We start from the raw sequence: 140,851 nt of genomic DNA, 5'->3' as shown, positions 1-140,851 counted from the left end.
GGGAATGGCGATCCGCGTCTCGGGCTTAGTGTCGAGGAGCCTGGTGAGGAGATTGGCGAGATCAGGGGAGAACCACCTAGGGCACCGGAATTCACCTTTGTAGATCTTCTTATACATCTGCATCACGTTCTGATCGTGAAACGGCAAGTACCCTGCCATCAAAACGAACAAAACGACACCGCAAGACCACAGATCAACTTTTGCGCCGTCGTAGCCCTTTCGACCGAGAACCTCCGGTGCCACGTAGGCCGGAGTCCCACAGAACGTGTGGAACAAACCGTCCTGGCGAATTTGATCGGAGACGGCGCTGAGGCCGAAATCGGAGACCTTAAGGTTACCGTTCTCGTCGAGGAGGAGATTCTCGGGTTTGAGGTCGCGGTGGTAGACGCCTCTCTCGTGACAGAATCCGACGGCGGAGATTAATTGCTGGAAGTACTTTCTGGCGACTTCTTCTTTGAGTCTTCCTTTTGCAACCTTGTTGAAGAGCTCGCCGCCGCGGACGTATTCCATGACGAAGTAGATTTTGGTTTTGGTTGCCATTACCTCGAAGAGCTGAACGATGTTAGGGTGGCGGACGCGCCGGAGGATTGAGATCTCGCGCTTGATGTGCGCCACCAGCCCTCCTTTTAGGATCTTCTCTTTGTCTATCACCTTTATTGCCACCCATTCTCCGGTTTTCACGTTCTTTGCGCAGTACACCTTCGCGAATGTTCCGTGACCTAGCAGTTTTCCGATCTCAAACCGACCTAGCAGGAGGTTCGATGATGACGACGACGTTGAGTCTTTTTTGTTGGGTGTTGTGGTGGTGCTCATGGGCTGCTTCGAAACCACACCCGCCATGGATGGCTAATTAGGATTTTATTCTACTTTATTGGAGCTTTCAATGTTTGGTACCGTTTTTTCTATTGAAACGAAGGAAAGAAGACACGATTTTCTTTTGTTGTGTGTGTCTAAGCGTGTTCCTCCATTGGAGGGCGTATTAGGAGAAGGTGGAAGGAAGGAAGAGAGAAGCTAAGGGTGTGTGGTTTTGATTTGTTTTTTAGGTTTTTTTTTTTTTTTTTTTCCCTTTTGTGTTTCTGTTTGTTTTCTGTGTGAATACCCCTAAAATTGATTCAAAGGTAGAGAGTAGAGACAGAAGAGCGAGGGATTATAGAGAGGAATGCTTTTATAAGGAAGAGTATATTCTACCATTAACCTTCCTTTGCTATTTCTCTCATGCTTTTATTATCTTATTATCTTATTATCTTTTTCAATTTTAAAATTTTAATACTACTGTGCTGATAATTTAATCATTGACTCAATGCCACGTAAAGGTACACCTATTTTAGTATTTTAGTTGTTATTACCTTTTTTTAGTTAGGTGGTTGTTGTTACTTATCAGTTATTTTTTTATACAAAAAGAGAATTCTATTTTACTTTAACCGGTTAATTTTGTTGGACTGAAGAAAGCAGCAAAAACCAAAATGAAAAAGAAAACAAAACTGAGGGGTACGTGTGAGCTTCTCATGAGTTTGCGCATCCAATTGTCTCACGGTCTTACTCTTACCGTTCAAAAATCATAACAAAATTAAATTGAAATTTTATGTAACTTTAGAAAAAAAAATAAGTATGCAAAACATAAAATCATAATAAAATTTGTAAAATTAATTGATTCATTTAAAATTATAATATTAAAAAAATTAATAATTAAAAAAGTAAATGAAATATATAAAATATAAAATTATAATAAAATTTAAATTATAAAATTATAAAATTTAATATAAATTTTATAAAATTAATTGACTCATTTAAATCGTAATATCAAAAATTTTAAGAATTAAATTAAAAATCTAACTATTATAATCATAGACACTACTTAAAACTGTTATCATCTTGAATTATTTTTACGTGAGCAAATTTTTTATTTTATTGAAATTATTTTTCTATTTTATTAACTTTTAAGTTTAAAATAAAAATAATAATAGAATAATATCGAAGTAAAATATAATTAATTGAGTACGACAAAGTCTTTACTTGTTTCAAAATTTTAAAAATTTTACAAAAATATTATAACATTAAAAATTAGTTAATTTTTAAATCAGTTATTATATTTTATGTATAAATATATTATTATTTAATTTATTTTTAATATATATTTTATATAAATAATTAATTTAATAACTAATTTTTTATATATATTTAGCATAGATAAAATATTTATCCTATGATGTACCATTGTTTCGAATAATAACATGTGGTGTGCAAATATTATGGTGACACTCTTCATAGTGTAAGACAAACAAACAGGGAATAAAATCACATAAGGTATTCACGGTCAAATCTCTGGTTATTAAACTGTTAGGATTATTTTTTAAAACCGTTTTAAAAAAGGTATTGATGTTGATTAATCTGACTGACTAACCTGAACTGTTGACAGCGCAACATCTGCCTGTGAAATCCTATCCAACGGCTATTTCCTTCTATTTGGTGTACCGACACGTTTGACTCCGTGACACGTGGAAATTTCTTATATTGCATGTGATGAGAACTTAATTAATTTAATAAAGTCTATTTGAAATTTTCAAATACGAGTTGCGTGCAGGTTCAACAAGGCCTCCATATATTTTGGAATTTTGGGTTTCATAATCGTATTTCCTCTCCTTTGATACGAATTTGGAAAACTATTAATTTGATGTTATTGAATGTAACTATATCATATTAGATAATATTATATATTAGATATTAGATTTTTATATATTTTGGAATTTTGGGTTTCATAATCGTATTTCCTCTCCTTTGATACGAATTTGGAAAACTATTAATTTGATGTTATTGAATGTAACTATATCATATTAGATAATATTATATATTAGATATTAGATTTTATTCTCTTAAAAAAAGACTCGCTCTATATCATCATATTATAGAAGCAATAATAATATATCATTCAACATTTATCATCCACAAAATAGCAATAATAAGGATATTATAATTTTCAGCTACGCATTCAAACAGGCTTACCAGAATTTAAGAGAGAGATCACATATACCAGAATTTTATTCAGTGATACGTTCAATCAATAATGTAATTTTATGCAGGAAATCGTGCAAATTTTTTCATAGTTTAGCTCTATTGTAAGATTTAATGAAAAAAAAAAATCATGTTTTAAGTTATTTAAACTGTAATATTAATAATTTGATAAACTAAAAGAGAGAAAAAGAGTAAAAGTTGAAAAAAGAAAAAAAAATAAATTATTTTTATTTTAAAATTTATAAATAAATAAAAATTAAAAAACTATTTAATAGTTAATTTTATGTATTTTTATATATTTTATTATAATTAATTATTATTAATATTAAATTAATAAAAAAATAATCGAAGTATATTTAAAAAAGTATAAATAACTCTTAAGAAGGATACTCACAAATATTCTTTTTCTTTTGTTTTTTTTTTTTTTTTGAATTTCCAACTATATAGTATACACAATACAGATTACATAAATTTCAAAATAATCATGAAGTCTAATGAACAAGCTTATGGAATAATGAGTCATTTGACAAAACCAAAAGTAAATAAAACACTATTCTTGATACCCGAAGATGAAACTATTTTACAAGTTGTTAATGTTAACATCGCTGAAGATGTTGTATATATATATATATATATTATATATAGTCCCCCGTACGTTAAAAGTTTATTTATACTTCTCTAAAAATTATATATGTACTTGCTTTTTTGGACGAAAAATTCTATACGAACTTAATACTAATAGTTAATAAGAAGATATTTTTAATTATCAAGCTAGAGTTATTTTGTGTTATTATCTGTACTTTTATAATAATAATAATAATAATAATAATAATAATAATTATTATTATTATTATTATTATTATTATTACTATTATTATTATTATTATTAACTTTAAAAATATTTGACGACAATACACTAATAATAATTGTTAATTAAGGAAAAAACTACCTGAGAGAATTGTATTGCTAATTTTACTCGAGTTTTGAAAATCAGTTAAGCAAATGTAGGAAGTAATGAAATTCAAAGGAAGTGCTCCTAATTACTCTCCCAAATCTTCGCTAACAAACGTGCTTTTACTTTCTTCTTATAAGTCCAAACCTGAACAACTAATTTTCTTTTAAAAAACTCACACCACGCACTAAAGCTCCCTATAGAGAGATCCAAAATCAGCAAATATGGACAATCGATTCAGAAGTTGTTCATTATTATTTTCGGTTTCCTTGATTATTATATTGTGTGTGCCGTCAAGAGTGAATTGTACTGAGTTTGAAGTTGGGGGTCACAATGGCTGGGTTGTTCCTAAGTCAAGAAACAACGATCAAATGTATAATCAATGGGCATCCCAAAACAGATTCAAAGTTGATGACACTCTTCGTAAGTATCCTCATTATTTCAATAACTTATATGTTTTTTTTAATTATGATTTACAAAAATGTTATATGTACATTAAGATCAACTACTAAAATTAAGATTAGCTACTAAAATTAACGACTAATGTATTTGTATATAAATATATATGTGATTTAATTTATTTTTATTGTGTATTTTTTATTTAACATATATTTTATGTAGTTTAATTTTGGGATATGATTGTTTGTACACAGGTTTCAAGTATTCTAAAGATTCGGTGTTGGTGGTGAGTGAAGAGGAGTATGAAAGCTGCAGATCCACGAAGCCAATGTTCTTCTCTAACAATGGTGACACTGTCTTTAAATTTGAGCATCCTGGAGTGTACTACTTCATTAGCGGGGTTAGCGGCCACTGTGTCAGAGGACAGAAAATGATTGTCAAGGTTTTGGCCGAACATAATCCAAAGCCAGAGCCACTATATTCACACTCACCGGCACCGGCACCAGCATTTACATCTGCACCTTCTCCTTCTCATCATTCTCGTGCGGGAAGATCAATTCCTCTCCTCAGCATAACCAACTTGTCGCTCTTTCTTATCTTACTTGTTCTCGTGCTTTTTGTTTGATTTTTTTTTGTTGTATTTTTGTCTTATCTATCCGTATGATTAGCAGTAATTACAATGAGTTTTTAGGCGCTTAATTTTAATTTGTAGTAATTACAATTAGTTTCTACTTTCTAGGCGTTTAATTTTAATTTATTGTTGGGGTCTTAGGCTATTTAGTTTTTTTTTTTTTTTTTCAGTTGCTTGAGAGAATGGTTGTTCATTATATATTTATTAAGGTCATTCAGATGAGATATTTAAAATAATTTTTTTAAAAAATAAAAGTTATTTTTTTAATAATTAAAATTTAATACATATAATTAATTAAATAGTATTATTTTGTCAAAATTAAATCATACAAATTGATTTAGATAAATATTTAAAAATGACTAAAATATTCTTATTATAAAAAATAACTAAAATATTCTTATTTATATATATTAATATTAGTTTTAAAAATTTTAAATCATAACCCTTTTTTCTATATATATATATATATATTAATATAAAATTTTTATTTTATATTAATATTATTTTTTATATTTAAAATATTATAATTATTTTTTATAAAAAAATATTAATTTAAACCAGTTAAAAATTTGATTTATTGATTATCAAATCGATTTGTTTAATCTAATTATAATAAATTCATAATTAATTATAGTAGGAGTACATAAGAGTACATAAGATTAATCATTAAATAATTTTTTTTCAATATCACAGCTGAAATAAAAAGTTTATCATCAAGAGTAAAGTGAAACTATGAAAGGCAAACTCTAAGATGCAAATAGTAGAAGAAAAAGAAAAATCAACCTTTCTCTAATATATTAAATTTGTATTCCTTCCAAAGGTTTTAATACTGAACATAAGAAAAGAAAAGAAAAGAAAAGAAAAGAAAAAATTATAAATTAATGAGTAGAATTACAAGATTACTGTTGAGAAGGATGTTTATCTGCCAACTCCAATGTAACAGCAATAAATCAATGGTCTTATTATTATTGCCAAATGATTTTCTGCACATTTACTGTTTTGACTGAAATATCTGAGCATAGCCCTTATAAAAATTTTAATTGACTTAATATTAATCACTAGCCTTCAAGTTGATCAAAGTAAGCATAACTTTTTGAAATATGTCTCCCAGCCTCTATTCAAAAACACAATGAGAAATTAAAGCTTACCAATTTTACATGATAACAATGATATATTTTGATATTTCTGACAAAAAACTAGAGTACCAATTTTACATGATAACAATGATATATTTTGATATTTCTGACAAAAAAAACTAGAGTACAGTTCAGTAACAGGAATGGAAACTCATTCCCTATCTACCAATAGGACTGGAAGCAGAATTGATAGTATGAAAAATTTTGCATCCATAATACCTTGAAAAACAACCTTTTGATTTTCTATTCTAAGGGACAACAGATAAGTGCTTCCAAAGCCTTCTGCTCATATTCAGTCAACCCTTGGAGATCAGATGGAATCAAAGACTCAACTCCTTTCTGGCAGAGTTTGACCCTTGAAGCAAAAAATGGAAGCTCAGTCAGGTCTGATTGTACAAACGAGCACTCATACACGTCCCCATCTCCATCTAGAGCACGAAGAGACGACTCAAGGAATCTAGCAGCCGCATATGCCATAGACAGAGTAGCAGATCCGGCACCAGCCTTTGCTTCAACAACTTCTGAATCCTAACAGTTAACTCTTCAATCTCTTCGTCAGTGAAACTCGCGGAGGGCTTTGTCTTCGACAGCAGGGGAAGTATGGTAATCCCAGCATGGCCCCCAACAACAGGGACATCATCATCAATCAGCTTCAGGTTCTTCCTCTGAGCAACAAATGTGTTTGCCCTGACAACATCCAAGGTAGTAACACCAAAGAGCTTCTTAGGATCATACACACCCTTCTACTTCAGAACCTCGGCCGCAATAGGCACCGTGGAGTTCACCGGATTACTGATGATGTGAATAAAAGCACCGGGGCAATTATCGGCCACCGCCGAAACCAAATGAGGAAAATGAGATCTGAGAGCTTACCTGGGAATCGGAGTGAAGAAAGTGAAAGTTGAGACTGTAATTTTAAGAAGGAAGCTGGGGTTTGGAATTTCCGCCTATGGTTCTTTCTTCGTGCTTAACGATATCGGATTCTTGGCTAGTAGTATGGTATGCAATATATATATATACACCATGTTTCGTCACCAACCACAAAAAATGCTATTTTCAAAAGTATTATTCTATGATGCTAGTAGTCATTCAAAATTCACGTGTGGGTGTGGGCGTGTCTCGTGTCGTGTCATATCCTGTGTCCTTGTACGAATAATACTAAAGTCATTCAAAATTATTCTAAATATCGCTCTAGTAGTCTTTTCTTTTACAGTTTTCTCCAAGATATCTTCTCCCTCGAGAAAATCCATCTTGGCTGATTGTACGTGACCACGATCATAGAAATGGACAATTTTAAAGAAACACTAGAACAATCCATAGAAACAATAATAATATATTATTCAACATCTATCATATATGAAATAACAATAATAAAGATATTGTAATTTTCAGCTATGCATTCAAACTGTGATATTAGAAAAAAATGTTTGATGATTAATGTTGTGTATTCTTTATGTATTCTTATTATAATTAATTATTATTAATATTAAATTAATAAAAAAATAATTTAAATAACATTTAAAAAAATATAAATAATTCTTAAAAAAGTACTCACAAATTTTTTTTTAGTTTTTTTTTTTAAATTTCTAATCAGATAATATACACAATATAGATTATATAAATTTTAAAATAATCATAAAGCCTCATGAACCAAAATTATGGAACAATGAGTCATTTGACAAAACCAAAAGTGAATTCTTAGCCAACCGAACTATATAACAAAATTATAAAGGATACACACTCTTTTTTTATCTGTATGTTAACTATGAGGATACGCAAAGTGAAGAAATTAAAAATCTCCCTACAGAGGAATGTATATATTTAATTTTGCGTTTTTAATAATCAAAAACCTATGACTAATTAATATTAACTAGGGTTATAAATTTATCCATGCTCCTTATAAAATAGCCGAAAAATAATTTGCCTTTTACATTTTTTTTTTATTTTCTCTCAACAAAATATATCTGATTCTGAATAAACGATCACTAGTCATAATTATTTAGAGCATTTTATATGATTGATCTATTAATCTTGTCACAAGGAAGTTGTGGCAATGCAATTTAGAAAGTCAACTTTGTGGTCGGTGATGATTAAATCACACACAATCATATAAAGAGATCTTATTATATGTATATTACTCCTACATTGAGTTAAAGTTAACAGAAGCTTTTTGGTTTAATTCATTATCAACCAGCTATTGTAAAAAATACTTAAATTAATTCATTTTGTAATACATCACGTGAAGACTCAAGCCAAGAGTATTACATTGTAATTACTTGTGAGCTATAGAGTATAAACTCATAGGAAAACTTAATAGGGATACTAAAGCCTTATGAACTTGGTGAGTGCCTAAGACGGTGGATGAGTGCTGTATTGGGATAATTGGGTCATGGAGCTGGACATATACATTGAGTTCCTCATATTAATTATGTGGTGTTTCCTATTAGTTTAGCATAGATAGGTATGATGTGTTTGGGTTTTAATTAGCTTAGCTTAGCTTAGTTTATGATGTGGTATTCCCTATTAACTTATGATGTGTTTGGTTTCTTTTTGTTAGATTAGCTTATTTTATTATTTTAAGAATGATAAAATTAAGAAAAGAAACAGAAGAAATGGAAGGAAATAAAAAAAGAAAATTAACATGCCTGCTTAGTTATTACTTATTAGTAATGTCATCCAAGTTTCATCTCATATATGAAACATGTTCCAAGTATCTATTTATTTTTATTATATAAAAATTATATTTTTATCATTTGATGATGGAGCTGATGTGGTATGTTTTTAAAAATATTTTTTAATTTATTTTTTTTAACTCATTAATTAAGTTATTATGATGAACTAATTATATCAACTAATTGATTTGATTAGATATTTAAATATCATATAATTTATTATAATTTATATAAATTTTATTTGGTAGTATTTTTTAATTTATTTATTTTAATATTCTGTTAGTATTTTTAATTTATTTCTTTTAATTTATTGAACCAAATTTATTGTGTGTACTAATTAATTAATTTGATTAATTTATTAGTCATTAAAATAATAAATCTATGAATGAAATAGACAACGAGATATTTTTAACTAATAATTAAATCAAATCAAATCATATATATTGAACTAAATTCAAATCATATGAATTAAGGACTAAATTAAAATAAGATAATTTCTTACTTATTCAAGTTGAGTACAATAAATACAAATTAATTTTGTTAGATAATCATAGTTGTCTAGTCTACTATATATAGATAGTCACACAAAATTATAAGAATCTTGATTTTTATTGCCCTTACTATTTCAACTCTTCTTTTACTTCTTCTTATTTTTCTTTGTATAATTTCTTTTTATGTATAAATATACCCAAAATGAGAAAGTACAGATGAAGGTTTTATTGATTGTTTGTTTGGTGAATATATCTTAATTTAGGCATTCTACTATTGTGGATGGAAGTTGACCGGTAACAATTTAAAGTGGCCAATGTATTTTTTTATAGTATTAAATAAAAAAAATATTTATTAAAATGAATATACCTATTATAATAATTTTTTTTAATTGTTATATTTTTATGTTAGTTGACCTGTGACGAATTTATTTTTTAGAATGACAACAAATTATATTTTTTTCGAATGTTATCGCTTAAAAAAGAGAGTGATAGTACGAGTCAATAATGTGTGAATATTGTTCCTAAAAATGTTAAAAGAGATTATGAGTCTACATTTTTGTAAAGATTTATTGTTCAATAAAACAAACAACTTTCATATGATTTAATTTATATGAATAGCAAACTTTCTTTTTTAGTCAAAAATGCTATAAAAGCTTTCCAATGTGCAAATAATAGATTTTGCATAACCTTCTTGATGAGATGCATGATAATAGTCAAATTCTTGAATTTATGCATTTGTAAGAATAAAAGTAAACATGTATTAGTGGTTAAAAATTGGTGAAATTCTCCATCATTTGTTTTTTGGATATCATTAAATTTCCATTGTCACAAAAAAAAATATACAAGGAATATCTTATTGGACTAAAGAGAGCAGGTCAAATCAATTTCTTATATTTGGAAAATATGAGCAGTAGTCCATAGAATATATTATTTTTTGTTAAAAATTTGCATGAATCCATTTAGTTTATATGAAAATATCATTCACAGAGGTATTTTAAAATAAATAAAAAGCTGTTCCAAAAAATGTATCATTCATGGAAAAGTAGAGAAGAATCTTAAGATAAATTTTTTGAAGACATAAGATAATAAAATAGATTGATTTTAATATAATTAGAAGTTAAATTTAATAATTTAAATAAGTACCACTAATTATGTTAAAAAAATAATTTTGTAATAATAATATGATTTACATATTAATTTTTCGAATAAATTCATTTCAAAATGTAGAACTTAGATTCAATTATGCTAAAATTTTAAAGGTAATATAGAATTTGACAATAAAATTAACATTCATTAAGAAAATAAATTTATTTATGACTATTTTCTAATTATAAATAATAACAAGACTTATGAAAAAATATTAATATCATCATTCTTATTAATTAAATTATAATATTAGGTAGTTGATAGTTTCATAAACAAAAATTATTAAATAATTATGTAAAAATTAGCAACGAACAAACAATAAGAATTCAGAAAAAATCTATTATATAATACCAATTTTATAATTAAAATATGTCACATATTATATTCTCAAATATTCTATTTATTATCTATTCTATTATATAAAAATCAGGTTTTTAATTTGCACTTAATGATAGAGTTGACGTGACATGCTTATGAGAGTGTTTAGCGATTTGTTTCTTTTAACTCATTAAATACAATTTATTATGATAAATTAACTATATCAACTAATTAATTTGATTAGATATTTAAATATCACATAATTTATTATAATTTATATCAATTTGATTTGGAAGTATTTTTTAATTTATTTCTTTAATGTTCTGTTAGTATTTTCTAATTTAGGTTTAATTACTCTGTTGATCTCTATAGTTTTGCAAAATTTTTAATTAGCTCCCTATATTTTTTTTCTTTTAATTGGGTCCCTGCACTAATTTTTTTTTTCAATTAGGCCCCTCTTAGTAGTAATTGGCTTAATTTTATAAGGACTCTACTAAAAAAAATTGGTGCAGGGACCAAAATAAAAGAAAAAAAATGTAGGGACCTAATTAAAAAAAATTTTGGTGCAAGGATTCAGTTAAAAGAAAAAAATACAAGGACCTAATTAAAAATTTCGCGAAACTATAAGGGCCAACAGAATAATTAAACCTTTAATTTATTAAACCAAATTAGTTATACTAATTATCTGTATTAATTAATTAATTAGATTAATTAATTAATTCATTAAAATAATAAATCTATGAATACAGTAGGTTCAAGATGTTTTTTACTAATAATTACATCAAATCTAATCATATATATTGAGCAAAATTTAAATCATGTGAATTAAGGACTAGACTAAAATAACATGATTTTTTACTTATTCAAATTGAATGTAATAAATAAAATTAATTTTGTTAGATAATCATGGTCTTCTGGTCTTCTGTATATAGATAGTCATACAAAATTATAAAAATTATTATTTTTATCACTTTTGCTATTTCAACTATTTTTTTTATGTATAAATGTACTCAAAATGAGAAGGTATGAATGAGTGTTTCATTAATTATTTGTTTGACAAATATTATAGTCTGAAAATGTCTCAATTTAGGCATTTTACCGTTGTCGATGGAAGTTGAACCTGTAGTAATTAAGGGTGACCATGATATATTTTATAGTATTACATAGAAAAATATTTTTAGAATGAATATACCCGTTGTAATTAATTTTCTTTATCAATTTGTTATCTTTTAACTAACAAACAATAACCATGTATGTTGAATATATTATTTTTATCAAAAACTATACATAATTGATTGATAATTCTATATATAAAAATACTCATGTGGACTCAGTGGCGGAGCTTCACCCAGACAACGGGGGGCCATGGCCCCCCAAACTTTTTATAAAAAAATTAGTAATACTTCATCAAAAATAAAAAATAGTTCAATTGATTTAAATGCTTTCTTAATAGTTCAATTGGTTTAAATGCTTTCTTATAACTTAAAGTATCCAAGTTCAATTCCCATATCATACATTTATTGTATAATAATTTTTAGTGAGTGGGCCTTTGTTAACTTCGCCTTTGCTTTGCTTCTCTATTCAACAAGCAGGTATTTTTTATTTATTTAATTTAATATTATTTTATATTTTATTATTTATTTAATTTAATTTTTTATATGATAAAAATATTATAATATTTAATAAGTATTGATATTATTGCATTTTGATAAATTGATAAAAAAATTTTAATAAATATTATAAATTTTAATATTTATCCTTCTAACTTTTTTTTTTATATATTTTACAAAATATATATTCAAATTTTTATACAAAATAATGATGAAAAATCAAAGAATTGATACATTTTTTAAGAAGAAGGCTAATATTCAAGAAGGGGAACATATAACTTCTACAACATCAACACCTGTAGATAGTTCTTCTACTATAATGAATCACGAAGAAAGTGAGATACAACCTTCAAAAGTTCAAAGAGTTGCATCTGATGAGTTTGACCTTAATTCTTTGGAACGAGACCCTGAAAAACGGCTTCAAATTTGGCAATATCACCCAAACCAGAGAGATGAGGTTAGACGAGCTTATCTTAAATAGGGTCCATATCGAAAGCATCTTGACAATTATCCTCTATCTGGTACGAAGCATCCAAGACGATTTCAATATGCTTGGTTTGGTATTTTTCCTTCATGGTTAGAGTATTCACCTTCTGAAGATGCTACATATTGTTTATTTTGTTATTTGGTTAGCAAAAAACCCAGTGGACGTAATGGGTCAGATATTTTTATTAGTAAAGGGTTTAGAAATTGGAAAAAAGTTAATGATGGAAAGAATTGTGCTTTTCTTAAATATATTGTAGATCTTTGCTCACCACACATTAATGCAGTTGGAGCATGTCTAGATTTATTGAATCAGGCAAGTCACGTCCAAAATGTAATTGAGGATCATACTTCTGAGAAAATTCAAAAGAATCGATTCCGTCTAAAATCCTCCATTGATGCAACTCGTTGGCTTACATTTCAAGCTTGTGCTTTCAGAGGCCATGATGAGACTCCAGAATAAAAAAATCGAGGTAATTTTCTTGAAATGATAAAACTCATAGCATCTTACAATGATGAAGTTGCAAGAACTGTGTTAGAAAATGCTCCATATAATGCTAAATATACTTCACATCAAATTCAAAAAGAAATCTTGCATATACTCTCAAACAAGGTGAGAAAGCATATTTGTGAAGAAATTGGAGATTCTAAGTTTTGCATTGTAGTAGATGAAGCTCGTGATGAATCCAAAAGAGAACAAATGGCACTTGTTTTGAGATTTGTTGATATACATAGTTTTATTCAAGAGCGTTTTCTTGATCTTGTACATGTCAAAGATACTACATCATTAACTCTAAAACAAGAATTGTGCGGCCTTCTTTCTCGACATGGTCTTGATGTCTCTAATATTCGTGGTCAAGGATATGATGACGCCAGCAACATGAGAGGAGAATGGAATGGGTTACAAGCATTATTCTTAAAAGATTGTCCTTATGCTTACTATATCCACTGTTTTGCTGACCAATTACAACTTGTATTAGTTGCTGCATCAAGAGAAGTTATTCCTGTGCATCAGTTTTTTTCAAAATTGACTTTCATCGTCAACATCATTTGTTCTTCTAGTAAGCGACATGATGAGTTACATGCTACCAAGACAGATGAAATTGTCCATTTATTAGAGATTGATGAACTTGAAACTGGTAAAGGGGCAAATCAAATTGGTACTTTGAAACGAGCAGGTGATACTCGATGGAGTTCTCATTTCTCTTCTGTTTGCAGTTTGATAAATATGTATGGTGCAACATTGACTGTTTTACAAAAGATTATTGTTGATGGATCAACTTATTCTCAGCGTGGTGATGCAGATAGTGCTTACAATACCATGACCTCATTTGAGTTTGTATTGATCTTGCATTTGATGAAAGATATGATGGGAATAACTGATATTCTTTGTCAAGCTTTACAAAAGCAGTCTCAAGACATAGTTAATGCTGTGCAACTAGTTCATTCGACAAAAACATTTATCCAAAGCATGAGAGATGACAGATGGGAGGAATTATTAAAAAATGTGAAATCATTTTGTGAGCAACATGATATTCTAATTCCTGATTTAACTGCTTCTTATGTTGCAAGGCAAGGACGCTCGCGTCACCAAAAAGATCATATTACAGTTGAGCATTATTTTAGAGTGGAGATATTTTTAGTCACAATTGATAAGCAATTACAAGAGTTAAATAGCAGATTTAATGATCAAGCAATGAATCTACTAAGTCTGAGCTCTACTCTCATGCCTAAGGATGCTTACAAAAATTTTGACATTACTAAGATTTCTACTCTTGTTGATAGCTACTATCCCGAAGACTTTACTGAACAAGAGAAGATTAATTTGCCTTTTCAGCTTCAGCATTTTATTCTTGATGTTCGTCAGCATCCAGAAATGAAGAATTTGTCAACTATTCATGAACTATGTAGATGTTTAGCAGAAACAAAAAAGTCAAAAGTGTATTACTTGATTGATAGATTGATTCGTCTGATATTAACTCTTCCAGTTTCTACAGCTACTACAGAGCGATCATTTTCAGCAATGAAAATAATAAAGACAAGGTTAAGAAACAAGATGGAGGACGACTTTCTTGCGGATAGTTTGGTTATTTACATTGAGAAAGAAATTGCTGAAAAGTTTAGTTCTAACTCAATTATTGAAGATTTTAAGTCATTAAAAATTCGAAGAGTACCATTATAAACTATTTTATATTTTTTATCTGTAGAATTATTTATTTATTATCTTATTAGTAACAACCTTAAAGAATAATTATATTTATAAATTTTATTTTGATATAAATATTATTATTAAATTTTTATGTTAAATTTCCGGCCCCCCAAAATTTTGGTTCAAGCTCTGCCACTGCATGTGGTAATTAAATATCGTATTGTTATCTCGCTAAAGTTAATTCTCCTATGATTATGCGAATGTATAGCACTATCAGATGAAAATTTGATTGAATTACATTTATTTTCAACGAGGTAGGTGATTTTTTAGGCCTAATCACGGCAGAGTTGAGGAAGGTTTGAAAAATGCTAGCAATACAAATACTTTTAATTTTTAATACCCAATAATAAATATATAAATTAAAACTAATATTATTTCGTACAAAGTCATAAAATATATAGCATACTCAAAACATATCTAATTCATATTAATTGTCATTGTTTATCAGTTACGTTATGACAAATCTGGTTATGAAAAAAGATTAAAATTAACTTAAATATACACAATATTATTTCATGCTTTTCATTTTTATTTATTATCATAAAAAGTCATACATATTATACGAGTACCTCATCTTTTTACCAACGGTTCTTCCATTCAATGGTTTCTATAAAGAAAAAAAAGGTATAATAATATTGTGTTTGACAAGAATATATAGAATTTTGAAAGGTTGAAGCATAGGTTTAGTCCTTAACATATTTGTAGATGAAGTGCAGAGTAGTAGATAAAAAGATAGCTAATAAAAGAATAAATGGTTAAAACTTCCTCAATACTAACAGTCCTAGTGTGTGATAGGTATTCTATAATTTTTTTGGATTTGATTGTTTCTTCATTATTATATGTTATTCTATTTAATTTATGCTAAAAAGACTTATGATAATCATCTTATCGTAGTAGTGTAAAAGTTGTAGATATTGTATTTACTTTGTCTGCTCTTAAATCTCATGTTCTTGATGGATATTTGTGACTGAGTAATTATTAAAAGAAAATGGTTTAATATCTATTTTATATTCTATTTTATATTCTATTTAAATTATAATAGTGAGTAAATATTTTTTTTTCAAAATAAATAATACGATTTTTTCATAAAAATAATGTTTAAATAATTGTGAAATTAGATTATAATACAGATGATGATAAATATCTTAGTACTAAATTTGCTATAAACAAATTTTTAGGAATATTATGTTGTATTGTATAATTTAGTTATATTTTTTCTATCTTCAATCTATATTATTTAGATTAGCAGATTTCTAAAAATGGTTATTCAATTTTTTTTAAATTATTAAATCAAATTAGTTACAAATTAATTAATTAGGTTGATTAAATACCTAGATATCTTATAATTTAATATAATTTAATTTATATAGATACATGACTTTTATAATTTTATTATTTATTGTAATAAATTCTAGAGATAATTTTTATAAGTTATAATTTATTTTTTTTATCTGTCTATTCAACTTTTAAGACTATTTTTTTTAATTTTGTATTTATAATTAAATTATTTTCTAATTTCATATATGAATTTTTTATGAATTTTTTTATTGTGCAATTCACTTTAACAAAAATAAATTAATTTATGAAAATTTAAACTTGAACACTTGTTATGGTTAAACTCAAACTTTAATTTATTTTGTCATATTATTATATAAATATTAAATTCTTTGATTAAATACTTATTTGATTATGCCAATGAGTAATAGCTCAAATGGCATAGACTCTCCATACTCAATTAAGAGGTTGCGGATTCGAGTCTTCTATCTTTCCAAATTTTTGGCCAATGAGTAATAACTCAAATGGCATAGTTAGAGGTGGCAAATATTGTAGGATAGTATGCTGATTTACTATTTTTTAATGGTAAATATTGTCAAATAAAATGGTGTAAGAAATTAGAAGAAAATATATTTACAAGTTTAGAAAATATTAATTTATTTTTCAATAGAATAAATTATATATTGAATAACAAAAGTCGTTATTGGTTTCTCTTCACACTAACTAATACTCAACGATGGTGTTTCGGTATACCATGTTATCAAGAAATATTAATCGAACTAATAACTTTGTAATGACATAAGTTTATAAATTTGAAAATTTAAAAATTATTTCATAAAATGTGAAGTTTTAACAAGTAACAATGTTGATCATATTGTTTTGACTTTAAGAATGAATACAATACTAACAAATAAAATTGTCCTAAATAAATTTTAACAAAGAAAAAGACCATAAGTATTGCTATTAATGAAAAATTAATCTATTTTAAAGACAAATACAATTTTTTTTTCTATGGATTTCTTAACTCGGCAAGTTGAGGACTAATCCACCACATATTGATGTTCTATTTATTAAGGGTCTGTCGCTAACTAATGGATTCTTATACACACAAGTCGAAATTCGAACTCCAAATACTTACTTAAACAGACAAATGAGATGATCATTCAACTAATCTAAATTAATTAAAACAAATATTAATTATTTTAAATATTTTTAAGTTGTAAAATATTTATAATAATAATTACTATATATATTTTTTATTTAAATTCTAATAAAAAATTTTATATAATTATATATATTATCCCGTACAGCACACAAAAACATACACTAGTTAATAATAAACTTGCAATCTTGAGTGTTTTATGTTAATTGTATGATTCATTTATTTCAAATATTTTCAATCAACTGTATTAATTATATATTAAAATTAACTATTAAAATCATTAATATAAAATATATATTAAAAGTAAGTTAAATTATATAATTATTTATATACAAATATATCATACTTAATTTTAATAACTAATTTTAACATGTAAATAGTATATTTTATTTTCAATACATCCATGCAAACCATACTTGAACTTAAGGCTTTGTATAGATTTTAAGCTATTAATTTTATGCACGCTTTTTAATTATCAAGCTATAGTTATTTTGTGTTATTATTATTATTATTATTATTATTATTATTATTATTATTATTATTATTATATAACTTTAAAAATATTTGACGGCAATGCACTAATAATAATTGTAAATTAGGGAAAAGCTCTTGAGAGAGAATTGTATTGCTAATTTTTGAAAACCAGTTAAGCCAATGAAATTCAAATTAAGTGCTCCTAATTACTCTCCAAAATCTTCGCTAACAAACGTGCTTTTACTTTCTTCTTATAAGTTCAAACCTTAACCACCAATTCTCTTTTAAAAAACTCACACCACGCACTAGAGCTCCCTATAGAAATATCCAAAACCAGCAAATATGGCCAATCTATTCAGAAGTTGTTCATTATTACTTTCGGTTTCCTTGATTATTATATTGTGTGTGCCATCAAGAGTAAATTGTACTGAATTTGAAGTTGGGGGTCACGATGGCTGGATTGTTCCTAAGTCAAGAGACAACGATCAAATGTATAACCAATGGGCATCCCAGAACAGATTCAAAGTTGATGACACTCTTCGTAAGTACCTTCATTATTCCAACAACTTATATTTTTTTTAATTATGATTTACAAAAATATTATTTATACACTAAAATCAACCATTAAAATTAACAATTAATAAATTTGTATATAAATACATACATAATTTAATTTATTTTTAATATATATTTATATTTCAACGTATATTTCATGTAGTTTAATTTTGGAATATGATTGTTTGTTCACAGGTTTCAAGTACTCTAAAGATTCGGTGTTGGTGGTGAGTGAAGAGGAGTATGAAAGCTGCAGATCCACTAAGCCACTATTCTTCTCCAACAATGGTGATACTGTCTTCAAATTTGAGCATCCTGGAGTGTACTACTTCATTAGCGGAGTTAGGGGCCACTGTGACAAAGGCCAGAAAATGATTGTTAAGGTTTTGGCCGTACATAATCCAAAGCCAGAGCCACCACATTCACACTCACCAGCAGCAGCACCAGCATTTACACCTGCATCTACACCTGCACCTTCTCCTTCTCATCATTCTAATGCTGCAAGACCAATTCCTCTTCTCAGCATAACTAACTTGCCGCTCTTTCTTATCTTACTTCTTCCTATGCTTTTTGCTTGATTTTTTTCCTTGTATTATTGTCTTATCTCTCCTTATGATTAGTAGTAATTACAATTAGTTTCTAGGTGTTTAGTTTTAATTTGTTGTTGGGGTCTTAGGCTGTTTAGTTTGGTTGTTTGAATAATCAAGATTATTTATATTGTTCGACAAATAAATTGCAGATTGTTTTTTTCTGGTTTCTTAAGAAATTTGCTGTTCATGATATATTTATTATTAGGGTTTTTCTTTTATTAATGTCAGTCTATTGGTGGCTTAATATTAATTATTCCTATCAAGTTACAATCTAAGCAACTATCTAGAAGCAAAACATTGAAGTTGTATATTCCATGTTATATCTAAACTATAAAAAATAAGACTGTTTGAGTTGTATGGTAAAACTTTTTTTTGAGTCAATGTTTTCTGTAATTATTTTTTATCTTAAATTTTGAATTAAAAAATTTAAATTTAAATCCTAATTTTAAAATTTATTTTAAAAAGATGAGAGTTAAAAATTAAATTTATAACAAAAATTAATTAATATTAACTAGTTAAAAATTAATTTCTCATATTCATTTATTTTTTTGGTCTTATGTAAACGGTGAGAGCAATTAGAGCCCATTATTTGACAGGGCTCCATTCCCCTTCTTTAAAGAATAATGGGCTTTCTTCCAAAAAAAAAGAATAATGGGCTTACTTTAGGCCTTGGCTACAGACATTGATACACTAATATGTGTCTGTTTGAAAAAAAGAAAAATCCAACAAATACGGCAAAGCATAACAAAACCAATTCCAAACCACCACTATGAATCTATGATCACAGAAAATACCCCATAAGGCCGTAACAAATGCTAACGTAGAAAAGAAATAACTAATTAAAGGTCTCTTTTTGCTAAAGCTTAGCTTTAGTAAAAAATTTTAAATATTTTTATTTAATAATATAAAATAAATATATTAAAATTTTAATTTTTTATATTTTAATAAAAAAAAATTTAGTTTGTATTAATATCTCTTTTTTATTTTGATTAGAAGTGAGTTAGTATTAATAGGATTTATGTTTGACAATTTTTATATCAAAATATATCGTAGTAAATTAAATATTATTTAGATTAGTCACCAAAAAAAAAAATATTATTTAGATTATATTATTCAATTATTTTTAGATAAAAAATTACTAAAAATGTATAAATTTAAATAATTATTTTATTATTTTATTTTAGATATTTAAATAAATTCTAATACTCTTTTTAGTTTTTTTATTTAATATGGTCTTTCTAATAAAATTAATAGAATCATAATTAAAAAAATATTAACATGTATGAGAGCGTAAGAAAAAAAATGTTACAAAAATAAACATCAAAATTCCTGTACGAACAAGAAGGAACAAAAGTAGTAGATAAAAAATAATAAAATTTAGAATGATTTTTTATTGGATAAGTTTTCATTTTGCCAATCTTTTAGTTACTTGCAAATTGTTAACAATAATAATAATGAAAATCTTTATCCATACATATTTTTTCTAAAAATTTCACTTAAAAATCAACTTGAATTAGTATAATAATTAATTTATTAGTCCATTTTAGTCAAAATTCGAATTAATGTGAGAAAAAAACACTTTCACCCATATTAAAAAATGGCAACTTTCTTTTTAAGTCTTTTCAAGGAGGGAGGTCCCAAAAAAAAAAAAAACCGTTATAACAAAGCATACACCCGATGATCTAACAATCTGAAATTCTATGAAACTTTCAATTTAGGAATTAAAAAAGAGCACCCAAGTTAATGGTCTAAGAATATAATGTATATAATGGGCTAAATTTTTGGCCCAATATGAATAAAATGAACATAAAAATCTCATGTCATGAAATCACTCATCCCAAAAGTTTAAGCTGATTTTGAGGTTTATCAAAGATCAAACTCTTGACCTTTCGGATTTAGAATTCTGATAACATGTCATGAAACCAGTCATCCCAAAAGCTTAAACTGATAGGAAAAGGTAACACTAATGATTATATCTCTAATACTGAATCGAACATTCCTAAACCGCCATTGTATACATTGTACAAAATTTTCATTGGTTCTCTATACTTATACTTCCTCGTTAAAAAATTAAAATAAAAATCTGGTTGCTGAAATGGCACCTTTATCATAAGTTGAATTTCAGTTGTGGGGACACAGACAACCACTAATACAGACATACAAACTTAAATCATACATACTGAATACTGATAAATCAGCTTTCAGGTAGGAGTGTCAACTATAGTTGTTAACTATTTTATTTTAATAATTAATCCTCCTTAATATAAGTGTATCTGTTAAATGTTGTGAGCTGTCATTCTCTTGGAATTCTGGTTTGGATGGTTGTGGATCAGTGGATACCATCATCCACCTTTTCTTGCTCTCCATTAACATTTCCAACTTCCAAGGATAGATTTGTTTATTCCTTAAGATATGGAGGCAAATGCAAGAAGCCAAGACCCACGTGCTAGGAGCAGGTGAGGTAACCACTTAGCATCTGGAGTTTGTGGAGCAAGCTGCTTGCCATCTTCCAAATCCATCTTCACAATATGCTTAATTAGTTTTTGAATGAACCACTTTACTGTATCCATGCATATCCTCTTTTGGTTTGTTTTAGTCTTGGTTTGACTAATGCATCATGCATCATTGCCATGTAATTTGTCTTAGTCTTTTTCTTCATTTGCAATGTAATTTCCGTTATGCCTTATCTTATTTTGTATTCTAATTAAAAATCCATTTGCATAATTCAATAAAAGGGCAATATTTTTCTTAGAGGTCTAAACTCTAAACATAGGTCAAATTGAAGTCATAGTCATTTTGCACGTGATTTGTTTGTCTCTAAGCAATTAGATGATGTAGAGAAATGCCCCAATTTGTGGTTATCTATTCCTCTAATTTTTACAATCCTATTTTGTATTGTTATTCAATCATAGGAATCCTCAATCTCTAATCTCTGTTTATTCCTTTCTTATAGCTCTAGCAAATAACAATCACCCGATTAGGCATGGTTTAAACTAGTAAAACCTGCTCAGTCAAAAGGCAAGAAATAAAACACTCTTGACTAGAATATGTAGCTGAGCTGCGATCAAACTATAATAATTGTTATGTGATAATTATCCTGATCTTCTTCACCTACTAAGAACCCACTACCTTATCAAACTATAAGGCTGCGTTTATTTACTTATTTATAAGAATAGTACATTAAAACATGAATAAAGAAATATAGACAGAGATATTATATTTTGAGATATTAATATCGTATATTTTGTGTTTTTTTAATAAAAAAGATATATAAATACTGACAACGACACAATTTTTTTTATTATTATATTTTTTATTTTAAATTTTGTGTGAAAAATAAAGATAAATTAAATTTTTATTATTTATTCTATCTTATATTTAGTCTAATAATAAATAAAATATAAAAATAATAATTGTTATATCTCTATCTATTTTTTATATCTTATTTTTTAATGTCTTATTTTATTCTTGTTCTCAAAATTAAACGCAGTCTTAATAATTGTTCCGAGACTTACCTAGAACCGAATGGAGTTTGGGCTTGTGTGTGAGGCCCAAACCTTTAAAGAAGGTGGTCTTCGACTTGTCCTACGTCAGGGAGCCGCCGTCCAAGTTGTATGTCTGGATGGATAGGGGGTGGTACTTGCAAGACACTTCGAAATAAGCAGGTTTTAAGTGTATTGAAACTTAGTTTTACCTGAGTGCTTTGGTGTATTTATAGGTGTATTTATAGTGGATAACCGTCCCTTTTATCTTAGGGTTGTTGGAATTTCTCTTCTAAAGATAGAGGAGAGATTTAAGAAGACAATTACTTATTTGAATAAGTGTCACTTGCTGGCTCATGTCAAGTCCGACTTCTTTGAAGAGATCGGATGGATCAGCACAGACCAACCCTTTGAATTAGGCCTTTTTTAACTTAATTGGAACTGACTCTCGCTTTGGGCCAAGATATGAACAATAATCATAATATTTTCTATCTAAATTACAACCTCGCATTTAAAAGGGGATTAGTAGCCAATGAGCCTTATCTCACATGGCATATTTCCCCTTTCTCACCTCAAAGGTCGCAGGTTCAAACTCTACCGGTTGCAATTAAGGAGAAAATATAGTAAGTGCGTGAGGAATGTGTGGGTGTGTGAGTGTACTTAGGATTGAGGGTTATCCAATCCATTGGAATACCTATGATTGAGGGTTGTCTAATCCACTATCCTAAAAAAAAAAAGGGGGGGGGGGATTAGTATAGACATGATAATATTACCTCATTCCATAAAAGATGAACATGACTTACCCCCAAAAATGTACTATCCTACAATTGGTGTTTGACTAGTAGCATATGTCCAATCTACATAAGAAAAACTGCAAATGTAGCTAGAATCATTAAATTAGGAGCAGAAGAGGTGAAATGTTGCTTCTTGCTTGTTGAATGTTGAGCATTTGCTCAAGTATGAGTGGTTAGTCAAAAGCAAAAACAGTGTTCAGGTCGAACTTAAACAAGTATATTGCCATTCTACTCTGCCTCTGCCATCAGAATAACTTCTTGTTTAAAACTAGAAAAGCACTGTAGCCCATTCCTTCAACTCTGCAACACTGCATACATTGCTGAATTTGAGTAATCCAATTTGCAACACATTGTAAGCGCATGGAGTAATTGTTGCAAACATCTAGGCATACAAAATTTGCTAAAACCGTATAAATCATGCTCCATAATTTTTACCCATTCGTTTCTTTCTGCTTTGTTCAACTGTAAAAATGTGAGAGATTATTGGATCAATGTATTTAGGAGGAATGTATGTCGAAATCCATGATCAAATTCAATATAAAGTTATTCTTTACATGCATAAACCAAATATATAAACCATGTAGCTTGTTTCTCTGCTTTGCATCTTGTTATGGCAGTTAAAAGGCTTAAATTAAACCACTGTCTGAAATTGTTGACAGAAGCATATACGGTGTTGTGAAGTGCGGTTTGGGTTTGGAAAATTTATTGCATGCCATTGGCAACAAGTTTAGCATTACATCATCTGCCCTTCTGATCTTTCCAACCCTCTGAGTCCAAATTTAAGAACTGGGTCCCCATCCCTTTGAACCCACAGTGATGTCACCTTCAAATCTATTTGAGTACACTATCATAAATCCTAATATTTTATTAATACAACTTAGATATTTTTCCTTCCACACAAAGTAATCAAAATTTTATGATATTACAATCTTAAATAAATAAATCAATTTAAAAACTTTCTATTAAACAAGTTATTTTTACAATATAAATCATCTTAAGATTTTATATATTTTTTCAATATAAAATCACTGTTTATTCAAACCAATACTAATGAGGTTAGAATAGTATAAAAAAAACACCCACAATTTTGAAAAATAAAAGGGGATAATGAAAACAAAAAAGGGGTCACAATCAGCGAGTGCAAGAGGAAATGTGGTGAAAGCGGTGATCATAAAAACTGTGTTGATTTTTGAAGCTCATGAGTCATGATGCTCAACAGTCAACGACCCATAGGTACAACTTCCATTAATTCTGTGTTAATGAGTTTCAACGCATGCTCACGTGCCGTTGGCGTTAACTCCTCCGTCATAAAAAATCAAAATTAAATGACGCCGTTAGTTTGCTTCTTCAATATTCATTCCTTCCCACTTCACTATACCTGTAACCGCCAACTGTCCCACCATATAACACCAACATCACTACCCTCTCTTTTCCTTTTCCCATTCCTCTCATCTCACTCACTCTCACTCACCACTCCCCTGCGCCGTATAATATAATACCACACGAGATTATTGAGCTTAATTAACGAACTCATCATGAAGCCCTTCTTTTACAGATTCTTGATTCTCCTTGCTCTGTTTTCTCTCGTGGAATCTTCTTCATCATGCAGCAGCAACAACAACAACAGAGACCACGAGCTTGTCTTAAAAGCCTTCCAATATGTCTCTGGATTCAAACCTTCATGGTTCCAAACAACACGCCAACCTTCTTCTTCTTCTTCCAACTGTTCGGTACAAGAGTCATCTCCCATTATTAAGAACATAGAGCTTCCTTCAAGAAACTTAAGCGGCAATATCTCATGGAGCTACCTAAAGAACATGTCAAACCTGCAAGTTCTCGATCTCTCCGGAAATTCCCTGCAAGGCCAAGTATCAAACATGTTGTGGGCAACTCCAAACTTATTAGTAGTAAACCTCTCCAGAAACAGGTTCGGAGGAACCATTGCTTTCAACCAACTCACAACCGTTTCATCATCGCTTCAAGTTCTGAACCTCTCACACAACAGGCTCACCAATCAGGTTCACCTCTCTGGTTTCACAAACCTCAAAACCCTCGACCTTTCCCACAACCACCTTGGAACCTTACCTTCGGGCTTCCAGAACCTCAAAAAACTCCAACACCTCGATCTCTCTAACTGCAACATCGAAGGACCAGTGAAACAAGTCTCTTCCCTTCACTCACTCACCTACCTCGACCTCTCTAACAACACGTTGAATGGAACCTTCCCTTCAGATTTCCCTCCATTGAACACCATCAAGTTCCTCAACATCTCACACAACAACTTCATCAAATCCACAGAACTAAGCCCAAACAAGTACAAGAAGTTCGGCCAATCGGCGTTCATAAACGCCGGCGACAACTTCCACTTGAACTTCAACGCATCCAACCTCCATTCAAAGAAGCAACACCACCAACCACCAATGCAACCAACTAATAACAAACACCACAAGCACAAGTCAAAACACAAAACCGTTTTGCTTGTGGCGGCATCGTGTGCCTCAGGGGTAGTTTTGGTATTGTCGTTGAGCGCGTGCATGTTACGGTGTTACTGTAGGAAGAAGGAAGAGGCGAAGAGGAACAAGTGGGCCATATCGAAACCTGTGGCGTTGACGAGCATCAAGATGGAGAAATCAGGACCGTTCGCCTTCGAGACGGAGTCAGGAACGTCATGGGTGGCTGACCTGAAAGAACCGTCGTCGGCCGCCGTGGTGATGTTCGAGAAGCCGTTGATGAGTTTGACTTTCAAGGACTTGATGAGTGCCACGTCACACTTCGGGAAAGACTCACAACTTGCTGAGGGTAGATGTGGGCCCGTGTACCGAGCTGTTCTACCGGGAGATATCCACGTGGCAATCAAGGTTTTGGAAAACGCAAGAGACGTTGATCACGATGACGCTGTCAACATCTTCGTTGACCTCTCCAGGCTGAAGCACCCTAACCTCTTGCCCCTCTCCGGTTACTGCATCGCAGGTACTCTCATTCAATGCTTTTCACGGGATGGAAAACTGGATATTCAATTCACGAATGTACTTTCCAATTTCCATACTAGGATTCAATTGAATTTAGCGCCAAAATATTAATGATTAATTGTTGTTTGTGAAATTGAAGGGAAGGAGAAGCTGGTGTTGTATGAGTTCATGTCAAACGGGGATTTAGGTAGGTGGTTACACGAGCTACCAACGGGTGACACCAACGTGGAAGATTGGAGTGGTGACACGTGGGAGATTCAAAACGGTATCGCGTCACCTGAAAAGATGGCTTGGCCAACACGACACCGTATCGCCGTTGGTATGGCGCGTGGTCTCGCATTCCTCCACCACGCCGGATCCAGGCCCGTCGTTCACGGCCACCTGGTAACATCTAATATTTTACTCTCTGATGACTTCGAACCACGAATCGCTGATTTCGGGTTGAGGAAATTCGGGCAGGAGCAGAACGCGCCGAATTGCAGCACCGAGACTGACGTGTACTGCTTCGGTGTGGTGCTGATGGAGCTTCTGACGGGACGGCACGGCACGGCGGAGACAGTGGTTTCGGTGAGGAAGCTTGTTAGGGAGGGCCACGGTGTTCGCGCGTTGGATGAGAGGCTCGGATTCGGTGACTCAGAGGCTGAGATGGTGGAGAGCCTCCGAGTCGCGTACCTTTGCACCGCCGAGTCGCCGGCGAAGAGACCCACCATGCAGCAGGTCTTGGGTCTTCTCAAGGACATTCATCCGAGTGGCGGACTCGACTGAGTCCGATGAGTTGACTCGTCCCTGAATCGTTCCTTTTTTCGTTTTTGGGTTTAAGGATTTTGAAGCCCACCACGCGCTTCGTGAGCGGTTTGTGGCTTAAACTCGACGATCCTAAAGACCAAAAAAAAAAAAAAAACTCGAGGATCCTCGTTACTATAGGAGGTGGCAAAATTGGCAATTGAGTTTTTGAATTTTGTAGTATTTATTATGATTATGATTATAAAAATGTATAGGAAAATTTTCGAAGTGTATGGGTACACTAATGTTTTAATAATTTTTAATCGTTGATTTTAATTATAAAAAATAGTTACAATTTTTTCAATATACCAATATACTTGAAAGTATTTTAAATGTATATAGTGCAAAAAAACAAAAAGGTTGAGGAAAACAGTTGGACAAAATTAAGTGGGGTAGGAGGGGAAGCTTGGAATGGTGACATAAGGTGTAATGAATAATAATGAAGTGGGGGAAGTGTGGTGTGTGTAGTATTCTTCTTTTTGGGTGAGCATGTATGGAGGCAGAGAATCCCACTTATTACTTGTCTCTTCTAATAGGGCCTTCCATCATTTATTCTTTACCTTCTTTTTCTGTTTTATTTTATTTTTTCATTTACTATATACTACTTTACTTTAATGTTTTTTTTTTCCTTTTCTTTTTTATTTTGTTTTATTCTCTTTCACTTTGTTCTTTTTTGCTTTGTTCTATTGTTAGTTTATTTTCTTCTCTCTTTAGTTAGGGAATATCCCCTTCCCTAAAAGAAACAAAGATGGGTAGATGAGATTAGATACAACTATATTTATATCTTTAATAATGTGCATGCGTAGCTACTATTTGCTGCTTGTGAGTAGTTTTTTTGCTTTATTATAGAAAATAAAGGAGAACCATGTGCGTTGTGTGTTATACCGTCATGGCTAGGACCAGGTTGTGGCTCTTTAAATAGTGTTAATTTGAGTGACCTTTGATTTTATGGTAGGTAATTAAGGCTATTCTATTTTTGATTTGTCGACATACTCTTGTACGTTAATTCCATCAACGTGGGTCAATGAGTGACATGGGATCTCGTATTGCTTTGATTATTTTAGCATGCTTAAGATGTCAAGTTTTGAATGATTTCGATTGACTTATTCTCATTGAGGGATCTTTCACACATTATTGCCAATATATGGAAAAAGATCACCAACACATAGACAATTTCAACGTAGTGTTCTGTTCTGCATGAATTCAAGTGATATTTGTAATAGTAGATTGTTGAGCTAACATATGCATACAATGAAAAAAACTCCGGTAACCTACTAACAAATGGAAAGTAATGATGATTATAAAAATAGATGGAAATTTGTTTTTTCAACGTTGGTTAAGTTCGTTAATAATTAATGCCTTTTGTGTTCCTCCTCAGAGTTAATGCCCCCAGCGAGTCTCTCATGCTTAGATTTCAATCCGAATCTGGTTTTGATGGGAACAATAACATACTGTGGACTATAACACTTTGATCTTTGATGTTTTATATCACTTATATCTTCTCCTAATAATTCTTTACAATAGTATATTGCAGTACATAATTTTCTCTTTTATATATCTTTACAATGTGACATAAATTAAAGGGAAGTATTTTGTTTTGAGAAAGTATAGGGAGCCAATTATCTAAGTGTACAATGTGTACAATGGAGGTTTAGGAAGTATTAGAGATATGATCATTAGTGTTACATTATCCTGTCAGGTTACGCTTTTGAGATGAGTGATTTCATGATATGGTATTAGAGTTTTAGATACGAAAGATCAAGAGTTCGATCCTTGATGAACCCCAAAATCAACTTAAGCTTTTGTGATGAGTAATTTTATGACATGAGATGTTTATTATCCTTAGTATTCGGATGGTACACATTGTACGCTTAGGTCATTGGCTCCCTAGCAATACTCTTTTGTTTTAATCCTTATTTCATTATCTTTAACTTTTGATGTAATTATCCTACTCTTGTTTCAAACTTTAAATCTTTATTAGACCTTTAACATTATTTTAATACAAATGTGTGTATATATGCATGGTGATGAAGAAACTAACGGATTTGTTTTATCTGCATGAGCAAGCTTATAAGGTGCACGTCAATATCAACTTTACTTGCAGCTGCTTCAATTCAAAGTTGGTTTGCCAGCTGCTATATTTCCGCGTTTTTCTTATCCACATGATGGACGAAAATTCTTGAGCCTGACATTACAATTACAATAGTCCCATCCCATTAATGCTAATAAATTAAATTAGGCTGACGCAGAGAAATGTAAAACCTTAGCTTCCACGTTCCTTGTCTATTTCATACTTCATAAATAAAAAGTTGGATAACATTTTTTCTACCGAGAGATATTGAGAAAATATTCAGTTTGGTTCCTGAAGTTACACTCGAATTTCAATTTAGTTTTTAAAATTTCAATTGTCTCAATTTAATTCCTGAACTTTTCAAATTTTAATCACGTTAGTCCCTACAATAATGTCCGTCACAGAGTTAATTGAAAAATTTGGATACTAAATTGAGACAATTAAAATTTCAAGAACTAAATTGAGGTTCGATTATAACTTCAGGGACTAAATTAAGTATTATCTCAGAGATATTCTTTCTCCATGATCATCTTATTATAACTAGTGAAATAGCTAAATACTATAGTCGCCATGACAATGTTATAAATAACAAGAAAAATTTCTACTATTGGTTCTAATTAAATTTCTTGCAACACACGTTATGTGGATGCTTTTTCAGTTTCTTTTACCTTTAGCTTTTACACAAGTGTTATTGCATACTGCTACAAATATGAGTCACGGTTATTATTGTCACTTTACTATTTTGCTGAAAGTTTAACTGGGACAGTGTTGCTTTCTAATGGAAATATGAACTGTAGTGCACTTCTAACAAAAACTTAATCTGCTCAATAACAAAAAAGTCCAACAACACTTAACAATATAAAACATTTCTTATATAACACCTACTCATTACAATTGTTTAAAATTATTTTACAGTTAAACAATAAACAGAATACCTAGAAGAAATCTTTGTTTGCTGAGTTCCTCAAACATAATTGGAAGGAATTTGTTCAAACTCAACAGGTTGTTGTGTATATAAAATCTAATTTAAATCTTCATTTAAAAAAATATTATTGAAATCAAATTGCCTCAAGACTTAGTTTTTAGATAAAGTTACTCAAGACTAATCGAATTGTAGTTAGCCTAATTAAAGGACTAAAAACTTGTTCAAAGTCAAAGTCTTTTCTCTTAATGAAAGCCTTAAGTAATATAGTTCCATCCGGATGTGATGGTAATCAGTAACAAAGAGAAGGGAATTGAATCTTAGCCTCTTTTTGTTGAATATTAATTTCTGATTTTTTAAGAAATTTCAGGAAATATTTTCTGTTTTTTGTCTCATGTCAAGTTGAAAGACACTTTTGTTTTGTCTCGTACCGAGTTGAGAGATATTTTTATTTTTGTCTCTTGATAACCAAAAACGGAGAAAGGAGCAGGAAAGAAGAAATAATACCAGATATATCCTGATTCAGCCACTAGGTACAATGTGGCCTACATCTAGTCTCCATCACAACAATGATGGAATTTCAGTATGTTATCACAATATTACAAACACTAATTTAACTCTAGGAACTACTCGTTCATATCTAGGACAAATCTAGATTTTACACCCAATCTGAATTTGACTAGGACTCAAAACCTAGTTTTCAATCACAAAGTGCTAACCCAACTTGCAAGGGAATCTCCACAAGATCATGAAACACAACATATAGATGTACAAAGAAACTCTGAGACATCTATGGCTATTTTTTTCTAATATTGATCACTGTCTTTTTTCTCTGGCTTTTTCTTACAAACCTCACCATATTTGACTTTTTTTCCATGAGACTCAGATAGACAATACTAGGAAAAAGAAAACAAAATGAATATTTTTGAAGGAGAAGAACTCAAAGAGTTTGGGTAGCTATGAGAACTCTATACTTTACACTTTCTCTCATTGATCTCAACCCTTGGCCGTTCACCCTTAATATAGAAGAGGAAACTTCTAAGGTTGAAACCGGTTCAACCAAACAACTTCTTTTTCAACCAAAAATAGCAGCGGTTCAGACAAAGAGAAGAGAGAGGGAAAACCAAAAACCAATATGCATGTACCTCTCTCAACCCTTTTTATCAAGCTCCTTCCATCTGAACCCTTGATCTTGTCTTTAGCTCCAAGAAAGGATTCTGACCCAGAGCCGCTTCTTTCCTTCCATTTTTACTTCTTCCTATGCGTAGTTCCAGATGCTATCTTCTTTCTTTGATGAACAAAAATAGAAATGAGCTTTTGCAACTGAAATCTTCTTCTCTGACAGATACGGATCCTTTCTTTTTTTGTTATGGAGGATCTTGAAACTCTTTTTCAAAATCTTGCCTTCGATGACAAAGATATTGCCATGTCTTACTTTAGATCTTCCTTCCTCATAACCTTTCTTCCATAAGCTTTTTTTGTAACTTCTTTTTCTTCATGACTTCTATCTTCTTCTCAGTTTAATTGATATGACCGAAAGATAAGAGAGAGGAGAGAGAAGAGACAAAGCTTTTAATGCAATACTAAACCCAATTTAATTTTTAGTTTCGGTTACTTATGCATGCAATCAATTGAATTGAGATTTGAATTCCATTAACCATTAGAGTAGGTAATCGAACCAATCCCTTAATCCATTCTTTTCTTTTTCAATTCGGATCAATAATGTTGGACCAAGATAAGAGTTTACTTGGGCTTGTGATTTGGGCCAATTTAGTTTTCTTTTATTTCAGCATCCAACCACTTATATTAAAATTAATTTTTGCACAAGACTTAATTAATTTTAAATAACAAGTTGGGTTTATATTGTCTTTTGACCCAATATAGAATCTGCACACTAACAAACACATTAAACAACCTATTAAAAGTAAATAACAATTTAATAATTTAATAATGTTTGATCATCAAATTAGATATTAGTTTTCTAAACTCAATAGAATGTTTTTTAATAGTAAAGACCCATTTACTGCCTATAATTTTGGCATTATGTGGTGGTAGTACCGCAACTTAGGTATTAACTTTCTTAAGAGCTTGATATTCATCTTTTGGGGCTATTACTCTTCACTTGCTGAGTTCCTCAATCTTACTCTCTTATTGTGTGGTGTTAATACTTTTGAGTTTTGAGCTTACCCTAATTGAAATTTCGATGAAAGCTGTTATTGAGTCCACAGATAGATTTAGTTTTCTGTCCTTGTCAACAAGAACTGAGTTAGTTCCGTATTCCACAAATCCTTTAAACCTTAAAGTAGAGACAAAAATGTGTGCTACTACTATTCTTAGTTTCTTACATGTATGTATGTAACTGATGGAGTTGGGTAATGCAAATCTTGTGGTTATTTAATGCATGCTAGCTCTATCCATATATAGAGCGATAGATTTCACGTATATTTGGGTACAAGTACATGTGTATTATATAATTTAATTTATTTTTGGATAAAATATAGGTTTAATTATTCTGTTGGTTCCTATAGTTTCGCGAAATTTTCAATTAGGTCCCTATACTTTTTTTCCTTTTAATTGGGTCCCTATACGTTAATTTTTTTTTTTCAATTTAGTCCCTATCAACGTTAAACGTCAAAAAAATGTTAGTGACTTGTGAAATTACTTGTATACCCTTAGGTAGCGTTTGTTTTGAGGTACTGAGACAGAGACTGAGAGACTGAGACTCAGTATTGTGTTTGTTAGTTCAGAGACTGGTACTAAAATTTCTGTCTCTCTCTAAAATTTCAGTATTTCAGTACCTCTAAAAAATAGGGACACAAGGGACTGAAATTTTTAGAGATGGAAACTGAAACTTTAATAACATTTTATACCTAAAATACTTTCATTTCAATTAATTAATTCCAATTTTATCCTTTGTGCAAATTAAATTAGAGTTTCATTCTTATTTCAATTCCTATCTTCCATTTTGCACCAAACATAATACTGAGATTTATTTCAATCCCTGTCTATTGGTCTCTGTCTCTCAGTCTCTGTCTTTTCGTTTCTGTCTCTCCACCAAACGCTACCTTAGGGACCTAATTGAAAAGAAAAAAAAGTATAGGGACCTAATTGAAAATTTAGTAAAACTATAAATATTCAAAGAAAGATATTCCTATAATCCATATTCACACTACAAGAAATTACTGAAATAGCGACCGATTTAGTGATTGATTTCTCTTGAAAATCGGTCGCTGAACCCTTTAGCCACTAATTTCTGAACTAAAAATCTAAATCGATTATTAACTCTGTCATTGTTCCTAATTTTATAATTATAGATTTTTACTCATTTCAGATTAACCACTATTAAAACTAAATTTTTATAAATAATTATATTTCCACAAAATATAAAAGGAATTGAGGATAGATTAATTTTTCAAATAAATACCACAACATTTACAATGTCTACATCGAAATATAGAATTTAACATATTGAAAATTCCTAAATACATTAAATTTATGATCCACAATGTCTTCACCATAGCAAGGTGCTTCATGCATGCTTTTGTACAAAGTTGAATCAAACTTTTAGGTTCTCATAAAGATAGAAGCTCGACTTAGATTCCATACTTATGTTCCTAAGTCTCCAACAAAGACAACACCTGCAACCAACATATCACTCTCAATTAAAACATAATAAAACAAATTTTTTATTATGTGAAAAAGGAGCTCCATCAGCTACCGGCTAATATTTCCACTTGGTCATGTGTTCTTTCTCCCTTAAATATCTCCTTAACTTGTCAGCCCTATGCTTGTGAGTGCCAAATTTTGTTTAAGTCATGAAAGAAATCTCACATTTTTTACATTCAAGGTCTTCAGGCACTTCTAGCAAGTCTTGAAGTCTAGTCTAAAACCAACTTTGTATCTAAACATTTCCTCCAAAATAAACAAATAAGTATTAAATACCAAACAAAAATTATAGCATAGAGCTAGAAATGACCAAAGGCCCAAGGAAATCAACTCACTGATGTTAGATAAACAATGCAAAAGAACATGCTGGCCATTTCTCCTATACTTCGATGGAATGCAAAAAACATAAATGAAAAGAGAGGCAGAGTGATGATGTGAAGATCTACTAGAAAATATGATAAATTTTAACATAAAAAAACACACTAAGATTTTTAATAAAAACACAAGAAGCCAACACAAATACAAGAAAACAAATGCAAATTCCTATAGAACTCGATAAACCAATGATCCTAACAAACAAAGAGGATTGATATGCATCCTGAATAAAAGCATTCCATAACCAATACCACATAAGAGATATAATGGAACCAATTGTAGCCCCAACAACCACCTGGTTCATTGTATGAAGTTGTTGTGATACCCTTAGATATGACTGGAAACACACAAGAGCAGAAACTCAAGCTACCAAAAATATTAGTTGCCATCATTACAGTAAAATTCGGATATTTCAATGCTAATTTATATGAATAGCTTATATCAGATAAATTCATATTTTAAAAAGTTCTTACCAAGTTTCTATGGATAAATATGTTTGTGCATTCTGAATATAAATGCAAATAATGCAATGTTTGAATACATATACTGAAGGTTTCCAAGCTTATATGCTTTCCTTCGTTGAGATCATTGCAATATGGAAACAATAACATGACATAAGTCTACTGAGGACAATGCTGTAAACATTTAGCCCAAGCAATTCTACAGCTGCAGCATGATAAGAGAAGCAATCGCATGTATATAATGAATCGGTATATACTAAAATAAGAACCATTTTATTATATGATGATGAAAATATAACTAAAAATAAAGGATCAATCCACATAAGCATGAGTTTAACAGTATATACCTCAATTTCAATGGTATTAAATCAGAATCCAGAATTCCCTTTAACTGCAACAAGAAGTCGATCCGGACAAGCCACTGCAGCCGAAATGCAATACCTAAGGCCAACCTCCCAAGTCCCTGCATCCAAACTAGTCCCGGGCTCTGTCTGAAATGGAAGCCACGGGAGTAGGCGCGAGGCAGCGAAACCAAGCGCAAGGGATGGAGGGGCAGCGCGGTGAGGGAGGGACGGAGGCACGGCGCGGCGAGGCGAGGGAAGCATGGAAGCACGGAGGCACGGAGGCGAGACACGGTGAGGGAGAGAGGGACAGAGGCGCGTCGAAATACAAGGGATGAGTAGAATACAAGGGACGAGGCATGACAGGGACGTCGAGAGGAGGAGGCGCGGCGAGAGGCACCGTGCGGCAGATCCGGAGAGAGCTCGATGAGAGGTTAGGGCTAAGGATATGGGAGTGTGGGGGGTCACTGGGCTATGGATGGGAGTGTGGGGGTCAAGTGAGAAGGGTTTTTTTGGAATTTTTAAAATATAAGAGTGTCCTGTTATCTTCAAAAAGAGAATATTCGTTTTTTTAAGAGAATATTCTGTTATTTTAGACGTTTTTGTCACGGTAGGGATTTAATTGAAAAAAAAATTAATGTATAGGGACTCAATTAAAAGGAAAAAAAGTATAGGGACCTAATTAAAAATTTCGCGAAACTATAGGGACCAACAGAGTAATTAAACCTAAAATATATTTTTATTCTTGAAGTTTGACAAAAATTTTAAAAATACTCTTAAATTTTATTTTGTTTCTATTTTATTTCAGAAGTTTTCGATTTGTATCAAATATATCTCTATCGACTAATTTTTTATAAGAACAACCCTCAACACAAACAAATCAAGCATAATTTTTATGCATTATTATTAGATTGGTATTAAATTTTTTGAAAATTTAGCCGTCGAGAGTATATTTAATGCAAATAAAAAATTTCTGAAATAAAATTGAAACAAAATAAAACTTAGGGTATTTTTGAAACTTTTATCAAATTTTTGAGACAAAAAATATATTTTATCCTTTTTTGTATATTTTATATTTTAATACATATTCTAGTGGTTAATTTTAGTGTACACCTAAAATTTATGTCATTATTATTTATTTTTTTTGTGGGTCAGTAAATTGGACAACCCCCAATCCTAGGTACTCCAATGGATTGGACAACCCTCAATTCTAGGTACACAACACACCCACACATTCCTCACACATTTATCATATTTTTCCCTCAAATACAACCTCTAGAATTTGAACTCTAGACCTTAGTGGTGGGAAGAAGGTGAAATGCCACTTGAGCTAAGGCTCTTCGGCATATATGTCATTATTTAACCAGGGGATCATAATAACTGGATTACTTCTAACATTTTTTTGGTTGCTGTTGTCAGTTAATAGGCTTTCAGGCCCAAAGGGTTTGATAGTTGAGATTGTTCAAAAATGGGCTCATTGTTCAGGCCGAATGAAAATAGGTTCATTGTCAAACTTTAACCAAGAACAAGAAACACCTGCAGCCGAGGCCTAGACCAAGTGGTAATCATATTGCCATTGAGACTGGGATGAGGTTCGATAAAACCTCAGTGTGGGTGCGTGTGTGTGAGTAGTTTAATAACCAAAAAAAAAAAAAAAAAAGAAACACCTGTTTGATCGGGTCGGGTCTGTCCGGCCCATCCATGGTAAAAAAACACCTGTGTTTTCGAATTTCGATTCATCATTTGCATCTGTGATAGTCTTTCTTTGGTTCTTCCTGATTCAACCTTTTTCCATCTTCTCTGGTTCCCTCCTAATTCCAATTTTCTCGTCTCAAATTCCCTTCACTCGCAGCTCAACAACACTTCCCTGTCACTCAATTTCAACCTTTCACAGGAAACAAGCCCTTCATTTGTTCCTCGCCGGAACCCTAGCTTCTGCCAATGGCATCCAAGAAGAAGCAATCTGAAGGTATAGCCTTATTGTCCATGTACAACGACGACGGAGACGACGATATGGAGGACGCCGAAGAAGATGAAGAAGATAACCAAGAGATAGGTATGCGCCACGAGCAGAACGAGGACGCCGCCGCCGGAGGATTTGCTGCGGAGGTAAATTTGACCGCCACCGACGCGGATAGAATGGCAGGGGTTGATTCAAGTAACGAGGGAGTTGCGGACGAGGTGTACACGCCGGCGGAGAAGCGCAGGTTTGGAACTCCAACGCCGCAGCGCGTTAACACAAACATGGTAATTTCGCCGCCGCAAGATCAACGAGGGGTGGCCGTGCTGCCGTCGGATTCGACGAGGAGCGGGAGAGGAAAGCTTACTATAGTGGACTATGGTCATGACGAAGTTGCAATGTCTCCTGAGCCTGAGGTACACTCCTTTTGTAGAATCTTATGTTTTCTCTTCGATTTTCTTTGGAAGTGAGAATGATGGGTGTGTTTGTTGCCAATGATTGCAGGAAGGAGAGATAGGAGGTAGTGTTCGAGTCATGTATGGGGACCAGCTTAATGTGACCAATGGTAAGTGCAATATGATATTACAATGATGATTGAAATCCGATGAAACTTGTATGATACTTATGATAAATCGTGATTGAAATGCATCTTTATGCATTTAACTCATGCTTAGAATGCGGTGTAATTTGGGATGGGAAGAGTAGCAATCCTGTATTCGAATTTCAGTCTTGAGAAGATGATATTGCTTGATTTAATTTTTATTCAAATACAGTACAATTGCTAGTTTGCTACATGTTCATTTCTCCTGCCTCTAACTTACTACCCTCTGGAACATGTAATTGCAGGTGATTTGCTAGATAGAACACCATCTGGAGCAGTCCACGTTATGACACCTAGCAATCAATCAAACACTCCTCAATTATCTGAGCAGTTGAAATCTGATACAATGAATGATGATGCCATGATTGGACCTGATGATGCAGAACCTGTAGAAGCAGGTCAAGATGAGCAAAAATCTGAAGACCCATTGGATAAATTTCTCCCTCCTCCACCAAAAGCAAAATGCTCAGAGGAACTGCAAGTAAGTTTTGTTACAGCATTTGAATATTATCAACAGTTGAATACCATTTTAATAGATTGTAAAGTAGCATTCAATAAGTTAAGTAAACCACTTAGCTTGTCCTGTGCTCTGGTTTGATGTTGGATTTAATTGTAAGTTCCCTCAATTTTTTGAGCAAGAACATTCTTTGGTAATGATTTAACAATCCATGGTTTCTAATTGCCTCAATCAAATTCCTTCTGTTAATAATTAGAGGTTCTATTTGTAGATCTTTTACCTCAGTTTTATATTATACTATCTAGACATTAATATTTTCTAGTGGATGCCCCCTTCTCTTCTCAGTACTATCCCTTAAAAGTTGGCTGTAATTCTGTAATTATGGATTCTTTTTCGATTGCAGAGAAAAATAAACAAGTTCTTGGAGTATAAGAAGGCTGGAAAAAGTTTTAATGCCGAAGTTCGCAACAGAAAGAACTATCGAAATCCTGACTTCTTATTGCATGCAGTGAGGTATCAAGAAATTGACCAAATAGGGTCTTGCTTCAGTAAAGATGTATTTGACCCTCATGGATATGATTCAAGCGACTTCTATGATGAAATTGGTCAGTAACTGCTGCTTCTCTCCTTATTTCCTGACTGTTATTTGCCATGTTAGTCTACAGTTTACTCTTTTCCATGATTTTGTTAAATTTATCATGCATACTATTTTACTGTCTGGACCATAGTAGTTAAGCTTTGATAGTGGCATGGTGCAGCTGGGTGAACAAACCGCAAAGATGCTATGATGGTATAGCAGATCATAGAGCGGCACTGCACCCAAGATTGTAGATAACCTGTAAATAATCTCTGATACACATTAGTTCTTAAAACTCAACTACTTGTTATCAATACTATAAATCTGCACTACTAAAAACCTTGGCGCATCTGCTCATTTTGCTGCTATTGGTTACCTTGGTCTGTAGATGTCTGTCTACATTTGTTGGTTATGACGGCTTGCGTGTTAGGCCATAATAGGTTGTTTATTCCAAGCTGGCAGTGTGTTTAAAGTATTTAATGATGTTAAAATCCTTTTTTAACTGTCAGAATGTGTTTTGCTTGCACTACAAATACATTAGAGGTTATCTTTTGGGCTGCAATGCAGCACTACCTTTTATTGTAATTATTATACTCTTGATGAAGTATAATTTTATCAGATTAAGTATGTAATGTTAACTTCAAGAAATGAGGCCTTCTAGATTTCTCTATTGTTTTTTTGGTTGTCAATTTTTCTTGGTTTTGACTTGGCAAACTGAATATTTGCTAGGTTTAGGCTTTAGTTCTTGGCATGTCTATATTTTGGCTTCCATCTCTGAGCACCTGTTTTTAATATTTTTCGAATCTCATCTATTTTATTTCTCTTGATTTTGCAGCAAATACCGGTTTTTCTATTTTTTAACTTCTATTTGTTTTTCGGTGCCTTAAATGAACAAACAGAGGCTGATATGAGGCGTGAAAGTGAAAGGAAAGAACATGAGAAGAAGAAAGCACAGAAGATGGAATTTATCGCTGGGGGAACACAACCGGGAATTGTAGCAGCAGGTGCTCCCAGAATCAGCTTGCCTGTTGCAGGTCCAGAAACCTCCTAGATGTTTTGTGCAATAGTGAAGCTTTTTCTTAGGTGTCATTTTTCATATATTTATGATGTTATCTTATAGTGCTTTTATGATATTGTTTTTGCACAGGTGGTTCTGCTGTGGCTGCAAGTGGTTTGGTGCCACCTATAGCTGACTCTATTAATCGGGATGGTAGACAGAACAAAAAATCAAAATGGGATAAGGTATTCATCTAAACTTTCCTACTGCAACTTCAGGGACATTCTTAATTGGCTCATTGTGCTAACAAATTTTTAGTGAATGATTTTGTTCCAGGTGGATGGTGATCGAAAAAATCCTCTGCCCTCTGTGGGGCAGGATTCTGTATCCACTGTTGGGGCTCATGCAGCAATTCTATCTGCTGTTAATGCTGGCAGTGGGTACATGCTATTTGTGTAAGTACATAAACAACCTTGAATTTTATGCGTTGTATTTATGTATCTTGATTCCAGTTTGGCATTTGTTCAATCATATAGAGGAGAGAGGAGGGGGGACTAGAATAGATGACATATGAAAGCTAACGAGAGAGATCCACAAAACTAACAAGAGATGACAACATGTGATTGATACAGTGACGGGTGTTTTTGTTGGGCAGGCAGCAAAAACGGCGAGAGGCAGAGGTAAAAAGATCTACTGAAAAAAGGTCGGAGATAAGATCGTGAACCATCCATTTTACTAAGACTGTATAACTAAAAGTTGTGGGTTGAACATATTTCAGCATAACATTTTTGTCTGTTAATCAACTTTGGCAATGATCACTGGCACTGTATATTTTTTAGAATGAAAGGAATTTTTTTACTGAAGCTTGCTTTGATGCCTTGTTAAATTTTAATCTATGTAGCAGTGCAGTAATTAATTGGTTTAATGCTTCCTAATTATATTAGTTGACTACCTTTGTCATCAGTTTACTCCAATAGTTTTTTCATATTCGTTGTGAACTTTGTATGTACATGAATCTAGGTTTGGGCTCACATTTGGGGGTTATGGTGGGTCTCTGCTGAATGTATTTGTAACTTGAGTAAAATTTAGTTTGAAGTAAAAAGTGTATTCTGGACAAGTAAATTTATCGGCTATTGTATTGAAGAAGAAAAAATATGAGAAATGAAGAACTCGGTTGTTATGACTTATGATTGACTTGATATGTATGTTTTCTAGTTACTACTGTGTTGATGTTATCTCAACACCCAAGAATGATGCCTCTTGTTAACATGAATATTAGATGTTTGTTAAGAATAACAAAGTTCCAAATATTAATTTAGGAGCATGGATTTAGTTTTCCGTGTGAGGCATTACAAATTATTAGTAAAGTTATGCTTAACATTATTCCATACCATTAAAAGTGCGAACTCAGGTGTTTCTTTTATAGAATATGTGGGGGTTGTTAGTAATAATATTCAGCCTGCCTTAAACAATGTTATATTCACATGTTAGTTAAATTCATAATATTGTTCTGTTAATAAAAACCGCTGCCCGATATTAAGAAGCTAGAAAGTGTTGGTGGCATCGAGCTCAGAGGTAGTTGGAGTGAATCATTGGCTGCAGTAATTGGGCAAATAAATAAATAAATAGTAAATACATTTTACGGGAAACGAGGTTGGACTTGGGGTGTAGTCCAGTTGAAAATGTGCCACTTGCTTTCTGCTCTCCAGCTATTCATTCATTCATGAAACTCACCTTCCTACACTCGTGTTTTTACCATAATTAAATATGACCTGACCACCTTAAATATAATGTGAAGTTGTTTAGTGAATAATATATCTTTTTTTTTCAAAATAATGATTAACACTAATGATGTTGGTTAAAACATTAAATGATGCTTAGTGCAACCAAGCATTTTGTTGTCGTTATTGGGTGGAAGCATGAAATTGTCCATTGGTTCCTAACATTGCCTCATTTCGATGTACTATGTATGTGGGACCTTAGACCATCTCCAATAGGGAACTCATCCCAATTCCTGTTTATGGCCCACCTGTCATAAAAAGTAACTCCACATCAGCTTTTGCGTCATAAACAGTAAATAGGAACTCAAAACATCTCTCTCTTCTCCATTAGGAGGAACTAACTTTAGTCCCTGTTGTGGTCCCACTTAATTAATTAATTAAAATACTTGTAATTAATGTAATTAATTTTTTTTAATAATGTAATTTAAATATTTAAATTTAAAAATAATTCACTATTAAAAGATATTAATATTAAATAAATTCATATATAATAATAATACACAATAGATGAATTCGGGGTTACACTAATTTATAAAATTACTTAATATAAAGAAAAACATAATTAAACATAATTAAATAAAGTAAAATTACTAAATTTTTATTAATTAAATAAAAATTAATTATTTAATCTAATTAATTATTATAATTATTAATAAATTAATTATAATTTAACTATTATTTAAATAATTAATATAAATCATTAATTAAATAAAAATATAATTACTTAATATAATTAATTATTATTTAATTATTTAATATAATTATTTATTTTAATATAATTATTTAATATAATGAATTAAAATTTTATATAATTATTTATTTAAATAATAACTTGCCAAATGGCAAGTTATTATTTGTTGCTCTCAGTCCCCGTTCAGAGGGACTTTGTCCCATCGGTCCTTGTGCAAGGTCCCCATTCCATTTTGCTCCAACAGTCCCAGTTCCCTTTTTGTCAGAAACAGGGCCTCAATATATGCCCATTGGAGTTGCTCTTATACGGAAACAGTTCACGGAATCAATCACGGTTGCATTGCACCTTTTATTGTTTTGTTTTTGTTTGGGGAAAACTTTTTGGTGCCTATAATTTTTGTACTTAAATTACTTAAAATTAAAAATAGAAAAAAATGAGATTTATTCTTTTATTTTTGAATTTTATGTCTAAAATTTAGACACCATAAAAACACCTTTTGTGGAAAGCTGAAAGTCAAATTCAGCTTTTGCCATGTGATACGAAAATGTACCAAGAACAAACCATTTTAATGTTAGAGATACCATACAAATTAGTGAAGTGAAATCATACAAATTATATTATTTTGATGTAATATACACCAAATTTAATCTAATGCATCAGAGCATTTTACTAGGTAGGGGACCCCATATGCCATGTTCAATGCAAGATCCTTATATCAACATCCATTCAACATTCCAATCTTGTTCATTTGTGATATTATCTGGCAACTTCGGCTTCCATTCAATTCAACCATCAAACACTTTTGGTCAGCATCCACATATATAAACTCCTCAGAATCATCATTTTCTTGCTTCTTTTCACTAATTAGCCAGGCCCCTTCACAGAAAGTTGCATGAAAAAGGAAAGAAAAAGAAAAAAAGTGTTTCTCTTCATATAAAATAATAGAATCTTACATTTCTTTTAATTAATATTATTGTCACAAAGCTAGAACTAAGGTTGTTCCTTTTACAACTTAGTAATGATTTCTTGGTTGTTAATGGGATATACATATATATATACTAAGGAAATGAAGCCTCTAGAGATAGATAACATAGGATGCATCATCTTTCCCTCCATAAAGATGGCTTACTAGGTCTATTACCTTTTTTCATGATGAGGGATGGAAACACGCTTTTTAATTTGAATATGGAAACAAAAGAAGTGTTGGACTCGCGTATGGGGAGGAGGGGTGCTTCATCTCATTGTGGGATCAGAAGAAGCAGAACTCGGACCCTGCGAGTTGTGTCGCTCGAAACGTAAAAAAAAATTATCTAAGAAAAACGGAGGATCCAAATTCCACGTTTCAGATTTTAAATTCCATCAGCTGCAAATCGAACCATGGGATTTGTGAAGCAAAATTTCATGACCAAAAAACTCGCATAGTTCGAGTTATTGTCTTGTATTCCATAACTCCATATTTTGGCAGATCACACCTAAGCCTTCCATATCCATAAATTTGAGCCATGGAAACACATCATAGTTCTTGAGAAAAGAAATGTCACTTGCTAGTTGCTACCTCTCTTCATCAATCAAAATTTCCTCTATAAATATTTATTTAAAGGTACATGTCAATGCAGACAAATTAAAGTGCTTTGGATATTCTCTAACAAAACATTATTAGATAACACAAAGCATGACTCCAGAATTCTTTTTTCTATATTAAAATAAAACACTCTTTGTTTACCAAAAAAATAGCTCACTACTCTTCACTGTTGTCTTTATCACTAGATCAATGGTAAAGAAGAATAAATCAATTCGGTGTAAGATACCAAGACGTACGTGCGTGCGTATAAAAGGCCATTAATTTAGTCTTTTTTATTAATTATTAACTACTAATATAAAAATCAAAAGTAAAGTGATGTATTGAAGTGTTGAAGACAGTGCAATTTCTCTTGTTATTCAGTTGCTGTGTTCTCAGTTCTCACTAACTACTCTCTGTGTGTCTCTTCAAGACTTCAACTGCGCATTCTCTCTCTTCTCTCTCTCTCTCTCTCTCTCTCTCTCTCTCTCTCTCTCTCTCTCTCTCTCTCTCTCTCTCTCTCTCTCTCTCTCTCTCTAGTCTCTTTTCTTTCTGCTATTCAACTTCATAGTTCATACTTCATACATTGACTCTACTAGACTACTGCATTCTCTTCCAGTCCCTCAGTTCTCTCACATTTTCATCTAGTTCTCTCTCTCTCTCTCTCTCAAGCTGCTGTTCTTTTTTATCCATCATTAGCAACAAGGTTTTTGAGGAAGAGAAGAGTTACAAGCTGTGTCAGAGATCATGGAAGCTTCTAAGCCAGAAGAGATAAACCACCCACCAATGGACCAGCTTCAAGGCTTGGAGTACTGTATAGACTCAAACCCATCTTGGGGTATGCAAAGCTTTCACCTTTCCTCAACTACATTTTCAGTTTCAGTTTCTGTGACCATTTTGGTTTTCCGTGACAGTCATATATTTGCTTCTAAACTGTTAACAGTGGAGTCAATAGCTCTTGGTTTCCAGCATTATATTCTGGCCTTAGGAACTGCTGTCATGATTCCTTCATTTCTTGTGCCTCTGATGGGAGGAAGTGATGTAAGCCATTCCATGCTTCCAACTCCTTTTTCTTTCTGCATCTTCAAAACTTCATTTTTTGTATTTCTTCTGAGAAGAACTTGTGTGCTTGGGCACATTTTTTCCATGCTTCAGTTGCACTTACAACTACTCATTCTCATTTTTAATGTTAAAAAAGTGTATATTAGTTAAAAGAACCGAATGAATAGTTATAAATACATTTTAAAATATGCTTTACAGGCTTTTCTTATTCTGAATTTCTGATGATATTATTTGATATTAGGAAATCCCTAGGAAGTAAAGTTTTTTCTTTCTTTTTTGTCCAGCTTTTGATTGTATTGAAATTATATATTTGGATTTTGTCATCATTTGCTAAATCAAAATTGACTGAATGAGCTGGTTGGGCCCCACAGAAGAGAAAATTTTGTATAGACTGAAAATGAAATTACCTTGGCTTATTTTTCTTCTGCATTGGCCTAAATGGGGGAATTGATGTTTCATACAACGGTTCAGGATGATAAAGTTAGGGTGGTTCAGACACTGCTTTTTGTTGAAGGGATTAATACATTGCTACAGACACTCTTTGGAACCCGGTTACCAACAGTGGTAGGAGGATCTTATGCATACATGGTCCCCATTATATCTATAATCCATGATTCATCACTTATGAAGATACAGGACCCTCATTTGGTTTGTACATTTCTCTACTCTTTGGTCATAATGTTTTTCCCTTAAGTTCATTTATAAGTTGATGGTCCTCTTTATTATGTTGAAATTATATCTTAGTTCCTTTAAAATGTGAGTTTAATCATTCAAATTTGAAATTTGCCTTGAATATATCATGTCTATGCTCCATGTCTGCATAAATTAATGCTCTTTCATTGATTTCCAGAGATTTCTTAACACAATGAGAGCAGTCCAAGGTGCAATGATAGTAGCATCAAGTATACAAATTATTTTGGGTTTTAGCCAATTATGGGCCATTTGTTCTAGGTAGATAAAAATTCTTCCATTTGAAATGCATAGATATTCTTGCATTTGAAGAATGAAGCTTTGATATCATTACTGTATTATCCTTCCCCTTTTCTTTCAGGTTTTTCAGTCCACTTGGAATGGCTCCAGTGATTGCATTAGTTGGTTTTGGATTATTTGACCGAGGTTTCCCTGTGGTATATATATATAACAATAACTCATATGTCAACAGTACTTGTTATCTGACTATACAAGAAATTTATGACTGTCTCTTTCTGTCTAACATTGTTTGTTGTTTTGAATCTTCTTTCAGGTTGGACATTGTGTTGAGATTGGAATTCCCATGTTAGTTCTGTTTGTAGTCTTCTCTCAGGTACTACTCAAATTCAACTTCATTATGTCAATGTAGAGTATTTTCTATACATTCGAATTTGGTAAAGTATAATAATTGTGTTACAATATTTTCATTATGCAGTACTTGAAAAGCTTCCATACAAGACAAATACCAATACTAGAGAGGTTTGCACTACTTATATCAACCACCATCATTTGGGCATATGCACATCTCTTAACAGCAAGTGGAGCATACAAACACCGCCCGGAACTAACCCAACATAATTGCAGAACAGACAGAGCCAATCTTATTTCTTCTGCTCCATGGTTAGTGCATAAAACATCTCTCCCACATTTGAATAGTTGCAATGAGAAGCTTGATGAGCAATTGCCATTAACTCTTGAACATTGTTTCTTGCAGGATAAAGATCCCATACCCTCTTGAGTGGGGTGCTCCTACATTCAATGTTGGTCATGCTTTTGCAATGACGGCTGCAGTTTTAGTCTCCTTAATTGAGGTACTGTATTTAAAGATGACAGTTCATACCGAAATTCAATTCTAACAATTTATATTAATACGTCAATTCGTGTTCCTCATTTGTAGTTAAAGTTTGTGATTTATGTTCTACTAAAGCTTTATGGTGTCTTGGAATTTCTAATATCATGTTCATATTCTGTATCAATACTTGAGCTTCATAGTTGACTAACTAAATTAGGAAAAACCTTTCACAGTCAACTGGGGCATACAAAGGTGCATCAAGACTGGCAAGTGCAACACCACCTCCTTCACATGTTCTAAGCCGTGGTATTGGCTGGCAGGGAATTGGAATACTGCTAAATGGACTTTTTGGAACAGCAACTGGTTCATCAGTTTCTGTGTAAGTGCAATTCTTCATGTTCCTAGTTTCCAGTTTCACTATTATAGGACACAAATTTGATTCTCCTAGGATCATGACAGAGAGAATGTGGGACTCCTTGGAAGCACTCGCGTTGGAAGTCGAAGGGTCATTCAAATTTCAGCTGGCTTTATGATATTCTTCTCAATGTTAGGTGAGTAGTAAACTGTGGGGCAACATTAGTCTTAACTAAATTTACTTTGACAGTTTATTTCATGATTTTTACTTACAAAGCACAATATACCTCTTCAGGAAAATTTGGAGCTTTCTTTGCATCAATACCCTTACCTATTTTTGCAGCTGCACACTGCATTCTATTTGGTCTTGTAGGTGAGTATAAGCTATAACCGTTTAATTCATTTCACCTTCGATTTCATTGGAGTCTATCTATGCTTCATTCGTCTATCTTTTGATGACAATTGCTCTTTGCATGTTTCAGCTTCTGTGGGACTATCATTTCTGCAGTTCACTAACATGAACTCATTGAGGAACCTCTTTATTACTGGTGTTGCCCTTTTCTTAGGACTTTCCATTCCTGAGTATTTCAGAGAATACACTGCCAAGGCCCTTCATGGACCTACTCATACAAAGGCTAGATGGGTGAGTCTGTTTTTCCATCCATATTATTATATTAGCCATTAGGATTCAATTATTTGAAAGTGTATAAATTATATTAAAAATTGTCCAGAGACTTGAAAATTTGAAAGTTGTCTTCTCAAAACATTAACTAAGTGCTATCATGGTGATATATTGACATGAACTAAATATTGTCATGAAGATTTCTGTTCTAGCTATGCATCTTCTGCTTCTATTTATGATGGCTTGTGCTTGACACAACCTAAAAGCATGTCATTCTTTATGAGAAATGTTACTAATTCCCATTCCTTTGTTTTTGTATTTTTTCAGTTTAATGATTTCCTTAATACTATATTCTTCTCTTCACCAAGTGTTGCATTGATTATTGCTGCGTTCTTGGACAACACACTTGATTACAAGGATAGTGGAAAGGATAGAGGAATGCCATGGTGGGCCAAGTTTAGATCATTCAAAGGAGATACCAGGAACGAAGAATTCTACACCCTCCCTTTCAACCTCAACCGGTTTTTCCCTCCATCTTAAGAAGAAAGTTCTATCTTAAAGGAAGATGTAAAAGGAAAAGCATCATTCCCAGATGGTTGTATATGTTTTGGTGTGACAATTGTGTATTACTGAAAATTTTTGTGAAGAAAATTATTGTCAGTTTATCTTAGACCTCTTTCTCACCTATTTTGGAAAGAGTTGTTAAAGCAAGTCAAGAAGATTGAAATGATAAACTACTAGTTCGAATTAAGTTTTAAATTAGCAAACATTAAAAGATTAACTTGGATAAAATTCTGAGAGAAATTCTGTATTAGCACTCTACACTCATTAAAGCTAAAAAGCTAAAAAAATAAAAAAATAAAATCCAATAAGCCATCCTATATCAGTCTTAAAAGTATTTCATTTTTAACATTTTTTTTAATTTATAATTTAAGCAAATCAGCTTCTTGCTTGACTGTGATCTATTGGAATTTACTGTCAAAAACTTTTAACAAAAAGAAACTGTAAAAGCTTTAAATTTTCAGTCTTTGACTGGTAAAAAGACTTCCTTGAACCAAGTAAAGTTCTTGTAAGAAGGTACTATTAATATGGGTTGGAAAAAAAAAAGGTATTCATTTTGTTATAGTTTCAAGTATAAATGAATGTGAATTAGCTTTGATGAAATACATCTAATTATCTACTATTTTGCAGTTATTCCTTTGTTTATAAAGAACCTTGGATTCTGTGTGTGCAGCTTGAGGTGTGTTTGACTTGTAACTTGAATCTTTGGAAGTTGGAGCTAAGAAAGAAAGAAAAGATAGCAGTGGTAATGTATGGTTTCAGTGCCAATCAAGAACTGCTAATATGTTCTGTCTCTGTTGAGAAGCAGCTTTAGCTTTACCCTATCTGTGTCTGTCTTCTTCTGTATATCATGTCCTTTTTTGTATTTATGTGATAAATCACAGTGGATAGGGATGCCATATTGATAATCATATAATAATGGATTCTCATTCATCTAAATTGCCTCATCTGGTTACTGGTGATTATAATTTCTCCAGTGATTATCAATATTTTTAGTCTCTTTTGCCAATTATTTAATGTGTTTGGACTATCGTTGGTAATCGAATGTTTATATAAAATTGATTTTGCAAAATTGATTTTGATCAAAAGTGAGTTGGTATTAACGTAGTTTATATTTAGTATTTTTTATTTAAAATAAATTATAATAAATTAAATATTATTTAGATTATATTATTTAAAATCACTTTTAGATATAAAATTACAGAAAAAAAAAAAACATGAATTTAAATAACTATTTTATGTAATCTTATAATTTTAGTTTAGATATTTAAATAAATTTTAATATATTTTTTAATACTCTTAATACTCTTTAGTACTCTAATAGAATTAATAAATTTTAATATTTTTTAATCACTCATATGACTTTTAACACATGACAATGGTACTAAACTATTATTAATCTAGTTAAGATTGATTCAGGTGAAAGAATATGTGAAGGGGAACACAAATTTACTAGTGGAGTTTACACATACACTCTTGGCACCTAGGATGTCTATAAATGCTTTTGCCATAACCCTTTGTTCCAAGCTTCTGAGCTTCCTGGATCATCTTCTTTATTCTATCTTTGAAATTATTCCATCCTATGGTCTCATTCTCAGATAAAATTGACGATAACCTCTTCTTGTTCGGCCGCAATGTAGGAGCGTGACCGTTGCCATAGTAGGTTCTTAGTCCAGACACTAGTGATGAAAGTTGGCTACCAGAGTCGGTCATAGCAAAAACATCAGCACTTGCACATGCAATGAAATCCAATGCAGCCAACTGCATTACATAATCAAAATTATATTCTTAGGCATTATAATTCAAAATTTAATTGTCAACCACTTCCAAATAAACAATTCAGCTCATAGATTGTGTTTGTGCTAATATATGAATTTACCTGAGAAGAAAAATTTCTAAAAGGTGCTAGTTCAGTAGGTGTGAGCAGATTCTCTTTTGTGATCACATTGGGATAAAGTCTAGTGAATGGATCCATTCTTGATGTTCCTCCATAAATTTGTGAACTAGCCAAATAAATGTATGTACTACGTTTGAAACCAAGACCTGCTAGAACAAGACCTGCTTCTTCTGGGGTCAACGGACATCTTCCCAATTTTCTCAAATCCGCCGCAGAAATAAAGCTACAAACATCATAGTAATACATGTCATAAGAATGCTAAACAAGGATTTTTATCAAACAGAAATATTTTGTGTATTCATTTTGCCACGTATACGAGACCAAATAAATATGTACAAATAACTTAATTCCTTCAGAACCAACATAATATGCAAACAAAAGCATATGATAGGATCATGCATACGTCGAATTCTTCAAGCGCTGAAGGAGCAGAGGAAAATGGCTTTCTCTGTAAGCTTGAAGTTCTTTTCTCTCATTTTCGCCACCTCCAAATTCACAAAGTGAATAGGCTACCATATCTATTTCAAATCTCAAGTGCAAAGCAAGGTATTTGGTTGAGCCTCTAGCATATTCATGGCTCTCCTTCTCAATGAACTTCCCTAGCAACTGAGTGTCTAGCATACTTGGTGGAGTACTATATTTTCTGATCCTTTTGATTAATAGTGACCCAGCTTGCTGAATTTTTTGTGCAAATTTCAAAGCATGGAAATTGCATTTGCATCTTAACCTCTGCAGTTGTTTCAAACATATATAAAGTCATACATTTATAATACTTTTTAGCATCTTAACGATAAATAAGGTTGCTTTATGACCTGAATATCAAAAGGCAGTGGATCAAAACCAAGTCTGTTTCCATATCCTAGGAAGTGAACAAATCCATTTTTCAACAGAATAGGAAGGACAATTTTGATATAGTCAGCAGAAGTAGCCTCTTTTGGAAGATCTGCATCTGTAATCTGAAATGCAAAATATTTAGAATCATAAAAGTTGCAATTAGTCTTCTCTAAGTGCAATGAGATTATTAGATAAGATAATAGACCTGGCTACCAATAGCATTTAAATCTTGTGATTTCATATTAGGTGGAAGTTCCTTCACTATTCTAATATCATCCTTCAGAATATTCATGAAATAGTCCTCCTGGTATATGTCACCAAACTGGCTGCATTTATTTACCCCATTTTTTCAATTAAACAAATTTGGTTTGATGAAAATATAAAACAAACTTTTCAGCTATTATTCTGATAAACAAATTTTACCTTGGATCCTTCCATACATTGCTATAGAGAAACTTTGGCATGACCAGAGTTGCATTAAGGAGTGATGCCACAGCAACAACATTGCAAATCTGTAATCACTATAGTAGTCTCGTTACTTACATCATTGTTATAACATTTTAACCATAGGCTTATTTTATTATTATCTAAAATGACACAACATTATCTAGGTGCCAATACTTACAGCAACTCGTTGTTGATTAAGGCCACCATTTGCACTTACTGATATGTAGCCATTACTTTTCACAATGTTCCCTGCCACAGATTGTAAACTATGTTAAGTCTTATTTGATGTTAAGAGATTAAACTATATTAAATATTCATCCTAATTACCTGGATTATGTTTAACATTTTTATCTGCACATGGTTTCCATAAAGATGCCTGCTGATATGGTTCAGCCCATAAATTGGATGGCTCTTGCTTGAACTCTTTCTATTAATAAATTAAAGTCAGCATCATAATACACTAATGAATTATTAATTTTGACAATTATCTAACAAGAAATACCAATCAGAAATTTTTATACAAACCTCAGCAAGAGCACTGCCAGCCATGTTTAGAAGTCGATCATACATTTGAATTGGCGATTGCTTCATGTCGATGTTGGAATCTTTAACCTTATTCCATCAAATTAAATGCGTAGCAATTACAAACAAGTATCAATGCAAAATATCACATTATTTATTTTAGTTGCACTAGTTAACCTTAAATTACTCTGCTCTATTTGAAAATTCAAGAAGGGTGTTGAGAAGCATGCATGGATGATTTGCTTATACCTGAAGAAACGCACTTGAATTATTTGATGATGTAGTGGGTTGAGGATTTTCAAACTCAAAGAAAGAGATGAAAAAGGAATCAATGAGGAAGAGGCAACCCAATAATGCAAGAACAACAACAATGGTCTTGATGTGCTTTTGTAGCCACAAGTGCTTTTTCCCAACATAGATTCCCCTACAAGAATAATAATTATACTTTGAAGAATCACTTCTCAGCCCATAATGATGAAGCAACAAAGTTTTTTTCACCCTCTTCCATGAAGGAAGAATATCACAACTGCTTGTTATCCTGTGATCTTTCATTATAACACTATACCCTCAAACAATTCAGCTCAAAATAGCTAAGACATTGATATTAGCAAGTGTACTCTAATAAAACATGCATGCAACTAAAAGTTCGTTTCTGTGGTTTGTTATTCTTATAGTTTCTAAAACCAAACTATGAATAATCCAATAGAAAAGGAACAAATAAAGGTTAGTTCTTCCTTGTATGAATTCAAAGTGAAGCGAAGAAGTAGAAGTAGGTGATGTAGATATATAGTTAAGTAAGAAAAAAGTAGAAAGAGTGAAATCCAAGCGAGTGATGAAGACTCAACCATATATGCATTACCTTACGGCACAAGAATCCCAACAATAAGAACAGCTACTTCCTACCAAACTCAACCAGCGTTGGGGTGTAGGTACACCTTCCTGCAAGCCTTCCAATTCCATCTCTGCAGAAATCCAAACAATCACAGCACTCTTAGCGACAATATAATTTTTTCCTTCTCCGTTTTTCTATTCTGGACTTTTAATTTCGTTCGTTCCAACATGGCTTTGTTTGTTTACGTTAGTTGTGTGATTTGGTTGCCACAGAACCTCATGTTTCCTATAAAGCCGTTGTACTAGTATGGCTAATAACTTGGTGTATATATATACATATAAAACTACGTTAAGTGCATACAAACAAATCAATAATTATTGTTACGTCTAGATCATTTTTTATTAGCAATAATATAGGTTCATTTGTAATTAATTTTATAATAAAAATATATAAAGAGTACATAATACTTTATAATAAAAATATATAAAGAGTACATATACTATGTAACTACTTAACAACTATATATTTATATATGAATATATATTGTTTAATTTATCATAAATTTTGAAAAGTAAGCATATTTGATCATTAAGTAAATTTGTTCATTACAGATTTTATTAAAAATATCTTTCTCGTAATTTCACTACTAATTTGTAATATACATGTGATTAGTTTTTCTTTGTCGTTTATATTTTTGTAGTTAAATGATAAACACATGGAATAGAGAGTTGTTAGACTTGGATCTTAGATTTGCAAAATTGTTACCTTTTCTGTTGAGGTCAAACTTGCATCAACTTAAATTATTTGTATTAAAGTGAATATACACATTAAATTTTTTTTAAATAATATTTGTTTGTTTATTACGTCGTAATTGCTTAACCCTATTCTTTCCTTGTAGATTAGATTCCGTGTAAACCAATCAAACAGTCTGTAAAACTTGAAAATACTAAATAGACTAGGTGACCACTCGCTTTTAATTAAAGCACATTAATGGAATTCTCATTGTCATAGATTTATGGACAAAATAAAAGCATAGTTTAGACTTTGGATTTTGGATAAAATAGGCTAAATTTTAATTACATATTGTATAAATATAATTAGTCATTTTAATATATATTTTTATAATTAAAATTTAAAATATATTATTTTTTAAATTATATATTTTATAAATATATAATTAATCGTATTATAATATATATTTATTTATTATTTTTTATTTTAAAAAAATTCAAATTTTAAATTTTTTGTCATTTTAAAAGGTCATATTTTATATTAATTTTTTTAATATAAAGAATTTTGGTAATGATTCTTTAGATATTAATAAGTCAAAGGATAATTTTAATTAAATTTTTAGAAATTATTTATTGTTCTATTTTAAATTCATAAGTTTATAAGTCACAAAAAATTGATAAGTTTATAAAAATGTAGATTTTCTGGAATTTAAACTAAAACACAAAAATTGGATATCTATTCTTATTCGTTTTAATTTTTTTGATATTTTATTTAAATCCAAATGGAGAGTATTTTTTTATTGACAATATAATTTTAAAGTTAATAACTTAAAATAGTAAATGTCAATAATCTATACCAGTACTAAATCGAATTAAACTGATTCAATTTACTATATATGAGCTGTTCAATAATAAATCGAATTAGGTCAATTCGATTTACTACTGAAAAGACTGATTCGAACTAGGTCAATTGACTTATATAGATATATGCATAAAACTTAACGTAACAATTTTTGTTTTGAGGGATTCATATAATTTTGAGATGCCTTTAGTTTAGTTTTGGATTTTACATTTTTACCCCATTTATAGCATTAGCCATGTTAGATTGTTACATACCATATAATAAGGCATTACAAATTGCTTCAACAATTTTTTGCTCCTCCTAATGCTACTACTACTAAGAATATGCCATTGAACTATTCTCCTATGTGGCACATCATTTGATATCTCTATGTGAAAGTTAGCCCTATTGTGCAATATAATCTTAGTCAATAAATTAAAACCCCATAAATTCCTCGTGTTTTGTTTCTGGTCTGTCATTACCAGTCACAAGTTCTCATAAAAGAAGAATAGTGAGCATTAAAAGAGAAAACCAAAATCAATCCAAAAGCTAAAGGGATGTAAATTAAGGGTCCCAAGTAATTAAGCAAATGAAACCAAAACAATGGGCAAGAAGTTAGTCAAAATCTCCCTGTTAAGAGTCATTATTAATGATGTGTAAGCAGTAGCAACTACTGTAATAATTTAGTTTTGGGCAAACACCACCGCAATGTGATGTCACTACCTGCTCATTATGATTGCTACAAAGAAATGTGGTGTAAGCTTTGGTATCATTCAATAAAATCTTTTAGGAGAACCCACTCCCGAGACTAATTATTGTAGAGGAATAGTTCAAACTTCAAAGTTATACAGTAGTCATTTTTGTGGACTATACTATGTATATAATAGATGTATCTTAGTTCTTAGATTGGTCATTTTCTTGTGTTTTTTAAACAATTTGCTCATGCTAATAATTGTATACATTATTAAATTTACTAAAATATATATAAAACACTTATACATAAAAATTAAAAAGTAGAACATTATTCAACAAAAAGCTGATATGCATGTTATAAGAAATTGATCTGAATAAAGGGTCAAATTGACCTAATCATATAACGTATTTAAGAATATATTCTGTAGACGTTAAAAATGATAAAAGTGAAAAAATATGGTTACTTTTTTTTTTTAACCCTTTATTGTTTTTTATTCACATTTCAATCAAGCACACCTAATAATTGTGATTAACTGTGTCTAGGAGGTGTGAAGAAAAAAATGGGAAAATGACAAAGAAAAAAAATAGAAAAATAGGGAGAAAAAAAATAAAAAGAAAGAAAGGGGAAGACAGAAAGGAAAGGGAGGTGGAAAAAAAGGAGAGCTGGAATCACATGGACTTGTCTTTCTCTTGCTGGGTCCTCCATCCTCTTCTCTTTGTTCACACCTTTACCATTCTCTTCCTCTTCTTCTTCCTCTCAACCCACTCTTAGATTCCTCTTTTCTTTCTATTTCTCTCTCTTCCTCCATGGCTGAGGATAAGGTACTTCCCCATTAACCAAAAACTGCTTTTTTTAATTCTTTTATTTTTCCATTGCCGTTGTTGATGTGCTGATTGTTTGGTTTCTGAGAAAATCTGGGTGACCCTTGAATGGGAGAGTTACAAAATCTTCTCTTTTTGTTTAAGGGATGAGGCTAAGATGATCTAGGATGTGTGATTTTTGTTTCTCTGTTTCTCTTTTTGGGTTTCCTTAGCGTCAGAGGGAAAGTTAGGGTTTGTTCTTTTTGGGGAAATTTGATTTTTGTGCTAAAAAAATTTGGCCTTTGAGCTTAACAGAGAAGACCATTCAGCTTATTTTCGTCTTGATCTATGCTTTTCAGTGAAGTTTCATCTCTATTTTTTTTTTTTTTTACTTTCTCTTTTTTCTGGAGAGAAGTTTTCTGAGCTCGTTCTGTGATGCGTTAGGGATTTATTTGATGTTGAAACTCATGTCCGAGTCGGATCATGTTTCTTACATTGATGGTGGGGTTTCAACGTCTTTTTTTAATTTATTTTTCATATGTTATGATTCCAAATCTGGATTACTTTCTGTATATACCATCCCTTATGATTTCTATTTCTGATTAACTTGTGTCATTCCTTTTTTCACTCTTGTGCTAGTTGTTGCATTGCATCTTGCTTATTTTAGCAGCATAGTATGTTTTCTTCCTTGAGTTGCTTCTTACTTTCGATATTTGCAGTAGAAGTTTGTCCTGTGGGCTTGCTGCTACTATATTCCTTGTCATCCCCTTCTTTAGCAGCTTATTACCATAACAGAATATCTGCAATACCATACTGATGTTTCTACTTTCTACCGGGTTATTTACTAATGTTAATGAAACTTCCCTTTTAGGTTAAGGTTATTGAGTTGCGTTGTTGAAATGTGGTGGTTCATTTGTGGAATCACTTTGTGTGTTTGATATTCTGTCAAGTGGTTGTTTATATCTTCCTTGTGACACCTAATCATTTTGAAGCATTTAGTAATCGTTCAAGATTCTAACATTCCTTATACCATTGTTGATGTCGCAATTTGAACAGGAGATGTCTACCTCTGTTGTCAACGGGAATGATTCTCTCACTGGACACATCATATCTACAACTATTGGAGGCAAAAATGGCGAGCCCAAACAGGTATTGTCTTTGTGAATCCATTCCACTGGTAATATGGCATGTATCGGGATTTAATGATTTCTTATTTACTGATGCTTGTAGACTATTAGCTACATGGCCGAGCGTGTTGTAGGAACTGGATCATTTGGAATTGTTTTTCAGGTATGCTAATACCATGCTCATAACTGTTGCTGTTTCCACCTATTTTCTATCATGCTGATGGTTTTTTCCCTCTTAGGCGAAATGCTTGGAAACTGGAGAGGCAGTGGCCATTAAGAAGGTTTTACAAGACCGAAGATACAAGAATCGTGAGCTACAGCTAATGCGTGTGATGAATCATCCAAATGTGATCTCCCTGAAGCATTGTTTCTTTTCCACAACAAGTACAGATGAACTTTTTCTTAATTTGGTGATGGAATATGTTCCAGAATCCATGTATCGGGTCTTAAAGCATTATAGTAATGCTAATCAAAGAATGCCCATTATCTATGTAAAACTTTACATGTACCAGGTATGCTTAAGAATTTTGGTGATTTGTTAACACCTCTTGATTTCATTCTCTTTGCCTAATAAAAGTTTGTGGTGGGCCTGCAGATTTTCAGGGGCTTGGCTTATATACACACGGTTCCTCGAGTTTGCCACAGAGATTTGAAGCCTCAAAATATACTGGTTTGTCTATATCTCTTTGCTGAATATATAAAGATCATAATTATTTCTCATAATTCTTCCTGGCTTCTGATGCTGTTATCTGTATTATCCAGGTTGATCCTCTTACCCACCAAGTTAAGCTATGTGATTTTGGAAGTGCAAAAGTGCTAGTATGTTGGCCCCTTCATTTTACATAATACACTTAGTTTGTTCTTTGTTGTGCATGCATAATTTTTTGTAGTATTGATTCAGTATAGAATATATCTTGATATGATGGTATCCTGGCTTCTTAATAGTGAAGACCAGCATTGCATTCTGTTTTTACTTTCTAAGCATCCAAAATATTTTGTAGCAATATTATCACTCATCTTGCAGTATTCAGGATCATGCTTTTTCTGCCTAATAGACTTTTCTTTGTTGTGTGGAAGTTCCTTGTGTTAACCTTGGGTCTTTATATTCTGATCAGGTTAAAGGTGAAGCTAACATATCATACATATGCTCACGTTTCTATCGAGCTCCAGAGCTTATATTTGGTGCCACAGAGTATACTACCTCAATTGATATTTGGTCAGCTGGCTGTGTCCTTGCTGAACTGCTTTTGGGTCAGGTTTGTGTCAAGGCTTTGTTTTCATTATTATTCCTTCAAAAATGTACTGTGAGCGATATGATTTTTCTTTTATTATCTACCATCCATCTGACAGAATTTCAACTTTTGCAGCCACTATTCCCAGGTGAAAATGCAGTGGACCAGCTTGTACATATTATACAGGTGCAACTGGTGTTGGTAATTTTAGATTATTTCTGATATCATGTCAATTTTGCCATCACAAGTTAACTCTAAAATTTTGATTGCAGGTGCTTGGCACACCCACTCGAGAGGAAGTACGTTGTATGAACCCGAATTACAATGACTTCAGGTTTCCACAGATCAAAGCACATCCATGGCACAAGGTCTTATACTTTCCACCTCTTTTCTGACACTTCAATTTTCTGATGTTGAGATAAGTTGAGTAGATTGAAAATATTCCTGGTCATTCTAACACTTCAAGAAATTGTTTTCAGATATTCCACAAAAAGATGCCTCCGGAAGCTATAGATCTTGCCTCCCGGCTTTTGCAGTATTCCCCTAGTCTCCGGTGCACTGCGGTGAGTGTGATTGGCTAGCTTTTTTGTTTTCTATCATCTATTCAGACTCATCTATTAAATTAGTATTTTTATGTGTATATCAGTTTGTATTTTGTTGGAATTGGATCATTAATGGTTGTTCTTTGGGAAAAATAACCTAGAAATCTGATGAGGATCTTTTCTGTTATGCAGCTAGAAGCATGTGCACATCCTTTCTTTGATGAACTCCGAGAACCTAATGCCCGCCTGCCAAATGGTCGCCCATTCCCACCTCTATTTGACTTCAAACAGGAAGTAAGTTCTCAATAATTTTCTTGGTAGATGTGTAATCTAGCAGTAACTAATTGGTTCAAAATAATTAAATTTTGCAACGTGTTTACAGAAGTCTAGAATCCATAGAAGGGTCCATATATCCAAGTGTGCTTTTTTTTTTGGGTGTTTTCTTTATTTCTTTAACAACTGTTTGGGTAGTCTGAATTTTCAACACATTGCTCTTTGTCAAAATTCAGCCAAACCAATCAACCATCCAAATTGTTGCTGTTATTGACTGTGATTATTATATAACTCCCTAAAACAAAATTGATGAACAAATTTGTGACTCTCCCTTTACAGCTGTCTGGGGCGTCTCCAGAGCTCATCAATAAGTTGATACCGGATCACTTGAAGCGGCAAATAGGGCTACAGTTTTCTCCCATGGAAGGATCTTGATGTAAGCTCCAAGGGCAATGTTGTATACTAGTTCAACGAGTTAACGAAAAAGTGGCGCCATTATTTTTTGTCTAGATTACCAATGTTCTGTGGCATGGGCAGTGTAATTCCATGCCAAACCCGGACTGAGACTTGGGGGTGCTGGATGGCTGCAAGTTGATCCATCAGTATATCATCATATATGTATACCCCTTGGAATCTACTGTTGCTTAATCTGGTGGGTCTTCAGTGTCCCCAGGCAAAAGCAAATAGCCTTATCCCTTTGCATGTTTTTATTGTAAACGTCTTAAATGTCTTAGTAATAGTTTTGGCCTCAAATGGGGTCAGAAATGCTTCTGAGGGGAAAACTAAACCCTTTTCTTCTGGAATGGAATGTTGGTCCTTTTTCTGATGGTTGGTGGTAAGGTGGATATGTTGGGTTTTTTTGGGTTTAGTTTTTCCCCAGAGTTCAAATGTTAATATGTCGCTGATGTGCAACGTTGCAGACTAGTTCCTTGTTTAAATGTAATGTGCTTTATGTTTCTCTTCAATGTTGTCTTTTAGTTATTCTGCCATTTTGTTTCCATAAGCTGAATTACAAGTTTTACATCTCTCGAATAGTTTTTATATATAGTTTTATAAGTGAGGCAATATTCACTGAATCAAATTTTGGGGTTAACTTCATTCAATCTCAATTCTGAGATACTTTTGGATATGGTATGCAGAAAGTTTAAATGGAACATAAAGTGTAATTTTAAGGGCAATTTACGAAAATAAAACATTTGGCTTCCAAAATCACGGAAATACAATTTTTGGGAAGATTAATCTCTACATACAAGTGTTTTGCATTTACAAGTTTTACAAGTCTGAACGAAACCCACCCATTAAATGCGCTTCTTGTTACGTGCCTTTCTAACAGAATTTTAAATCAATTCAAATCAATCAACGCACAAATATATAACTTTCATTTTTCAAAAGATTTCGTTTCTTTTTTCGAGTTTTTTGCCAAATTTGTTGGATCTCCTTCATGCGTTCTCTCTTTGCTTCGTTTTTTTCGATTTTCATGGTTTTTGAAATCAAGCTTTGAAATCGTTTTGAAGATAATGGAACTTCAGAAATACACCCAAACGATTACATAAATACACCCAAACGGTTACAGAAATATACCCAAACGATTACAGAAAGGATTACAGAAATACACCCAAAAGATTTAAGAAATACACCCAAAACAGGAGAAGACAGTATATTTCTTCTTGAAATCTTTTAATGGTTAAGGATGAGGCACATGGCAGAGACAATCTAGAAGAAAAACCTAGAAGAACAATCTAGAAGAAAAACCTAGAAGAACAGTAAAACAGTACCTTGAATAATGTTTCTTCCTTTTTTGGTGATTTTTGATGGAGATTTGTATCTTTTTTTTTTCTTGATTTCTTCTACTCTTCGCGAGGAGTTGGAACGTTTCTGCAGAATCGTAGTAGTTTGTTTTGAATGTCCCTTGAATCTTGATGGTTTGCGTTTTGATTGAGGAAGAAGACGAAAAGTGAATGTTGAAGGAGCGCATGTTTTTTTTTTTTTTGGACTTGGAGCAACTTGTATAACTTGTAAGCCAAAAAGACTTGTATGTGTAGCAGACCTCTTTTTGGGAAATGTTTCACGGATTTGAAATACACGTAAACTTCTGGAGGGGTTTTAAGGTTTACATAAATTTGTAGAAAGTTGTATTTTTGTATCCAAACTGAAAAAGTTGTATTTTCGTAATTTTAAAAGTCAAATATTTTATTTTTATAAATTGTCCTAATTTTAATGCACTGATAAAAATATTTTACACATGTTAAATTATATTTGTTTTTTGAATGATTATTTTTGTTAACATAGGGATGTATCTTGTAAAATTATCTTACACTAACAGTGAATTAAAAATAAATTCAAATATAAATTAGTGGATGGCTTTAGGAGTTTTTTTCCTAAATTTTTTATATAAAATTATAATTGTTATTAATTATACTATGGTTGATAAACAATTATGTAAAAGTTTGCGATAATAGTATTGGTTTGCTAGCAGTCAACGACGCCGTTTGAAGAGCTGTTTCTTGAGCTGTGAGACTCGCAAACTATTAAATTTCGCGCTTCGAGAGAGCATTACTCTGCCGCGCACTCACTTCACTACTTTCATCTACACCGTCCATTCGCCATCATCATCACAAACAGAGAAACTAAACGGTCCTAACTAACCCATACAACAGAATCACGTGACTAACTGCAGGGAATCATAGCCAGCAGAGTTAAGCACTGTTGTTAAACACCTAAACCAAAACGAGACCATGGGACAATCACTGTCATCTCACAAATCTCGAGCTGTTTTCCTGGTCTTACGTTCGTTCTTCATTTTAATCATTTCACTACTTCACTTAGATTTTATTTATTTATTTTTTATATAGTTTTGTTTTTTTTTCCTTAGTGTACTTTTTCATTTTCTTTTTGTCGTAATAATAAAATTGCTTCGTCCTTTTCAACTTCGTTTCCCTCGAGGCAGCAATGAACGACTTTCCAAAAGGGGTTTGCTTGCTTTTATGCTTGTGTGCGCTTTGGCATTGAAGCTTTGTTTGGTAGAAAAGTTTAAAGGAGTCAGAAGAGAAAGTTCCCAGTTAAAAAAGTTCCAAACTTTTTCAGCTCCCAGAATTTGATTCGGTTTTTCTGTTTCATGGAAGGTGTCAAGTTGGTTGCTTGGTTCTTCTCCTTGTTTATTTTGTGTTCGATGCCATTGGTTGTTGAGGGCACTGACAGCCTTCTCTCTCCAAAGGGTGTCAACTATGAAGGTTTTGTTTTGTTTTGGCATTTCCCATTTCTCACTATTGCTTACTATTCTAGCTTTGCTTTCTTCAAGTGTTGCTTACTTAGTTCACTACTTTGGTGTTATTTAGTTGCTGCTTTGATGTCCATGAAGAATAAAATGAACGATGAATTGCACGTCTTGAATGGCTGGGATATTAATTCGGTTGACCCTTGCACTTGGAACATGGTTGGTTGCTCTGCCGAGGGTTATGTCATTTCCCTGTAAGTGTTCCTAATTTCTCTTGCTCAACGTTGCTTCCTTTTGGTTTTATGGGAAAAAAAATGTGAAAGATCTTACTTGTTAGCATTTTCATGTGTTTTCTCTGTCTTTCTAATACCATCCACTCTATTCTAATGATACTGATCTTTGTTGCTGGTGGTAACTTTCTGCTTTTGGCAGGGAAATGGCTAGTGCTGGTTTATCTGGAACTCTTTCGTCAGGAATTGGAAATTTGAGCCATCTCCGAACATTGTGAGTGTCTCTCTTATTCTCCACATAAATGGCCTATACTTTTCAAACTTAATGGTGAATTGTGGTGTATTGTTGACTCAGCAGTATCTGAAAGATGCCTTGTTTATTATGCTTTTTGTTCATAAATAGTCATAATAGTCTTCCACTAATTTTTAATAGATGCCAAACAACGGTAGGAGAAAGGTAAGTAGTCATAAAATACAATGAACTCATCATATGACTAAGTGAGTTTTTTCATTGCTGAAATTAGGTTACTGCAGAACAATCAGTTATCTGGTCCTATCCCGGCTGAAATAGGCAAGTTGTCAGAGCTTCAAACTCTAGACCTTTCCGGTAACCAGTTTGTTGGAGAAATTCCTAGTTCTTTGGGCTTATTGTCTCAACTAAGTTACTTGTGAGTGTGTCTTAACAAATAGATAGATGATGATGTTATTTTAACCCTGTTCTTTTTGTTCCCCTTAAATTTTAATTTTATTCATTAGTGTTTCTCTAACTCCATGGTTCCTAATTCAATCATGCCAAGCTTTTCAGGCGGCTCAGCAAAAATAATCTATCTGGACAGATCCCTCCACTTGTTGCTAACTTGACAGGCCTTTCATTCTTGTATATCCTCTACTCTATGAAACTTTGTAATACCTTTACCTCCTCAATCAGTCAAGTACAGTTCCATAACCTTATCTTGTTTGTAGGGACTTGTCATTTAATAATCTCAGTGGTCCCACTCCAAAAATTTTGGCCAAAGGTTACAGGTGAGTTCTTTAATTGTATTAGATTTTTTGCCTAGATATGCAACAGCTAAATTCTGATTATCCTATTAAAAAGAATAAACACTTGTAGCACTTTTTTTTTTTAAATTTCCTTTAATCATGCATTAACTGACACTATACTTCTTTTATCATAATAGTATTTCAGGAAATAACTTCCTTTGTACATCTCCTTCGGAACATTGTATGGACATTTCAAAACCACTAAATGGTAATACATTTAACTTTTATTTATTAAAACCCAACTATCAGTGGACTATGTTACAGATAATGATTCAATTACAGATACAGGATCATCTCAGAAAGTCAAGAGTCATCACCAAAGGGTGATTTCTGTTGTTGTTGGCATCAGTTGCACATTTATAATTTCAGTGATGCTTGTGTGTTGGTTGCATTGGTACAGATCACGCATCCTCTATACATCTTATGGTACCTCCTTAAATGAACTTCATTACCTTTTTTATTGCTTCTAGATATGAACATATTCTGACAATATGTTATAATTGACATCTGAAGTGGAGCAAGATTGTGAATTTGATATTGGCCATTTGAAGAGGTTCACCTTCCGTGAACTACAAATTGCTACTGGAAATTTCAGTCAAAAGAACATCCTTGGACAAGGAGGCTTTGGCATTGTCTACAAAGGATGCCTTACAAACAAAATGCTGGTGGCAGTGAAGAGGCTGAAGGATCCCAATTACACCGGAGAAATGCAATTTCAAACTGAAGTTGAGATGATCGGCTTGGCTGTGCATCGTAACCTTTTGCGTCTCTATGGATTTTGTATGACTCCAGATGAAAGGTTACTTGTTTATCCCTACATGCCTAATGGCAGTGTTGCTGATCGCTTGAGAGGTTTGTTTCATATTAAGTCTTATCATTTGTTATTCCTCCTATCTTATAGTTAAAACAATGTGTCTCAAAATTAATGTCAATTACTGATTCCATTACATGGGGAAACAAGAAACAGTGATTCTCCTTGTATAGTTGGTAGTTAGAGGCCTAAATCTTATGTATTGGTGCTACCTCCTAAATCAGTGAAAATTCTTCATTAATTTGTTTGTTCTTTTATTAACTTGTGATATGTTTAGTGTTTGATGGATTTTATCTTTTCCCTTGTTCCGAAGCAGACACATGCCGAGAAAAGCCATCTCTGGACTGGAACAGGCGAATGCGAGTTGCTGTTGGCGCTGCACGCGGGCTTCTGTATTTACACGAGCAGTGCAACCCTAAAATAATCCACAGAGATGTTAAGGCTGCAAACATTTTGCTAGACGAAAGTTTTGAAGCTGTGGTGGGGGATTTTGGCCTTGCTAAGCTGTTGGATCAAAGGGATTCGCATGTCACCACCGCCGTGCGCGGTACAGTAGGCCACATTGCCCCGGAGTATCTCTCCACTGGACAGTCTTCTGAGAAAACAGATGTTTTTGGATTTGGCATATTACTTCTGGAGCTCATAACAGGACAAAAGGCACTAGATGCTGGGAATGGTCAAGTACAAAAGGGAATGATTCTTGATTGGGTAAGTAACAAGTAAATTTTTTCAAATGTTTTGTAGCTTCACAACCAAGTAATCTTAAAATCAATGCAACATGTCATTATTGCTCAATTCTAGTTTCATGTAATCCATTTTTTTTTCCATCATTGAGTAACTTTGAGTAATGTGTACTGGCCTGAATTCCTGAAGGTTAAGACATTATTTGAGGAGAAGCGGCTAGAAGTGTTAGTTGATAGGGATCTAAGGGGATGCTTTGATCCAGTTGAGCTAGAAATGGCAGTGGAGTTGTCTTTACAGTGCACTCAGTCACTTCCGAGTCTGCGGCCGAAGATGTCGGAAGTCTTGAAGATTCTAGAAGGCCTGGTTGGGCAGTCGGCGCAGCCGGAGGAGTCACAAGGAGGGTCTAACTTATATGAAGAAAGAGCATGCAGTTTCTCCCAAAACTATAGTGATGTTCATGAAGAACCTTCCTTTGTTATTGAAGCCATTGAGCTTTCTGGTCCTCGGTGACAATAAAGTGTACTTTATTCCATTTTGTAAATGAATTTTGCATTTTATGAATAATTGAATATAGAAACGTACATAGAAATATATTTATTTCCCATGCTCTCTATTCTTAACTAGAGCTGGGTCCATATGATCACAAGTTATTGCATTTAGTACGAATTTTCACGAGTTATTCGAGTGAATCTCTGATATGTTGAGGTATTGTACAATTATATGTCATATATCAAATTAAATAGTATGAGGAAACTCGGGCCATACGGTTTGCTACGTTATCAACAAGGATTCTGGATTCTATTAATTTCTGCCAATTTTTGTTTATGACTGTGTTAATAAAAGTGTCTTTGTAGATGTGTCTAATAAAAATGTTTTTTTTATAACGGTATCTAATGGAATTGTTTCTATAAATGTATCTTCTGAATGTATCTCCTTGTACATATGTTTAAAAACAATGAACTTTTCAACCTAATGTACCTACCACATTGGATTTTCAAAAATCAATCAGCTAGTCATTATATATTTATATATGTATAAGTGATTTAGTTACTAATTTTGTATGTATACATAACATGATTATTGTATTTTATTTTTGCATTTTTTATGATAAAAGCATCCGCTCATTTTTTTGGATATGTAAATTTTATGTGTTATGCATGACTATAAAAGTAGGTGGTGCTAGTTCTGAACTATGAAGTAAAGAAAATAGACTATCTGATTTTTTTATTAAAAAATTAAGAAAACAAATCTGACAGTTCGATTTGTGTGGGAGGAAAAATTGAAGGGTCCAATTTGTATTTTTAATTTTTTTTTATTTTGAAAACAAAAATCGGATGGTCCGATTTTAATATTAAATTTTTTTTAATTGTCTAAAACATAAATCCGACGGTCCGATTTGTGTGCTGCAAATTTTTTTAATTTTTTAAACACAAATTGAAAAGTCCGATTTACTCTTGATACCATAACTGCGTAAAACACCCGTACACTTCATAACTGCGTCTTACACTATTCTCCCTTCTATATCTAAATTAAAAAGTGTAAAAGCATTTTTACCTTCCGACGGAATACATAAATTATATTTCTATAATAAGATTTGACCCTACAATCTTATGTATAACAAGATCAAATCAATGTTAGACTAATCCGAGTAGCTTCTAATGATAAATTATTAGCAAAGCTAAATCATAGGTCATTAACGACATGTTATTTATTTAGCAAAGCTCATAGCATATCTAATTTTAGATGTGTGGTATATATTAGGTGACATCTACATTGAACAAAGATTTAGATTAACATCCAGTCATCCACACATTAGTGTTTTAATAAGACAAGGTTGCATGGCATAAACACAAGGCTAAATGCTTTCATTCCTTTACCATAAATTAGTGTCTGTATGGTACGAGAACAAAAACAATTCGGATCCATACAGAAAGAAAGAAATCAGTCAATCAATCAAACTCCAGTTGTATTTAGGAAAAGAAAATAAATGCATACCGGAAAAAAAGGGGGTTTGTGGGTGCAGGCATAATAGTAGTCAAATAGCACATGTAGTTGCCACACTTGCCAAAATTAAAATCCAAATCCAAATCCAGTTGGTTTAAGAAGTGGTTAGTATGTAGCTGGAAAACGTGTAAGACCCACAAACACTCATTTTCTTGTAGACGTCATTCTTCTACGTAGGCCCCATTTCCTCATAATAATTAATCATAATTTTGGTTCATGCATTCAATTTTCTAAGCATCTCATTCGTCAATCCACATTCACCGGATCTTTATATATATATTTTTTCGAAAATATTTAAATAATAAAAATAATTAATTAAAAATAGTCAAAATTTATCTTATTTAAATTAAATAAGATAAGTTCTGACTATTTTTTTATCTTATTAATATTATTAATATTTTTTAAGATAATACAACTGAATTCATTTAAGTATTTGTTTGGACGCCATTAAATTAATAAAAAAAATATTTTTTTATGAAAAATATTTTTGTTTTTTATTTTTTAGTGTGTTTGGCAAATTTCTAATAGTAAAAATTAAAGTACTAGAAAAATAAAAAAAATTATCTTTTTGAGAAGTTACAATTTACATCTTTTTGTTTTTTTAAAAAAATATTTTTCACATAATAAATGAACAAAAAAATATTTTTATCTTATTGTATCCAAACATAATTAATAGATAAAAAATCTTTTTACATAAGATATCTAAACATAAAATCACTTTTACTTTTATAAAAGATCTTTTACAAAAATATTATTCGAAAATGGCGCCTAAACCAATCCTAAACCCAACTCAAAGATTCTAGTTATATCTGAATTTTCTTTTTCATTCAAATTTTCTAGGACAATGCTAATGCATATTAAAGGGGTAATAAATAAAATAATTAGCTATAATTTTTATTTTTTGGTAAGAAGATTTATGTAATTCATTTATTTTTTTTAAAAAAATATGATTAATCTAATTAATAAATTATTTTAAAAATTTTAAAACCTTATATCAAACATAATAAAAAAAAGTATTTACAAATTGAAGATCCACCGCATTCATTTGCAGGTTGAGATCCTTCAATTAGACCCCCAAATTTTCATGCTTCATCCTCTTGAGCATTGATTAATGGTTGTAATTATGTGACGTTTGTGACAGTTGGATTCATCTGGACCGTCAATCAATTTCATTTTTATATGGTTTTACATAAAATCTAATGAATATATATTTTGTTGAAGAAAACGGGATTGATGAATTGAAACATAAAGTAACGGATATATATAATAGTCAATTACCGTAGATGTCACTAAGTTAAAGAAGTTAAGAGGGGAAAGCTCAAAATTATGCTCCTACCCTTTGTCTTTTCATTCCAGTAAGGCCTTGTACTAGAAAAGGAATACCACTAATTAAACAACTATGTTTAGGTATTTAATTGATTAATAATTCGCAGGCATGATTAAGCACTTGTGGCAACGTGGATAAGAGTTTTTTTGTTTCTTCTATATAGCTCTATAAATAAAGATACTTTATTGATGCGTTTAATATCCTACTTTATTTGCTCAACTATATGATTTCATCATTATTGTATTATTCAGAATCTTAACTTCTATTTATCAGGTAATGTTAGATAAAAAAAAAAAAAACAGATAGAATTTGTCTTATTTAATATTTATTAATTATTGTAACAATTAATGAATGCTAAATAAAGCAAGTTATAACTGTTTTTAACTGATTTTCTTTTGTTACCAAATATTTTCGTATCAGTAAATACTTAATTTGTGATCATATCATACGTAGTTATATATCACTCAGTTCATATTGCAACAGCTGGAAACTTTGACATGTATATATAATACAAAGGTGCAACTGGTTTAATAATTAATATTATTTTCTTTTAATCCTATAATAAATGAAAAATAGTAATACTTTTAGTGAAAAAATTAAAAGTTGATTAGTATTAATTTAAATATCCAACATTTCTCTAAATAAATAATATAGATGCATGTTTCTTGAAGAAATTAAATAGCCGAAACATTGACTTTCAAATTATTACGATAAAAATGCAAAGATTCTCCATGATTGAGTTCATTTATTTTAGTTTGAGAATATATTTAAAGATTTAATTTAATATTATAAACAGTGAATATTCTGTTTGTTATAATTAAGTATGCTGAATATATATTTTTTTTAAATTAGCATATGATTATTTTATTAACACCTTATAACTAAGATTAAGTTCTCATGTTTTATACTTGACAATAAACATTGGCATAAATAAACTTACCCAATGTAATATTCGTGAAGATAATAACATTTCGAAATAAAACATCTCATCTCTTATTAATTAAAATATTTGCCTAACATTAACCGATTATCATTCATAACGCATGCATCCACCTTTAAACGTATGAAAAATAAACAACTTGTAAAATCTTCAAACTAGTTAAAAAGATTAAAAAAAAAAGTCAAAATTTATCTTATTTAATATTTATTAATTATTATAATAAAATAAGTTTGGATGGTTTTTAACTAATATGTTTTTGTTACGTACCAACAAATATTTCCGTAAAATACCAAGGTTTGACATTTGAAATATTGAATAACACCAACGTATAAGGTTAAACTTCTGATTTAATATTTAATTATCTACTAATGTAACAAAAGTATGTAGCAGCTACATGCATTACCTTTCACACCTGTCCAGGGGTGGAGTTTGAAATAAAATTTTGGAGGATCACATAAAAAATAATTGTTAAGATATTTTTTATATGGATCCCATTTAAAATAAGATTGTCTAACCTCATTTTTCTGATTTAGGTGACATTGTCAAATTTGAAGCAATTTTTCAGTATCTCGTTCTAAAGAATTAAGGTCAAACTTATCATATGCAACTCTTTAAACATTTGAAGGTTATATCTCACTTTTTTCGTGATTCATTAAAGTAGAAGAACTATCTACAGGAGTTGATATTGTAAAAATTATATGTTCTCATTCTTGAATATTAGCCTTCCTCTTAAAAATACATCAATTCTTTGATTTTTCATGATTATTTTATATAAAAATTTGAATATATATCCTGTAAAATATGTAAAAAAGAAATTAGAAGGATAAATATTAAAATTTATAATATTTATTGAATTTTTTTATCAATTTATACAAATACAATAATATCAATACTTATTGAATATTCTAATATTTTTTATCATATAAAAAATTAAATTAAATAAAAAGTAAAATATAAAATAATATTAAATTACATAAATAAAAAATACCTAATTTTTTATATTTGAACTCAAAAATAGAGGGAGTGTTACTTATTGAATAGAAAGCTGCGAAATGCGAATACACTTAATTCAGTCCAAATCTAACAAAGTTTTAATGTTTAAAACTAAAAACTATTGTGTAATAAAAACAAAAGATGAAGATTGAACTTTAATATTTTAAATCATTGTAAAGTATTTGAGCCAAGTAAACTATTTTTTATTTTCTAAAAAAATATTACTAATTTTTTTAACAAAAGTTTGAGAGATCATAACCCCTCTTGTTTTAACTAAGCTCCGCCCCTGCAGCTGTCGTCTCTAGCTAGAACTCATTTTTTAAGAACTGTAATGAAAGTAATAAACACAATATTATTGAAGCACAATAAAAACTTGTGATGAAGGTTTAAATTGAACTCTAAGGAAGAATATAATAAATCAATTATCCCTTGAGTGTAACATATCTGCTTGTAATTTAATAAATAAATGAAAACATCTCTGTCAAGTGTCAACGATAGCTTAAGTTAAAATCAATACGACAAGTTCCTACCATACACAATAAATACGTACCAAATTTTAAGAACACAAAAATATAAAATAACTGATAAATTAACAAGATACACACAAACACACGAAAAAAAAAGCAAATATAAGAGATAAATGGAGAATAATATTTCTATTCTGGCTAACAGATCAGTGGACTCTAGTCATTAGTACGTAAAATCTTCAATGAAACAAAAAGAGTGCTTTCTTCTTTATTACATAAATATATGGAAGGTCATTTTTTTAGGTCCATGCAAAACCCTAGTACTTCACCTCAGCCATAGAACCTGATCCTCTAAGTTGGCTCTTCTGGTTAGTGGTTACGGCACTAACAAGAATTAGACACATCTTTACAAGTTGAGAGCTACTCTGATAAAGATGTTTAAAACATCTTTTTTAAAAAATATTTTTTAATAATTAAAATTTAACACATATAATCAATTAAATCATGTTATTTTTGTCAAAATTTGAATCAGTCTAAATTAATATTATTTTTATAAACAATGACTATAATACCCCTATTATAGAAAATGATTAAAATATTCTTATTATATATATTAATTTTGAAAATTCTAAATTCTAGTCCTTTTCTTTTCTGTCGTCATAAAGTTAGGATTTAGAGTTTTCATATATATATATATATATATATATATATTTGAAAACTCTAAATCCTAACTTTATGAAAGTATTTTAGTCATTTTTTATAATAGGAATATTTTAGCCATTTTTTATAAAAAAATAATATTAATTTAGATCGATTCAAAATTTGATTCACCATTTTTCGGTCAAATTAATTTGTCTAACCTAATTTTGACAAAAATAACACGATTTAATCGATTATATGTATTAAATTTTAATAATTAAAAAATATCTTAAAAAAAAGACGTTTTTGATGTCTTTATTGGAGTGCTCCCTTTACAAATTACAACACCAAAAGAATGTAATCACTTTTATTAATATATAAATAATTATTTAAAAAGTAATTATAATTAAATAATTGTCTAAAATATTTTACAGTAATTTACAAGAGTTTAATTTTGATGTACTGATCATATAAAACGTTTTAGGTGCAATCACAACTGTTTTTATTCACCTGGTTAATATAAAAATAATTATTATTTTTTAATGTGACTTTATTTAATTGAATGCACCTGTAAAACAGTTTTATACTGCATTAAAAATAAATTCAATTTATAAATTAAATATATTTTTCGTTTCAAATTAAATAATGATAACTACTTTGTGAGCTTTGTATTTTGCAATAGTAGTGAGATGTCAATCTCTGTCTGTGTATAAATGAAAAGGGATTCATATGAAACCGACCAATAAAGACAAAACCCTTTTTATTTCTCATTTATCCCTTGCTTTCCCCACTCACTAACACATTCAATTATATGATTCAAACGCACTCAATCCTCTTTTGTTGCTGTTTTTCTTCTTCATTTCTTTTCTTCACCTAACTTAATCTCCTATTTTCCCCAATTAAATATATTTCTATATGCACCCTCAAGTTAAGGTTGGATTCAAACATTCCCAGATTAAAATTTTCCTTTTTTTCTATAATTTCTATGATTTTGGGGGGTACTTGCTTGTTTTTACTTGGAAATTGAGGTCATCCTTCTTTTTTTAATTAGGTGACATCCAAAGTTTCATTTTTCAATAGAATCTTGATGGTTTATGATAATATGCCAATGTTATGTCTCGAATCATGAAGTGGGTTGTTGAAAGATATTCATTTTCAAAGTTTTATTTGATCACATTGATCTTCCTCTGCAATTAAAAGCAGCATTTTTGTTTATCCGTTACAAGTTTAGTTTTTGGTGGTTGGAGTTTGCACTGTGGCATGTATATGTAGTAAGGATTTCTTTTCTGGTTAGAAAATAATTGAGTTGAACGAATTGGTAATGGATCAAGCCGCAAGTGAGGGGATTGGTGAGGTAATGGATCCTGTTCATGAAAGGGTTGATGATAATTTGAGTCATGAACCTGATGGGGCTGCAGTTGATGCAGTAGGTAGGGGTAGCTTGGGTGAGAGAGTCACTATAAGTGGAGAAGTTGGAACTTCAGAACAAAAGGGTAAGGATTTGGGATCAGATAAGGAGTTAAAGGTGGAACCTGAGGAAGTTGAGAGTGGGAAGAAGTGTGATCACCAAAAAAACAGTGATACAATGTCTGAGGTTGATCAAGGAACTAGTTATAATTCAAGCAATTTGGTTAATCAGCAAGTGGTTGAAACTGTGGTTGTAATAGAGCCTGTTCAGAGTGAGTGTGTTAATGGGGACAGTATGAAATTGGAGCTGAAGGTAAATGAATCAGGGTTGAGCAAAGTATCTGTGAGAGCACCCAAAGGGGTTTCCGAAATGACAGATAAGAATTCTTGTGTGATTGATATAAGGTGCACCAACCACAAACGGTTTAGTGAGAGTTCAGAAGGTGAAAGGATTTGTAGGATTTGCCACCTTGCTTCTGGGCGATCATCGGATGCAACAGCTGTTGGAACTGCCAATGGTGCTACTAGTACTGATTTGATTCAGCTTGGTTGTTCATGTAAGGATGAGCTTGGCATTGCGCATGTTCATTGTGCTGAGGCCTGGTTCAAGCTTAAAGGAAACAGGTACTTGTGTTGTTATCAATAGTTTTTTTCAATTTATATATCCATGTGTACATGTGTGAGTGTTGTGCATGTGCTGTTATAATTTGGAACCTTACCTTAACAATAGTATTGGTTTTATTGCTATCATTTATCTTCTAGGACCTGTCTTGTGAAATATTTGCAAGTATGCAGCAGCTTCAGTATTATATTATTGTTTAAGTAGCTTAATACTTTCAATATCATCATCATCGTTGTCATCATGATTATCATCTATCCTTGGAATCCAGAGTAAATGGCTGTGCTTGTATCTTGCATGTCAATTGTGACCAGACTATTTGATGTTTATTCAAAATTGTAAAGAGTCTTTTGATTCTGCACTTTCCCTGCTCTGAATTTTGATGATTTATTGGGCTTGGACTAGGAAAAGCTTATAGTATCATCACCCTAAAATGATTCTTATTTTTTAGAAGCATAACACTTTTCTTCAAACCCCTTTTTATTGTATATTCTTGGATGCCAAATTTGGTATTGGTAAAATATTAAGGTAGTTGAAAACTCACATACAGTTGACTTCATGTAAAGTTGTTAGTTGAGAACCGTTAGATAATAATTTAGTCAAACATGTCAAATCATCTAACGATTTTCAACTAGCAACTTTACATGAAGATAACTGCATGCGAGTCTTATAACTGATCATTCAAAAACTAGTAAATTCCGAATTTGCGAATTGCTCCATGTTAAATACATTTTCTGTTGCATTTTATTACAGAATAAATTGCTTATTAGCTACTCTTTCTAACAACAGACTATGTGAAATATGTGGCGAGACTGCGAAAAATGTGTCTGGTGTTGCTGATGCTGGATTCATGGAAGAGTGGAACGAAGGGAGATTCATGGACCACGATAACTCATCACGCAGGTTTGGTGGATGTTGGCGAGGACAGCCATTTTGTAACTTCTTGATGGCATGCCTTGTAATTGCTTTTGTTCTTCCATGGTTTTTTCGTGTAAATATGTTCTAGCTACCGATTCAATCACTGTTCTTCCCTTCCATTCTTCATTACACGCATACATATTGAGTGTTTTATTGGTTCCTGGCCTAAAAAAACGGTTGCTGAAGCTTATACATATAAAAGAAGTTGCCAACTTCACAGGTTACTGAAAGATTGTTTCCCTGTTGCAATCTTTGTGGGGTGTGTGTGTGTCTGTCTCTTTTGATCTGTTGTGAATATTGGAACCTCTGTTTCCATTTTCTTTCCTTGAAGAAATGAGAGGAAAATAATAATAATAGAAAAAATACACATGTATATTTTACATTTTGGTGATAACATCTTTCTAACTGAATATTTGAAAGAGGGGGATGTGACTGCAAAAAATTCAAAGTTGTCTTAAGGTTTGTTCCTTAGCTTTCTTGTGTGAACAAATTCTTGATCTTGGTTAATGACACAACTACATCTGTCATTGTAATTCGTTCTTCAGGTGGATTTACACAACAACTCAAAGCTAATTCTAATATAGATGATATATGGGGCAATATATTATCAATTTGTTCACCATATAATTGTACTAAATTGTAATCTACAACTTCTATGATTGAATTTGGCAGTGATTGGTTAATCCAACTTTTCAAGCTCAATTCTGCAGCAAACATATCATCCGTAGGCATCTTTCTTGTGAAGACTTCCATTAACATAATTCCATAGCTATACACATCTCCTTTGACAGAAATAATTCCCATAGATCCATACTCTACAAGTCAATACTAATTACTAGTTATTTTCAAATGTTCTCAATATAATAAACAAATATAATAAGTAATTAAGACTTTAAACTTATAGTTGATGCTTTGTCTAGGCATGCAAAGATATTAAAAAGACAATAGCCTAGTATTACCATTCCTATCTTGATATCACTCCAAATTTTATAAGATTTGTTTATAGATATGCTTTATATTGATGGAATTATGGAAATATATCCAAAACAGGAATGACATTATAAATTGGGAATCAACTATACTATGTGTATATTTATAGACAAATATATAATGACTGATTTGGTGGCTGATTTTTAGTGTGCAAAGAGTATTTTTGATTTGCGAGTCATAATATCCACAGCCATCATTTAAAGATATGTTTAACTATGACAAAATCCAAAGGAAAAATACAATTGTGATAAGGAATTACCTGGTGCAACATAGCCAAGAGTGGCCAAGTAGGTCTTTGTATGAACTTTAGATTGTCCCTTATCCAAGAGTTTAGCAATGCCAAAATCACTTACATGTGCCACCATGTCTTCATCTAACAAGACATTGCTAGGCTTCAAGTCACAATGAACAACTGGAGTTGAAAAACCATGATGGAGATATTCCAATGCAGATGCCACATCTAACATTATACTCAACCTTTCAAAGAAATCTAAACAGTACTCATGTGAGTACAACCATTTGTCAAGACTTCCATTTGGCATAAACTCCATCACCAAGGATTTGAAATCATCATTTGAACAACTGCTAATAATCTTAACAAGATTTCGATGGCGTAGATTACGCATTGCATTGCATTCCACTTCAAAACTGTGTGCTGTTTCTTCTGAATCCAAATCCAGCACTTTGATTGCAACTATCAACCCACCAGAGAGCTTCCCTTGATATACAGAACCAAATCCACCCTTTCCAATTAAATTACTCTCACTAAATCCATTAGTTGCTCGTACAAGTTCATAGTAGGAAAGCCTTCTTGTTTCCAAAGTTGATGAATTTCTCTCATGACGAGTTTTAACATTTTTTCTCTTACATTGCAGAACTACTATGAATGCAACAACCAAAATGATTGACACAACTATAGGTGGAATGCATTTGACCAAAAGCAACATTGTCCTTGATCTTTGCCTATCTTTCTTAGAACATGGAGGGACCAATAGGCGAGGATTACCACAAAGTGCTTCATTATGCATGAAAGATTGAGCAGTGAAATTTACAAATGGTCCATCATTAGGAATCTCTCCTTGCAATTTATTATAAGACAAGTTGATGTATTTAAGATAAACAAGTGACTCTAAGGATTTTGGAATCGCACCTGACAAAAGATTTCGAGATAAGTCCAGTGAGCTTAAGCTTACCATTTCGCCGAACGACACAGGAATAGACCCTTGAAATTTGTTGCTTGCCAGGGACAAATTTTGCAGAGTTCCCAAGGAACTTATGGTTGTAGGAATGTTGCCTGAAAACTCATTTTTTGATAGATCCAATAGAACCAGAGCTCTCAATCTTCCTATATCATATGGAAGTTCTCCAACAAGAGCATTAGATGATAAATTTACCTCTAAGACATCCTTGAGATTCCAAAAAGAAGATGGTATCTCTGAGATCAATTTGTTAGAATCCATGTAAACGATTCTAAGAGAGGCCATATTTCCCAAGCATGTTGGTATAACTCCAGATAGCTTATTACTTGATAGAGACAGCACACTTAAGCTCCCAATTTCACAAAGCTCATCTATGATGGATCCCTGCAATTCATTGTAGCTCAAATTCAAAGACTGAAGCTTCTGTAACCCTTTAATTGTAGTAGGAATTGGTCCACTTATATCATTCCCATACAAATTTAAATTCAACAAGCTACTTATGTTTCCTATTTCCAATGGAATGTTGCCATAAATTTTACAGAGATCTGCTTGAAAAAGTTCTAGAGACTTTGATAAGTTTCCAATCGACTTAGGAAGACTCGCCTTTAAAGGATTGCCAGTTACTACAATACGCTTCAACTGTGTAGAACTTGTCAAGGATGTAAGGAATTCAAGTTCATGAGAACTTGTCAAATTATTGCCACCTATATGAAGAACTTCAAGGATTGATAGATATCGAAATCCGGTAGGCATGAGTCCATTGAATTGATTCTCACTCAAGTCAATTTTAGTAAGCAAAGTAGCATTGAATAAACCATTTGGAATGCTTCCAACAAGCTTGTTCCCAGTTAAGTGTAGTTGCACCAAGTTTGGCAGAGTATACCCCATTTCTGATGGTAAAACACCTGAGAGAGAGTTGTATGAAAGATACAAGTATTTCAATGTTGAAATGTTGAAGATCTTTGATGGAATTGGTCCACTCAAATCGTTAAACCCCACTGCAAGATGCTCAAATTTACCAAGATTTTCAATCTCCATGGGTATTGGACCTTCATAAACAGAGATATTTTTGTGAAAGAAAAGATAGATATTGATTAATAGGTGACATAAATTTGTTATGTATAATGGCTGAAATATTGTTGTACAAAATTATGGAGGACATACTATTATACCTGTGAAAAAGTTATTGGATAAACTTAATAGTACCAGAGATGTGCAGTTACCAATTGATGCTGGAATAGTTCCCTCAAATTGATTAAAATCCAAAAGAAGGAATTCAAGTTGAGGAAGCTGATGGCACAACTCTTTAGGGAGAGTTCCATTTAAATTGTTGTAGCCAGCACTGAAATGCCTCAATGAAGAGATGTTCAACAGAGACACTGGAATCTCACCTATATAAGCAACACTATTCACTTATCACTGCAATGTTGAGATGTTTAACATGTGATAATGTGTGCTAAAATGTAAGATATTACCTGACAAGGCATTATAACCAAGGCTAATGACTTCAAGTGAAGAGAGATTAGATATGGCTGGTGGAATGAATCCTGAAAGAGAGTTGTTATCTAACCTCAAAACCTTCAAATGTTGAAGCTGTCCAATGACTGGTAGAATAGTATTGGATCCTTTGCTGAAACTTGATGAACAGTCCAAGTAAACCAACTTAGAAAAGTTGGATATTGAGTCCAAAATGAAACCACCAAAGTTGTTATAACTCAGGTTGAGCAACTTCAGTTGTTGCAACTGATACAATTCATGTGGCAACTCACCATGGAAGCTGTTTCCTTTGAGATCAAGCTCCTCAAGGAATGACAGGCTCCCCACTTGTGGAGGAATGGTACCTACAAGCCCCATGTTGCTGAGATTCAAAGACTTCACTCTTCCATTACCCAAATCACATGTAACACCAACCCAGTTGCACAGAGAAGAAGATGATGATGATGAGGTTGACCAATTACTAAGCATGAGATTATTGGGGTCTGAAGTAATGGAAGACTTGAATGCAAGAAGAGCATGTTCATCATCTGTGCTGATGTTCACTTCACTCAGAACTAAGCATGCCATGAAGTAAAATAGTGAGAGACAGAAGGTAGACAGATAAAAACATAGTTTTGCCATTACATCAATAGGTTGGATTGGATGAATCTAAGCACCTGAAAGAAGAGAATATAACTTGCACAAATGCTTTTTTTTTTTTTTATATGACTTGATGATCACATTTTTCTTTAACAGATAATTTGTAGTTGCCAACTTATGTATGTAACTTGTATATAATTTTTCAAAAGAATTTATAACCTTTGAAAAGAAAGACAGAAAATAATTGCATAAAATTCACACTTCAGTGATAATTCACTCAAACTAGTCAAAACCATCCCTTGTACTGTGTGTCCATCATTATTGTTGCAGACAACTTGCCGACCAGAAAACTATGACACTTTTATTTTAGTAAGAGATGGTATGGTTAGCTACATATTTCTCAAAATGTTGTTATCAGTAATTCAATACATAATTATTTTTTTAAAAAATATTTATTTCTGTTTATTTATAGTCTATATATATACAAGTTAAAACTATCACTATTTCTGACCAAAATAAAATTGTCTGTTTTAGAAACATGTGGCAATTTCATTTTGTTTTCTTATGACAAGTGGCACTTTTTATTTTAGTGTTGTCATGCATGCCACTACTGACTACTTCATCACCTTTATTTTATTCAGACGTTGTTATTTAATTATATAATCCATACTTTATACCAAATTGATGAATATTTAAATGATTTCTTGGTAAGGGTAACAAGGATGATGCATGTATGGCATGTCACTGGTACTATTGATGAGCTGTTATGTCATTTTCAGTATCTTGTTTACTATTCTTTCTTAAGAAAAAAATCATTTGTAGATTCTTTCTAATGATACTTTTATTTTTATTAACTGTTAACTTTCTTTTAATTAACCTGTGTTTCAAATGCCAATCTGGGATTCGGTTGCAGCCATGTGATGGTTTGGAAATATTATTGGTCTTAGGATTATGTATGTCCTTAAAGTATAAGTGGTTTTTTCATGTGTGGAAAGTACTCTTGAGCTCTTTAATTAAGGCCTAACAATATCTATGCATGTGATTATGGCTATATTTTATGATACTTCTGTATATATATCTATATAAAGTAGGGGCTAGGAGAACAACAATTACATATATTATTATCTTATTTATGACTTTACATTCTTTTAATGTAGCTTTGAAATCCATACAGATGAGCCATGCATATTTCACTGGCTTGCTCATTCTTTCATTAAGGTGAACTCATTCTTGATCTTGGTTAATGCTGCAACCACATCTGTCATTTTAATTCGTTCTTCAGCTGAATCTGCACAACAACTCAAAGCTAATCTCAACACAGATGATATATGAGGCAATACAACATCAATATCTTCATCACCATATAGTTGTATTAAATTAGAGTCCACAACTTCCATCACTGAATCTGGCATTGAGTTGTTGATCCAACTTTTCAAGCTCAACTCTGCAGCAAACATATCATCTGTTGGCATTTTTCTTGTGAATACTTCCATTAGCATGATTCCATAGCTGTATACATCACCTTTGATTGAAATAATTCCTTTAGATCCATATTCTGCATTTCAGTAATAATAATAATAATGATTATCAAATGTTATCAATATAAGAAGCAAATAAAATAGCTTAGATTGTGTTATAGTTAACTAGAAAGTAAAAAGAACTAAGAAAGTACCTGGTGCAACATAGCCTAGTGTAGCCATGGTCTTAGTATGTGTTATGGATTGTCCTTCATCCAAGAGCTTGGCAATGCCAAAGTCACTAACATGTGCAACCATATCTTCATCCAGTAAGACATTACTAGGCTTCAGATCACAATGAACAACTGGTATTGAAGAACCATAATGAAGATATTCCAATGCAGATGCCACATCCATCATTATATTCAACCTTTGCAAGAAATCTAGACAATAGTTATGTGAATACAACCATTTGTCTAGGCTTCCATTTGGCATGAATTCCATCACCAAAGATTTGAACTCATCATTTGAGCAACTAGTGATAACCTTAACAAGATTTCGATGGCGTAAATTGCGCATTGCATTGCATTCTGCATCAAAGCTCTTGGATGTTGCTTCCAAGTCCACGTTAATCACTTTAATGGCAACTATCATTCCACTAGAGAGCATGCCTTGATACACAGAACCGAAACCTCCCTTTCCAATTAAGTTACTCTCATTAAATCCATTGGTTGCTTGGACAAGTTCATAGTAGGAAATCCTTTTTGCTGCTCCCAAGTCTGATGAATTCTTTTCAGCTGGATTCTCCTCATCTTTTATTCTATGTCGGCGAACAATTATGCATGCAAGAATCAAAATGATTAACACTATTACAAGGGGTATGCAAATGGCTAAAATCAGTTTTAGCCTTGAACTTTTGCCATCTTGTTTAGCACATGGAGGGACTTGTAAGCGAGGGTTACCACAGAGTGCTTCATTATGCATGAAAGATTGAGCAGTGAAATTTGCAAAAGGTCCACCACTGGGAATCTCTCCTTGCAAGTTATTGTAGGACAAGTTGATGTATTTAAGAAAAGTAAGGGACTCTAAGGATTTTGGAATGGAACCAGACAAAAGATTTTGAGACAAGTCCAAAGAGTTTAAGCTTACCAACTTACCAAGTGATTCAGGAATGGAACCTTGCAACTTGTTGCTTGCCAAGGAAAGATTTTGCAGAGCTAGTGAACTTATTGCAGGAATGTCACCTGAAATGTCATTTCTTGATAGATCCAATAGTACAAGAGCTCTCAATTTTTCTATCCCTGGTGAAAGTTGTCCAGTTAAAGCATTGGAGGACAGGTTCACCTCTAAGATGTCATTGAGATTCCAGAAAGAAGATGGAATCCCTGAGTTCAATTTATTAGAATCCATGTAAACCTTTCTAAGAGAATCCATATTTCCCAAGCATGCTGGTATTGCTCCAGAAAGCTTGTTGCTTGATAAAGCTAGCACACTTAAACTCTTGATTTCACAAAGCTCATCAATGATGGATCCCTGCAATCCATTGTAGCTCAGATTCAAAGACTGAAGGTTCTGTAACCTTTTGATTGTAGCAGGAATTGGTCCAGATATATTATTCCCATATAAATTCAAATTCCACAGGCTTGTTATGTTTCCTACTTCCATTGGAATGTTGCCATAGATTCCACAATTATCTGCTTGAAAGAGTACCAAAGACTGGGACAAGTTTCCAATTGATTTAGGAAGAGTTGCATTTAAAGGATTGTTAGATAGGATTATCCTTCTCAAATGTGTAGAACTTGTCAAGGAAGTAAGGAAGTCGAGTTCATGAGAATCATTATCGGTTGTCAAGTTATTGCCACCTATATGGAGAACTTCGAGTATGGATAGATCTCGAAACGCAGCTGGCATGACTCCACTGAATTGATTCTCACTCAAGTCCAGTTTAGTGAGCAAAGTAGCATTGAATAAACCACTTGGAATGGTTCCAACAAATTTGTTCCCAGTTAAGTGCAGTTGATCCAGGTTAGGAAGGTTATAGCCTTTGTCTGATGGAAGAGTGCCTGAGAGAGAATTGTATGAAAGATACAACAATCTCAAAGCTGTACTATTCAGAAGCTTTAGGGGAATAGTTCCACTCAATTTGTTAAATCCAAGCATAAGATACTGAAGATTGTTCAGATCAGCAAGCTCACCTGGTATGGTACCTAGAAGCATAGCAAAATGTCTCAACAATAATACCTTATGGATTCAAGTAGTAAATTGAACAGGACTAAATGCATGCAAGAGTAGGTAAATTGGTCAAGTATGAAGAAGTATATACCTGTAAACTGGTTATACATTAGTCTTAAAACTTTGAGTTGTGTGCATCTGCTAATTGATCTTGGAATGATCCCTTCAAATTGATTGGTATCTAGGTACAAACATTCCAGTTGAGGGAGCAGATGACACATATCACTTGGAAGCTGCCCCTTTAACTTGTTCTCCATAAGGCTCATTATCACCAAAGAAGAGATGTTTAAAAGGGAGAATGGAACCTCACCTATATATATATATACACAATAATAAGCATTAAACAATGCCTTTCCAGAACAGAATATTTTAGGCATTACTATCAAAGTAATTAACAATGTTGGTGTAAGTTCATACCTTCCAAGTTATTGTCATCAAGATATAAATACTGAAGCTTAGTCAAGTTTCCGAAATCGCTTGGCATGGGACCTTTATCGAAACCATTGACGGATAGATTAACATGGATCAACTCTTGGCAGTTATGCCAAACAGTTGGCATCTTACCAGAGAGATCATTTTCGTTGAGATAAAGGTAAGAAAGTTGGGGAAGGCCTTGACAAATGTTTGATGGAAGAGTGCCAGAGAGATCATTGAAGTGAAGAATGAAATCATACAACACTGACATGTTGAATAATGTTGCTGGTATTTTGCCACTAAGCTTATTGTGATCAAATCTCATTCTCCTTAGTTTAGTAAGATCACCCACCTCTCTTGGAATTTCTCCTTTAATTCATCAAAACATGCACATGAAAAAAACATTATTATGCAAGTTGGAATAATAATAAAGTATATAAACTCTATGCATGGTAATAGAAAACAACATTCCTAACATCATATATTTAATTTAATATCAAGAGAGAGAGCTCAGGTTGCATTGACTTTGGAAGAAAGCTTTTGTTGCTCTCATCAATAACCGGTGCCGGCAAAATTAGAAAAGCTTTTGTTGCATTCACATAAATTCTTTCATAAACTTATTAAATAATTTAATATATTTGACTCAATTATTGTTTAATGATTCTTATCTATTATCTTTAGATAAAAACAAAAAACAGCGTGAATAGAAAACCTTCACTCAAATTCCTTATTTAATTTCGTGTGAAAACTGATGAGTTAAGAGTTAGTATTTGATTGTTATCTTGCCTCAACCCTCATGTGGTCGTGTACGTATTACATCATGCAGGTAGCAAAAATGGACTTTGAAAAGTCAACCTTCAAATTTCTTTATCTTATCTGTTCAGTTATCTTATCATGTCCCTTTGTACATAGAAAGAATATATACAATGTATTAATTAAAATTAAATTATGAAAAATAATTTTAATATTACTATAATAAATTAAACGTTCACTTAAAAATCTAACTTACATTGTACTATTTTAATTGGTAAAAATTCAGGTGTAGTCAACTTTACGTGAAGTTGATAGCCGAGAGCCGTTAGAAAATTTAGTCAAATCAATCAAATCATTTAACGACTTTCAGCTATTAACTTTATGTGAAGTCGAATGCACATTAGTTTTCTCCGTTTTAATTACTACTAGAAAAAAAAAAAAAGAAAACTGAAAGTGATATACACAAGACTTTTCTCTTAAAAGAATATGTCTAAATGCATGTGACTATTAGGTACGGAAATAGTACCTGATATGAAGTTAGAACCAAGGTTGAATACTTCAAGCAAAGTGAGGTTGGAAACTGTTGGTGGTATAATTCCAGAAAGTGAGTTATTCTCAAAATTGAAGAGCTTCAATTGGCGAAGTTGGCCAATCACGGGTGGAATAGTTCCATTGATGAGATTTGATGAACAATCGAATTCGACCAAGTTGGACAAGTTGGACACAGATTGAGGAATGGAACCACCAAACGCGTTGGAACTCAAGTTGAGCAACCTTAGTTGATGCAACGAAAACATCTCCTGTGGCAACATACCATGAAAGTTGTTGCCTTTGAGGTCAAGCTCCTCAAGGAAAGAGAGGTTCCCCACGTGCGGGGGAATGGTACCTACGAGACCCATGTTACTAAGATTCAGAGACTTCACTCTTCCGTTGTCCAAATCGCAAATGACACCAACCCAGTTGCATAAAGAAGATGATGAAGAGGTTGACCAGTTACTAAGCATGTGATTTGGGTCTGAAGTAATGGAGGATTTGAATGCAAGAAGAGCAGATTCATCATCGGTGCTGGTGATGCTTTTTCCAAGAGTAGATAATAAAGCAAAGGTGTAATAAAAAGAGAGCAAGAAAACAGAGACATGAAACCATGGGTTGATGGCCATTTCAGTAGAGAAAAAATGTCTTGAGCTTCTTTAATTATTTTCGGATCCTTTCATATATATAGCAACCATAAGGTAAAAAATCAGGTGCAGTCGACTTTATGTGAAGTTGATAGCTAAAAGTTTGTTAGATGATTTGACTGATTTGACTAAATTTTCATCTACCAATTCTTAACTATCAAATTCATGTAAAGGTGACTCCACTTGAATTTTCAATAATATTTTATCATTATTGGTGTCGGTGTGTATCCTTTGCTATATCTTATACATACAAATAAAATGTTAAGTTGAATATTCAAATTATTGATATATTATATATGATATTGACTATACTTCAGAATTATGAGTGGAAAAAAATTTTACAAAAATAATGGCGTTCACATTCATGTCCACTAGGTGTACATACATGTTGAGTGTTGTCGTATGTACACGTGTTATTGACTATTGACTATTTTGCGACTCAATACACAGCGTTTCAACTTGAGGCTGAAATGGAAATATTTCAGTCTTATATTAATTCCATTCATTCATCTAAGCTGGTTTTAACTATGCCAATTTTAAAATTAGATGAACATATATACGTATGGTGAATAAAGTCTACGTGTGTTAATAAATAAATAGAGTTGATTGTTGTTGTCACCTTCATTTCAAAGAAAGATGGCACATTCTTTTTCCATTCATACTTTCCTTTTTCTCCTTTTGGCTATATGTATTCTTTCCAAGATGACATGCTCTTACCCTGGAAGGAATTCAAATTAGAGAGCCGCCACCTCAATCATCGTCACGGTGGAATTTCTCAATTCTCATCAGCCACAGCACATTGTTTTTCTCAAACCATTTTTGTACGTGTCACAACCTAAATTTTGTAAACCATGCATATAAAAAGTTATAAACTTATACAATTTTTTGTTCTTATTTCAAACTACTATAAATGCATGCACACATACTTAATACTAGCTACTATATGTCTATATGCTAATAAATTCCATTTGCGCAATCTTCTTAGTCATCGTCGCGTTTTTCTTCATGGCAGAATTTACTCTTTTCTTTTTTCTCTAATATCTTAGAAATTTTACAAATAATAATATAAAATTCTTCAACACTTTAGCATTTAAACTATTCTAAAAAACATTTTGTATTTGTCTCTTGGGTAGCTAAATAAAAAAAAAAAACTTCACATAAAAATTGTCTCCACCCAAATTTTAATTTGATTATGTCATTGGTGTGTAGCTTACAATTGTATCCAAATTTTATTACGGAATTGTTTGCTTTGTGAAAAATGAACTAACTATAAACGAAGCCTGGTCAATTTTTTTTTCTTCATCATAAATGATAATAGTCTAATAAAACTTTAATTTGATTAAAGTAGTGAAAAAGATAGGCTACAAATGTGAAAGAGAATTTGCACCCACAAAAGCAGGTATTTTAATGTACCAAAAAAAGTGTAGGGTTATTATAAAACTAGAGTCAGCTGAATTCTCAATGAACTTTATATGTAAAGTCAACGATTCAAATACTTCAATTTTTTGTAGAGTCCCGTTAGGAAGCGGTATCTATACAATGGTTATAATGAGCTGTTTATTAGGCTCAATATAAGTTAAAAATGAGAATTAACTCTTTTTTATCCTAATTTACTAATGTCTGTTCAGTTTTGTTTTAACCCCTAATTTTAAATTTTTTTCCAATAAACCCCACATTTTCGTCGTTAAACATCCCGTCCCCGCAGCTTTCGTGTGACCTGCAACGTGCGTCATGCTGATCAGCACTTTAGGAGCCAACCCACACCGCGTCCGTCCTCCCTTCCTGGCAGCAACCGCTGCGCACTGTCACGACTGAACATCCCCGCCGAGTTGCCGCCTGACACGGAGCCTCCAACGCGTGCAACTGCTCTCGCAGGAAGCAACCGCTGCTAAACGTGGCGGCTGAACACCTAGCCGCAGCTTCCCGGGATGTTCTGGAACCCCATCAGCGACAAAAGGGAAAAAAGGTTTTTTCCTTGTATGTGATAGCTTTCTTGTTGGGGAAGGGGAAAAAATGTTTTTTTCTTTTTACTTCTGAGTTGCTAAGTTCTGTATGGGTTTTTTTCCAAATCTGAAAAGAAGAGTTAACAGTTGCTATAGTACTATGTTGAGCCTTCCTAACTATTATGTTTTTTTGTCTGTTTTTGTTTTATTATTATTATTTTCCTTGCTTGTTGCACTTATGCTTAGATTTTGAAAAGTTTTAATTGATGTTCCATTTTTAAGAGGAGAATAATGAGAGTTGTACTCCTTTCTCTTGTTAGAGTATAGACGTTAGTAAAATTTAAAACATGTTTGCAGATGAATACAATTGAAATGAAACTTTAGTTGTTTACTGTGTCATATATATATATAGAGAGAGAGAATTTATTTCTTGTATTTTGAGTTTTGAACGCTAAGTTCTAATGAAGTAGCTTGAGAAAGAATATATAGAATGAGTACTGTTCTAGTTTTTATTTTGTCTTAGAGAGATAGCATTAGGCGCAAATAGTAAAAATATAAAACACTGGAGTATTTATTTTTCATATTTTTAATAGTGTTTATATCATAGCAGCATTCTTAGTAGCATTCTTAGTATCTGTTTTCATGAAGTCGCGCTTCATATTGAATTAAGTCTATAAATTGGAAATAGGTCTTCTTTTTGTGTTTGATCATAATTCAATATAACTTTGTTGCCTTGAGTTTAGATGTATGATTTATTTTGATTTTGCGGATATCTTATTGTACAAATAATGAGTTAAAATGCGAATTGGTTGGTTACTTTACCGTACATTTGGATGGTCGATTTTCATGATGATGATGGCTTTTCTTATCTTAGTACATTGTCAGCTTGTTTGAACGAGTTATTGTTTGATGGCGACTATTTTTCTGATCTTAGTACATATATGATGCTAATTATATTAACTGTTTATTTAGTTTGAAGAAGTTCAAGTTAGATGTTTAATATCACACATACATCTTATTTTAATTTTATTATGAACATATCACATAAAGAGATTAATTTTCTTTTATTTGGTGTTAAATTACTTTATTTAATCATAGAGAGGATATAACTCGATTCCTAAATAGAACAAATACAACATTAGTTACATATATTGGAAATTTAAGCATTTTTCTTAAATAATAAAATAAGGAGGGAAGAGACTTTTACCAAAAATAAGCGGCATAACATAGAAGTGGTATTCTGCATTTCTTTTAGCATGCATCCAACTATGTTTTAGCTTCTTTCTAATTACTAACAACATATCATGCATATAATAACAAAAGAAGACCTTATGTAGTAACATATATGCTATCTGTTTATGTTGTTGGTGGTGTCATTGGATTTTAATTAAGAATGTAATAATTGAATAAAAGTTCTTAATTTATTAGATGTTTATTATCAACTAAAATGGATGTTTATTTTACTATGTATGCAGATGGTTTGTTTATTCAAAAAGTGGATGTTTATTTTACTTATAGTATTGATCTTTTGCTTGATTTGTTGAATTCTGCATGTACATGTTCCACTAGTTTCTTTTGTTAAGTGGTTTTGGAGTAATGGAGAAAAATTGGATTAGACTTAGTTTATATTTTCTTGAATTGAAGTTGGGTTTGAATTAGGCTATTTAAACATGGTTCAATGATGAAATTTTGGTTAATTTATTAGATGTTTATTATTAACTAAAGCGGATATTTATTTTACTATGTATGCATATGTTCATTTTATTTTGTGTTGGAATTGAGTTTTACTTTGTTTTATTGGTTATAGTGAAATCAATTATTTAGTTAATTATTTAGTTATGCTTTTTTGAGGTTAATTTTTTTTCATAGATTGTTGATTATCTTCTAAAGCTTGGGGTTAATGAGTTCTTGTTACACACTAGTAATTGATATGCCTGAAAATTGAACCGTGTTCCTATTTTTCAGTGCACATCGACTATCGCACGGGTTACAAAATTGAAGAGTAAGAAAGAGAAAGAAGGATCATAGGTACAATTTCTAACAGCCAAAATGTTGGAGAAAGATTACAAGTAGGGAGTTCCTGACAAGCTTCCTTAACTTAGCCTTGAAGAGTTTAATACTGTCATCATGATGGTAGTATTTTTTGAAAATTCTTGTTATATTAATACACTTTTAAATATTGATGACTAACTATTGGCTTTCTATTATTTCTCTAAAATATAAGTTATATATCTCGTGTAAATGTTATGTAATAAAATTTTTTTTTTTTAATTTCAAATTAAGACTTTATTTGTTTTTCAAGTTAATATCAATGTTTACAGGAATCGTATTTTAATCTATAATTCCAAAACCATAAAAGAAAAGAAAAACGCGGAGCATGAGGAAGCAAAAGCCAGAAAATTAAGTAAAGGACAAACGGTATACCCAAAATAAATATTCACTCTAAAAAGGAAGGAACAATTCACATACATAGTAAATGAACATCCACATTAGTTGATAAGAAACAACTAAGTAATTGACCAAAAATACCACTTGTGCATCATATTTAAATGACATAACTAAAACCCAGCTTGAATTCAATCAAATTAAACTAAATCTAATTCAACTTGCGGGGTATGTGCAAAAAAAATGCAGAAAATCAAGTAAAAGACAAATAATTATTCAAAATAACCATCTACTTTAGAATGGAAAAAACCATATGCAATTATAGTAAAATGAACATTCGACTTAATTTAAATGGCTAAAGAAAAATACGATTTAGTATTGTTTTACAAATCTAAATGTCACATAACCCTGTTATAACTTAATCACTTATATCTAATTGCGACAACTCCAAACATACTTGAATTCAGTAAATGGTACACTAAATCCAATTCTACAATATGACTAAGTCTCGTCTCATCAGTTTCTAACTCAGTCACGTCCATCACTTCTACGACCTACAATCGAACACAAAAAAAAAAAAAAAAACAACCAAAGGAATTAAGTGACATATGGTACTATGACATAAATATCGGCAATATAAACCACCAAGAAAATGACTAACTTAAACAGGATTAAGCATGTTAGTAAAATTTCAGTTTATAATAGGCACCATGCTCACAATATTTTTTAACAAATTCTTCTAATAAGGCAAATTTATATTAAATTCAATCCAAATCAAATAAACATCCAAATTAGAATGAAAATAACTATCGACCTACCTAGTAAAATGAACATCCGGCTTATATTAAGACTACTTTACACTGAGAGTACATTAAAATTAAATTCTAGAACACATATCTATGCTTCTCTTTGTGAAAAAGAACCATTGGAACTAAAGGAGCCAGTTCGGGTAGTAACAATGTTATGGACAGTGAATTGCTCAAGCAAATTGCACATGCTCATGGTAAAATAGTTGCTCAGGTTAAAAAAAAATAGAAAAAATAATTAAAGTTGTGCATCAATTTTGAGTTATATATATATATATATGTAAATCTTAGATTAAATATCTAATGATGTAATGCATTTAAATTGGTTATAGGTAAGTCTTAGATAGTTGTATGATCAAGATGTGACTTTTGCAGTGAAGAGCTACAACAAATAGAGAATGAAACAAAATTTAGATATATTTGATTTTTCACTTACAAATGATGACTACTAAAAGATTAATCACATCAAATAGAAGCGCAAATTGAAGAACGGTCTTGTTGCTTTCGATCTTCCTGACCTATTTGATGGAGAAAATTAGATACCACACTCATTCATCATGTTTTAGGAAAAACAAATTGGTATGATCTAATGCTAGAAGTTAGGCTATTACAATACAGGAGAAAGAGACCTACATAACTTGATACGCACAGATATTATCACCTGCCGATCAAAACTAACGAAAATGAAATGAAAAGCTATGAAGATGTATATAAGTATAATGGCCCTGCCATCCCCTAAAAACATAAGTTTATTTATTGAAACTCTCTACTCTATTTGGTATTATTTTTGGTCCAAATTGAAGAACTAACATGTACAGCATATAAAACAGAAACACGATGATAAACTCTTTAATTTTTCACAGGTAATTACTATGAAGATTAATTATTTGATTGATTTTTATGCCTAAGTCAAAACTAAGTCCTAATATGAGGAGAGTTAGCTCAAGAAGTTTTTTAATATGATCAAACATTATATTATTTCCCTCAAAACTAAGCTTTATGCTATAATAATTCAGGTTTCGAAATTCAATATATACAAGCTAAGGAATTTAGTTGCAATTATTATTATTATTATTATTATTATTATTATTATTATTATTATTATTAGTAGGATTGAAAGTTAAGGGGCATCAAACCATATTAAATTTAATAGAAAATGAACATCCAAATTAGTGCTTCATAAAATTTCATAAAATTCTAAAAAAAAAAAAAGAAGGAGAAATGAGGACCTTTTGGAATGCGACAGCTAGGGGTGACAAACGGGTTTAAACTCGTCGGCCCGGCCCACGTAACCCGCAAAAAAAAAGCGGGTCAGGCTGAAAAATTAAGACCGCCAAATAGTAAAAGCCCGCTTAACTCGCACCGCTTAAACCGCGGGTTTTGGCGGGCTTTAGCGGGGCGGGGCGGGTTTTCCCGCCGGGCTTAGTATTTTTTTAGTAAGGGTTATTTTTCTAATTTTTTTTTACCAAAACCCAACTTCCCCCAACCCAACTTACAAGAGAATGAAGATGAAAATTGAGTGTTTTAGATTATGTTTGTTTTGTTTTAGAGACAATATTGTTAATTATGTTTTGGATTATGTTTATTTTGCTTTGGAAACAATATTTATAATTATGTTTTGGATGAAAACTTGGTTTATAATTATGTTTATTAAATATTTATAATTACAAAGACTTTAATGTTTGTGAATACAAAAATTATAATTTGTTTATACTTTTAGAAATTATAATAGTTAAAAGTAAAAAATAAAAGAGATTTTTTTTATATCTTTATATATATTATTTAATAGTTAAAAGTAAAAAAAAAAGTGGCCCGCCAGCCCGCCGTTAGGCAGGGCGGGCTGGGATTCTGGGATCGCCTCACTAGGCGGGGCGGGGCGGGGCGGACCAGCCCGCCAAATGGCGAGCTTCTGGCAAGGCGGGGTGGGGCGGGGCGGGCTTCCCCGCTTGCCACCCCTAGCGGCAGCGATCGACGACGATGCAATTGCGAGGGGAGGAGCGCTGCGGCAGCGATCTGCGAACTGCGAGGAGAGGGGGTGAACTGCGAATCGCGAGTGAAAGGGAGATGGAGTGGTAGCGGCTCCTCGAATCGCGACTGGGAGGGCGCGAGCGTTCATGAACAGCAATGGCTGTGGTTGATTCCGTCACAGAAGAAGGGCGAGTGGTCGCCGAACAATGGCGCGGTGGCGTAACGGCATGTTGCTGTCCTTCGCACGGGCTCCTGCATCAATAGCGGTGGCTGCGGCGATCTGCAATGAGAACGGGGTGACGGAAGTCTGGTCGGTGCCGCCGCAACGTGGTAACGACGTGAAGAAAAGGTACGTCAAGTTGTTAGGAGCAGGGTAGAGCGGCACGGCGTTGGAAGTTTGGGGGAGAGAGATTAAGGTTTGAGGGAGAGGGCTTGGATACTAATAAGTGAGAACAGATTTGTTTTATAGGATGGATTTTTTTATTTTTTAAAAATTTAAATTTTGAAATTAATTAACTTAAGTGTTATTCAATTTTAATTTCAATTTAACCCTATTGTACATATTGTACACATTGTACAATATATATATTGGCTCCTCCTAGTTTTCTTTTTTATCAATTATTGAACATCAAATATTTGTACTGTCAACAAAGGAGAAAGGGAAAGAAACTATATGCTTAAGGCCTACATTGGGCTTAGTATTTTTGGACGTACTATATCTACATTATTGGGCTCCATGACTTTGGTGGGCTGCTTATGGACCATCTACCGAAAAAGGAGAAATAAACAAAATGTTTTATTTTGGGCCTTGAGGGCCCGCATAATTATCAAAAAAAAAAAAAGCTGAGATAGTTAGTTCATAAACCCTAGAAAGCAGAGTGGCTGAACATTTTAGTTGCTGCCGCGCTGCTGCATTTCACTTCCTTCCACAAAGCGCCATGGTTATTCCTTTCTTCATATGCATATCTTTCTTCGGATTTAGATCTACGTTCAGATTTTGTTTATATATTGAATTGGTTTTGTTCTTATACAACTTGGAATGAGTGTGAACACTTTAATGGATGCAGGCATCGGAGAAGAAGCTTGCGAACCCTATGAGGGAAATCAAAGTGCAGAAGCTTGTCCTCAACATCTCCGTCGGCGAGAGCGGCGATCGTCTCACCAGAGCTTCCAAGGTCTTGGAACAGCTCAGCGGCCAAACCCCTGTCTTCTCCAAGGGTACTCTTTCATCTAAACCCTAAACCTAATCTCTTTTTTGTTGTTTATCTTCTATAATTCGTGGTTTGGTTTGGTTTGGTTCACAACAGCTAGGTACACTGTGCGTTCATTTGGAATAAGGCGTAATGAAAAGATTGCTTGCTATGTCACCGTTAGGGGAGACAAGGCCATGCAACTTCTTGAGAGTGGGTTGAAGGTCAAGGAGTATGAGCTGCTTAGGAGGAATTTCAGCGATACTGGCTGCTTTGGTTTTGGAATCCAGGAGCACATTGATCTCGGGATCAAGTAAGTTTCTCATTATGCCCTTAAATCATGTATATTATGTATATTGCTATATAGGAATGTTTAATTAGGGAGAGTTCTTGGAAATTCACATGTTATACATTGATTTATACTAATATATAAATATGGTGGTTGTGCGATGTTACATTCATTATACATTAGTGGTGCTCAAGGAAAAATGTAATCATGTATAAATGTTGAGGTTCAACTCAAAGAAATTTGATGTTGGTTTAAATGGATTTGCTTACATGAGTGGTTTTTCTTTGGGCATGGTGTTGGAAGATATAAAAATAATTTTTAGTTGTGTGTGTTATGCTAATGTTGTGTTATTTTGCTTCAGGTATGATCCTTCTACTGGGATCTACGGCATGGATTTCTTTGTCGTCTTAGAGCGTGCTGGATACCGTGTGGGTAGGCGGAGGAGACGAAAGTCCCGCGTTGGAATTCAACACAGGGTCACCAAAGAAGATGCAATGAAGTGGTTTCAAGTTAAGTACGAAGGAGTTATTCTTAACAAGTCCCAACAAATTGTATCCTAGACAGCACTATTTTAGTTTTTTTTTTTTGGACTGGTAGTCAGCAACATGCAACTATTTTATTTGGTTTTCTTCAAGTTTTGATGGGATTTTTCCCATTTTTACGAAGCAAGATATTTGTTTCATTTTGAGTTCAATACAATGCCGGTATTGTTTTTATTTAATTTCGGGTGTCATTTCCTGAAGGGACGTAACTTGATATTGTTAATGTTGGGTATTGCATGTGTTTGTTGTTTATGTCTATTAACGCCTGTTATAGCTACAAAAGCATTGTGTTTGAACCGTTCTATGATTTCTGGCGATTCAGCATACCATGTTGATTTGCATAAATTCTATGAAATCTGAGTTTCATATAATCCGTAGTTCCATACATTTGTACAATCTGATGGTAGTTAGAGTCATCACAAGGAAAACTAGGATTAGGTCTAGTCTAGGATCCAAGTACTTTGATAAGTTCGCTCTTCTTAAGCTTAGAGTAACCTTTTATTCCTCTTGACTTGGCCAGTTCTTTCAACTGGGCAAGTTTCATTTCTTCCAGGGTTTCTTGCTCTGGTTGAACCTTTGTTTCCAACGAAATGTTTGATGATCCATAGTTAGGTTGCCCAATAGTGTTGCTTCTTGGGGTTGATAGAGATGGAATAGGGGATTTCTTTGCAAAGTTTGAAGGTAGCCTGGTCAACTTAAACCCTAATACATGTGGGTTCCCCTCTGCTCCTTCCTCATTTCTTGGCGCGGATATTTTCTCCGACAAATCCCTCTGTTTTGACTTGTTTGAGATATTACCTGCTGTAAATAGAATCAAATGAGAATTAGAAATGAAAAATCATAAAATGTATCTGCTATTATAACCAAGGCAATACCTTTCACTTGTTTCTTTGGTTCACCAAGAATATCTCGATTATATTCAGCTGAGGGCTTATCCTTGTATTGTGATTTATCCTTTGATATTGAAATCCGTATCTTTTTGAGTAGATCCATTATCTCTTCATGGTGAGGTGACTCTGTTTTCTCAGCCTTGAATGATTTAGATCTCTTGTCTTCAGTTCTCCTACTTGTTTGAATTCCCTTGGTGTCTCCCTTAGATCTGATAATTTTTGAATTGGTAAATGGAGAGACAGCCATTTTGAACGCAATGGGTGAATGTTGAACTTGAACCTCTGCCACATTTTAACAAGCTGCATCATAGTATTATCCTCAGAACTTAGTCCGCACAATAACAGGGAACATTATCACAACATATCACTACCCGAAATTGCATCAAGGTATGTATTGAAGAACAAATAAGATGAAAATTTTGCTAATTATGTTCCCAAAAGCTATCCGAAATTATTCTTCCCGAAAATTAGTTGCGAAGTGAACTCTTCTACCAATTTATAAGTGCCATTTAAGAATGAAGTTAAGCTACCAAGAGATTGATGACTTGTTGGACTAATATTAAAAGCATAAGAAATAAGAAAAGGTAAATGAATGAAATAAATCCAAGAAAAACAGCAATCAAATAAGATTTTCAGAAATCTTTAATACCTCACTCCCAGAACAGAACAGGGAAAGGAAGTTGAAGTACCAGCTAAATAGCAGTGCTTGCTCAAAGAGAAACTCGTGGAGAAAGAGAAGCCAAGAACGCTATAGGATTGAAAAGCAACCACATCCATCTTCCCCAGAAAACGAAAAAAATAATTGGAAAAAACCAATTCTCAAACACAACTTATATTAAATCACAGTTCACAGACCCTCACTACATTTCTTAAATGAACATACATATATTATACTTTATACTCTTTTTATTTATTTATTTATTTGCTTATTCTTTCCCACGGGTAAAATAGCTGGTCCACAATTTTCTGTGATCTGTAACGCGTGCAAGCACGCGCAGACTCTGTGGCTAAAAATCGCAACACCTTTCTTCATATAGGCTTTGCAACTTGCAAGAGGGTATTATCTGTTCATAACAAGCGAATGCACTATTGCGAGTTTGAGACCAAATAAGAACATTCTACATGGCTAAACTATTTCAAAAGTAAAATAAAAATGGACCCAATAATCATAATCATGGAATAGATACATCTGGTCCAATTGTTATGGAACTTGGTTTGGAGCTAAGTAATGGCATGTGGGGTGCAGGGTAGGGATTCTTATTTCATAGGAAAGTGCAAAGTTCGAACAAAGCTGCGTGCAGATCACGTGCAGTGACCAATCCCCTCCACCGACCATTCCTCCTTCCTTGCAAATCAGGCACCTTAATTTGACAAAGCCGCATTTATAACCACTACAGCAGTCACTAGGAAAATCTTGGCCGTGTCTTTTCCATCACTATTTCATCAAATTATTCTTTATGCTCTCTCCCATGGATAAAGATCACACTATACACATTGTATTCTTTTGCTATCTCTCTTGATCACTATGTTAAGCAACTTGCAGTGTGAGCCAAGGTAAATGGAAAAGAACAATTTTTGCAGCTGTTGGATAGTTATTACATTACACTATTTGAAACCTTAAGATATTAAGCTTGACTAATAATAATAATTTATCAGAATTCCAATCTAATTTGGAACAAGAATCGATGTTTAAGTTCTGTAAATATGAAACATGAAATTGGACCAAAGCCAGATATTATGATTCTCCACTCAACAAATCATGTACACCAACCATCATCAACATGGGGGTGCTGTCCCTTTCTGCAAGTCTAGATAAAGAAGTTGTTTTTCCTCAAGTTGTGTGTGCCCACAAATAATAGCATCACTGTTTTGCCCAATTGCTGCAGAACCTGAAATCAATGTCACAACTGCCAGAGCTATCTTGCTCCAAAAATGAACAACAGCGATATGTCAAACAAAAGCCATAGAAGAGAGTTTCAAGACAACTGAAACTATATTCTATCATAGCCTCAAATTCAAATACAAGGTATATAAAAAGGTTAAATTACACTAGACTAATCTTAAAAGTACACAAACATAAGAGTGATTCCGGGAAACTCTGCTTGAGCTAATTGGGATGCAAATAAACACAATATGTAGCAAATAAAAAGGTACAAATCTACTGGATAACACTTCCATCATCTTTAGGATGTTTAAGTAACACTCTCTTCCTTTAAGTTATAAAACATACACTCCATTCCCTTTGTAAAAAAAAAAAAAAAAAATACTCTTTAGTCTATTTGACCAAATTATCTTTTAATAATTATTATAATTATATATAATTTAGTGATAATATAATTTTTCTGTGTAATTAATCTCATTATAGACATGATTTATGATAGATTTTAATGACATCAACTAATCCATATAGTTGATCCAACCTAAAGGGTTAAAGCTTTTTTTGTTGTTTGTTGTTGTAGTGATAAAATAATTATTTGGTTTATTCAATATTATTATTGTAATAAAATTTATTTTTTAATATTTTATCACATAATATAAAATATTTTAACATGTTACAAAATATTTAATCTGAATATTTTTTCATATTTGATGATTAATGATAAAATATTAAAATTACATAATTTTTTATTAAAAATATTTATTTTATATTGTTATTATTATTATAAACCAAACAATTATTATTAATTTATATATATAATTATAATAATTATTAAAAAATATTTTAGTTAAATAAACTAAAAAATATGTTTTGTTTTTGGTGTAAAAAAAAGTAAGCATATATTTTAGGAAAGTTTTCAAATGTACCGTTGTATTACAGTGATTTTTAACCGTTGATCTTAATTATATATATTATATATATTTTTTATAATTAAGATCAACGGTTAAAAATCGATAAAACACCGGTATGACAGTACACTTGAAAATTTTTCATAAATAAAAGAAAAAATAGTTTTATTTAGACCATAGTTCTGAAAACCAAACCGAAGCCCTAATCCTTTAAGCAGAAATCACCCACAACTCCACAAGCCAGAAGAGGGATCTGGGATCAGCAGTTCAGCACCGCCATCGCCACCGCATCCCGCAGCGACAGCAGCGACGGCGTTGAGAGCCGCAACCACCACCGCGTTTGGAATTTGGATGAGGATGATGATGTAATCCGCACACAGACTCCAACCGAGAGAAAAGCAAAACCAGCAAATCTCTTCTGTCTTTCTCCAAACTAAATTGGAATGGAATCGACACTCAGGTCAAACACTGAACACTCTAAACTTATAATAAAAAGTAAAAAAGAAAAGGGGAGAAATTTCCCATGGCAGAAAGAGTAGAGGGATTCAACTTCGAGCAAAGGCATGGGAAAAAGAGGGTAAGGGTGGCTCGCGTGTGGAAGACGAAGGAAAACACTACGTTGTGGAGTGGCGAGTCAGCATCAGCCTCTTCTCTGATTGTGTCAACTCTTATCGTTGCCACTGAGACCATGAAGAACACTGTAACCTTCTTCTTCCTCTCTTCTTTTGTGTTATTAAATAATGAGTAGTGCTAGGGAGCTAATGGCTAAGTGTACAATGTGTACAATGGATTAAATCTTTAGTTTATGAATATGCAGACCATCCGGATACTAGGGATAACAATCCGGATACCATGATAATAAACATCTCATGTTATAAAAAGCTAATTTTGGGTTCACAAAAGTTTGAACCTTGATCTTCCGGATTTGGAATTCTTATACCATGTCCTGAAACCACTCATCCCAAAAACGTAACTTAACAGGACAATGTAACACTAATAATAATATCTCTAATACTTTCCAAACCTTCATTGTACACATTGTAAGCTTAGGTCATTGGCTCCCTATACTTTTTCTTAAATAATAGTTAATTAGTTGAACCAATTTAATTTTTTAATAGTAAACTAATTTAAAATAATAAAATATAAAAAATTATTTATTTAAAAAAAAATTATATATTTTATACATAAATATATTATTTTATTATATTTAATTTAATTTAATTTAATTTCAGTTAAATTTTTAGGGCATTGGTGTCATTTCACAACAAAACTAGGGTTTAGAGAAACAGAAACGGATCCCCTTAAAATACCCTTCACTCCAAATAACTAGTTCGTTTGATACTGCGGCTGCTACGAGTTGGAGCTTCCATTGTCTCCAAATCTCTCAAGAGCGCAAATCTGCACCGCAACAATGGCCACTTCCGCCGCCGCCACAACTGCCGCAGCGCCACGCCAGCTGTCACAGAAGGAGCAGGACATCCAGATGATGCTTGCTGCTGAGGTCCACCTCGGAACCAAAAATTGCGACTTCCAGATGGAACGCTACGTCTTCAAACGCCGTAATGATGGTCAGTCTTCGTGATCTTTTTCGTTTCTCCTTTTGGATTTTGAGTCTGAATATTATTGAAGAGTGTGTCGATTATGGCGAGTTTGAAGGGTATTTTGCAAAATGTTATATCTTTTCAGTCTCAAATTGTTTATTCTGATATGGATTTTTTCATATTTACTCAAACTGTAGTGAGTAGTTCAGTTCTTGAAATCTAATGCAAACAACACAGATGTGCGTAGTTGTTTTTTGTAATATATTCCTTGCTCTTTTGTGAATTTTGTATTCGATTTTTTTACATTTATCTTTTCCTGTATCTAGGGTTCCTTTTTTGATATATACTTTTTATAAATTTGTTATAATCTAGTGGTTTGTCAATTTTTCTTTATTTGTTTCGTGTTTTCTATTCAAAGAGTCAATTTAATTTCTAATCAGGATTTTGATACGAGTAAGTGTATTTTGTATGACCACCTTTGTGTTCAAAACAGCTTATTATCATAAATTTTATGATAGAGCTTATGAAAGCATTTTTATGTTTGGTTGATTTTTCGTATTCCTTGTTCCCAGGTATTTACATAATTAACCTTGGCAAGACATGGGAGAAGCTCCAACTTGCTGCTAGGATTATTGTTGCTATCGAGAACCCGCAGGACATCATTGTTCAGTCTGCTAGGCCATATGGTCAGAGAGCTGTCCTTAAGTTTGCACAATACACTGGTGCGAATGCAATTGCTGGAAGGCACACTCCTGGAACATTCACTAATCAAATGCAAACATCCTATAACGAGCCTCGTCTACTCATTCTGACTGATCCAAGGACTGATCATCAGGTGCCACTTATGTTATTCACTTGTTTCACTATTAACTGTCAATATGTTTTTTGTGGGAGTTTGAAATTCTGTTATTAATTGATCTCATCTTGGGTTTGTTTTTCTATTTTTTTTTTCAAAAAAATATGTGCAGCCCATTAAGGAAGGTGCTCTTGGAAATATTCCAACCATTGCCTTCTGTGACACCGATTCTCCGATGCGCTATGTTGATGTTGGCATTCCTGCCAATAACAAGGGGAAGCACAGTATTGGTTGTCTGTTTTGGTTATTAGCAAGGATGGTTCTGCAGATGAGGGGTACTATTCGGCCGGGGCTTAAGTGGGACGTGATGGTAAACTAATTTTTGCTCTTAACGGATTGAACTATTATTATTTTGTAGCACTTTTAGATTTATTGTGTTTCCCAATGTCTGCATTGTAAGTGTCTGATCTCGTATGCACTTATTTAGAACAATCTTTCTTGCTATACATACAGGTGTAAAAAATTTCATATTTTAACAAAAGATAGTAGTCTTATTATGTGGTTTCCTTTGAACCTTAGCTAAATTTGTCAACTTTTCATGTGTAGGTGGATTTATTCTTCTATAGAGAACCTGAAGAGGCCAAGCAACAAGAGGAGGAGGAATTACCAGCTGCCCCAGAATATGCCATTCAAGATTTTGGTGCTGCTGGCATTGCCGGCTTCCCCGCAGCTGATGGGGAATGGGGGGCTGTTACAGCTGAACAATCCTGGACTGAACCAGTTCCTCAGCAACCCATTGCAGCTGCTCCTGCTAACTGGGCCCCAGACGCCGGTAAGAATAATTATTTCCACTCTGGATCTGTTAAATTTGATGCAACATAATTGTCGTATTTGCTTCTAATATGTTCTAATCAAATAATTCTGGGTTGTTGTGTTGAATCATTCTCCCTCGATATGCAAGAAAATCTGTGCGCCTTAACATAGTTCTGTCGAAAACTGTGATGGCAATTTATTTGACCCAAGTTCTTTTGTATCCGCAGCTGCAGGTGATTGGGAGCCAGTTCCAGCTCCACAGGCATCCGTTCCTGCACCTGGAGGTGTTGCTCCCACTGGCTGGGACTAGGCATCGTGTTTGGAATTTTGTTTCTATGTTTTCTTTGCTTCCTGAGCAATTTTCCTTCCGGGATTATTTCTTTAGGAAACATACATATTTAGTATTTTGTAGTCTTGGTATTGAGTTTTAAAATTTTGTTGACGTATCGATGGAAGCTTGTTTAGTTTCAACAATTCAAGAGGATTCGTAATGGAAGTTTGAGCAGTTAATTGACAACGACATGCTACTTTTTGCATGGCAAATTTGTTATTGGTGATTGTTCTTCAGTTTGATTAGTATTGAAAAATATAGGTAACCTCAGTATATATGCAAAAGTACAATAAAATAAACTTAGGTATTTTCTTAAAATATATGAAGATCTGCCATTATAACCAAGGCAATACCTTTCACTTGTTTCTTTGGTTCACCAAGAATATCTTTATCATATTCGGCTGAGGGCTTATCCTTGTATTGTGATTTACCCTTTGATATTGAAATCCGTATCCTTTTGAGTAGATCCATTATCTCTTCATGATGAGGTGACTCTGTTTTCTCAGCCTTGAATTATTTAGATCTCTTGTCTTAAGTTTTCCTACTTGTTTGAATTCCCTCGGTGTCTCCTTTAGATCTTATAATCTTTGAATTGGTAAATGGAGAGACAGCCATTTTGAACGCAAAGGGTGAAGGTTGAACTTGAACCTCTGCCACATTTTAACAAGCTGCATCATAGTATTATCCTCAGAACTTAGTCCGCACAATATCAGGGGACATTATCAACATATCACTCCCCTAAATTGCATCAAGTTATGTATTGAAGAACAAATAAGATGAAAATTTTGCTCATTATGTCGCAGAAAGCCATACGAAATTATTCTTCCCAAAAATTTGTTGTGAAGTGAACTCTTCAACTAATTTATAAGTGCCATTTAAGAATAAGAAATCAGAAAAGGTGAATGAATGAAATGAATCCAAGAAAACAGCAATCAAATAAGATTTTCAGAAATCTTTAATACCTCACTCTCTCAGAACAGAACAAGGTAGGAAGTTGAAGTACCAGGTAAATAGCAGTGCTTGCTCAAAGAGAAACTCGTGGAGAAAGAGAAGCCAAGAACGCTATAGGAATGAAAAGCAACCACATCCATCTTCCCCAGAAAAAGAAAAAAATAATTGGAAAAAACCAATTCTCAAACACAACTGATATTAAATCACAGTTCACAGACCCCCACTCCATTTCTTAAATGAACATACATATATTATACTTTATACTCTTTTTATTTATTTATTTACTTATTCTTTCCCACGGGTAAAATAGCTGGTCCACAATTCTCTATGGCTAAAAATCGCAACACCTTTCTTCATATAGGCTTTGCAACTTGCAAGAGGGTATTATCTGTTCATAACAAGCGAATGCACCATTGAGAGTTTGAGACCAAATAAGAACATTCTACATGGCTAAACTATTTCAAAAGTAAAATAAAAATGGACCCAACAATCATAATCATGGAATAGATAGATCTGGTCCAACCCCAATTGTTATGGTACTTGGTTTGGAGCTAAGTAGTGGCATGTGGGGTGCAGGCTAGGGATTCTTATTTCATAGGAAAGTGCAAAGTTCGAACAAAGCTGCGTGCAGATCACGTGCAGTGACCAATCCACTCCACCGACTATTCCTCCTTCCTTGCAAATCAGGCACCTTAATTTGACAAAGCCGCATTTATAACTACAGCAGTCACTAGGAATATCTTGGCCGTGTCTTTTCCATCACTATTTCATCAAATTATTCTTTATGCTCTCTCCCATGCATAAAGATCACACTATACACATTGTATTCTTTTGCTATCTATCTTGATCACTATGTTAAGCAACTTGCAGTGTTGGATAGTTATTACATTATACTATTTGAAACCTTAAGATATTAAGCTTGACTAATAATAATAATAATTTATCAGAATTCCAATCTAATTTGGAACAAGAATCGGTGTTCAAGTTCATTTAAATGAAAGTAGGAGAGACAGCTCATATCCAACCGTCCAAGACAGTATAGCACAGAACATGAAATTGGACCAAAGCCAGATATTATGGTTCTCCACTCAACAAATCATGTACACCAACCATCATCAACATGGGGCTGCTGTCCCTTTCTGCAAGTCTAGATAAAGAAGTTGTTTTTCCTCAAGTTGTGTGTGCCCACAAATAATAGCATCACTGTTTTGCCCAATTGCTGCAGAACCTGAAATCAATGTCACAACTGCCAGAGCTATCTTGCTTCAAAAATGAACAACAACGATATGTCAAACAAAAGCCATAGAAGAGAGTTTAAAGACAACTGAAACTATATTCTATCATAGCCTCAAATTCAAATACAAGGTATATAAAAAGGTTAAATTACACTAGACTAATCTTAAAAGTACACAAACATATGAGGGATTCCGGGAAACTCTGCTTGAGCTAATTGGGATGCAAATAAACACAATATGTAGCAAATAAAAAGGTACAAATCTACTGCAATAATAATACAAAGACCAAACAAATTAAACCATCAATTACGAAATTAAGCAGAAGCTGCTGGGATAGATAACAAGTGTGAAAAATAAATGCTTGATATTGTACAAGTAAAAGAGAAAGCTTTAAGAATTAAGATGCCACATGCACCACCTACAATCTTTTACAGCATAAACAGCTAAATATACAGTGTCCAACCAAGCCTAGCATTCCACGTAAAATCATTCAGCTGCACATGCATTTATTGAAAAAAGCAACAAATATAGAACTTCAATTTGATCATAATCCATTTCCTAATTGTTCCGTTTTTTTCTCCTCTTGGGCAACTTCTACAGTACAGCCATATCCCCACAAAATCATTTTTTTTTTCAAACTTTTCCCTTTTCATTTCCATAATTTTTGTTTTGGTCAATATACCTTTTTCCATTTCTGTTCCTGCTTCTTGAATCTACTCTGTAGTATGTAGTGTAACACTATAATAAATAAATTAAACAAGCCCTCACCCCAAATTATGAATTTTCCTAATCTATAATCTTAAGAAAAAAAAGGAAAAATGAAAAGAAAAGAAAACCCTTTAGCGGCAGCAGCATTTTGCGCACATTATCATGAAAACAATGAGAAAGACAATGGAAGAAAGTGCAATTGCCACACCAAGAACAAATTTGTTAGGGCCACTATGGTGCCCTTTCTTTTGATTGCTGCTACCATCACTGTCATTATAATCACTGCTATCATCAGCATAAGAAGAATCCTTTGATGGTGGAGACGCCGGCATCCCATACTTATCACAAGGTGAAATTCCAAGCTTCAAGTTTGAGGACAGAACCGAATGGTTATAGCAAAGGTTGCTATTCCCACCAACGTTGAACACATCCAAATTCTTAATGAAATTTTGATTGAAAGGCAGAACACCACGAAGGTTGTTGTTAGCAAGATTCAAGTGCCTTAAACTCTTCATCTGAGAAATGAACTTTGGAATAGTACCATTGAATTGGTTTGAGCTCAGATCCAAATGAATCAAACCCGAAACAGAAGATATTGAACCTGGAATTTGGCCAGAGAAAGAGTTTGAAGCCAGAGACAAGGTTGTCAGAGAAGTCAAGTCCCCAATGGTAGCAGGTACCTCACCACTGAGATTATTATTGGAAAGATTCAAACTTTCCAGTCCAGAAAGCATGGTAATCGAAGAGGGAATAGTCCCTTTGAGCTTGTTGCCAGAAAAATCTATATGGGTAAGGTCGGAATGAAGATGCCCAGGAAGAAAACCAGTGAGATTAGCGTTTGAAATGGTCAAAGTTTTGAGCTTGTCCATGTGGGCAAGGATAACGTAAGGTCCAGAAGCTTTGACTTGGACATTGGTTACGGCGAGATCAGTGAGATTCTGAAGCTGAGAGAGCCAAACGCCGGAGACCTTGCGGAGGCTGTTGATGCATGTGAAGGTGCGGAGGGAGGAGGTGAGTTCGGGTGGGAAGCGAATGGGGGTTACGGGGCAGTTGAGGAGGTTGAGAGTTTGGAGTGTTGAGAGTGATTGGAGTGCGGTGAAGGAGAGTGCAACGTAGGAGGAGCAGTTTGAGAGTGTGAGAGAGATGAGGTGGCGGAAGGGTTTTGAGTTGTCGCAGGTTGTGGCGTTGTGGAATGCGGATTTGGAACATGGGTCCTTTGAGGTTGGGATGTTGAGGGATTGGAGTGCTCTCAGCTGTTTTGGGTCGAGAGTTGATGAACTTGAAGGCGATGATGGGGAAGAGGTTGGTGAAGGTGTTGGGGGTTGAGGTTTTGATTGACAAGTAGCAATGGTGGGGAAGAGGAAGATGAAAATGAAGAGAAATGCAAGTGTTGGTGGCGGTGCTGATTCTGATGGTGATCTCATCATGGTGTTCTCAGTTGTCAGAGGCACACATGTGCTTCTTTGAGTTCTGTTGTGTAGTGATGAGTACAACGTTGGTTGTTGTTGGAACTGATGGCAATAAGTCAGATTCAGATTATATTAGATTAGCTTAGCTTAGATTCAAGACTCAAGAGAGAGAGAGATGAGATTGGAGTTGGGGATGCGTATGTATTGGTTCTTTGATTTCATTTTGGATTTATATATTTTTCACACAAACAAGAAACAACAAACTGCACATCCCATTGATTATTTTAAGGTGGAAATTCAGGTGCACTCGACTTCACTTGAAGCTGATACTTTAGAGTTATTAAATAATTTAATTAATTTGACTAAATTTTTATCTAACGACTCAAATATTAACTTCACGTGAAGTTGACTTCACCTAAATTTTTTCTTTATTTTAATTGGTTGATTTTCTGGTAATAAAATTGGGATGGTGTAGTAACGTAACAAATTACATGCACGCATGCCAAATATTCACCTTCACGGGACTACTTTATAAATATAAATAATTAGAGAAGACTTAAGAGGCATCCAACAATAATGCTAATGTATTTAGATTCTCCAACTCACAAAACTCAGTTAATTTGAGTTGCCAGAACCGTGTTTGGCAACATAATCCCCTTTTATTCTTCCCACTTTTACAACGTGACTTATTAGCTTCAATTTCGTGTGCCCATGAAGAAACGAATTTCATGTTCTTTAGGTCAACGATATATACAAATGAACAAGTAAAGGTGATGTAAAAGTTTGTTTAGCATTATTAGCTTTTTGTGTTTGTTTGTTTGATCAGATAAAATGATTTATTTTTTTTAGAGAAAAATATCAACCAATACGAAGGTAGAGTTTTATGAACAGAATTATTCTATTCTGTGAAAACTCAAAAGGATTACACATTATTGGTCCCGAAGGAGCTATTAGTTCCGGTGTTTTATTCATCAAGATTATACCATCTCTGAAAAATTACTTCTTAATTATTCATTCTGATCAAACCAGCATTCTTCAGTTAACAATGTAAAATTTGTCAGCATCTCAACCCATATCATCACTGATTGTACATCGTTATTAACAATGAATTTGGATCCTCTAAATTTTAAATTTGTACTTTAGAGAGTAAAGTGTAATCTTCTATCTTTGAATGGTTTCTCTTTCATATTTATTTTTAGTCCCACCTATAAAATAAATGGTGAGAAATCACACTTTACTCTCTAAAGTAAAATTCAAACTTCAGAGAATCCAAATCCATTAACAATGCATCTAAGACTAAATGAGTTAATATTTTCTTGAATTTGTAAGCGAAACTCAATTTAATTTTCGAAATTTTAATTTTTATTTAAATTATAAATTTTATAAATATAATTTCTATTAATCTTTTTAATAATTTTCAGCATATAAATATTAATATAGCGCTGATATAAAAAATTAATACTATATTAGAACCTATAAAATAATGTAATTTTTATTTTGGTATTCAAATAGTCTAAAAATGACTCATTTACATCTAATTATCTATATCAACATTTTATTAACATTTGTATATCTAAAATTGTTTTAACTTTTTAGGAACTAATATAAGTCATGTTTACAAAATTTAAAGATTAAATAAAAGTAATTAAAATTTTAGAAAATAAATTGGAATTCAAATGTAAGTTCAAAAACTAAATTTAGTATTATTTTAAAATTAAATTAAAATATTGTTTTTTAGTATTAATATTAGGTTCATTATATATAAAATAAAAATTAATAAATGTTAGGTAATCAGCTGCTGCATTAGACGTGGCACAACCAATTGAAAACATTTAAGAAATGTATTAAACGCTGGGGATCCATTTCTTCCAATAATTTAACTTCCTCTTTTAGTATTCCAGCTCCTATATGCCTTTTTCATATCTTTGGTCAAGGGTCGATATTACAAAAACAAGTTCACCAAATCATATTTATATATGAATTCATATATTATCTTTTAATTCATTTTTAATGTGTATTTTATATTCTAATATATATATATATATATATATATATATATATATATATATATATAATATGATTGTATTATAATTAAGTTTATTTTTATTTAGATGTTTAAATTTAAATTTATTACTTTGTTATTCAATAATGTAATAACCGATGTAACTAATTTTTATTACAACTCAAAAATGAATTATACAAGAATTTATTATATATCTCCAACCGCTCAAATCCTTGGTGATGGATATCTCTTTAGACTATTTCATCCCGAGATTGATAAGTTCTTGATTTTGTTATTATGTCACAACAAAGATTTAAGTATTTAACTCATTATATATGGCAAAAGAAAAAAAAAAGGTGGGGAGGGGAGGGGGGATACAGGTAGCAATTAGTTATTGTTATGTCTAAGCATTTTTAATAATCCTTATAAATATAGTGCTAATGTATGAGATCTTAGTAATTAGTGTTTAGTTTTGCCATCTCTTTCCCACATTTGTGTATGGACCATGGAGTGCCAGATGCAAAAACTTTGTCATAAATCTAAAAGGGACTACTAGAGCATCCACTTTTATGGTGCTTTTAATTAGTTTCAGAAAAGGACTACAATTTGGAATTGGTTTGTTATGCTTTGCCGTATTTGTTGGATTTTTTTTTTAAATTTTCTTTTTTGCCATTTTACAAACAGACACATATTAGTGTATCAATGTCTGTACCCAAAGCCTAAAGTAGGCCCATTATTCCTTAAAGAAGGGGCATGGGCTCTAATTGCTCTCACCGTTTACACAAGACCAAAAAAATAAATGAATATGAGAATTTAATTTTTAACTCTCATTTTTTTAAAAATAAATTTTAAAATTAGGATTTAAATTTAAATTTTTAAATTCAAAATTTTAAATAAAAAATAATTTCAAAAAACATTGACTCAACAAAAAGTCGATCATACAACTCAAACAATATTATTTTTGATAGTTTAAATAAAACGAGAAATACTATTTGTACACTAAAATTAGTAACTAAAATTGGCCATCAATATATTTGTGTATAAATACATTTAATTTATTTTCAATATGTATTTGTATTTCAACGTTAATGTTAAATACACGCGCAACTTCAATGTTTTGCTTCTAGATAGTTGCTTAGATTGTAACTTGACGGAAATAATTAATATTAAGCCACCACATTAATAAAAGAAAAACCCTAATAATAAATATATCATGAACAGCAAATTTCTCAAGAAACCAGAAAAAAACAAACTGTCACGATATAAATAATCTAGATGATTCAAATAACCAAACTAAGCAGCCTAAGACCCCAACAACAAATTAAAACTAAACACTTAGAAACTAATTGTAATTACCATAAGGATAGATAAGACAATAATAAAAAAATCAAGCAAAAAGCATAGGAAGAAGTACGATAAGAAAGAGCGGCAAGTTAGTTATGCTGAGAAGAGGAATTGGTCTTCCAGCATTAGAATGATGAGAAGGAGAAGGTGCAGGTGTAGATGCAGGTGTAAATGCTGGTGCTACTGCTGGTGAGTGTGAATGTGGTGGCTCTGGCTTTGGATTATGTACGGCCAAAACCTTAACAATCATTTTCTGTCCTCTGTCACAGTGGCCGCTAACCCCGCTAATGAAGTAGTACACTCCAGGATGCTCAAATTTGAAGACAGTGTCACCATTGTTGGAGAAGAATAGTGGCTTAGTGGATCTGCAGCTTTCATACTCCTCTTCACTCACCACCAACACTGAATCTTTAGAGTACTTGAAACCTGTATACAAACAATCATATTCCAAAATTAAACTACATAAAATATAAGTTGAAATACAAATGCACGTTAAAAATAAATTAAATTACGTATGTATTTGTATATATTATTTGCTAATTTTAGTGGTTATTTTTTGTGTACAAATAACATTTTTGTGAATTATAATTAAAAAAAAAACATATAAGTGGTTGGAATAATGAGGATACTTACGAAGAGTGTCATCAACTTTAAATCTGTTCTGGGATGCCCATTGATTATACATTTGATCGTTGTCTCTTGACTTAGGAACAATCCAGCCATCGTGACCCCCAACTTCAAACTCAGTACAATTCACTCTTGATGGCACACACAATATAATAATCAAGGAAACCGAAAGTAATAATGAACAACTTCTAAATAGATTGGCCATATTTGCTGGTTTTGGATATTTCTATAGGGAGTTCTAGTGCGTGGTATGAGTTTTTTAAAAGATAATTGATAGTTTAGGTTTGACCTTATATAAAGAAAGTAAAAACACGTTTGTTAGCGAGAATTTGGGAGAGTAATTAGGAGCACTTAATTTAAATTTGATTGGCCTAACTGGTTTTCAAAAATTAGAAATACAATTCTCTCACTTTCCATTAATTTACAATTATTATTAGTGCATTGCCGTCAAATATTTTTAAAGTTATATATAATAATAATAATAATAATAATAATAATAATAATAATAATAATAATAATAATAATAATAATTACTATAAAAATATAAATAATAACACAAAATAACTATAGCTTGATAATTAAAAAGCGTGCATAAAATTAATAGCTTAAAATCTATACACAGCCTTAAGTTCATGTATGGTTTGCATGGATGTATTGAAAATCAAAAATACTATTTACATGCTAAAATTAGTTATTAAAATTAAGTACGATATATTTGTATATAAATAATTATATAATTTAATTTATTTTTAATATATATTTTATATCAATAATTTTAGTAGTTAATTTTAATATATAACTAATACAGTTGATTAAAAATGTTTAAAATAAATGGACCATACAATTAACATAAAACACTGAAGATTGCAAGTTGGCTCAGGATTCGGTGGTCCCAGAATGTTTGGACCACTTAGTGGTCCCATAACAAAACATGTTTTTTAAATTTTTTTAACAACTGCTACATAGTCCTTTAACTAATTTTAATTATAAATTGATCCCATATATTTTATATAATTATAAAAACGATTTTTTATTTTATAAATAATTAATTTATCATAAATCTATCATGTTCATTAACAATCAAGAACAAAAACAATTTTTTAGCCATTACAATCGATTAAAATATTAAATTTGATTGGTCTCGTTCGCGAGGAATCATAAAATTGTGTTTTCTGCGAAAACCAATCGATTGGAATAATGAATCAATCAGATTGAAAATTGCCAAAAGCATGGTTTTCGCATAACTCAATCGGTTGGTCATACGATCCAATCGATTGAACGATGAATAAAAATTGGATTTTTGTAATTCAATCGATTGTTTAGAATTTTCAATCGATTGAATGCTTCAAAACAACCTGGGTCTCACCAAATTCAATCGATTGCTTTTGTGACTCAATCGATTGAATTTACCCAAACAATATGAATTTGCCAATTTCAATCGATTGTAGTGTGTGTGAATTCAAATTCAATCGATTGAAATGATAATTCAATCGATTGGAACGCGATGTATTACGCCTATGTCAGTCTTGTTTTCGTTTTTAAAAATTATCTTCTTATTCATCTATCTCATCTTTAAAATTCTATCTTCCTTTTTTAAGGTTTTATTTGGATTTAGATACTCTAATCTTATCTTTTCCTTAATATTAACATTATAAATTGGTGAATAATTCATCACCAATTATTCAATCCCACCATTAAAATCGTGTATCATTCTCTTTATAAAAAATTTCATTGTTTTTCTTTCGAACATCCATCCATCTACTGAATATCCATTTTTTTCATTTTTTATCCGTTTATTTAATATTCACTTTTTGTTCATCGTTAATTGACAATCACCGTTGCAGCAATCAGCAAAGGTCCAATCAATTTTTTTCATTGTAGTGTTCAGAAAACAATCCATCGTTTTGATTACAAAATCGAAGTTAGTGGATAGAATCTCTAATTTATAGTGAATAAGTTGCACCTTACCATTTTTTTAACAAAAAAAATTATAGTGAATAAGTTGCAGCTTACCATTTTTTTAACAAAAAAAATTTACAAAAAAATTTATTCACTTACCAATTTTTTGTACTAATTTATAGTGAATAAATTGCAGCTTGAGAATCACGATATTCGCATGATAACCGCTGTGCATTTACTCCGGAATCGGATCAACCATAAGAAGGCACAAATTATAGCGTCGGCCGATGATTTTTGGAAATTGCACACTAACCATGAGATGTAAAGATTATAGTAGTAATCTAGATAAAACTTAATACTTTGATTATTATCAATTTATTTGTTATGTTTGGTGGATATACTTCTTTAGTTATTTTTCAATGACTTCTTAAATAGATATTTATCGTTTTGTGATTTCTACAATTTTTTTCTATTTCTATGCAATTTATAGATACTTTAGTTTAAAAAACTCATATTATTTTGATGTAGTAATGTTATTTTCATTTATTATTTCAACAACAATGGCATACAAATATTATGTCTTGTGAATTATATTTTATATTATTTAATTAATTTATAAATAAAAAAATTCCATGTCTTTTTATTTGTTTGCATTCTATTTTGGATTTTTGCATCTTATCAAGATTTGACCTCTCTATTTTAATTAATTTTATATATATTGCTAATAGATAAAAAAAATCTAGATAAGAGTAACATAAGAACAATCAATCATGATTATTATATATTGCATTTGGAAAGAGAGACTTTTTTAAAACAAGATAATGAAAAATCAAGAAGCAATATATTAGAACAGCAAACCAGAAATTCAAATTACATAAAGAACAACTTCTTCTTCTTCCATTTCCCCTTCTTTTTCTTTCCTTCCCCTTTCGGACGAACAGAGACACTCTTTCTCTTTTTTTTTATTTTATAATTTTTTATTATGGGTAATTTGATCCAAAATTTTAACATCTAAGTAAAAAAGACGATTTCGTATACAAAAAAAGATTAGAAACGAAAAAAATTTTAGCCTATACCTTAAGAACCAAAATCGTTCTTAACCCTTAATATTTCATAGGGACTTACTAAAATACCTTTTAATTTTAATACTATATGATATGAGATATAGAAATTCTTGGTTCGGCTAGAAAAACCAAGGTGAGACCACATAATGAAAAAATTCCGAGAGAAATGAAAAATTCATTACACATATTTTAATTCTCGCCAGTACTATTCTTGAAGGTCTTGCTCTTCCTTGCACTAAAACCCTTTGACTTTGAGTACTTCATATAAAAATCAAATGCAAGCTGCAAAGTAGAAAAGTGGTATTTGCCAATTTTCTCCGCAAAATTCTCACTAAATTTCAAAGTTGTAATGTCTTGCACAGAGTCAACCGCATAAGCGGCTTCAAGGATATCTTTTGACATATCAGATTCAGAAAAAAACGCTCCCTCAGTAAATTCATCTATGAAATCTTGTTCGAATTCATTCTGTTCATCCATCATATCTTGGTCACTTACTAGCTCTTCTTGTTGGTTAAAGTTATTGTCCTCCTGGTATTGCTCATTCATCTCAGTGTCCGTAAATATACCTGACATCTTAAAATGTCCAATAAAAAAAAATATCAGTACACTCCATCTTATAACATTACATAAAATAGATAGATTCGTATATTGCTAGCAGGGATGGATCCAGAGATTTTAATATTGAGGTGCCAATTTTTATATAATTTTTTTTAATCTATAAAAATAATTAACATATAGTTATTGGAGTTAGTTTTTTAATAGATTTATTAAGATACATATAATTATAATTTTTCCAACAATTTTATTTTTAATATGATAATTACATAAATAAAATATAACTTTAACAATTGTACATTACAAATTTATAAAATACCATATAATTTATAACGGAATTTGCTAAAAATGATCCCATATCTTATTAATTAAAATTCATTCTTTCAAAAGTTTTAAAAAAATTTGAAAATAAATTATAAATTATTAATTAATTGAAAGACACGGTACTATTGTAGAATACAAGATATACGATATCTTTATAAAATTTTTCTTTTACCAATGTGAATTTAGAAGAAGAATTAATATTTTTTACAAGAAAATAATATCTACAGTACATAATGTGATTACCAAAACATAACTACTTAAGTTATTATTAATATAAAAATATGAATGTTAAATATATTAATATAAAAAAACAAATGATTTTTAAAAAAAATAAATATAGAAATTATTATATAAAAATTAATTTGAAAGGTACAAAGACTTGAGGGTATGATATTAAATTAATTAGGTAAAAATATTAGTGAATTAACAATTAAGACATAAATCTATTACATAGTGAAAAATAATACATATAAAACTATTAAATTACCTAATATTTTTTTTTATTTTTTAAACATAAATCTTATATATAAGTATAATTTTTTAAAATTAAGATTTTTCTATGGGAGTTAAAATTACCACATAAAATTAAGATTTTTCTATGGAAAAGTCTTCATGAAAAGCTTCCGGTGTTGCAACAAGTTCACAGCCGGTTCGCATCCACTCTTGCCACTTGTCCAAGATGCCTGTTGAAGGCTGAATCAATTTCTCATGCTTTGTTCCAATGCCCCCTGTCTTCAATAATATGGAGCCTAAGCTTAATAACCCCTGACCTATGGATGAGAGAAGAATAAACTTTTTTCAATTGGTGGCAACGAGTCTTATCCTGGGAGCGGCTCAATTCGACGGTAGACAAAAGACCCTCCTCATAGCGGCACTGTGTTGGAGCACTTGGAAAGCGAGGAATCGATGTGTTTTTGAGAAGGTAATAAGCCCATCACCAGAGATAGTGAAAGAAGCTAGCAATTTAGTGCGTGAACTCGTGAACCATACCTGATAGATGCTACTTTTCTTTACTCTTACTTTACTCTTCTTTAAGCTCTTAGTCTTTCAGTCACAGCTAATGATAAATGGGAATACCCAATTCTTTTGTACTTCCTTATGGAAACACTTTTATTTTATATTAATAAAATAATATTTATCTTTGGAAAAAAAAAGTATAATTTCTTAAAATTTTGGGAGGTCCAGGCCACTACTCGCCCCCTCTAGGTCCGTCCCTGATTGCTAGCTAATTAGTAATAAAAAATAATAATATCTATTTACTTTTTAGTAATTCTCAATGTCTTGTTAGTTAATAAAAGATAAAAAAAATATTTTTTCATTACACAATCAATTTTACGAATAAAGTATCGAAACGAATAATTGGAAAATTAGAGATTCTATCCACTTACCTCGATTTTGTAATCAAAACGATAGATTATTTTCTGAACACTACAATGAAAAAATTGATTGGACCTTTGCTGATTGCTGCAACGGTGATTGTCAATTAACGATGAACAAAAAGTGGATATTAAATAGACGGATAAAAAATAAAAAAAATTGGATATTCAGTAGATGAATGGATGTTCGAAAGAAAAACAATGAAATTTTTTATAAAAAGAATGATACACGATTTTAATGGTGGGATTGAATAATTGGTGATGGATTATTCACCAATTTATAATGTTAATATTAAGGAAAAGATAAGATTAGAGCATCTAAATCAAAATAAAACTTTAAAAAAGGAAGATAGAATTTTAAAGATGAGATAGATGAATAAGAAGATAATTTTTAAAAACGAAAACAAGACTGAAATAGGCGTAATACATCGCGTTCCAATCGATTGAATTATCATTTCAATCGATTAAATTTGAATTCACACACACTACAATCGATTGAAATTGGCAAATTCATATTGTTTGGGTAAATTCAATCGATTGAGTCACAAAAGCAATCGATTGAATTTGGTGAGACCCAGGTTGTTTTGAAGCATTCAATCGATTGGAAATTCTAAACAATCGATTGAATTACAAAAATCCAATTTTTATTCATCGTTCAATCGATTGGATTGTATGACCAATCGATTGAGTTATGCGAAAACCATGCTTTTGGCAATTTTCAATCGATTGATTCATTATTCCAATCGATTGGTTTTCGCAGAAAACACAATTTTATGATTCCTTGCGAACGAGACGAATCAAATTTAATATTTTAATCGATTGTAATGGCCAAAAAATTGTTTTTGTTCTTGATTGTTAATGAACATGATAGATTTATGATAAATTAATTATTTATAAAATAAAAAATCGTTTTTATAATTATATAAAATATATGGGGTCAATTTATAATTAAAATTAGTTAAAGGACTATGTAGCAGTTGTTAAAAAAACTTAAAAAACATGTTTTGTTATGGGACCACTAAGTGGTCCAAACGTTCTGAGACCACCGAATCCTGAGCCTTGCAAGTTTATTATTAATTCTACCTTGAACATGTTTCATATATGAGATGAAACTTGGATGGCATTACTAATAATTAAGCAGGCGTGTTAATTTTCTTTTTTTATTTCTTCCCATTTCTTCTGTTTATTTTTTTAATTTTATCATTCTTAAAATAATAAAATAATTAAATAAGCTAAGCTAACAAAAAGAAACCAAACACATCATAAGTTAATAGGGAATACCACATCATAAACTACGCTAAGCTAAGTTAATTAAAAACCAAACACATCATACCTTTCTATGCTAAGCTAACAGGAAACACCACGTAATTAATATGAGGAACTCAATGTATATGACCAGCTCCATGACCTAATTATCCCAATACAATACTCATCCACCGTCCTAAAATATGGCCTAATAAGGAGGCACTCACTAAGCTCATAAGGCTTTAGTATCCCTATTAAATTTCCCTATGAGTTTATACTTTATAGCTCACAAGTAATTACAATGCAATACTCTTGACTTGAGTCTTCACGTGATGTATTACAAAATGAATTAATTTAAGTGTTTTTTACAATAGCTGGTTGATAATGAATTAAATCAAAAAGCTTCTGTTAACTTTAACTCAATGTAGGAGTAGTATACATATAATAAGGTCCTTTTATATGATTGCGTGCGATTTAATCATCACCTATCACAAAGTTGACTTTCTAAATTGCATTGAGACAACTTCCTTGTGACAAGATTAATAGATCAATCATATAAAATGCTCTAAATAATTATGACCGGTGATCATTCATTCAGAATTAGATATATATTTTTTTGAATGAAAATGAAAAAAAAATGTAAAAGGCAAATTATTTTTTGCCTATTTTATAAGGGGCATGGATAAGTTTATAACCCTAAATTTATATTAATTAGTCATAGGTTTCTGATTATTAAAAACGCAAAATTAAATATATATTCCTCTGTAGGAAGATTTTTAATTTTTTTTACTTCGCGTATCCTCATAGTTAACATACAAATAAAAAAAATAGCATGTATCTTTTGTAATTTTGTTATATAGTTCGGTTGGCCAAAAATTCACTTTTGGTTTTGTCGAATGACTCATTATTCCATAATTTTAGTTCATTAGGCTTTATGATTATTTTAAAATTTATATAATCTATATGATTAGAAATTAAAAAAAAAAACTAAAAAAAAATATTTGTGAGTACTTTTCTTAAGAATTATTTATATTTTTTTAAATATTATTTAAATTATTTTTTTCTTAATTTAATATTAATAATAATTAATTATAATAAAAATATATAAGGAGTACATAATATTAATATCTTTATTATTGTTATTTTATATATCATATTCTAAAAATAATAATAATAATATATTATTCAAAGTCAGGACAATTCACTCTTGAGGGCTCACACAATATAATAATCAAGGAAACCGAAAATAATAATGAACAATTTCTAAATCAGTTGGCCATATTTGCTGATTTTGGATCTCTCTATACTCTATAAGGAGCTTTAGTGCGTGATGTGAGTTTTTTAAAAGAGAATTGGTTGTTCAGGTTTGGACTTATAAAAAGAAAGTATAAGCACGTTTGTTAGCGAGGATTTGGGAGAGTAATTAGAAGCACTTCATTTGAAAAAATTATTTAAAAAATGGAAAAGAAAGGACATTTTTAAGATGTCAGGTATATTTACGGATATTTTTAAAATTTTTAATGGAGGATATAATTAGTTGTTGTTTTTGTATTTTTTTTTGTGACTGAAATAAATTAAACAAAGAAAAATAAAAGAAACAAAACAAGGAACTGCTTAAATAGAGGGACAGTCCCGTTTAAGACTACTCTTAAACTCCTCCCAAGGTGAAAGAAGCTCCACATGCGAAAGTTGTAACTTCATCGCCATCTTTGCTATAGTATCTGCCACCGTGTTTGCATCTCTCATAATCAAACGAAAGTCAACACGCCAATTCCAATGCATGATATCTCTTATTTTGAGCACCAGTGGATCAATAAACCCAAAACCATCTTGAGTAATAAGATTAAATGCTTCCACACAATCCGTCTCACAAATAACATCTCGTTGACCCACATCCCAAGCTAAGAGATATCCTCTCCAAATAGCAAACAATTCTCCTTGAAGAATACTATTACTCTCAATCATTCCCAAACACCCCATTTGCCAGCTCCCATTACAATCTCTAATAACACAAGCAAAACCAACACTATCACCCAAACCAAAATAACTAGCATCACAATTAATCTTAAAAGTACCAATGGATGGGGGATTCCAAAAACCATTTAGAGTAAAGGGAAGGGACATACGTTGTAATTCAAAAATATTTCTAAGCTCCTTTTCTGAAGTTAATGCCAGACAAATGACTTTTTCCGGAGGCCAAGTTTCATGGAGATTAAAGATGTCGTTATTCCTTGCTCGCCATATCCACCAAAGTCCCGAAAAGAACTTGAACGGGTGCTCTCTGCTATGATACAAGAACCAGTTCTTCAAATCCAAAGGATGACAAGGAATATCCAACCTTTGCCAGACAAGCTGAGCTTTTGGACAATCCCGAATACAATGTATAACCGATTCCTGGCTAGAAAGACATCTTGGACACCTATCCGATGACGACATCCCTCTTCTAAAGCGAAAACTTGCAGTAGGAAGAGCCTCCTTAAGACACAACCAAGCCAAAAACTTATGCTTTTCCGGAACAAGCTGACGCCAAAGCCAAAGCCAATTCTCCCTCTCCTCCCAACCAAACAGCTGCTTACACAACCACAAGTAACCATTGCGTGAGTCATAGACTTTGGCAGCAGACCCACTCCAATACCAACCCACTTCTGGACCTGCTTGTTCATCTGGATTGTAAGAGAGAATATTATCTTTCAGATTTTGAGATAAAGGAGAATAAAGAGTATCCAAATGCCACCTACCAACCGACCAAATATCCTGTATCCGGAGATTCGAATAAGAAATGTGGACATAATCCATCTCATTAGATAACCGTCCTTCTCTCCTCCAGCTAGAAAACCAAAAATTCTAGTTCAAATCTCCAATACACCAAGCAAACCCATCCTTCAACACTTTCCAAGCCTTGCAAAGACACCTCCAAATGGGAGAGTCCTTGTTCTTAGGATAACTAAAACAGTCATATAGAGATGATCGGTATTTGGCATCCAATAATTGGACCCATAGCTTGTTTGGCTGCTGGAAAAAAGTCCAAACTAGCTTCCCAAGAAGAGCAATATTTACACAATAAGGATCTCTAATCCCCAAACCTCCATATTTTTTTGGAGTAACCAGTACCTTCCAACTAACAATATTCAATCCTCTTCCATCAACTTGTCCTTTCCAAAGAAAATTCCTCATCATAGACTCCAATTTACTAATGATTCCTTTGGGAAAAATAGAGACCTGCATCTGGTACGTGGGAATAGCAGCGGCAACAGAATTAACCAAGCAGAGTCTACCAGCCCGATTGAGTAAACTCCCTTTCCAGCTTGCTAGCCTACTCCGAATCTTATCCAGGACACCATTGAAAGCTGAACGAGTCACTCTAGAATGGCTAAGGGTAACTCCAAGATACTTGCCCAAATCCTGGACAAATCTGATAGAGGATACCCCAGTGAAAACCTCTCTCCTTGTTGCAGAGACATTCTTGGAGCAAAGCGCTTTAGACTTCTCCACATTAATCTTCATCCCAGATGCTTTGCAAAAAGTCTCTAAAACCAACATCACATTTTGCACTTGTCTCTTTGTAGCTTTACAGAATAGAAGCAAGTCATCCGCAAACATTAAATGGGATATTCTTGGTCCCCCTCTAGAAATAGCAACCGGCTCCCACAAGCCCAAATCAACCTGATGACTAATAAAGCATGCCAGTCGCTCCATACACAACACAAAAAGATAGGGTGACATAGGGTCTCCTTGTCTAAGACCTCGGCTAGGAGTAAAGCCATTCAGACGACTCCCATTCCAAAGAATAGATAAGGAATAAGCAGTGACACAATTCATAATCAAATTAAGTGTAGGAATAGGAAAACCAAAGCTCTTAAGGGTATGAGCTAAAAACCTCCAGTCAACTCTGTCATAAGCTTTCTCCAGATCAATCTTAAAGGCCAGTGTGCCTTTCTTTGATTTAGTCTTCTTCATAAAGTGGAGGACTTCTTGAGCAATAATGATGTTGTCAGGAGTTCCTCGTCCCGGAATAAATCCTCCTTGAAGCGGGCCAACAATCTCCGCAAGATGAGGACGAAGCCTATTAACAAGGACCTTCATGATGATCTTGTAAACTACATTGTAGAGACTAATCGGCCTAAAATCTTTCATAGATACCGGTGATTCAACCTTTGGAATGAGAACCAGTAAAGTCTCCAACATTCTCGGATCAAGAGTAACACCGGAGAATGCCTGCTTAACCATCTTCCAAACATCAAGACCAATGATCTCCCAATATTCTTTGAAGAAGAAAGCTTGAAACCCATCCGGACCTGGAGCTTTAAAAGAGTTCATGTGAAAAACAGCTGTTTTGACTTCCTCCATAGTAACTGGTGCTGTAAGATTATTGCAAGCTTCCTCATTCAGAGAAGGAAGAGGCACATCACCAAGGCAACCCAAATCAACATCATCCAAATGACAGAATAAGCTTTTATAGAAAGACTCTGCTTCTTGACTCAGAACCTCTGGATCAGTTTCCCACACTCCATCCTTGAGAAAAAGGCCATGAATCTTATTATGCTTCCTTCGCGCAAGAGTTTGAATATGAAAGAATCTTGTATTCCTATCCCCGAACCTTACCCACTGCTCTCTGGACTTTTGGAACCATAGGAGCTCTTCTTGCACTAGAGTATTATTATAATCATCAAGCAACTGTTGCTCTTTCTGACGCAAATAAATACTATCCACCACTTCCAAACGCTTTTGTAAATAATTAATCTGCTGCTCTAATTCACATTTCTTAACAAAAATGTTACCAAATACCTTCGAGTTAAACTCTAGTGAATTCTTCTGTACTTCTGAAAGCTTGCCATGAATTCCTCTATTACCAGACCACCATGACTGGTTCACAATATCTTTATACCCAGGATGAGTAGCCCAAGCAGCAACAAATCGGAAAGGTCGATTCCCTTTAGGCTGAGGACGACCTTTACAACGCACCAGAATAGGGCAATGATCAGACTGAAGCCTATTTAAAACTTCTGCATAAGCCTCTGGAAAGATAGATAACCAACTACTATTTATACAGACTCGATCAAGCTTTTTTGCCACGTTAACATAATTTTTCACCCTCCTGTACCAAGAAAACTGCCTCCCGATAGTCTTCAGATCAAACAAACCACTATCCCCTAATGAAGTAGCAAACATGTCTGCTCTTTGATGAGAAAATTGACAGCCCTTAGATTCATGAGAAAATTTGACTTCATTAAAATCACCAAGAACAATCCAAGGTCCTTGAAAAACCATGGATTGTGCAACAAGATAATCCCAAAGGAGAACCCTTTTATTAAATTAAGAACTGCCATAAATACCACTACACCTCCAAATTAAATTATCAAAGTGAACCTCAACAGTAACACCCTGATCAAAAGCATCAATGAACTTACAACAAACACCCTTCATAGAGGATAGAAACCAAATACCTCCCTTATGCCCCTGTGCCTCTACTATACCAACAGAGTGATATCCCAACCTTTCCCAAAATAATTTTAAATGCTGAAAAGGGGAGTGAGTTTCAACCACAATAAAGAAAACAGGTCTAAATTTCCTAACAAGTTCCTTACAATGCACCCGGGCTAACTTATTAGAAGCACCCCTAATATTCCAAACAATCATATTTAAACTATCCATAAATAATAGGGACAGAATAAATAAGAACATAAACTCTAAACAGAATCACCAACCTCAATAGGTGGTTTGTCCTGCGGTACTGGCACACTCTGATCCTCAATAATTCCCACCTTTGGACCCCCTGACACTGCACTTGCCATGCTTCCATCTACTAAGGTTTCCTCCGTTGTGCCACCATTTTTATCAACTGGCGAGTTCTGCAAGGAGGAAGGCCGAGGACGCTTCCGTAGAGAAATTCCACGACGTGCAGGAGTTCTGCGCGATGGAGATGGCGCAATTTCATGTTTTTCTTGCTTCCCCATCCTAATGCCAGTTGATTTGCCTCCATCACCATGCAAATTGGGCCTTGGAACCCTTCTCGAACCAAACTTGTGCTGCTTTCTATCTTGGTCCTTCAAACCTGATGACTGGCCCATTGTAAATTTTTTCTTACGCAGCACTTGTTGCCAGCCCTCTCCATCATCCATGCATGCCTCATTAACAAGACCATCAGGCACGTGAGGAGCCAATGATTCCGTAACCACATCCTTCCCTTTAACAACTCCTAATTTCTCACCCAAATCACGAGCTTCTGATTCAGCCTCTTTTTGAATCTCATGATTGTTGTGTGGCACTAGTGTTGGGGCTTCATTATTTTTTCCATCACCAAAGGAATTTATGTTTCCTTCTAAGGACTCCTTCTCCATGCACAACGATTTATCATGCCCATACCGTGCACAAGTAGCACAAATCAACTGTAAACTCTCGTACTCCACTTCATAAGTCACACCCTCCACTATAATATGTTTGATTACAGGCAACTCAAGATTAATTTGAACACAAGCTCGGGCATATTTTCTTCTTTCTGCGAGCTTAGTAGCCAAATCTACTTTCACCGGAATCCCAATTGCAGAAGCAATTCGCAGCATTGCTTGTTCCTGGTAGCACCAAATTGGAAGTCCCGAGACTCGAATCCATACCAGCGTTGATCCAAAGGATTTTTCGCATGGCCTAAAATCCACATCCCATGGCTTTACTGCAACATAGTGACCGTCTATCAACCACGGGCCACCAAGAATGACTTTCTCACGATCCCCAGCAATATCAAATTTAACCAAAAAATATCCAAATCCCACATCCAACAAATCAAACCCTCCTTTGATGCGCCATACTATCCGGAGCTTATGCATGAGAGCCGTGTAGCCATAATACTTATCCAGCACCTTGATCACGATGGTTTCCCTATAAGGTTTAGCTAGACAGCTCTTTGCCTCCTTGGTAAAACTGACACTTGGTGGACGAGAATCACCGTCGCGATACCACCCCCAGATAAAGACCCTACTAATGCAAAGGCCTTAGACTTTTCTGCACCAATGACTTTGTCTCTAAAAGAGACCTTGGATGGCTTTCCTAACCCCTCTCGAGAAGAACCCTCCTTAACACCGGATACACACCCACCCACGCTCTCCCCCTTATCTCTTCCGATGGCATGGCCATCTTCCTCACCGTGTTTCACCCTCAACCGCTCGCCCCCGCTTTCTTCTTCTCTTATTCTCTTTGAGTACGGAGTACGTACTCTTTCTCTACTAGGATTTTTTTTTTTTTAACTTTTTCACTTGTTGTTTTTGTATTTGATTGTTAATTATAATTTTATTAATAATTTTTTCATTGCAGTTCTATTTTCGAGGATATTCAGAAAATGATGCCATGTATAGAGAATAATAAGGAAGAGGGACTGCTAACTATATAACTTGGACAAGGAAAGCTCAAGAATTAAAAATTTGTTTTGGCAATCCCTATCAATATGGTAAACTAGAAAGTTACAGAGGAATTTAAGTGCAATTGTTTATTCCTCCTAATACTATTTCTACAATCTTGAGAAAAATTTTACAATTGTGCCAATAAAATGAGATGCCCCTGCTTTAGATTTAGTAAAAGCTACATCTGCCCATTTCAACCGCTCCTTTATTGCAGCTCTTTCCTTGTATTCATCTTCCCTAGAAGATTGTGGAGGTCCTATGTAGATGATGATGTCTGTTGGTTCAGACTTGAACTGAGGGCTGACAAATACTGGGTCAGATCCTCCCTTGAAATTGTAAAACATTATACCATGATCTCTTTGATGTAATTTTGATTTTTGAAAATCTAATATTAAATAAAAAAAAATTTGTCAGCTTATTTTTTCAATAACCATATTATCAATTGTTATATATATTATACTAACCGTAATTCAATATGTATGTCCACGGAATGGGTGTTATGTACCATATTCCTCCAAACTGAGTACTTTTCTTAAGAATTATTTATATTTTTTTAAATGTTATTTAAATTATTTTTTTATTAATTTAATATTAATAATAATTAATTATAGTAGGAGTACATAAGGAGTACACAATATTAATATCTTTGTTATTGTTATTTTATATATCATATTCTAGAAACAATAATAATAATATATTATTCAAACTCAATACAATTCACTCTTGAGGGTCCACACAATATAATAATCAAAGAAATCGAAAATAATAATGAACAACTTTTAAATCAGTTGGCCATATTTGCTGATTTTGGATCTCTCTATAGAAAGCTTTAGTGCGTGGTGTAAGTTTTTTAAAAGAGAATTGGTTTCAGGTTTGGACTTATAAAAAAAAAGTATAAGCACGTTTATTAGCGAGGATTTGGGAGAGTAATTAAAAGCACTTCATTTGAATTTCATTACTCCCTGCATTTTGCTTAACTGATTTTCAAAACTCGAGTAAAATTAGCAATACAATTCTCTCGGGTAGCTTTTTTCTTAATTAACAATTATTATTAGTGTATTGTCGTCAAATAGTTTTAAAGTCATAATAATAATAATAATAATAATAATAATAATAATAATAATAATAATTCTAAAAGTACAGATAATAACTGAAAATAAGTCTAACTTTATAATTAAAAATATTTTTTTATCTTTATTTTTATTTTTATCTTTATCTTTATTTTTATAGTAATATAAATGGGGAGTTCATATGCTGACGTAGTGTTCATACGTTGAGTTTGAGAGTTTATTTATTTATGTGTCGTCATTAGAAATTTTTAGATTTATATTTATAAATTATAAATTATTATTTGCTTAAGTTGTTATTTTCAAGTTTTAAATCAGGTTGTTTTACTTAAGTTATTATTTTTTAAATTTTAGATTGTTTTGCTTGGGTAGTTATTTTTTAAATTTTAAGTTATTTGTTTAGATTGTTATTTTTCAAATTTTAAATTATTTGCTTAGGTTGTTACTTTTTAATTTTAAGTTATTTGCATATTACTCTTTTGAATTTTAAAATTTTATTTATAAGTTATAAATTATTATTTTCTTAAGTTGGTATTTTTTAAATTTAAATTGTTTTGCTTAAATAGTTATTTTTTAAATTTTAAGTTGTTTTGCTTAGGTAGTTACTTTTTAAATTTTAAGTTATTTACAGATTACTCTTTTAAATTATAAATTATTATTATTTGCTTAAGTTGTACTTTTTTATTTTAAGTTATTTGTTCATAAATTAAAATTTTTGAAAAAACTAATTTAAATTTATTGTAATTTAAATTTATTACTAAGATAATAAGTTCACGTAATTATTGTATGAGTCAACTCGAATTAATTCAAATTTATTCCTAAGCTAATAACGATAATAATTAATAATTATTCAATTAGTTTTCATGTAAAAATAATAATTTTGTTTACATTATATTATCTTTTAGTTAGTTGCTAGGATTTTTATTTTAAATTCAAATCAAAGTCAATTAGGTTTCAAAAAATCTTAGCTATAAGCTAACTATAAAAGTACGAGTTAGAGATGCATAGCACCACACCTCCCTTACTTAGTACAAGTAATTACTCCTTTTAAAATTTTGTTTGTACAAGTGATAAGGTTATAGACACTACCGAGTTATGAAAATTCTCCATTACCATACTCAATTGAGATGGTTTGACTCGATGAAGACGTAAGTTTTCTATCACTTTTTTAAATAATATTAAATTTATATTATTGATATTTTAAATGTGTTTATTTATTTGTTAATTATAGGGAGAAAAAAATACATGCTTCAGTTAAAAAGGTAAGAGTGTCTTGATTCATGAATTTGCTAAAAGAAGGAATGACATACCAAATCACATATTTTGGTGTTGGACGCAATGTAGATAACTTTAAGATTACACATCATGAGTATGTGGTAAATTTAAACCAACGTACCGATGTGCACGGACTTCTGGAATCATCAAGTATCTCACAATATGGATTTAGTATTGTGAGTTTTGACACTCTCAATGCCTTTGGATTCGATTTCATATATTTGGTTGGTAAGTTTATTGTTTTGCAAAAAATTAAATTCATTGATAAAATTATTTATTTTATCTCTTTTTTTCTTAGCATAGTTATTAGCAACAAACCCTTTTTATCTTAATCTATTTTAGATATTATTAAATATTTTGCTAGAATTGGAAGTGAGAAGACTCTTGAAAAGTATTAGATCACAATTCTATCAAGTATAATGTTATTGAATTGGAAGTCGATGATGGGTGATCAATTCTTTTTGGATTCTTCAGCTATATATTTAAACCTTTTATTTTCTATAAACATAATTTTTGGCGAATTAATTCAATTTCTTTGAAAAAATTGCGAATCGAGTTCCTAAAAAGATAATTCATTCATAAGTAAGTTCATTTTGAATTAATCCGGATAAGGTACAAATAAAATACGTGTAAGTTAAATGCGTACAAATTATTTTGTTTGGAACATTTTTTTAAAAAATATATTTTAATATTGTAATATTAACTTTTTAACTAAATTTTTAAATTTTAGTTTATAATAAATTGAAATATTTTATAATCATAAATTTCTCTATACTTAATCTTAATAAAATTATCTATGTTTTTATTTGCTCATAAATTATTTTTATTTTTTTATTTTATTTATTTATACATATTTTATATTTAAAAACTCACCAAATCAAGAAATTTATTTTTTATATTCAAATAAAATTAAATTTATTTTTTAAGTTATTTGCTTAGGTTGTTTTATTTAGGTAGTTATTTTTTAAATTTTAAGTTATTTGCTTAAGTTGTTTTACTTAGAGGTTGTTATTTTTTAAATTTAGAATTTTTTTTTCTCACATGTCGCTCACACATTGAATTTGAAACTTATTTTCTTAGGTATCGTTATTAGAAATTTTTAAAATTTTATTTATAAATTATAAGTTATTTGCTTAGGTGATTATTTTTTAAATTTTAAGTTATTTGCTTAAGTTTTTTTGCTTAGGTTGTTATTTTTTAAATTTTAAGTTATTTACTTAGGTTGTTAGTTTTTTAAATTTTAAATACACTTCCTTAAGTTGTTAGATATTTAGTTTCTAATATTGTTGAGCTAATTTAAAAAATTATTTGCTTTTGATGGTGGATCTGAAGTGTTGAAAAATGCTATTACACCAACCAAACGACTATTCTTGGAGTCCGAAGATTCGGGGGTAGAAGGAGATACTTCAACTTGCAAGATGATCAAGATTGAGAATAAAAATTGAGAATTTGAATGGCATATTTTAGAATCCCCTTTTTAAGTCTATCTAATACAATAATGCCAAATATATTTTTTTTGATGAAAATATTATTTGTTCTTAAGTTGTTTTTTTTTTTTTTGAATTTTTATGTTTGGAATTTAAATTTTTTTTAATATAAGTTAATGTTATTTGGTTATTACTTGTGATTTTTTTTATTTATACCGTTGATATTTTGTTAATTTCTAATTTAGTATTTGATATCATAAAGTTTTATATTTCTAATATGAAATATTGTTGATATAATTAAGTTAGTTATTAATTTTTAATGTGTAATTATTTAAAAAATCCTAATTCTAATTTCTAATTGCTAATTAAAACACTTTGTTTAAACTTTTTAATTTAAAATATAATTTTTTTTAATTCTTAAGTAAGCAAATGTCTTTAAAAATATTTTTTTATTTACATAATTTATAAACAAATTTGCTTACTACAAAATATTAGATTAAATTGAATAAAATTACTTATTTTCTTAAAATGTGAGGTTATTTATACTATTTAAAAAAACTAATATATATTTTTCTATATTTATTTTTTTTTCTATCGTTCCTAAAAAATTGAACTAATTTAGTAGTTCGAAAAAAATAGAAAATTTTTTGGTGATGTGACGTTAATACATTGAGCTTGAAAATTATTTGCTTAGGTGTCGTTATTAGAAATTTTTAAAACTTTATTTATAAATTATAAGTTATTTACTTAGGTGGTTATCTTTAGGTTGTTATTTTTTAAAATTTAAGTTATTTGCTTAGATTGTTAGTTTTTAAATACACTTTTTTAAGTTGTTAGTTTTAGATATTTACATAATTTATAAGATTATTAATTTTTAAATTATAATTAATTTTTTATTTTTATTGACAAATAATAGGATAAATTCAATTTATGATGAAACTAAAACAATTATTTCTAATTTCTATTTTCTGATTAGATTAAAAGAGTTTTATATTTTAAAATAATATTGAACTTCAATTTTTTTTCATGCTATTATTTTGAAAGGAGCGTAAAATAAAATATTAATTAATTAATTAATTAATTTAATGATAAAATCAGGAGTGATATATATAAGCAGTTAGGATTCAAGATACAGTTGTTAGGAATGAAATCCGTGTTTCCAAAGCAGATAAATGTGTCATTCTAGCTATCCGCGTCTTTCACAGGGAGCATGAGATACATGTTTAATAATTATTAAGATACTCTAGCAATCTGTAAAAAATATATGGATATCTAAATCTCTTAATCACAATGACATGTAACTCGAGTTGGCAAGAGATTGGTATAGTTAATAATCCAAAGAACTTAAAGGTTGAAGACCGACCAGATATATTATGTAGAGTGTTCAAAATTAAGTTTGACATGATAACCTCCAATCTTAAGCAAGGGATCCCATTCGAAGTGCTAGATGTAGGTATTGCTCATTATTTAACCTTATTTTTAAGAAAATTTTTTGTTAATTTATTTGTACAATTATATATTTATCAAAGTATATATATAAAATAGATAGTTTATTTATAATATATTATTTTTTTATTTTTTTATTATATTAATGTACATGGTACAATTTTAAAAAAGAGGTCCACCACATATTCATATTCTTTTGAGGAGTGGAGACCACAAGATAACAAAGACAACTTAAATTGACCGGTTAACATTGTTTGGATTGTCTGATCCTGTTCAATACCCAAAATTGTTTAGAGATATGTCTACATATATGATTCATGTACCATTTACTCAAAATCTCCCTACATGAAAGATGGGTACTACACCAAATATTATCCTAAAACATTCAATAACACCACAATTATTAACTATGGTGGATACCCACCATATAAAAGATAAGACACAAGAGTAGTTACTGAAAGGAAGGGATTCCATATGGATAATAAGAATGTAATTTCTTATAACGCATATCTATCAATGTCTTATCAAGAGCATGTTAGAGTTCTACAACAAGTCAAATACTATCAAATATTTGTTCAAGTACATGAATAAATGTTCAGATAAGGTGGCAGTTGAGGTTTCAAAGAAAGCTTTCAGTGGAGAGGATGCTCAGATTATTATGAGATCAAACAATTTTATGATTGTGGGTATTTGTCTGCACGTGAGGTTGTGTGGAGAATTTTGGCTTATGATATTCATCAGAGATAGCTTTTAGTGATGAGATTAACCTTCATTTGTTTGGAAAGCAAAATATCATCTTTAAAGACAATGACAATCTTGAAAAAATCATGGAATAAGGGAAAGGAAGAGGTACGATGTTCTTAGCATGGATGGAGGCCAACAAAGAATTTAAAGCAAGTCAAACTTTAACGTATACTGAGTTTCCAAATCAATTTATTTATGATAGAGAAAAAAGGGAATGACGACATTCACGCAAGAGAGGGTATTCTATTGTGAGGTTAAACTATGTTCTACCAGGTACAGGTGATATCTAATATATAAGAATTTTGTTAACTGTTCAGAAAGGTTGCACAACATATGAGTTTATTAGGACAGTTAATAGGATTACATGTCCTAACTTTCAAGATGCTTTTTATTCTTTGGGACTACTATATGACGATAGAAAATTCATTACAGCTATTTGGTCATCAATTGAAAAAACTATTTGTGATATTATTAATATCTAATAGTGTTAGCAAACCAAATTCTATTTACAATACAACTTGGACATTATTAGCTAACGGAACTATATAAGAGGATAAAAATATTGAAAAACTAAAGTATTTTATTATATGGTAAATTATTATCACATGTAGGACTTTACTTGCCAAAATCAATATTCACCTATGGACAACTTTTTAAGTTGTTTTGTCAAGAGTTAAGAGTTGCAATGGCTTGAACATTCTAATTCTAGGCTAAGATAGTAATCCAAAGTCATCAACAACAAATATCATATTCAAAGAAGTTTTTAATAATATTTAAATAAGAAAAATAGTATTTTCATTTTAATAACATGTTATGATTTACACTTTTGTACGAATATTTATCGTAAATTTAACTAATTTATCTAAAACTATACTTTCAAACTTGAAATGAAATGTGTAACATAGAGCATAACATCATATGTCAATTATTTATCTAATGATGTTAGTAAAATATTATATTGTCGATAAATTTTTGTTAGTTTTTTTATATAAAGTTTAGTGCATAATTGATATGCTACCAATACAGTTATATATATTCTTATCTTTTCAGGTTTTTTTTCTATGGTTCAAGAATATTATAGATTTCAAACTGTTGTATTTGCATTTTATTTTAAATAAATATAAAATAACATATTCAATACACTTATTATATAATGACAATGTATTGTACTAAAGTTAAAAAATTTATAATTATAAAATACTATTTTGGGATAAGTATTGTTTTGGTCCCTCACGTTGAGGGTCAGAATCGAATCCGTCCCTGATGTATCTTTTGATTTAAAATCATCCTTAACGTGCTTTTTGTATTAAAATCGTCCTTTTTTTTTTTAAAAAAATAATTTTATTCCTAAAATACCCCTACTTTGATAAAAAAAATTTTCAGCACCTTTTCTTCAACCTTTCTCTTCTCCTTTCACTACCACAAGCATTATGATCTTCAATCATCTTCGAAATAATTGGACCAAACACACGTGAAAGACCTTCCTCTTCCTTCTTAAACTCATCCACCATTGCAAAATCACTCTCATCAATCCATTTCAATGTATAATCAATAGCTTTGTTAATCAACACAAAAATTTCTAATTCCACAAACACCTAACAGTTACACTTGCAGTACACTGAAAGCAAACCCATTTAACACACCAAAAACCCATTCAAATCAAAACCCACACAAAAACAAAGGTTTCATAGTGCAGAAGGTAACCAATTCCCCTGCAAGAACCACAGTGTATTTCACAAATTCAACAAATCCAAAAATCAATTCAACAAATCCAGAAATAAAAAATTCAACAAATCAACCTAAATTTAACAAATTCAACAACCAAATCAAAAAATAACAAATCAAAACCAAAAGCAGAGGTAGTCATAGAATCAGAAACAGAAACTCAAGCAGAAGCAGATGCAGAAGAAGAAGATGCTGATGCAGAAGCCGAAGCTGCAGAAGCAGATGTAGCAGAACAAGAAGCAGAAGAAGCAGATGCAATAGAAGAAGCAGAAAAAGCAGATGCAAAACCACCGGCGCTTGGCCACCCATCCCCAACGGCAGTGACGGAGCGTCCGAGGACCGGCGACGCACTCCACCCTCGGATCCCTCTCTCTCCTCGGCCACCCATCACCCGCGGACCGGCGACGGAGCATGCGCGGACCAGCTCAGCCTCGGATCCCTCTTTCTCTCCTTCGCGCGCCGCCCTCCTCGCGTCATGCTCCTCTTCCTAGCGACGCACTCCACGGCGGCAGAAGTATGCGTGAACGGTCCTCCCTGCCACCGGCGCTCCCTCTCTCTTTCCCCTCTTCTCTTCTCCCCCGTCGCAGCCTCTCTCCTTTCTTCTTTCTTCCGGCGACGGCGACGGCAGCTCCAAGCTTCGCCGGCGCCGTCCTCTCTCCCCCCTTCCCCTTCCCCCTTCGCATTTCCTTTCGGCCCCCCACCTAGGGCTGGAAGTGAGTCAAGCCAGCTCATGAGCCAGCTCGAGCTCGACTCATTAACAGCTCGATAAGCTAAGCTTGTGAGCTGATGAGTCAAGCTTGAGCCTAGAATTGAGCTCATAAATTAAATGAGCCGAGCTTGAGCTTGGATAAGCTCAGCTCATTAGCTCGTGAACTGGCTCGATTATATATATATATATATATATATATATATATATATATATATATATATATATATATTATAACAATCTTAATTATTTAATATTTATATTTATTTTTTACATATAATTTTAATATAGGACATAAATAAAAAATTTATAATTTATTGATAGATAAACAATATATAAAATTGATCTTTTTAAATATTTTTTAAAATATATAAGTTATAATTTATTGATATAGAATTATAGATTATGTATTTATGTTTCTCTTATTTGAGCCAGTCCGTGAGCTCGAGCCAGCTCGTGAGTTTTTGGTGAGCCGAGCTTGAGCTTAAGAAATAAGCTCGATTGTTAATGAGCCGAGCCGTGAGCCAAACTCAATTTTCGTGAGCCGAGCTTGAGCTTGGTCTAGTTCGGCTCAGCTCGGCTCACTTCCAGCCTTACTCTCCACCCCCAAAAACGCGTTCCCTCTCCCCCCCCCCAAAACGTGTTCTTTTTTTTTATTTTATAATTTTTTATTATTAAAGTAGGGGTATTTTAGGAATAAAATTAATTTTTTTTAAAAAGACGATTTTAATACAAAAAAATACGTTAAGGATGATTTTAAATCAAAATATACACCAGGGACGGGTTCGATTCCGACCCTCAACGTGAGGGACCAAAACAATACTTATCCCTACTATTTTTAATTTATCATGTCAAATTAAAATATAAGCCTGTGCATCGCACGAATTTAACACTAGTAGTAATACAAATGGGGAGCTCATTTGCTGACGTGACACTCATACGTTAAGTCTGGGAGTTTATTTGTTTAGGTGTCGTCACTATAAATTTTTAGATTTATATTTATAAATTATAAATTATTATTTGCTTAGGTTGTTATTTTCAAATTTTAAATTATTTGTTAGGGTTGTTATACTTAGGTTGTTATTTTTTAAATTTTAAATTATTTTATTTAGGTTGTTAATTTTTAAATTTTAAATTATTTTATTTAGGTTGTTATTTTTTAAATCTTAGATTGTTGTACTTAGGTCGTTATTTTTTAAATTTTAAATTGTTTTACTTATGTTGTTCTTTTTTAAATTTTAACACTATTTTTTTTTAAATTTATTGATTTTTTAGCACTATTTTTTAAATTTTTGTAGATTTTTTTCAAAAATTATATCTACATACATAAATTTAAATATATTTATGTTAACTTAGAATTTTAAAAATTATTAATATATTTATTTACTTTATCTGCAAGTTTAATTTAAATTTAAATTAAAGTCAATCAAATTTAAAAAATTTTAGCTATGAGTCAACTATAAAAGTATAAGTTATGAGAAATGTGTAGCACCACAATTTAAAGTACATGAAATCATTTCTTTACATATATCCAAAATCTAAAATTTCTCTACTTATTCCAATGACTGGTATTCACAAAATCGCAGAAATCAATCCTACAATCGACAATTTGTGTGTACATATACGAGTGATACGGTTATTAACACTACCAAGTTACGAAAATTCTTCATTGTCATACTCAATTGAGATGGTTTGGCTCGATGAAGACGTGAGTTTTCTACTAATATTTTTTTTATTTTATTTTAAATTTACATTATTTATATTTTAAATTTGTTTGTTTATTTCCATTCAATTGTTCTTTGATTTTTGTTTATCAATTTTAGGGAGAAAAAATACACGCCTTGATTAAGAGGGTTATTATGTCTCGATTCGTGAATTTATTAAAGGAAGAAATATCTTACCAAATGGACTCAATGAGAGTAACTTCAAGCACATCATGAGTATGTGGTTAATTTAAACCAACGTACCGATGTGCACATACTTCCAGAATCGTCAAGTATCTCATGATATGGATTTAATTTTGTGAGTTTTGACACTCTCAATGCTCCTAAGTACGATTATACCTACTTAGTTGGTAAGTTTATTGTTTTAGAAAAAGTATAATTCATTTATAAATTTATTTATTTTATTGATAATTTCGGCTGTGTTTTTTTTAACAAACTTATTAACAATAATTTTTTTATTTTAAATCATTTCTTATGTTGTTGGATATCTTGGTGGAATTGAGAGTGAGAGAACTATTGAAAAGAATGACAAATCTACCAAATACACTGTTATTGAATTAGAGATTGATGATGGGTAATCATATATTTATTTTTATAAATTTAAAAATTTTGATATTTGTATCTTTTTAAATTATTATTTTAACTTATTTTATTAATATTATTAATAGGTAACAAACGTTTTTATTCAAAGACAACGTTTTTGAAAAAAAAGCAACATTTTTTTATTAATAGTATTTAATTTTTTTGAAAAATCAGTTTGGATTGATTTTGAAAAAAAAAAGTATTTAATTTTTTTTTAAAAAAAATTAATAGAAAGCATTCTTTCTGTAGTTAGTTATTTTATGAGTTTAAAATAATTAATAAACTAATTATTAATTTTTTAAAATTGTGTTTGACGTTTTAATTTTATTGTTAATTTTTAAATTTTAAAATATAAAATATATATATAATTTGATATTATTTTATTGATAGTTACTTTTTTAGTTGTAATTATTTTTTATTTATTTTTTTATAAAAAATATTTAACATTAAACATTTTATTTGCCATAGAAAAATAATGGAGTGTGCAGTTTTTGGCAACTATGCACATGAATTAAATACTTTTTTGGGATCCAGCAATAAAGATGAAGCTGTTGTCGTCTTACAATTTGTTAGACTGAAGCTATATAATGATAATATTTATCTATAATTATGTAAATTTTTATATGTGAGCTTTTACTCATTTTTTATGTGAGTTTTTACTCATTTTGTATTAAATTAAATTTTTTAAGAAAAATTGTTTTACAGAATTCCATGTATGGCACAAAGGTGTTCTTCAATCTTGAAGAAATAAATGTCATCCAATTTAAAAATAGGTGGGTATATATATATTTTTCTAATTCTTTAGTTTAATATTATGTGTGTTATCTAACGTAGTTTTTTTTCGCTTTATTTATCTAGCTTTGTAATATTTGAAGAATATAGGGTAATATCGGCGAAATTCCAAATGAGGCTGCATTCTTAAAAATTTATCAAGGCAAAATCATTGAGCAGTTAAAAAAAATTAGATACAGTAATTTTCTTTTCTGTAAAAAAGTTGAAGAAATACTCCAGACTGGTGGTACGGCCAATGTGAATGCAACAGGTCCACATATGTTTTTACAAAAAATTTTAAATATTCAAGTTGTGGCCGTCTCCTTTTATCCATAACATTATTTATTCGCTTAAGTTGTTTTACTTAGGTTATTATTTTTTAAATTTAGAGTTTTTTTTTCTGACGTGTCGCTTATACATTGAATTTGAAAAGTTTTTTTTAGATGTCATCATTAGAAATTTTTAAAATTTTATTTATAAATTATAAGTTATTTACTTAGGTAGTTATTTTTTAAATTTTAAGTTATTTGCTTAAGCTATTTTACTTATATTGTTATTTTTTAAATTTTAAGTTATTTGCATAAGTTATTATTTTTTAAATTTTTAAATGCACTTTCTTTCTTAAGTTGTTAGATATTTAGTTTTAATATTGTTAAGCTAATCTAAAAATTTATTTATAAATTATTTGCTTAAAAAGTTACTTTTAAATTTTAAATTATAGTTACATTTTACTTTAAGTATAATAATATTACTTTTTTATTTAAAAAAAAACTAATAATTTATATTTTTGAAAAACTAAGTTCACTTAATAACTAATAGCAATAAATAAGTTCACGTAATTATTTTAGTTACCTTACATTTCTTTTTACTCTCTTTTATTTTTCGAAAAAATTATAGTGTTAAATTAGTTAGTTATTAGAGTTTATAATTTAAATTTATTTATTTTATCTATAAATATAAGTCAAATTTAAATCAAACTCAATTACGTTTCAGAAAATTTTAGCTATAAGTCAACTATAAAAGTATGAGTTAGAAATACATAATACAATATCTCTATTGTTTAGTATAATTAATTACTTTCAGTTAATATCCTTAACTGAAAAAAATTAAAAAAAAAAATAATTTCAATTTGTTGTACATAGATTATTTTTATTTATTCATTTTATTTATTTAAGTTTTTTTTTAATTTAAAAACTCACTTAATTAACAGATTTGTTTGTTTTTTATATTCATATCAAACTTCAATTTATTTTTTAAATTTAAATTATACTTAAATTAAATATTGATAAGTTAATGAAATTTAAATATAAAATATCTTTTTCAATTATAACAAATTGTAATTCTAATATCTATTTTTTCCAAAAAAAATAATTAATTAATTAATGTTTTAAAGTTTTAAAATTTAAAATAAAATAAAATAAAATAAAATTTAATATCAATACATCGTTGTGAAATAATTAGGTAACTATCACATTTTAAAAGATTATTAATTATTAACATGGAGCTAATTTTTTAATTTTATTTGATATAATAAAATTTAAATTTTAAATTTTACCTATATTTTTGTAAAATTTAAAGAGATCTACCTATGTTTTTACAAAAATTTCAAATGTTCAAGTTGTAGTCATCTCCTTTAAAATTGCAGACGACGGTGGATCTGAAGTGTTGAAAAATGTTATTACACCAATCAAACGACTATTCTCGGAGTCCGAAGATTCGGAGGCAGAAGAAGATACTTCAACTTACAAGATGATCAAGATTGAGAATAAAAATTGAGAATTTGAATAGGCATATTTTAGAATCCCATTTTTAAGTCTATCTAATAGAATAATACTAAACATATATTTGTTTTGGTGAAAATATTATTTGTTCTTAAGTTGTTATTTTTTTTATTTTTTTTAATTTTTATGTTTTGAATTTAGAATTTTTTTTAATATAAGTTAATCTTATTTGCTTATTATTTGTGATTTTTTTTTTTCAATTCATACCGGTCATGTTTTGTTAATTTTTAATTTAGTATTTGATATCATATAATATGAAATATTGTTGATATAATTAAGTTAGTTATTAATTTTTAATGTGTAATTATTTAAAAAAACATAATTCTAATTTCTAATTGCTAATTTAAACACTTTGTTTAAATTTTTAAATTTAAAATATAATTTTTTTAATTTTTAAATAAGCAAATGTGTTTAAAAATATCTTTTTTATTTACATAATTTATAAGAAAATTTGTTAACTACAAAATATTAGATTAAATTAAATAAAATTACTTATTTTCTTAAAATGTGAGATTATTTATACTATTTAAAAAAATTAATATATATTTTTCTATACTTATTTTTTTTCTATCGTTCCTAAAAAATTGAACCAATTTAGTAGTTCGAAAAAAATGGAAAATTTTTTGTTGGTGTGACGTTAATACATTGAACTTGAAAAGTACTTACTTAGGTTTCGTTATTAGAAATTTTTAAAACTTTGTTTATAAATTATAAGTTATTTGCTTAGGTGGTTATTTTTTAAATTTTAAGTTATTTTGTTTAAGTTATTATTTTTTACAATTTAAGTTATTTGGTTAGGTTTAGTTTTTAAATTTTTAAATACGCTTTCTTAAGTTGTTAGTTTTAGATATTTACATAATTTATAAGATTATTAATTTTTAAATTGTAATTAATTTTTTATTTTTATTGACAAATAATATGATAGATACAATTTATGATGAAACTAAAACAATTATTTCTAATTTCTATTTTCTTATTAGATTAAAAGAGTTTTATATTTTAAAATAATATTAAATTTCAATTTTTTTCATGCCATTATTTTGAAAGGGGTGTAAAATAAAAATATTAATTAATTAATTAATTTAATGATAAGATCAGAAGTGATATATACAAGGGGTTAGGATTCAAGACAGAGTTATTAAGGATGAAATATGTGCTTCCAAAGCAAATAAATGTGTCAATCTAGCTATCCACGTATTTCACATGTTACATGAAATACATGTTTAATAATTATCAAGATACTCTAGCAATTTGTAAGAAATATATGGATATCTAGATCTCTTTATCACAATGACATGTAACTCAAGTTGGCAAGAGATTGGTAGAATTAATAATCCAAAGAACTTAAAGGTTGAAGACCGACCAGATATATTATGTAGAGTGTTTAAAATTAAGCTTGATATGATAACCTTTGATCTTAAGCAAGGGATTACATTCAAAGTGTTAGATGCAGGTATTGATCATCATTTAACCTTATTTTTAGAAAAAAAAATTTGTTAAATTATTTGCACAATTATATATATATATATATATATATATATATATATATATATATATATATATAGTTTATTTATAACATATTATTTTTTTTATCTTTTTATTATAATGATGTACATGGTAGAATTTTAAAAGAGAAGTCCACCACATATTCATATTCTTTTGTGGTTGAGTGGAGACCACAAAATAACAAACACAATTTAAATTGACCGGTTAATATTGTTAGGATTGTCCGATCCTGTTTAACACCCAAAATTGTTTAGAGCTGTGTCTACATATATGATTCATGGACCAGTTGCTCAAAATCTCCCTGCATAAAAGATGGATACTATACAAAATATTATCCTAAAACATTCAATAATATCACAGATATTAATGATAGTGGATACTCATAATGTAAAAGATAAAACACAAGAGTAGTTACTGAAAGGAAGGAATTCCATATGGATAATAGGAATATAATTTTTTACAACGCATATCTGCTAATGTCTTATTAAGCACATGTTAACGTAGAGTACTACAACAAGTCAAATATTATTAAATATTTATTCAAGTACATGAATAAAGGTTTAGACAAGGTGGCAGTTGAGGTTTTAAAAAAAAAACTTTCAGTGGAGAAGATGCTCAGATTATTATGAGATCAAACAATTTTATGAGTGATGGTATTTATCTGCACGTGAGGCTGTATGAAGTGCCAGATGCAAAAACTTTATCATTGCTAATTGAGTCCAAAATTTTTTTTGGCTGAGTAATTGTGTTTTATTTCATTGGTTGTGTGATTATATTTGTGGCATAACCATATAATTCTAACTCAAACCGAAAATAGGTTGCAGTGTAATTTTGGAAAATTATGCAGTGGGTTAAGTTCTTGTGAGTTTCGAACGGTGCTTTTAGAGGTTTTTTATTGTGGTGGAATGTACTGATATTTGACTTGCGTAACTGTTATAAAGGGGATAGATGATTGTGTGTAGAAGGGGTGTTGACGAACAAGAATTTTAATTTTGCGTTCTACTGGTTGAATTTTATCTATGGTTTGTGTTAAGTCCCTATTTACTACATAGGTGACTTTAATGAGGTTGTGCAAGTGGAAGAAAAGAAATGAGCTAGTATGTTTACAGGATCAGCAGTAGTTTTTAAAACATGGATACAAGATATGGAGCTAGTGGTTCTAGAGTTGAATGATCGAAAATTTACGTGGTTCCGGAGTCAATCATGCAATCGCTTTGATCAGGTATTGGTTAGCGTAGGATGGGTTGAAGAGTTTTCTGAGACAATGCTAAAAGGCGGACAAAGAGGTTTATCTGATCATTGTCCTTTGATTGTGGAGAATAGTAGATTGTTAGGGAGTCTGAGGCTGTTCTAGAGTTTAAATTATTGGATCACTTATCTGAATTTCTCAAAATGATAAAAGAAAACTGGTGGAGGTTAGGGGGTTTCTCAGGTGTTGCGAATTTTTTCAATAAATCAATTAGGAGTTACAAGAGTGGACTGAGTTTGATCTTTTAGTTGTTGACGGTATTATTAGATATAACTATGGAGGGATGTCTCTTTGTTTGATTAGCATTTGTTTTTTGTTTATTTATTTTGTTTAGTTGCTCCACCTTGTTGTGTTGAGCTCTTTCTTTCAAAATAAAAAAAAAAGAATGAAATTAAACTTATTATAGGCAAATGAAATAACTCCTAAAATGGAATTAAAATGATGGCTGATGAGGTATCCTTCAATCTAATAAATAGTTAAGGACTAATTTATCGCGAATCGAAATTTTATTTAAAAATTTATTATTGATCAATAAGTTAATTCTATTTACTGGCCAAAACAGAATTGGATCTCCTTGATATTTGTTTAAATAAATTAATAAACTAATTAATAGACCAACTTAAATTGGTTAGTGTTTTTATCTTTGGTATGAGAATGATATATATTTCAACTTTGATTATGCATTACAGAGATAGATTTGTTCAAAGAGAAGTGTGATTTTGGACCGAGATAAATTGAGTCGGTATTATATCAATGAAATTACTTAGCTTTTGGTTGAATTATGCCAAATCTCTTGATTCTAGAGAAGTTAATATTAATTAATTAATGTATGACAAGATTTCAGTTTCATTGCTATGTTTTAAGTAGTAGTTTTCGTTAAATAATTTTGAAGAATGCAAGCTGTTAAGAAGATTGTTACTAGGTTTTGATTTTTGACGAGCGAGTTTGATGATAGTTGTGGATTGTCATCGTCAGTGGCGGAGCTTAGTTCAGACAAGGGGGGTCATGATCCCCCCAACTTTTTATAAAAAATTTAGTAGTACTTGTTTAAAAGATAAAAAATAGTTCAATTAACTTAAATACTTTACTATGACTTAAAGTATCTAATAAGTTCAATAAACAACACTCTCTCTATCTTTAAGTTCAAATATAAAAAATTAGATATTTTTTATTTATTTAATTTAATATTATTTTATATTTTACTATTTATTTAATTTAATTTTTTATATGTTAAAAAATAATAAAATATTCAATAATTAATATTATTGTATTTGTATAAATTGATAAAAAAATTTAATAAATATTATAAATTTTAATATTTGTCCTTCTAACTTCTTTTTTACATATTTTACATGATATATATTCAAATTTTTATATAAAATAATAATAAAAAAATCAAAGAATTGATACATTTTTTAAGAGGAAGGCTAATATTTAAGAAGGAGAACATATAACTTTTACAATATCAACACCTGTAGATAGTTCTTCTACTTTAATGAATCACGAAGAAAGTGAGATATAATCTTCAAAAGTTCAAAAAGTTACATCTGATGACTTTAACCTTAACTTTTTGAAACAAGATCTTGAAAAACGACTTTAAATTTGGCAATATCACCCAAACCAGAGAGATGAGATTAGACGAGCTTATCTTAAATGGGTCCATATCAAAAATATTTTGACAATTATTTTCTATTTGGCCCCCCCAAAATTTTGTTTCAAGTTCCGCTACTGGTCATCATGTCAAGTTATAATTGCGTCCATCAACCAAATTTTGCATTATTGTTTTTGTCTATATAACAAAATTTTGGAATGATTTTATAATATCAAATAAACACCAAACTAAATAGTAAATACCCCCAACTAACATCCAGTATTAACTTCGCTCAGCTGAGAACACATTTGCACATGGATTTTTAAAAAATGATTAATTAATTTAGTAGATGTTCTTAAATATCCTTTTAAATATTAAGTAAAAATTTACTAAAAAATATAGATCAAATAAACAAATGTTTTTAAATGTACTAAGAGTATATATTTTTTTAATCTTTTTATTGTTATTTAAAAAAATTGTTAAGATATTATATTATTAAGATTATGTTAAATTTTAGGTATA

At 31.5% G+C, this 140,851-nt stretch overlaps 17 protein-coding genes, 1 long non-coding RNA gene and 2 pseudogenes across 35 annotated transcripts in view; 12 read left to right on the top strand and 8 right to left on the bottom strand.

Annotated features, from left to right (window-relative positions):
• LOC107623421 (CBL-interacting serine/threonine-protein kinase 12) overlaps positions 1–1,186 on the bottom strand; it is a 2,162-nt gene extending 976 nt beyond the window's left edge. Inside the window, exon 1 of the mRNA XM_016325670.3 lies at positions 1–1,186. This exon is cut by the window's left edge and continues 976 nt beyond it. Coding sequence (XP_016181156.1) covers positions 1–840 — 840 coding nt within the window. The 5' untranslated portion in view covers positions 841–1,186.
• Positions 1,187–4,185: 2,999 nt separating this feature from the next.
• LOC107619945 (early nodulin-like protein 6) lies at positions 4,186–4,985 on the top strand. Its single transcript, XM_016322172.3, has 2 exons — positions 4,186–4,384; positions 4,615–4,985. Exons 1-2 carry the CDS (start codon positions 4,186–4,188, stop codon positions 4,983–4,985), a joined length of 570 nt encoding a protein of 189 aa, XP_016177658.1.
• Positions 4,986–6,232: 1,247 nt separating this feature from the next.
• Positions 6,233–7,152, bottom strand: LOC107621622 (malate dehydrogenase, chloroplastic-like; annotated as a pseudogene).
• A 5,423-nt stretch (positions 7,153–12,575) lies between these two features.
• LOC107619944 (uncharacterized) lies at positions 12,576–15,029 on the top strand (annotated as a pseudogene).
• A 3,269-nt stretch (positions 15,030–18,298) lies between these two features.
• On the top strand, positions 18,299–19,100 carry LOC107619943 (early nodulin-like protein 6). Its single transcript, XM_016322171.3, has 2 exons — positions 18,299–18,508; positions 18,718–19,100. Exons 1-2 carry the CDS (start codon positions 18,310–18,312, stop codon positions 19,098–19,100), a joined length of 582 nt encoding a protein of 193 aa, XP_016177657.1. The 5' UTR covers positions 18,299–18,309.
• Positions 19,101–24,770: 5,670 nt separating this feature from the next.
• Positions 24,771–27,313, top strand: LOC107619941 (calmodulin-binding receptor kinase CaMRLK-like). Its single transcript, XM_088503389.1, has 2 exons — positions 24,771–26,358; positions 26,497–27,313. The coding sequence occupies exons 1-2, from the start codon at positions 24,924–24,926 to the stop codon at positions 27,120–27,122; spliced, it is 2,061 nt and encodes a 686-aa protein (XP_088359515.1). The 5' UTR covers positions 24,771–24,923; the 3' UTR covers positions 27,123–27,313.
• A 9,389-nt stretch (positions 27,314–36,702) lies between these two features.
• Positions 36,703–40,431, top strand: LOC107622588 (transcriptional regulator family protein). Of its 6 annotated transcripts, none has more exons than XR_015904282.1 (8): positions 36,703–37,352; positions 37,441–37,501; positions 37,783–38,018; positions 38,398–38,599; positions 39,471–39,605; positions 39,719–39,813; positions 39,887–40,023; positions 40,228–40,431. XR_015904282.1 is itself a non-coding variant. In XM_016324542.3 (8 exons), exons 1-8 carry the CDS (start codon positions 36,918–36,920, stop codon positions 40,124–40,126), a joined length of 1,305 nt encoding a protein of 434 aa, XP_016180028.1. In that variant the 5' UTR covers positions 36,703–36,917; the 3' UTR covers positions 40,127–40,431. The 6 variants fall into 6 exon arrangements, 3 of the variants coding, with proteins under 3 accessions (XP_016180028.1, XP_020969941.1, XP_016180027.1); XR_001616235.3 differs by having other exon boundaries at positions 40,224–40,431; XR_001616234.3 differs by having other exon boundaries at positions 40,105–40,431.
• A 3,521-nt stretch (positions 40,432–43,952) lies between these two features.
• LOC107622587 (nucleobase-ascorbate transporter 2) lies at positions 43,953–48,946 on the top strand. The gene is made up of 13 exons (XM_016324540.3): positions 43,953–44,436; positions 44,542–44,639; positions 45,132–45,308; positions 45,511–45,611; positions 45,712–45,787; positions 45,904–45,963; positions 46,066–46,250; positions 46,345–46,441; positions 46,656–46,801; positions 46,882–46,973; positions 47,072–47,149; positions 47,259–47,419; positions 47,726–48,946. The coding sequence occupies exons 1-13, from the start codon at positions 44,346–44,348 to the stop codon at positions 47,936–47,938; spliced, it is 1,575 nt and encodes a 524-aa protein (XP_016180026.1). The 5' UTR covers positions 43,953–44,345; the 3' UTR covers positions 47,939–48,946.
• Positions 48,947–49,288: 342 nt separating this feature from the next.
• On the bottom strand, positions 49,289–52,416 carry LOC107621650 (O-fucosyltransferase family protein). Its single transcript, XM_016323679.3, has 10 exons — positions 51,909–52,416; positions 51,663–51,749; positions 51,465–51,564; positions 51,316–51,386; positions 51,114–51,202; positions 50,896–51,016; positions 50,669–50,812; positions 50,260–50,585; positions 49,839–50,079; positions 49,289–49,720 (listed from the first exon to the last, which is right to left on the bottom strand). The coding sequence occupies exons 1-10, from the start codon at positions 52,209–52,211 to the stop codon at positions 49,412–49,414; spliced, it is 1,791 nt and encodes a 596-aa protein (XP_016179165.1). The 5' UTR covers positions 52,212–52,416; the 3' UTR covers positions 49,289–49,411.
• Positions 52,417–55,281: 2,865 nt separating this feature from the next.
• Positions 55,282–59,696, top strand: BIN2 (Protein kinase superfamily protein). 2 transcript variants are annotated; one of them, XM_016324755.3, is made up of 12 exons: positions 55,282–55,578; positions 56,614–56,706; positions 56,788–56,847; positions 56,924–57,196; positions 57,280–57,354; positions 57,447–57,503; positions 57,800–57,940; positions 58,052–58,102; positions 58,189–58,284; positions 58,396–58,479; positions 58,651–58,752; positions 59,071–59,696. In XM_016324755.3, exons 1-12 carry the CDS (start codon positions 55,564–55,566, stop codon positions 59,164–59,166), a joined length of 1,143 nt encoding a protein of 380 aa, XP_016180241.1. In that variant the 5' UTR covers positions 55,282–55,563; the 3' UTR covers positions 59,167–59,696. The 2 variants fall into 2 exon arrangements, with proteins under 2 accessions (XP_016180241.1, XP_088359518.1); XM_088503392.1 differs by having other exon boundaries at positions 55,384–55,578; positions 57,800–58,102.
• Positions 59,697–61,477: 1,781 nt separating this feature from the next.
• On the top strand, positions 61,478–65,592 carry LOC107624119 (Leucine-rich repeat protein kinase family protein). Of its 3 annotated transcripts, none has more exons than XR_015904165.1 (12): positions 61,478–61,961; positions 62,067–62,199; positions 62,378–62,449; positions 62,700–62,843; positions 62,981–63,052; positions 63,139–63,198; positions 63,354–63,424; positions 63,499–63,642; positions 63,730–64,068; positions 64,344–64,735; positions 64,901–65,453; positions 65,499–65,592. XR_015904165.1 is itself a non-coding variant. In XM_016326581.3 (11 exons), the coding sequence occupies exons 1-11, from the start codon at positions 61,847–61,849 to the stop codon at positions 65,219–65,221; spliced, it is 1,863 nt and encodes a 620-aa protein (XP_016182067.1). In that variant the 5' UTR covers positions 61,680–61,846; the 3' UTR covers positions 65,222–65,553. The 3 variants fall into 3 exon arrangements, 1 of the variants encoding a protein (XP_016182067.1); XR_015904171.1 differs by having other exon boundaries at positions 61,601–61,961; positions 63,505–63,642; XM_016326581.3 differs by having other exon boundaries at positions 61,680–61,961; positions 64,901–65,553.
• Positions 65,593–71,818: 6,226 nt separating this feature from the next.
• On the top strand, positions 71,819–74,419 carry LOC107622638 (uncharacterized). Its single transcript, XM_016324618.3, has 2 exons — positions 71,819–73,112; positions 73,897–74,419. The coding sequence occupies exons 1-2, from the start codon at positions 72,403–72,405 to the stop codon at positions 74,111–74,113; spliced, it is 927 nt and encodes a 308-aa protein (XP_016180104.1). The 5' UTR covers positions 71,819–72,402; the 3' UTR covers positions 74,114–74,419.
• Positions 74,341–78,471, bottom strand: LOC107622637 (uncharacterized). 2 transcript variants are annotated; one of them, XM_016324617.3, is made up of 5 exons: positions 77,690–78,471; positions 77,387–77,605; positions 76,166–77,263; positions 75,275–76,030; positions 74,341–74,840 (listed from the first exon to the last, which is right to left on the bottom strand). In XM_016324617.3, the coding sequence occupies exons 1-5, from the start codon at positions 78,330–78,332 to the stop codon at positions 74,494–74,496; spliced, it is 3,063 nt and encodes a 1,020-aa protein (XP_016180103.1). In that variant the 5' UTR covers positions 78,333–78,471; the 3' UTR covers positions 74,341–74,493. The 2 variants fall into 2 exon arrangements, with proteins under 2 accessions (XP_016180103.1, XP_016180102.1); XM_016324616.3 differs by having other exon boundaries at positions 75,275–77,263.
• A 914-nt stretch (positions 78,472–79,385) lies between these two features.
• LOC107622636 (uncharacterized) lies at positions 79,386–84,395 on the bottom strand. Its single transcript, XM_016324615.3, has 5 exons — positions 83,673–84,395; positions 82,397–82,762; positions 82,071–82,289; positions 79,963–81,954; positions 79,386–79,845 (listed from the first exon to the last, which is right to left on the bottom strand). The coding sequence occupies exons 1-5, from the start codon at positions 84,304–84,306 to the stop codon at positions 79,493–79,495; spliced, it is 3,564 nt and encodes a 1,187-aa protein (XP_016180101.1). The 5' UTR covers positions 84,307–84,395; the 3' UTR covers positions 79,386–79,492.
• A 1,454-nt stretch (positions 84,396–85,849) lies between these two features.
• On the top strand, positions 85,850–88,457 carry LOC148578970 (uncharacterized). The gene is made up of 2 exons (XR_015893161.1): positions 85,850–86,290; positions 88,233–88,457. It is a non-coding gene; the product is annotated as an uncharacterized LOC148578970 (long non-coding RNA).
• Positions 88,458–92,297: 3,840 nt separating this feature from the next.
• LOC107623441 (large ribosomal subunit protein uL5) lies at positions 92,298–93,626 on the top strand. Of its 2 annotated transcripts, XM_016325702.3 has the most exons (4): positions 92,298–92,367; positions 92,494–92,644; positions 92,734–92,929; positions 93,267–93,626. In XM_016325702.3, the coding sequence occupies exons 1-4, from the start codon at positions 92,365–92,367 to the stop codon at positions 93,463–93,465; spliced, it is 549 nt and encodes a 182-aa protein (XP_016181188.1). In that variant the 5' UTR covers positions 92,298–92,364; the 3' UTR covers positions 93,466–93,626. The 2 variants fall into 2 exon arrangements, with proteins under 2 accessions (XP_016181188.1, XP_016181187.1); XM_016325701.3 differs by lacking the exon at positions 92,298–92,367 and having other exon boundaries at positions 92,488–92,644.
• Positions 93,627–93,782: 156 nt separating this feature from the next.
• On the bottom strand, positions 93,783–101,790 carry LOC107623440 (Rho termination factor). 5 transcript variants are annotated; one of them, XM_016325696.3, is made up of 4 exons: positions 100,959–101,790; positions 95,027–96,257; positions 94,323–94,619; positions 93,783–94,245 (listed from the first exon to the last, which is right to left on the bottom strand). In XM_016325696.3, exons 2-4 carry the CDS (start codon positions 95,112–95,114, stop codon positions 93,893–93,895), a joined length of 738 nt encoding a protein of 245 aa, XP_016181182.1. In that variant the 5' UTR covers positions 95,115–96,257; positions 100,959–101,790; the 3' UTR covers positions 93,783–93,892. The 5 variants fall into 5 exon arrangements, with proteins under 5 accessions (XP_016181182.1, XP_016181181.1, XP_016181184.1 ...); XM_016325695.3 differs by lacking the exon at positions 100,959–101,790 and having other exon boundaries at positions 93,783–94,248; positions 95,027–95,432; XM_016325698.3 differs by lacking the exon at positions 100,959–101,790 and having other exon boundaries at positions 93,783–94,248; positions 94,323–94,637; positions 95,027–95,422.
• Positions 97,306–100,817, top strand: LOC107622904 (small ribosomal subunit protein uS2). Of its 2 annotated transcripts, none has more exons than XM_088503378.1 (6): positions 97,306–97,824; positions 98,369–98,692; positions 99,238–99,500; positions 99,634–99,831; positions 100,068–100,293; positions 100,502–100,817. In XM_088503378.1, the coding sequence occupies exons 2-6, from the start codon at positions 98,536–98,538 to the stop codon at positions 100,582–100,584; spliced, it is 927 nt and encodes a 308-aa protein (XP_088359504.1). In that variant the 5' UTR covers positions 97,306–97,824; positions 98,369–98,535; the 3' UTR covers positions 100,585–100,817. The 2 variants fall into 2 exon arrangements, with proteins under 2 accessions (XP_088359504.1, XP_088359503.1); XM_088503377.1 differs by having other exon boundaries at positions 98,357–98,692.
• A 186-nt stretch (positions 101,791–101,976) lies between the features above and the next one.
• LOC148578969 (receptor-like protein 51) lies at positions 101,977–105,142 on the bottom strand. 3 transcript variants are annotated; one of them, XM_088503376.1, is made up of 2 exons: positions 103,708–105,142; positions 101,977–102,819 (listed from the first exon to the last, which is right to left on the bottom strand). In XM_088503376.1, the coding sequence occupies exons 1-2, from the start codon at positions 104,924–104,926 to the stop codon at positions 102,812–102,814; spliced, it is 1,227 nt and encodes a 408-aa protein (XP_088359502.1). In that variant the 5' UTR covers positions 104,927–105,142; the 3' UTR covers positions 101,977–102,811. The 3 variants fall into 3 exon arrangements, with proteins under 3 accessions (XP_088359502.1, XP_088359500.1, XP_088359501.1); XM_088503374.1 differs by having other exon boundaries at positions 101,977–102,784; XM_088503375.1 differs by having other exon boundaries at positions 101,977–105,142.
• A 3,155-nt stretch (positions 105,143–108,297) lies between these two features.
• Positions 108,298–109,086, bottom strand: LOC107619940 (early nodulin-like protein 6). The gene is made up of 2 exons (XM_021113537.2): positions 108,888–109,086; positions 108,298–108,680 (listed from the first exon to the last, which is right to left on the bottom strand). Exons 1-2 carry the CDS (start codon positions 109,084–109,086, stop codon positions 108,298–108,300), a joined length of 582 nt encoding a protein of 193 aa, XP_020969196.1.
• Positions 109,087–140,851: the final 31,765 nt, after the last annotated feature.

The sequence above is a fragment of the Arachis ipaensis genome, chromosome B10 (assembly GCF_059453495.1).
Source record: "Arachis ipaensis isolate K30076 ecotype BB chromosome B10, ASM5945349v1, whole genome shotgun sequence".
Classification (NCBI taxonomy): Eukaryota; Viridiplantae; Streptophyta; class Magnoliopsida; order Fabales; family Fabaceae; genus Arachis; species Arachis ipaensis.
This window is presented reverse-complemented; position numbering and strand designations above follow the sequence as displayed.

What these genes read in the sequence shown, in the direction of transcription:
- LOC107619945 (XM_016322172.3), top strand. Translation starts at nt 4,186, where the DNA reads ATGGACAATCGATTCAGAAGTTGTTCATTATTATTTTCGGTTTCCTTG. An exon ending in CAAAGTTGATGACACTCTTC is followed by an intron (nt 4,385 to 4,614) that starts GTAAGTATCCTC and finishes GTTTGTACACAG; the next exon opens with GTTTCAAGTATTCTAAAGAT.
- LOC107619943 (XM_016322171.3), top strand. Translation starts at nt 18,310, where the DNA reads ATGGCCAATCTATTCAGAAGTTGTTCATTATTACTTTCGGTTTCCTTG. An exon ending in CAAAGTTGATGACACTCTTC is followed by an intron (nt 18,509 to 18,717) that starts GTAAGTACCTTC and finishes GTTTGTTCACAG; the next exon opens with GTTTCAAGTACTCTAAAGAT.
- LOC107619941 (XM_088503389.1), top strand. Translation starts at nt 24,924, where the DNA reads ATGAAGCCCTTCTTTTACAGATTCTTGATTCTCCTTGCTCTGTTTTCT. An exon ending in CTCCGGTTACTGCATCGCAG is followed by an intron (nt 26,359 to 26,496) that starts GTACTCTCATTC and finishes GTGAAATTGAAG; the next exon opens with GGAAGGAGAAGCTGGTGTTG.
- LOC107622588 (XM_016324541.3), top strand. Translation starts at nt 36,918, where the DNA reads ATGGCATCCAAGAAGAAGCAATCTGAAGGTATAGCCTTATTGTCCATG. An exon ending in AATGCTCAGAGGAACTGCAA is followed by an intron (nt 38,019 to 38,397) that starts GTAAGTTTTGTT and finishes TTTCGATTGCAG; the next exon opens with AGAAAAATAAACAAGTTCTT. An exon ending in AGTGGGTACATGCTATTTGT is followed by an intron (nt 40,024 to 40,223) that starts GTAAGTACATAA and finishes TTTGTTGGGCAG; the next exon opens with GCAGCAAAAACGGCGAGAGG.
- LOC107622587 (XM_016324540.3), top strand. Translation starts at nt 44,346, where the DNA reads ATGGAAGCTTCTAAGCCAGAAGAGATAAACCACCCACCAATGGACCAG. An exon ending in CTTATTTCTTCTGCTCCATG is followed by an intron (nt 46,251 to 46,344) that starts GTTAGTGCATAA and finishes TGTTTCTTGCAG; the next exon opens with GATAAAGATCCCATACCCTC. An exon ending in GATATTCTTCTCAATGTTAG is followed by an intron (nt 46,974 to 47,071) that starts GTGAGTAGTAAA and finishes ATACCTCTTCAG; the next exon opens with GAAAATTTGGAGCTTTCTTT.
- LOC107621650 (XM_016323679.3), bottom strand. Translation starts at nt 52,211, where the DNA reads ATGAAAGATCACAGGATAACAAGCAGTTGTGATATTCTTCCTTCATGG. An exon ending in AAATGTTAAACATAATCCAG is followed by an intron (nt 51,387 to 51,464) that starts GTAATTAGGATG and finishes AATCTGTGGCAG; the next exon opens with GGAACATTGTGAAAAGTAAT. An exon ending in TTAGAAATTTTTCTTCTCAG is followed by an intron (nt 49,721 to 49,838) that starts GTAAATTCATAT and finishes TATGTAATGCAG; the next exon opens with TTGGCTGCATTGGATTTCAT.
- BIN2 (XM_088503392.1), top strand. An exon ending in AAAATGGCGAGCCCAAACAG is followed by an intron (nt 56,707 to 56,787) that starts GTATTGTCTTTG and finishes TGATGCTTGTAG; the next exon opens with ACTATTAGCTACATGGCCGA. An exon ending in CTAGTCTCCGGTGCACTGCG is followed by an intron (nt 58,480 to 58,650) that starts GTGAGTGTGATT and finishes TCTGTTATGCAG; the next exon opens with CTAGAAGCATGTGCACATCC.
- LOC107624119 (XM_016326581.3), top strand. Translation starts at nt 61,847, where the DNA reads ATGGAAGGTGTCAAGTTGGTTGCTTGGTTCTTCTCCTTGTTTATTTTG. An exon ending in TTGACAGGCCTTTCATTCTT is followed by an intron (nt 63,053 to 63,138) that starts GTATATCCTCTA and finishes TCTTGTTTGTAG; the next exon opens with GGACTTGTCATTTAATAATC. An exon ending in CATCCTCTATACATCTTATG is followed by an intron (nt 63,643 to 63,729) that starts GTACCTCCTTAA and finishes TGACATCTGAAG; the next exon opens with TGGAGCAAGATTGTGAATTT.
- LOC107622638 (XM_016324618.3), top strand. Translation starts at nt 72,403, where the DNA reads ATGGATCAAGCCGCAAGTGAGGGGATTGGTGAGGTAATGGATCCTGTT. An exon ending in TTCAAGCTTAAAGGAAACAG is followed by an intron (nt 73,113 to 73,896) that starts GTACTTGTGTTG and finishes TTCTAACAACAG; the next exon opens with ACTATGTGAAATATGTGGCG.
- LOC107622637 (XM_016324616.3), bottom strand. Translation starts at nt 78,332, where the DNA reads ATGGCAAAACTATGTTTTTATCTGTCTACCTTCTGTCTCTCACTATTT. An exon ending in ATCCAATAACTTTTTCACAG is followed by an intron (nt 77,264 to 77,386) that starts GTATAATAGTAT and finishes CTGTTTATGAAG; the next exon opens with GTCCAATACCCATGGAGATT. An exon ending in TCTTGGCTATGTTGCACCAG is followed by an intron (nt 74,841 to 75,274) that starts GTAATTCCTTAT and finishes ATTGACTTGTAG; the next exon opens with AGTATGGATCTATGGGAATT.
- LOC107622636 (XM_016324615.3), bottom strand. Translation starts at nt 84,306, where the DNA reads ATGGCCATCAACCCATGGTTTCATGTCTCTGTTTTCTTGCTCTCTTTT. An exon ending in TGGTTCTAACTTCATATCAG is followed by an intron (nt 82,763 to 83,672) that starts GTACTATTTCCG and finishes GATGAATTAAAG; the next exon opens with GAGAAATTCCAAGAGAGGTG. An exon ending in AATGTATAACCAGTTTACAG is followed by an intron (nt 81,955 to 82,070) that starts GTATATACTTCT and finishes CTATGCTTCTAG; the next exon opens with GTACCATACCAGGTGAGCTT.
- LOC107623441 (XM_016325701.3), top strand. Translation starts at nt 92,488, where the DNA reads ATGCAGGCATCGGAGAAGAAGCTTGCGAACCCTATGAGGGAAATCAAA. An exon ending in AACCCCTGTCTTCTCCAAGG is followed by an intron (nt 92,645 to 92,733) that starts GTACTCTTTCAT and finishes GGTTCACAACAG; the next exon opens with CTAGGTACACTGTGCGTTCA. An exon ending in CACATTGATCTCGGGATCAA is followed by an intron (nt 92,930 to 93,266) that starts GTAAGTTTCTCA and finishes ATTTTGCTTCAG; the next exon opens with GTATGATCCTTCTACTGGGA.
- LOC107623440 (XM_016325695.3), bottom strand. Translation starts at nt 95,114, where the DNA reads ATGGATGTGGTTGCTTTTCAATCCTATAGCGTTCTTGGCTTCTCTTTC. An exon ending in CAAGCACTGCTATTTAGCTG is followed by an intron (nt 94,620 to 95,026) that starts GTACTTCAACTT and finishes AAAATGTGGCAG; the next exon opens with AGGTTCAAGTTCAACATTCA. An exon ending in ACCAAAGAAACAAGTGAAAG is followed by an intron (nt 94,249 to 94,322) that starts GTATTGCCTTGG and finishes TTCTATTTACAG; the next exon opens with CAGGTAATATCTCAAACAAG.
- LOC107622904 (XM_088503378.1), top strand. Translation starts at nt 98,536, where the DNA reads ATGGCCACTTCCGCCGCCGCCACAACTGCCGCAGCGCCACGCCAGCTG. An exon ending in CTTCAAACGCCGTAATGATG is followed by an intron (nt 98,693 to 99,237) that starts GTCAGTCTTCGT and finishes CCTTGTTCCCAG; the next exon opens with GTATTTACATAATTAACCTT. An exon ending in ATCCAAGGACTGATCATCAG is followed by an intron (nt 99,501 to 99,633) that starts GTGCCACTTATG and finishes AAATATGTGCAG; the next exon opens with CCCATTAAGGAAGGTGCTCT.
- LOC148578969 (XM_088503374.1), bottom strand. Translation starts at nt 104,926, where the DNA reads ATGATGAGATCACCATCAGAATCAGCACCGCCACCAACACTTGCATTT. An exon ending in CCCTAACAAATTTGTTCTTG is followed by an intron (nt 102,785 to 103,707) that starts GTGTGGCAATTG and finishes CATTGATTTCAG; the next exon opens with GTTCTGCAGCAATTGGGCAA.
- LOC107619940 (XM_021113537.2), bottom strand. Translation starts at nt 109,086, where the DNA reads ATGGCCAATCTATTTAGAAGTTGTTCATTATTACTTTCGGTTTCCTTG. An exon ending in TAAAGTTGATGACACTCTTC is followed by an intron (nt 108,681 to 108,887) that starts GTAAGTATCCTC and finishes GTTTGTATACAG; the next exon opens with GTTTCAAGTACTCTAAAGAT.